This window comes from Mobula hypostoma, chromosome 7 (assembly GCF_963921235.1).
Source record: "Mobula hypostoma chromosome 7, sMobHyp1.1, whole genome shotgun sequence".
NCBI lineage: Eukaryota > Metazoa > Chordata > Chondrichthyes > Myliobatiformes > Myliobatidae > Mobula > Mobula hypostoma.
In genome coordinates this window covers 161,554,886-161,672,909 of record NC_086103.1, presented here as the reverse complement: position 1 = coordinate 161,672,909, position 118,024 = coordinate 161,554,886, and the positions used below count along the sequence as shown (strand labels likewise).

The 118,024-nt window shown below is 41.9% G+C and overlaps 2 protein-coding genes across 3 annotated transcripts; one reads left to right on the top strand and one right to left on the bottom strand.

Moving 5' to 3' along the window:
• Window positions 1–31,354: 31,354 nt before the first annotated feature.
• LOC134349712 (mitochondrial uncoupling protein 2-like) lies at window positions 31,355–48,547 on the top strand. The gene is made up of 8 exons (XM_063054451.1): window positions 31,355–31,903; window positions 32,259–32,417; window positions 41,304–41,516; window positions 42,506–42,713; window positions 43,555–43,752; window positions 46,014–46,115; window positions 47,408–47,588; window positions 48,033–48,547. The coding sequence occupies exons 3-8, from the start codon at window positions 41,391–41,393 to the stop codon at window positions 48,145–48,147; spliced, it is 930 nt and encodes a 309-aa protein (XP_062910521.1). The 5' UTR covers window positions 31,355–31,903; window positions 32,259–32,417; window positions 41,304–41,390; the 3' UTR covers window positions 48,148–48,547.
• A 4,273-nt stretch (window positions 48,548–52,820) lies between these two features.
• Window positions 52,821–110,138, bottom strand: dnajb13 (DnaJ heat shock protein family (Hsp40) member B13). 2 transcript variants are annotated; one of them, XM_063052923.1, is made up of 8 exons: window positions 110,012–110,138; window positions 107,396–107,499; window positions 101,952–102,113; window positions 85,574–85,728; window positions 78,801–78,914; window positions 69,472–69,585; window positions 65,424–65,500; window positions 52,821–53,142 (listed from the first exon to the last, which is right to left on the bottom strand). In XM_063052923.1, exons 1-8 carry the CDS (start codon window positions 110,077–110,079, stop codon window positions 53,127–53,129), a joined length of 810 nt encoding a protein of 269 aa, XP_062908993.1. In that variant the 5' UTR covers window positions 110,080–110,138; the 3' UTR covers window positions 52,821–53,126. The 2 variants fall into 2 exon arrangements, with proteins under 2 accessions (XP_062908993.1, XP_062908992.1); XM_063052922.1 differs by lacking the exon at window positions 52,821–53,142 and adding an exon at window positions 58,900–60,419.
• Between the last annotated feature and the right edge of the window lie 7,886 nt (window positions 110,139–118,024).

The window sequence follows — 118,024 nt, the reverse complement described above, 5'->3', positions numbered from 1 at the left end:
GTAGTTAGGTGACAAAACTGACACATTACTCCAAATTAGGCCTCGCCAACATTTTATACAATTTCAACATACAATCCCAACTGCTGTATTCAATATTTTGATTTATGAAGGCTTTCCTTATGACCCTACCTACCTTAATGCCACTTTCAAGGAATTATGGAATTGTACTCCCAGAGCTCTCTGTTTCACCATAATCCTCAGTACCCTGCTGCTCACCAAGTAAGACCTACCCCAGTTGTTCCTCCCACCTCACACCTGTCTGCATTAAATTACACCTGACATTTTTCAGCTCATTTTTCTAGCTGGTCCAGATCCTGCTGCAAGCTTTGATAGTCTTCCACACTGTCCACTGTGCCCCCAATCTTGGTGTCATCTTAAATTTGCTGATCCTGGTTACAACATTATGACTGGAACATACAAACTCTGTAATCCCAGAATATCACTTTTGAAGACCTGGCACTTACCAAGCTCACCTTTGCCAGAAAACTACCTGTCCTAATCAAGTGCTACACATGCCCTTACACTTCCTCCCTCACCACCATTCAGGGCCCCAGACAGTCCTTCCAGGTGAGGCGACACTTCACCTGTGAATCGGCTGGGGTGATATACTGCGTCTGGTGCTCCCGATGCGGCCTTCTATATATTGGCGAGACCCGACGCAGACTGGGAGACCGCTTTTCTGAACACCTATGCTCTGTCCGCCAGAGAAAGCAGGATCTCCCAGTGGCCACACATTTTAATTCCACGTCCCAGTCCCATTCTGATATGTCAATCCACGGCCTCCTCTACTGTAAAGATGAAGCCACACTCAGGTTGGAGGAATAACACCTTGTATTCCGTCTGGGTAGGCTCCAACCTGATGGCATGAACATTGACTTCTCTAACTTCCATTAATGCCCCTCCTCCCATTCTTACTCCATCCCTTATTTATTTATTTATTTATTTATTTCCCCCTTTTTTCCTCTCTCTCTTTTTTCTCTCTCTGTCCCTCTCACTACTTGCCTGCTCTCACTCTATCTTCCTCTGGGTCCCCCCCCCACCCTTTTCTTTCTCCCTCGGCCTCCCGTCCCATGATCCTCTCATATCCCTTTTGCCAATCACCTGTCCAGCTCTTAGCTCCATCCCTCCCCCTCCCGTCTTCTCCTATCATTTCGGATCTCCCCCTCCTACTTTCTAATCTTCTTTCAGTTAGTCCTGACGAAGGGTCTCTTCTTCCTATGGATGCTGTCTGGCCTGCTGCGTTCACCAGCATTTTGTGTGTGTTGCTTGAATTTCCAGCATCTGCAGATTTCCTCGTGTTTGCGTGCTAATCCACACTTGGCAGGTCCTTTCTAATACTATCAAAATTGGCCTTTCTCCAATTTATAAAGTACGAAGTCAACCTGAGATTATAGTCTCAATCCTTCTCCATAATTATCTTGATACTAACAGCATTATGCTCACTAGATGCAAAGTGTTCCCCTGCACAAACTTCTGGCACCTTCCCTGTCTCATCCCCCAACAGGAGATCTAGTATCGCACTCTCTCTAACTGAGATCTCGATATACTGATTAAGGAAACTTTTCTGAGCATATTTGATAAATGCTATCCCATCCAGCCCTTTTATAGTATGGAAGTCCCTATCAATATGTGGAAAGTTAAAATCACCTTTTATCACAACCTCATTTTTCTTACAACAAGCTGCAATCTCTACAAATTTGCTCCTCTAAATCCCGTGGACTGTTGAGTGGTCTATAACGTAATCCCAGTAACATGACCGTCCCTTTCACGTCTTCGGTTCTACCCATATAGCCTCAGTGGATGAGCTCTCCAGTCTGTCTTCACTGAGCACTGCCGTGACATTTTCCCTGACTAGTAATGCCACCCTCTCCCTTTAATCCCTCCTGCTCTATCATGTCTAACACAATGAAACCCCAGAATACTGAGCTGCCAGTCTTGCCCCTCTTGCAACCAAGTCTCACCAATGGCTACAATCTCACAAACCCACGTGCAGATCTATGCCCTAAGCTCATCTACCTTTCCTACAATGCTCCTTGCATTTAAATATACACAGTTCAGAATATTACTCCCACCATGCTCAACCTTTCAAATACTGACTTTGTATGTGTAGGTTTAACAGCAATTTTCCCCACAAACCCATCACTACATGCTCTGGCACTCTGCTTTCTATCCCTTGCAACTCTAATATAACACACCACCCCACCCCAGCCCCCAGGCAGCACTAGCAAACCTTCCCACAAGGATAACAGTACAGTCCTCTCAAGTTCAGGTGCAAATTGTCCCTTAAATCTCAACTTCACTGGAAGGGAGGCCAATGATCCAAAAATCAGAAGCCCTCCCTCCTGCACCATCTCCTTGGCTACGTGTTAGACTGTATGATCTTCCTATTTCTGGCCTCACTAGCACATGGCACAGGTAGCAATCCTGAGATCACAACCCTGGATTTCCTGTCCTTTAACCTAGCATCTACCTCCCTCAACTCACTCTACAAGACCTCGTCATCCTTCCTACCCATGTCATTGGCACCTGCGTAGACCGCAGTCTCTGGCTGCTGACTCTCCCACTTAAGAATGCTATGGAATCGATCTGAGATACCTTTGACCCTGGCACCAGGGAGGTAACATTCTGTCCAGGAATCTCGTTCTCGCCCACAGAGCCTCCTGTTTGTTCCCCTAACCGATGAACCCCCTATCACTACAGCTGGCCTCTTCTCCCCCCCCCACCTTCACTTCTGAGCCAAAGATCCAGGCTCAGTGCCAGAGACCTGACCGTTGTGCCTTTCCTCTGCTAGGTCACCTCCCTCAACAGTCACCTGTTATTGAGAGGAACTGCCACAGGTGTATTCTGCACTGGCTGCCTATCCCCTTTCCCCCACCTGACAGTCACCCTGTCCTGCCCCTTGGGTGTAACTAACTTCCTGTACATCCTGTCTATGAACCCCTCAGCCCTCTGAACGATCCGGACTTCATCCAGTCCCAGCTCCAGCTCATTAACACGGTCTGTTAGAAGCTGCAGATGAACGCACTCCTCCCAGGTGTTGTTGTTGGGGACACTGGCGGCCTCCCTGCCATCCGGCATCCGGCAGGAGGAGTATTCCGCTATCCTGCCTGGCATCCCCACTGCTCTACTCTGCAGTAAGAGAGTACGAATTAAATAAAGTTAATCCAATTACAGTACGTGAAGTGTGTCAATATATTTTTCTCCACCAAAGGAGCCAATCAAACAAGCTAATTTCTTTCTTTCTTTTTTAACCTTTTTATTATTTACAAGCTAATTAGGTTGTGGATTCTCTGTACACAGTGCCACTGCTTGTTCATGTCTCCAGCACCCTGCGTTCGACCCTGAATTGCGGCGCGGTGAGGAGCAGGCGGGCGGGAGGGAGCAAACGGGCTTGTTTTGTTGGAGTTGTGCCGATGTTGCTGTTGCTGTTCGTGTGTGCTGAGAACTTGGTGGGCACGCTATGTTGGCGCCAGAATATGTGGCAAGACTTGCGGGCTGCCCCCAGCACATGCTCAGTTAGCGTTGGTTGTTAGTGCAGGCAATGCACTTCACTGTATGTTTTGATATACGTGTGATAAATAGATCAAAGCAAAAGTAAATTTACTATCAATTAATATGTCAGCTTGAGATTCATTTTCTTGCAGGCATTTGCATGAAAATGAAAAAATACGATAAAACAAAATAAAAAAACACAGGATAAGATGTTAATATCCCTTGTGCCAATGGGTCGCGAGAACTTGCTCGAGTCTGCCTTGATGTTGAGAGTGGCGCAGGATTGACATGCAGGGGTCTTCAAGTGAGCACCCTCCCTACCCTCCCTCCTCAATGTTTCATCGATTAGCCCACTATGTCTCCGGAGAGCTCTATGGTGACTTCTGGCGTCCCAAAGATACAGCCCCCCAACCCCCAGTTCTGTCTTCCCACTCTCTTGATGCTATCTTGGAGCCCAGGAGAGGTCTTTTTGCTTGATCTGAAGCCAGTGAGTGCATCTTTCCGCTGCCTCTGATGGTTTGCTGTAGAGTCTAACCATGGATCTCTAGCTCCTTCAGAAATTTGATAGTGGTTGTGGCTATAGATCCCCTACAACCCACTTCCACAGGACAAACTTTGGCTTTCCAGCCCTGTCCTGAGCTCACGCTGCTGGATCTGCTTAGCGTAGCCTCTTGCGTTCATATGCTTCAGCCAGTGACTCCCCCTCAGGACTGTGAGTTCCACCGTGTAGACAATCTGTAATGAATTGGACCAGAGAACCAAGTCTGGCTAAGGTTGGTGGCAGCAATTTCCGGCGGAAAGGCAAGTTGTTTATTGACATCCAGTCACAGGCCATGTTCATCTGTCCGGTTTCTGGCTCAGGAGGGGGATCAGATGGTCCTTTCACTCCCTCCTGGACAAATGCTGCTGCTGTCAGAGCGTTAGTCGTTTTAGGGGGCAAGGAGTTGGTTGCTATCCTGTTGGTCCAACTGCTGCTGCCAGACTCTTCAAGATCTGGTTGTGACGCCATGTGTGCCTTGTATGAGGCTGGTTTTGCAGCTTGCCTGGATATGCTTGAGGGTTGCCAGAAACAGGCACAGAGAACAAATGGGGTACTGTACTCACCGAACCACTGGTGGAGGGTTTTTTGTGAGGGAAGCACAATTTATGAAAAACTATACAAAAATAACAAACAACCAATGTGCAAATTAAGACATAGTGTAAATAAATAAAATAAATAATGCCGAGAACATGCGTTGTAGAATCCTTGAAAGTGAGCTTGAGGGTTGTGGAGTTAGCTCTGAGTTAAGGTGAGTGAAGTTCTCCAATCTGGAGCCTGATGGCTGAAGGGTAAAAATTGTTCCTGAACCTGGCGATGTGGGACCTAAGACTCCTGAACTTCCTTCCCAATGGCAGCAGCGAGAAGAGAGCATGGCCTGGATGGTGGGGGTCCTTGATGATGGATGCTGCTTTGTTGTGGCAGTGCTCCATGCAGATGTGCTCGATGGTAGTATGAACTTTTCCTGGAAAGGACTGGGCTGTATCCACCACTTTCCACGGACTTTTCCATTCGTGGGCATTGGTGTTTCCACACCAGGCTGTGATGCAACAGGCTAGGATACTCTACACTGTGCATCTATAGAGGATTGTCAAATATTTAGATGACATGCTAAATCTACGCAGAATACTAAGTAGATACATTGTCCTGCCTTCTTTATGGTGGCACATGGGCTGGTCCCAGGACAGGTCCTCTGATATGAGAATGGCAAGGAATGTAAAGTTCCTGATGAATCTGAATTTGAATCTGAATCCAGGTCTGAATCTAGATCTGGTTCTCCCTGTGATTGCATGGGTATTCCAGGTGGTCTGATTTCCTCTCACAGCACAAAGATTGTGAGTTGGTAGATTAATATAAATTGACTGTGGAGTGTGCAGGTGGCTGCTAGAGCCTAGGGTGAGTTGGTAGGAATTTGGAGAGGATACAATAGATTAGAGCTGGTTTGGTGTCACTGGTTGGAGCAGATTTGGTGTGCTAAAGGGTTTGTTTTAACAGTATGTAACTCTATTACTCTGTATTATTAATAGCGGATTTCTATATGACAGTTTATATTTTGATAGTAACATTGTAACACTTCCACCCAGTAGACTTTCAGCTCATTTTGTCTGCCATCAAATTCACCTGAAGGAATTCTAATAATACTAAATTCTTAGACCTACGAATTCAGTATTAATTCTGAATTAATTAATTCTGAAGTAATTAACTCAGAATTAATTAATTTTGAATTAACAATATTCCGTCTCACTCCTTGAAAAGCATTTAAATTTCTTGCTTCACCACGTTTCTGTAATCCTCAGTGCGTTGTTAAGGATGTCAATCAATTTCTTTAATTCTACTTCTTAATGTGCCCAAACAGTAATTGAGAAGCTTGGGATATTTTTACCAAGTGCTAATTTCTGGACTAAATTTTTCAGGGAGAGGGACAAGAGAAATTAAACAACGAGTTAAGAGTTGTGTTTGTGCTTATACAGTCTTTAAAGCTGGAGTCAGTTGTCAATGGTCTGGGCGATTTTAAAAATTAAGGTGTGTTTACAATTAATAAAGGATTTAGAACATACCACATTCAGTGGCTATTTTATTAGACCCACTGATGTTACAATGTATTTTGTATGACCACAAACCTTACTTGTCAATAATATGAAATCTGGTGATAAGAGTTAGACAGATTCTGGACAGGAGATGAGGTCATTAAAGTCAAAATCTATTGTTTTTACATTCAGTGGCCACTTTCTTAAGTATACCTGTATACCTGTTCATTAATGCAAATATTTAATCAGCCAATCATACGGCAGCAACTCAATGCATAAAAGGATGCAGACATGGTAAAGAGATTCAGATGCTGTTCAGACCAAACAGCAGAATTGGGAAGAAATGTGATCTAAGTGACTTTGGCAATGGAATGATTGTTGGTGCCAGATGGGGAGGTTTGAATCTCAGAAACTGCTGATCCCCTGGGGTTTTCTCACACAATGGTCTCTAGAGTTTACAGAGAATGGTGCAAAAATCATAAAATATCCAGCAAGCAGCAGTTCTGCAGACGAAGACGTCTTGCTAATGAGAGAGGTCAGAGGAGAATGGCCAGACTGGTTCAAGCTGACAGTAATGTAAACAAATACGGGTACAACAGAGGTGTGCAGAGAACATTTCATGGGCTACAGCAGCAGAAGACCATGATCATGCACTCACTGGCCACTTGATTAGTTATCAAAATCAAAGTCTGTCCCGAGCCTTGTGGTCCATCAGGCTGGTGCTTATGCTGGTTTCTGTGGCGTGAAGCGGCTGAGAGTACAAGACTCCGCCCCCCCCCGGATAGGATGCCAGTCTATCGCGAGGTTAACCCCCAGCATTTGCTGGTACCCATTTTCAGCTAGGTGGACTGGAGCAGTGTGTGGTTAAGTGCCTTGCTCAAGGACACAACACGCTGCCTTGGCCGAGACTCAAACCCACAACCTTCAGATCGTGAGCCCAATATCCTAACCACTTGGTCACGTGCCATCTAATTTTTTTGATTAGGTAAAGGAAGTAACTAATAACGTGACCACTGAAGGTAGATCATAGAACATTTCAGCTCACAATGTTGTGCCGATCTTTTAAGCTACTCTAAAATTAATCTAAGCCTTCCCCCCTACATAAGCCTTCGTTTTCTATCATTGATGTACGTAAGACTTTCTTATATGTTCCGAGTGTATCTGCCTCTACTAGCAGCCCTGGAGGCACGTTCCACACAGTCACACTCTGTGTAAATAACTTCCCTCTGACAGCCCCCTCTCTTTAATTTTCTCTAATCACCTTGAAAACAAAACTCTCTAATTCTTGTTTGTGGGGAAATGAAGATAATTTAGCACAGCCATTATTCAGGAATGTGGGCAGAGTTAGTAACAAGAGGCAGGGCCGGGACCATGGGGCAAGTGGGTGGAGGTCAGGGGAAGGAACCAGGGATAGTCATGATCACGAGTGATCTTGTGGCTGAAGCCAGCCTCAGCTACTTGTATCTTTCAGTTTGTTTTGACAATCTGAACCTCACTGAGTTCATTGCTTACCCATTTAAGTTAACCTGCATGACTGTAGAGTTCATTAAACCACAGTGTAACATATAAAAGAAATGAAATAAACATCTTTTGGCATATTAATAGGTATAATATGCAAATGTACAACACCACCTACATCCCAAGGGTACTGGATTATATCCAAATGTTCCCAAACTGGGACCGTATGCAGAAATTTTACAGGCGTTGTTTGGGGAGGTTTGGTTATAATTATGTCTTAAACAACACTAGCCTTTAATTTACAAAAATTCAGATTAGTTTATCTGGATTCAGATTAATTTATTGTCATATACACCAGGGTGGATTGAAATTCCTTGTTTATGTGAAGCCCACAGAATAAACAGTGTATATGGTAACAATAAATACAACAATAAACTCTTTGATAAGTGAAAAACAACGGAATGATGCAAACAACAGGAATTCTGCAGATGCTGGAAATTCAAGCAACACACATCAAAGTTGCTGGTGAACGCAGCAAGCCAAGCAGGGTCTCGGCCTGAAACGTCGACTGCGCCTCTTCGGAATGATGCAAAGGAAGTATTGCAAATTAAAGGATTTTACCAAAATGAAATGCTAAAGGAAGAGGTCGAGTTAAGAGATTTAGAAAATGGCAGCATCACTGTTAGGGATCATTGAGGCATAAGGGAATTATGTGAATTTAGCACAGTCAAAATACAGGAGGAACTGAAGAGATTGGGCAGCATCTATGGAGAGGAATAAAGAGCCAACATTTCAGAACTCCTGATGAAGGGTCTCTGCTCAAAATATCAGTTCTGTATTCTTCTCCATTGAAGCTGATTTCCTCCAGCATCTTGTGTGTGTTATCTGTATTTCCAGCATCTGATGAAGGTTCTCAAAACATCAACTGTTTATTCATGTCTATAGATGCTGCCTAACCTGCCAAGTTCCTTCAGCACTTTTAAGAACATCAGGACATAACAAATAGGAGCAGGAGTTGGCCATCTGGCCCGTCAAGCCTGCTCCACCATTCAATAAGATATGGCTGATCTGGCCATGGACTCATCTCCACTTACCTGTCTTTTAATAACTCTTAATGCCCCAACAATGCATAAATCTATCTAACCCTGTGTTAAATATATTTACTGAGGTAGCCTCCACTGCTTCACTGGGAGAGAATTCCACAGATACACCACCCTCTGGGAAAAGCAGTTCCTCCTCCTCTCCGTCCTAAATCTATTCCCCCGAATCTTGAGGCTATGTAGCCTGGTTCTAGTCTCACCTATCAGTGGAAGCAATTTTTCTTATCTATCCCTTTCATAATTTTGCATGTTTCTATGGGATCTTGTCTCATTTTTCTGAATTCCAGCAAGTACAGTCCCAGGTGACTCAATCTCACCTCATAGTCTAACCCCCTCACCTCTGGAATCAACTTGGTGAACCTCCTCTGCACTGCCTCCAAATCCTTCCTCAAGTAAGGAGATCAGAACTACACGCAGTACTCCAGGTGTGGCCTCCCAGTATCCTGTACAGTTGCAGCATAACCTCCCTACTCTCAAATTCAGTCCCTCTAGCAATGAAGGCCAACATCCCATTTGCTTTCTTGACAGCCTGTTTCCCCTGCAAGCCAAGCTTTTGTGATTCATTGTGTGTTGCTGTGGATGCTCTCATCTGCAGAATCTCTTGTGTTTGTGAATATAGCAGATTATTAATTCAAGTAAAAACCAGTCTTCAGGAAGTAACAATTTAACTTCAGTTTATATTTAGTCAAAACCATAGTCATAGTCATACTTTATCGATCCTGGGGAAAATTGTTTCACTACCTTCAGGCTAGTGAAACAATCCTTGGGTGTGGGACATTCCATTTCTGTTCCATTGAAACTACACAGAGGAAGACAATAGATGAACGTTCATGCTAATGGTGGTCATGGTAAGCTTGACAATGACATCAGGGAAGGTATTACATGGCCATCTTCTGCATTAGCACATTGTTAACAGTTTATCCCTCCCACTTAATGTTCGGGTCTGGTCTGTCACTTAATATTCTAGCCAGTTGTATATATCTTTAAACACTGTAACAAAAGGAGTTTGTGCTCAGAATCTTTCAGAACAGACACCAGTATTGAATATTCAAAGGGGTTCTGCTAGTATGTAATACTGTCAAAGTTACCTGACTCTGTTCAAGAAGTTAAAGATAAGTAGGTGATTATAGCCATTAAAACTGCAGTTACTCATTTCTTGTTGTTTATCATGTTTTATCCGAGGTTCCTCATCTTGTCATGGTGGAGAGGGTTGTGAGCTTCCTAGGTTCCCAAGAGTGATGTCAACTGGAGTTTAGCTGTCTGACCCATGGCGGTAAGGTCAAAGGGGAAGTTCTAGACAAAGAGCGATTCAACCAAGGTGGAGCTGGCAGAAGATGACACATCACATCAGCAGTAGAGGCGGAGGAAAGCTGCTGTAGTGAAGCGTCCCCGTTGTCTTGCATTCCATGTCACTGGACCCTGGCCCCGATCTGTCAAGGATCATGTGGTGGCTGCCCGTGCATCAGCCTCCCCACGTTAAACAAAGTTATGCAGTGGTATTCTCCATTAAGGGAATCCTAACATCCTGGATTAAGTCCTGTGGTAAAGAAGTGGTGAAGAGGGTAGGATAGTGACAATATGTGGATCCTGGATCAGCCTCTACAGCCACAACAATAGACAACCTCTTAGGAGAACATCATATTCGACTAGTGGTCAAAGTTCAAAGTAAATTTATTGTCCAAGTACATCAATGTCACCATATACCACCTTGAGATTCATTTTCTTGCAGGCATACTCAATAAATCCATAATAGAAAAATAACCCTAATGGAATCAATGAAAGACTGCACCAACTTGGGTGTTCAACCAACGAGCAAAAGTCAACGAGCTGCAGATACAAAAAGAGAAAGATATGATCATAACAAATAAATAAATAAATAAATAAGCAATACATATGCAGAATGTGAGATGAAGAGTCCTTGAAGTTGAATCTACAGGTTGTGGGAACATCTCAATGATGGGGCAAATGAAGTTATCCATTTTAGTTCAGGAGCCTGATGGTTGAGGGGTCATAACTGTTCTGGAACCTGGTGGTGTAAGTCCTGAGTCTCCTTGTACCTTCTACATAGCACGCAGAACGTCGCTGTGATTCACTGGCACCATCTTGCTCGAGTGATCACACTACTATTAATGTATAAAGAATGTCAGGAGTGTGAGATACTCTTGTATGCCCTTGGACTCTTCTCCTGCAGGCTTCCTGAGAGAATAAAGAATTTTATATTTGATATTGGTTTACTATTGTCACATGTACAAATATACAGTGAAAAATTGGTGTTGCAAGAGAAGTAGATTATGAGGTCAAAAGTTACACACACAAAATGTTGGTGGAAGCAACATTCACAACATGCTGGAGGAACCCAACAGGTCGGGCAGCATCTGTGGAAATGACCAGTCAACGTATCGGGCCGGAACCCTTCGTCAGGACTGTAGGGGGAAGGGGCAGAGGTCCTATAAAGAAGGTGGGGGGAGGGTGGGAAGGAGAAGGCTGGTAGGTTCCAGGTGAAAAACCAGTAAGGGAAAAGATAAAGGGGCAGGGAGGGGAAGCAAGGAGGTGACAGGCAGGAAAGGTGAAGAAGGAATAGGGGAAAATACAATGGGTAGTAGAAGGAGGTGGAACCATGAGGGAGGTGATAGGCAGTTGGGGGAGGGGGGCAGAGTGACATAGGGATAGGGGAAGGGAGGGGGAGGGAATTACCGGAAGTTGTAGAATTCTATGTTCATACCAAGGGGCTGGAGACTACCTAGATGGTATATGAGGTGTTACTCCTCCAACCTGAGTTTAGCCTCATCATGGCGGTAGAGGAGGCCATGTATGGACATATCTGAATGGGAATGGGAAGCAGAGTTGAAGTGGGTGGCTACTGGGAGATCCTGTCTGTTGTGGCAGACGGAGCGGAGGTGCTCGACGAAGCGGTCCCCCAATGTGCGTCGGGTTTCACCGATGTAAAGGAGGCTGCACCGGGAGCACCGGATGCAATAGATGACCCCAACAGACTCACAAGTGAAGTGTTGCCTCACTTGGAAGGACTGTTTGGGGCCCTGAATGGTGGCAAGAGAGATGGTGTAGGGACAGGTGTAGCACTTGCGCTTACAGGGATAAGTGCCGGGTGGGAGATCTGTGGGGAAGGACGTGTGGACCAGGGAGTCACGGAGGGACCAATCCCTGCGGAAAGCGGAGAGGGGTGGAGAGGGAAAGATGTGCTTAGTGGTGGGGTCCTGTTGAAGGTCGCGGAAGTTGCGGAGGATAATGTACTGGATCCGGAGGCTGGTGGGGTGGTAGGTGAGGACAAGGGGAACTCTGTCCCTGTTGTGGTGGCGGGAGGATGGGATGAGGGCCGAAGTGCGAAAAATGGAGGAGATGCGGGTGAGGGCATCATTGATGACAGCAGAAGGGAAACCACGATCCTTAAAGAAAGAGAACATTTGAGATGTCCTGGAACGGAAAACCTCATCCTTGGAGCAGATGCGGCGGAGACCGAGGAACTGGGAATAGGGAATGGCATTTTTGCATGTGACGGGGTGGGAAGAGGTATAGTTGAGGTGGTTATGAGAGTCAGTGGGCTTGTAGAAGATGTCAGTGGACAGTCTGTCTCTAGAGATGGAGACCGAGAGATCGAGAAAGGAGAGAGAAGTGTCCGAGATAGACCAAGTGAATTTGAGGGCTGGGTGGAAGTTAGAAGTAAAGTCAATGAAATTGACGAGCTCAGCATGGGTGCAGGAAGCAGCACCAATGTAGTCGTCAATGTACCGAAGGAAAAGTTGGGGAGCAGTACCAGAATAGGTTTGGAGCACAGACTGTTCCATATAACCAATGAAGAGGCAGGCATAGCTGGGGCCCATGCGAGTTCCCATAGCTACACCCTTAGTCTGAAGAAAGTGGGAAGAGCCAAAAGAGAAGTTATTAAGTGTGAGAACCAGTTCCGCCAACCGGAGGAGGGTAGTGGTGGTGGGGAACTGGTGAGGTCTATTATCCAGAAAGTAGCGGAGGGCTTTGAGGCCTTCTTGATGGGGAATGGAGGTGTATAGGGATTGGACATCCATAGTGAAAATGAAGCGGTTGGGACCGGGGAACTGGAAGTTATTGAAGAGGTGGAGGGCATGGGATGTATCCAGGATGTAGGTGGGGAGGGACTGAAATATGGGTGACAAAATGGAGTCCAGGTAGGCAGATACAAGTTCGGCAGGACAGGAGCAGGCAGAAACTATGAGTCTACCGGGACAGTCAGGCTTGTGGATCTTGGGGAGGAGGTAAAACCGAGCAGTGTGGGGTGTGGGAATAATGAGTTTAGCGGCTGAGGATGGAAGGTCTCCGGAGTTGATAAGGACAGTGATGGTACGGGAGACAAAGGTTTGATGTTTTTTGGTGGGCTCCTGTTCCAGGGGTAAGTAAGTAGAGGTATCAGAGAGCTGCCATTTGGCCTCAGTGAGATAGCGGTCCGTCCGCCAGACTACTACGGCACCACCTTTGTCAGCGGGTTTGATGGTGAGGTTGGGATTAGTGCAGAGAGAGTGGAGGGCAGTGCGTTCAGAGGGAGTGAGGTTGGAACAGGAGAGAGGAGTGGTGAAGTTGAGACGGTTGATGTCTCGGCGACAGTTGGAGATGAAGAGATCGAGTGCAGGTAGAAGGCCCGGGCAGGGTGTCCAGGAGGAGGAGGAGGGTTGAAGACGGGAGAAGGGGTCATCGGTAAGGGGAGGGGAATCCTTGCCAAAGAAGTAGGCTTGGAGACGTAGGCAACGGAAGGAGAGTTCAGCGTCACAGTGGGCACGGAACTCACAGAGGTGTGAACAGAGGGGGACGAAAGTGAGGCCCTTGCTAAGGACAGAACGTTCTGCCTCAGAGAGGGGAAGGTCAGAGGGGATGGTGAAGACACGGGGCTGGGGCTGGGGTCGGAGGAGGGTGAAGAGTGGGAGGACTCAGGAGGGAGAGGGGGGGTTGGGATATTCAGGGAGAGCGGGGTTAGGGGAGAATGAGGGATCAGAGGAATGGAGGGGCGATGAGGGGTAGAGGGAAGGTTGGGAGTCACAGGGAGGGAAGAGGGTAGTGGGGGAATCAGACGGGCGGTAGGACCCAGCTGCAGTAAGAGCGGTCCCGGTCCGGAGAGGGTCGGGACCTCAGTCCGAGCTGGATCCGGAGCTGGGGGTGGCGGAGCCTGTGGCCTGCAGGGCCCCAGAGCTGAGGTCCGAGTCAGAGACAAGTGAGTCTATGGCCTGCTGGGGGCTGGTGCCCATGTCCGGGAGGCCGTGGTAGATGGGTATTCAGCCTGCTGAAGGCCTGAGTAGTTGAGGTCTGAGGGGTCGGGATCCGGGCTGGAGCCGGTCGTTGTCGTGGGCTCCAGGCGGGTGAGCTTGTAGTCCTTCTTGGATGCGAGGAAGGAGAAGTAAAGGCGGTTGGAGGCGTAAATCTGGCGGAGAATGAAGTGTAGGAGAGGTCCATGGCGCGGCCCGGAGTGGTGGCAGAGAGAGGGACAGGGCCTGTAGGTATCTCTGCTTGGCAGCGAGCCTGGCACGGAGAAATGTTGGTGGAACTCAGCAGGTCAGACAGCAACTATGGAAATGAATAAACCATCAACATTTTGGGCCAAGACCCTTCATCAGGTTTGGAAAGGAGATGAGGTGGGGTGGGGCGAAGAAGCCAGAATGAGAAGAGGAGGAGGACAAGCTAGAAGGTGATAGGTGAAGACAGGTGAGTGGGGGAGGGCAGAATGAACTATGAAGCTGGGAGGTGATAAATGGAAAGGGGAAAAGGCTAGAGAAGAAGCAATCTGATAGGAGGGGAGATTGGATCATGGGAGAAAGGGAAAGAGCAGGGGCACGATGGGAGGTGATAGGCAGGTGAGGAGAAGAGGTAAGAGGCCAGAGTGGTGAAATGAAGAAGAGAAAAGAGGGAGGAGAAAATCACCAGAAGTTGGAGAACAAGAGAAAATCAGCAGATGCTAGAAATCCAAGCAACACACACAAAATGCTGGAAGAACTCAGCCAGCCAGGCAGCCCAAAATGTCAACTGTACTTTTTTCCATAGACGCTGCCTGGCCTTGTGGAAATTGGAGAAATCGATGTTCATGCCATCAGGCTACTTAGATGGAATATGAGGTGTTGCTCCTCCAACCAAGCAGAAGAGGAGGCCGTGGACCAACATGTCGGAATGGGAATGGGGACAGGAATTATGGTTGGCCACTGGGAAATTCTGATTTTTGCGGATAGAGCTGAGGTTCTTGACAAAGCAGTCCCCCAATCTATGCTGGGCCTCCCCAGTGTACAGGAGGCTGCATAGGGAGCACTGGATACAGTTGATGAACCCCAACAGATTTGCACGTAGCCTTGAACAGAGGTGAGGGAGAAGGTGAATAGGCAGGTGTAGCAGTCCTGCCACTTACAGGAATAAATACTAGGAAGGAGATTTGTGGGGAGGGACGAATAGACAAGGGAATAATAGAGTGACCCCTGAGGAAAGTAGAGAGTGGGGGTGGGAGGTAAAGATGACATTTGGTAGTAGGGACCTGTGTGTAACCCCCTCACTGGGCTCGTATGCAAACTTCGCTCAATAGCTATCCTGCTAACAACCATGTGACTCAGCAGCAGGAAGGCCACCTTTCACAAACAATATACGTCCAAGGTCAGTGTGATTTGGGGTTCAACCAAACAGGAATGTCTTGATGCTCCAATTAAAGAAAACTCGATCGAGTGTATGCTATGTAAATACTGCCCATACACAATTATCGGTTGACAAGAAATAAGATAAAAATAGCATAAAATTATAACAAAAGTATATTAACTAACTTCAGCTTTATCAGACAGTTATTAAGAGAAAAAAAAATAAACAAAAGGGCCCATTACAGTTAAACCAGTCTACATGTGCACTTGACCATTGGAGCTGATATCTCCAAAAGCTGAATTCTCATCATCAATCACTGGAGGAGCTTCCCATCTTGGACTCCTTCATCTCAGTGATAATTCCAGCTTCCTTCAGTTTCAGCACTCCTCTCCTTCGTCTCGCGAAGCACTCCTTGCAGTCACATCTTCCCGTGGGATCGAATCCTATGGCTGTCTCTCCCAATCTTCTCTTCTCCACATGTCCTGCTGAAAGACCTCAAACCCCACCACAGTCCACCACAAATCTCTCTCTACCCAGCTCTCTCTAGACCCTTCACCCAATTCCACCATCCTGATTGGCTGACACCACATTCCTAAATTGAACATCATAGCCTCTTATCTTCAGCCAAAACCGAAACATTCTACCAGCAGGACACACTGTTTTTACAGATAGCTACTAAATGTAATGCCCCACAGCATAGCAGTAGAAATCTTAATAAGGACATTACATTCTCTCCCCCCCACCCCACCAGAAATAGTCATGCCCTCATGACTTTGGAACTTATCAATCATTTCAAGACCCCCAATCCATTTGTAAATGGCAGTAACATATCTCACTATTGGGATAGACGCAACACTCTGTTTTCCCAGTGCGACATATGCCAGCCTATCTGAGGGTTTCCTGACTCCTTGAGACCTTCTTATCTCATCAGCCAGACCTTTCGGATTCTCTACCATTCGCTGGCTTTTCACATTATCTGAGCACTGCCACTTTTCCAGCAACTGAGATGTCTGCTTCACCCACGTCATATATTTTCCCTCCAAATTTGGGGTGGGATTGGCTCCAGAGAACATCTTCAGTCTATGATAACTTTGGATCTCTGCAGGCACACTGAGGCATTTACCTACCAGTGACATACTTGCCGAAACCAGTTCAGAATTTCCATCACCCAGTGAAGGACCCATTGGACCTTTCACATCAGACAACTCCTTCCCCTCATGTATTTGGTAACTTGAGGAAGTGGAGTTGCTAATAAGCTTTTTTGAATGCGAAAATCAACATGGTCGGACCAAGATAGGCTATTGGTGATGTTCATACTTAGGAACTTGAAGCTCTCAACCTCAACGCTGCTGGTGTAGATAGGAGCACGTGCACCACCCCTCTTTCTGAGGTCTTTATTTTTTTCCATAGACACTGCCTGACCTGCTGAATTCCTGCAGCATGTTGAGGGAAATGTTGTTGTCACAACTAAAGCCCAATTTATACTTCTGCATCAAATGTACGCCATAGGTACCACGTACCCTACGCCGTAGGGTGACGTGCACCTCCCCAAAAATGTAACTCACGCATCACGGCGACGCAGACCGCAACAACTGTGATTGGTCTGCTTGGTAGCATCGCATTTCCTCCTACGCATTTCCGGTTGCTTTTCTCCGTCATGTCTGCACGCTGATGCGAAATAAATGGTTGGAGACGATGAACCAAATTGTCAAATCTACCTGCCGACATCCAAAAATACTTGAAATGCATTTCCTCGTCCATGTCTCTCACGAAGAAACTCAACACAGTGGCATAGAAACCCCACTGCCAACTAGAGTTTTGGTGGTGAATTGCAGAGCAACGCAGACACAACTACGCATGCTTGGTATGACGTAAGGCTATGCAAAAGTATAAATCAGGCCTACGGCGTAGCCCGTACGCACAAGTACAAATCAGCCTTAAGCTCTCTATTTCCTCGTATTAACGCAGTTAAGATGTTTTTTTTTGCCAAAATTTTTATATATATTTCAGGCGTTACCAATCTTTGTTCCAAAATCTTTTTTTGACAAAGTTGACTCTAAAATTTCTTCATTTATTTGGCAGAACAAAAACCCGAGACTGGGTAAAATACATTTGCAGAAAGCTAAGAGAGATGGAGGCTTAGCATTACCTAACTTTAGATTTTATTATTGGGCAATTAATATTCGACATATGAAATTCTGGTTACTGGACCAGGATATACAATCCATTCCTAAATGGGTAGTATTGGAATTACAATCTGTTCAGGGTTTTACACTTGGCTCCATTTTAGGTTCCTCTCTTCCTTTTGATTGGAAACGCCTTAAACAGGTGTCTAACCCGATAGTTAAATATACCTTGCGTATTTGGTTTAAATTCAGAAAATTTTTTGATCTTAATCAATTTGGGTTAGCGATTCCTATATTAGGTAACATATTTTTTCCTCCCTCTTTTACGGATCGTGCTTTTCAAATTTGGAAGACTAAGGGTATTTCACGGTTTTTGGATTTATTTTTAGATGGTTCCCTTATGTCTTTTGAACAATTATCTAATAAATATAACTTATCAAGAATACATTTTTTTAGATATTTACAAGTTAGAAATTTTCTAAGTACTATACTTTCTTCCTTTCCAATGCTCCCTCCTACATACATTTTAGATACTATAATCAACCTTAATCCATGTCAGAAAGGTGCATCGGCTATGATTTATAATATTATTATGAAACTTAGGAAAGCTCCATTTGATAAGATTAGGGTAGATTGGGAACAGGAATTGGGGTTTACCATTTCTGTGGATGACTGGGGGCAGATTTTACAATTAGTCAATACTTCCTCTATCTGTGCTAAACATTCCCTAATTCAATTTAAAGTTGTTCATAGAGCATATATGTCCAAAGATAAGTTAGCGCGCTTTTATTCTCATATTAATCCTTTTTGTGATAGATGTCCGGGGCAGATAGCCTCTTTAACTCATATGTTTTGGTCTTGCCCTACTTTGGAAACTTTTTGGAGAGACATTTTTAATATTATCTCCAAGGTATTGAATATAGATATCTCTCCTCACCCTATTACTGCTATCTTTGGACTACCTAAAATTTCCAGTAATCTCTCCCCTTCAGCCGGTAGAATGATTGCATTTCTTACTTTAATGGCGAAAAGATGTATCTTACAACATTGGAAAGAGCTTAATGCTCCAACTACCTTTTTTTGGTTTTCTCAGACGATATTATGCTTGAACTTGGAGAAAATTAGAAGCAATCTTTATGACTCCTCTTTTAAATTTGAACAGACTTGGAGATCTTTTATTCAATATTTTCATTTAATGTAATATATACCCTTCTCGTTTTTTTCACTGTTTTTAATGGAGGTCGGGATTGAGGACGTGATTTTAAGTTTAACTCTGTTTGGTTTCAAGTTAGCCCATTGCTTTGCGTTGCTTTTAGTTAGTTGCACGGTGGATTTTTTTTGGGGGGGGGTTTCTTTTTCTCTATTGATATATATATAAAATTAGTATACTATTATGTTACCTTGGTATATTATGTTTAAATTACATTGTTTGTAGTTTTTTTTTGTATTAATATCTTCTGTAATTTTATTATATTTTAACAATGTATTAGTGTCTATATGGCTTACCTTTTTGTATACTTACTTAATAAAAAGATTTAAAAAGAAAGAAGAAAGCTCTCTATTTCCTTCAAGTACTCTGGCTCATCACTATTTTGAGATGTGGCCCGTAACAGTGGTGTCACCTGCAAACCGGATTTCCCAGTTACAGCTTCCACGTGGCTGCTTTAGTAATAGAGTCAAAGAAAAATGCAGCACATAAACAGGCCCTTTGGGTCATTTAGTCAGTTATGAACTATTTAAAGCAAAACACCCAAAATGATGGAGGAACTCAGCAGGCCAGCCAGCACCTGTGGAAAGGAGGAAATAACTGTCAGGACAGGAAAACATCTGCAGATTTTCTCATGTTTGACAAACCAAATAAACGGCCTATTCCCATCAATATGCACCAAAACCATAGCCCTCCATACCCCTACCATCCATGTAACTATACAATCAACTCTTCAACATTAAGACCTTGAGTGAAGAAGTCTCTCCTCATGTTCCCCTTAAACTTTTGCACTTTCACCCTTAACCCATGACCTCTACTTGTATTCCACCCAATCTCAGTGTGAAAAGCCTGCTTGCAATAACTCTATTTATACCCATCATAATTTTGTATACCAAATCTCCCCTCAGCCTTCTAAGCTCCAAGTAAAAAAGTCCTAACCCGTTCAATCTTTCCCTATTACTCAGGTCCTCCAATATCCTTGTTAAATTTTCTCTTCATTCCTTCAATTTTATTGACATCTTTTCATAGTTAAGTTACAAAACTGACACATTACTCCAAATTAGACCTCACCAAAATCTTATACAATTTCAACATAACATCCCATCTACTGTTCGTGAAACTTTGATTTATGAAGGCCAATATGCTTAAAGCCTTCCTTATGACCCTATTCTTGATCTTTGATTGGTCAGGGCATGAAGGGATGTGGGGAGAAGGCAGGAGATTGGGGCTGAAAGGAAAATTGGATCAATCATGATGAAATGGCAGAACAGACTCGATGGCCAAATGGCCTGATTCTGTTCTTATATCTTATGGTCTATCTATCTGTGCCGCCACTTTCAATGAATTATGGACTTGTATTCCCATATCCCTTTGTTCTACCACACTCCTCAGAGCCCTACCATTCACTGTGTAAGATCTACCCTGTTTGGTCCTACCAAAGTGCAACACCTCACACTTGTCTGCATCAAATCCCATCTGCCATTTTTTCCAGCTGGTCCAGATCCCGCTGCAAGCTCTGATAGTCTTCCTCACTGTCCACTACACCCCCAATCTTGGTGTCAGCCACAAATTTGCTGATCCATTTAACCATATTATAATCCAGATCATTGATATCGATAATAAATGTCGATCTCTGTGGCTCATCACTAGTCACAGGCCTCCAATGAGAGAGGCAACCACCTACTACCACTCTCTGACTTCTCCCACAATTTGTCCAGTTTGTACCTCATCCTTAATGCCGAGCAACTGAACCTCTTTGACCACCTTTGCATTCAGGGCCTTGTCTTACTAAAGTCCATGTAGACAACATCCACTGTCTTGCCTTCATCCACTTTCCTGGTAACTTCCTTAAAAAGACTCTATGATTGGTTAGACAAAGCCATGCTGAATATCCCTAATCAGTCCATACTCATAATCATGTCCCTTAGGATACCTTTCAATAACTATCCCACGACTGATGTCAGGCTTACCGGCCTACTATTTCCTGGTTTATTTTTAGAGCCTTTCTTAAACAGCAGGACAACATCAGCTATCCTCCAATCCTCTGGTACTTCAACTGTTTCTAAAGATGATGTAAATATCTCTGCTAGGGCCCCTGCAATTTCCGCACTTGCCTCCTACTGGGTCCTGGGGAACAACTTGTCAGGCCCTGGGGATTTACCCACCCTAATTTGCTTCAGGACAGCAGACACCTCTTCCTCTGTAATCGATATAGGGCCCATGACTTCGCTGTTGCTTTGCCTCACTTCATTGGACACTGTGCCCATCTCCCAAGAAAATACAGGTGCAAAAAGTCCATTTGAGAAATATGCTCCATGCATAGATTACATTTCTGATCTTCCAGAGAACCAGTTTTGTCCCTTGCAATCCTTTTGCTCTTAAAATATATGTAGAATCCATTAGGATTTTCTTTTACCTTGTCTGCCAGGGTAACCTTCTTTTAATCCTCCTGATTTCTTTCTTAAGTGTTTTCTTGCATTTCTTATACTCTCTAAGTACCTCAAATGTTCCTATTTGCCCATACCTGCAATGCACCTCCTTTTTTTTACTTAACCAGGGCCTCAATATCTCCTGAAAACCAAGATTCCTTAAACCTGCTATCCTTCCCTTTTATTCTTCCAGAAACATACAAACTTTGTACTCTCACAATGTAACTGTTGAAGGCCTCAAACTTACCAAGTTCACCTTTGCCAGAAAACAACCTATCTCAATCCACACTTGCCAGATAATTTCTGATACAATCAAAATTGACCTTTCTCCAATTTAGAACCTCAGTCTGCAGACCAGATTTATCTATTTCCATACTTACTTTGAAGCTAATGGCATTATGATCATTAGATGCAAAGTGTTCCCCTACATAAACTTCTGTCACCTGCCCTGTCTCATTCCCTAGTAGGAGATCAAGTATCACACACTCTCTCATTGGGATCTCTATGTTAGAAACATAGAAATGTACAAAACATACAGCACAATACAGGCCCTTCGGCGCACAAAGCTGTGCTGAACATGTCCTTACCTTAGAATTACCTAGGCTTACCCGTAGCCCTCTATTTTTCTAAGCTCCATGTACCTATCCAGGAGTCTCTTAAAAGACCCTATCGTTTCCACCTCCACCACTGCCGCCGGCAGCCCATTCCACGCACTCACCACTCTCTGTGTAAAAAACTTACCCCTGACATCTCCTCTGTACCTCACCTTAAAACTATGCCCTCTTGTGCTAGCCATTTCAGCCCTGGGATTGAGGAAATTTTCCTGAACACATTTAATAAACTCTATCCCTTCTAGTCCTGTAACAGTACTGGAGTCCCAGTCAATATGTGGAAAGTTAAAATCATTTACTATAACAACCTTATGTTTCTTGCAAATGTCAGTGATCTCTCTACATATATATTTCTCTAAATCCCACAGACTATTGGGTGGTCTGTAATATAATCCATTAACCTGGCCATACCTTTTCAACCTCAATTCCACCCTTAAAGCCTCACTAGTCAGGAACAAGGGTCACCAGGAGATTGACAGATTAAGTGGTATTTTGGGGATTTAGCAGTGTGTAAATTGTTCCTTTTGTATTTACAAAAAATGTGACAATGGTTCTGGTACAAGAATGTGAGTTTGTTGTTCCTCCTTACTGGGCCAAATCTCCAGGCCCAGCTCATCAACTGGTGAGTTCACACCTAAGAAATGGAAGTGTCAACCCACTCAACCATTGAGTATTGGGTCAATAACTGCAACAATTCAGCGATTCCACCCCAACCACCCCCAGTCAAACTCCAGCCCAGTTTCAATGGGATCATCTAAACTTCTAAACATTGCTTTGCTCGTTCAGCCTCAAACCTTGATCTGTCCTTACCCTTCCCCCACCCTGGAATCCTGAGCTGCTCCTCTTCCACACCTGAGGCCCTGATCTCCACCCTCTTCCTTTTCTCCTCACCCTTCAACCCTTCATTCCCTCCTCCACTGTGGACCTGTTCGAGAACACTTCAGCGCAGTACAGGCCCTTTGGCCCACAATGCCAACCTACTCTACGACCGATTGAACCATTTCCCCCTTCACAGCCCTGCATTCTCAACAAATATGTGTCTATCTAAGTGTTTCTGAAATCTCCCTAATATAAATTACAAATCCAGGGCAAGCATTAAAAAGGGCTAAGAGAGTTGTAAAAGAGCGCCTGAAGGCTTTATGTGTCAATGCAAGGAGCATTCGTAATAAGGTGGATGAATTGAAAGTGCAGATTGTTATTAATGATTATGATATAGTTGGGATCACAGAGACATGGCTCCAGGGTGACCAGGGATGGGAGCTCAACGTTCAGGGATATTCAATATTCAGGAGGGATAGACATGAAGGAAGGGGAGGTGGGGTGGCGTTGCTGGTTAAAAAAGAGATTAACGCAATAGAAAGGAAGGACATAAGCCGGGAAGATGTGGAATCAATATGGGTAGAGCTGCGTAACACTAAGGGGCAGAAGACGCTGGTGGGAGTTGTGTACAGGCCACCTAACAGTAGTAGTGAGGTCGGAGATGGTATTAAACAGGAAATTAGAAATGTGTGCAATAAAGAAACAGCAGTTATAATGGGTGACTTCAATCTACATGTAGACTGGGTGAACCAAATTGGTAAAGGTGCTGAGGAAGAGGATTTCTTGGAATGTATGCGGGATGGTTTTTTGAACCAACATGTCGAGGAACCGACTAGAGAGCAGGCTATTCTGGACTGGGTTTTGAGCAATGAGGAAGGGTTAATTAGCGATCTTGTCGTGAGAGGCCTCTTGGGTAAGAGTGACCATAATATGGTGGAATTCTTCATTAACATGGAGAGTGATGTAGTTAATTCAGAAACAAAGGTTCTGAACTTAAAGAGGGGTAACTTTGAAGGTATGAGACGTGAATTAGCTAAGATAGACTGGCAAATGACACTTCAAGGATTGACGGTGGATATGCAATGGCAGGCATTTAAAGGTTGCATGGATGAACTACAACAATTGTTCATCCCAGTTTGGCAAAAGAATAAATCAAGGAAGGTAGTGCACCCGTGGCTGACAAGAGAAATTAGGGATAGTATCAATTCCAAAGAAGTAGCATACAAATTAGCCAGAGAAAGTGGCTCACCTGAGGACTGGGAGAAATTCAGAGTTCAGCAGAGGAGGACAAAGGGCTTAATTAGGAAGGGGAAAAAAGATTATGAGAGAAAACTGGCAGAGAACATAAAAACGGACTGTAAAAGCTTTTATAGATATGTAAAAAGGAAAAGACTGATAAAGACAAATGTAGGTCCCCTGCAAACAGAAACAGGTGAATTGATTATGGGGAGCAAGGACATGGCAGACCAATTGAATAATTACTTTGGTTCTGTCTTCACTAAGGAGGACATAAATAATCTTCCAGAAATAGTAAGGGACAGAGGGTCCAGTGAGATGGAGGAACTGAGCGAAATACATGTTAGTAGGGAAGTGGTGTTAGGTAAATTGAAGGGATTGAAGGCAGATAAATCCCCAGGGCCAGATGGTCTGCATCCCAGAGTGCTTAAGGAAGTGGCCCAAGAAATAGTGGATGCATTAGTGATAATTTTTCAAAACTCGTTAGATTCTGGACTAGTTCCTGAGGATTGGAGGGTGGCTAATGTAACCCCACTTTTTAAAAAAGGAGGGAGAGAGAAACCGGGGAATTATAGGCCGGTTAGCCTAACGTCGGTGGTGGGGAAACTGCTGGAGTCAGTTATCAAGGATGTGATAACAGCACATTTGGAAAGCGGTGAAATGATCGGACAAAGTCAGCATGGATTTGTGAAAGGAAAATCATGTCTGACGAATCTCATAGAATTTTTTGAGGATGTAACTAGTAGAGTGGATAGGGGAGAACCAGTGGATGTGGTATATTTGGATTTTCAAAAGGCTTTTGACAAGGTCCCACACAGGAGATTAGTGTGCAAACTTAAAGCACACGGTATTGGGGGTAAGGTATTGGTGTGGGTGGAGAATTGGTTAGCAGACAGGAAGCAAAGAGTGGGAATAAACGGGACCTTTTCAGAATGGCAGGCGGTGACTAGTGGGGTACCGCAAGGCTCAGTGCTGGGACCCCAGTTGTTTACAATATATATTAATGACTTGGATGAGGGAATTAAATGCAGCATCTCCAAGTTTGCGGATGACACAAAGCTGGGTGGCAGTGTTAGCAGTGAGGAGGATGCTAAGAGGATGCAGGGTGACTTGGATAGGTTGGGTGAGTGGGCAAATTCATGGCAGATGCAATTTAATGTGGATAAATGTGAAGTTATCCACTTTGGTGGCAAAAATAGGAAAACAGATTATTATCTGAATGGTGGCCGATTAGGAAAAGGGGAGGTGCAACGAGACCTGGGTGTCATTATACACCAGTCATTGAAAGTGGGCATGCAGGTACAGCAGGCGGTGAAAAAGGCGAACGGTATGCTGGCATTTATAGCGAGAGGATTCGAGTACAGGAGCAGGGAGGTACTACTGCAGTTGTACAAGGCCTTGGTGAGACCACACCTGGAGTATTGTGTGCAGTTTTGGTCCCCTAATCTGAGGAAAGACATCTTTGCCATAGAGGGAGTACAAAGAAGGTTCACCAGATTGATTCCTGGGATGGCAGGTCTTTCATATGAAGAAAGACTGGATGAACTAGGCTTGTACTCGTTGGAATTTAGAAGATTGAGGGGGGATCTGATTGAAACGTATAAGATCCTAAAGGGATTGGACAGGCTAGATGCGGGAAGATTGTTCCCGATGTTGGGGAGGTCTAGAACGAGGGGTCACAGTTTGAGGATAGAGGGGAAGCCTTTTAGGACCGAGGTTAGGAAAAACTTCTTCACACAGAGAGTGGTGAATCTGTGGAATTCTCTGCCACAGCAAACTGTTGAGGCCAGTTCATTAGCTATGTTTAAAAGGAAGTTAGATATGGCCCTTGTGGCTACAGGGGTCAGGGGGTATGGAGGGAAGGCTGGGTTCTGAGTTGGATGATCAGCCATGATCATAATAAATGGCGGTGCAGGCTTGAAGGGTCGAATGGCCTACTCCTGCACCTATTTTCTATGTTTCTATGTTTCTATATCTACCTCTACCAGCAACCCTGGCAGAGTGTTCCACACAACTACCACTCTCTGAGTAAAAACCTTACACCTGGCGTTCCCCTATACCTTCCTCCATTCACCTTAAAATCAAACCCCTTTGTATTAGCTCTTCTACTTCCACTATGTCCGCACCTCCTGGCTGGGGAGTCAAGGTACATACTTCCACCCATGCAAGATGAGTGGGAGTGTGCACTCTCGCACTCCACCCATCCTGCATCAAAGCCCTACCTCACTACACTCTTCCCCACCTTTAATTTTACACCATCTCACCCCTCTGGCACCCTGGACTCTGCCTCTCTGTAACTCTGCAGCACCCCCACCCTACCCCCAGCCTTGGACTTTCTTCCCCACTTTCCTCCCACCCACCTTCCACCACTGGTTACACGTTCTCTCCCCAACTCTGCCAGAAATACTCTCAACCCTTTAGCCCAGATCACCTGATCTCCCCTGACCGCCACTCCCCAGCAAAACCTATCAACGCTCGACTCTCTCTACACTCACGACTGTGGCTAGGCAGAGCTCAAATGCCATCTCAAAATTCGCCAATGACACCACTGGTGTTGGTAGAATCTCAGATGGCGTACAGGAGTGAGAAGAGTCGACTGGTTGAGAGGGGTTGCAACAACAACCTCACACTCAATGTCAGTAAGGCCGAGGAACTGATTGTGGACTTCAGAAAGGCAAAGTTGAGGGAACACACTCCCATCCTCATTGAGGGATCAGCAGTGGAAAACACGAGCAGCTTCAAGTTCCCGAGCGTCAACATCTCAGAGAATCTGTCCTTGGCCAAACACATCAGTGCAATCAGAAAGCAGCCTTGATAGCAGTTACATTTCATTAGGAGTTTGAGGAGATTTGGCATGTCACCAAAGACGCTAGCAAATTTCCGCAGATGGACCATGGAGAGGATTCAGACTGGTTGCATCGCTCTCTGATACGGAGGCTCCAGTGCACAGGATCAAAAGAGGCTGCAGAGGTTTGTAGACTCGGCCAGTTCAATCACGGGCACTATCCTCCCCACCACTGACAACATTTTCAAAAGGCGGTACAGGGAGGACACACACTCAGTATTCAAGGAACAGTTTCTTCCCCTCTGCCATCCAATTTTTCATTGTAACTTCTCATCATTTGTTATGTATTGCACTGTACTACCAGCACAAAACAACAAATTTCATGGCACATTATCCAGATTCTGATCCTAAACATTGTAACCTTGTCAGCTCACACCCCACTCTCACTTCCTCCTCCTCCCCTGTTGTTCCACATCATCTCCAACCTTTGGACTATGATCCAAAGATACATTACACACCTTCTCCCTCCCTCCTCCCTGTCCACCCACCTTTCAATTGCAACATTATAAAGTCATAAAGTTATACAGCACAGACATGTGCCCTTTGGCCCTATTTCTCTATCTGGGCTAGTCCCACTTCCCCACGTTTGGCCCATATCCTTCCAAAAATTTCCTATCCATGTACTTGCGTAAATTGTTCCCACTCCGGCACTGCCTCTGGCACCTTGCTCCACACACCCACCACCCTTGGTGCAATTGAAGAATTACCCCTCAGGTCCACTTAAAATCTTTTCCCTGTCACCTTAAATCTGTGCTCCCAAGTTTTACATTGCCTTACCCTGAAGAAAGGACTGTGACTATCCATGCCCCTCATGATTTGATGCACCTCTGTAAGGTCTCCCATGCCGCAGGGAAGAAAAACCCAAGCCTTGCCACTGTTGTGCAGCCCTCACCCACATTTCCTCTATTTCCTGCACTTCCACTCGACCCTGTCTTTCCCTAGATGGAACAGGAATGGAGTTCCTTTGCTCCACTACTCCACTTTATTTTATATATTTATGTTTTATTTTTAATTTAGAGATACAGCATGGTAACCGGCCCTTCTGACCCAACAAGCCTGCGCTGCCCACTTACACTAACACGACCAATTAATCTACTAATTTGCACTTCTTTGGAACGTACGAGGAAACTGGAGCACCCAGAGGAAACCCACATGGTCCCAGGGAGAATCCTTAAAGACAGCGGCGGGAATTAAAACCCGGGTCGCTGACACTGTAATGGCATTAGACTGGTTGCTAGGCTACCATGCTGCCCTACCCATCAGCCCATGCATCCAGCACAATACCCTTTGACATTTCCATCAGCCACTACCTGCCACACCCTCTCTTTCCCACCCCTTCCCGCTTTCTGCCTTCTCATGTTCGCCTCACCCGGGCCTTAAAGAGCTAATCCGGGTGAGGCAGACATTCACATGCACCTCCTCCAACCTTGCTCATTGCATTCAGTGCTGTCTATGTGGCCTCCTCTACATGAGTGAGACCAAGCACAGACGAGGCTAACCACTTTGCCCAACACCTGCACTCCATCCACTAAAGCCTTCCGGAGCACCTGGTTGCTGGTGTCCAATTCGGATCTAATTTTTTCTTTTAGTTCAACTTTCTTTATGCTTATTTGCTTATATAATCACGTGTTTGTCTGCAAATGCTTAGTGGATTTTCAGTACGTAGAACATAGAGCACTACAGTACAGCCTCAGATGTTGTGTTGAACCAAATAAATTAGTAATCAAATGGCCAACCAAACAAATCCCTTCTGCCTACACAATGTCTGTATCTTTCCATTTCCCCCACATTCATGTCCCTATCTAAACATCTCTTAATAAAACATAGAACAGCATAGCTTGTTCTGTTTTTTTTGCAGTTTCTTTGTAAGCCAGTGTCACAGACTGTCCCTATTGTGCCATAGGTTGTGCTTAACAAAATAATTTCCTTATCCACGAAGTCCTAATGAAAGCCTCAAACATCAACTGTTTACATGCCTCCATTGATGCTGCCTGACCTGCAGAGTTCCTCCAGCATTTTGTGTGTTACTCAGGATTTCCAGCATCTACAGAATCTCTCGTGTTCCTTGCGTATCTAGTTTGAGCAAGTTTTTGGTGTAAAGCTCGACCACAAGGTGTTCTTTGCTCCTTCCTCCACAGTTCCAGTACAGTGAGTTAGTTACAGTTGGAGATACTTACCTGCTGCTCCATTTTATTGCCTTTTTTTGCTGTGACATCTAATTATATAGTTGTAAGCAGAAGATTTGTGACTTCAAAAGACAATATGGGGTGGTGACATAGTACTGCGGTTAGTGCATCACTTTAAGATCGTGGTTCAATTCTTGTCTGCTGTTGTGCATTCACCTCATGACCATGGGGATTTCCTCAGAGTGCTCTGGTTTCCTCTGACATTCCAAAGATGTATATTTAAGATTGGGCGGCGGGGTGGAGACACGTCTCTACCAGAGGAGGAGGGGTAAGGCACTCCTTCCCTCCGGTAACCGCAGGTCACTCCTGGGCAAGGTGTAGCACCTGCTTAGTCCCCCGATCAGAGTTACGAGAAGCCATGGTGGATGGGTTGTATGAACAGCTGGTGCACGTCACTAGTTCTGGTCATACGACCACCGACGCCAGGCAGACAATCTCTGAAGAGTATTGATAATGGCTGGGATTACCCATCTACTTCTGCTGAAAAATTTACCGAGAACAATCATGGTCAAGACCCTGATCACCTACACCTTACATGGCACATAATGGTGATGATGATAGTTATGGTTAGTGAACTGAAAGCATGCAGTTGCCACAGGAAACATAGTGATACCATAAGACCATAAGACATAGGAGCAGAATTAGGCCATCTGGCCCATCAAGTCTGCTCCACCATTCAAATATGGCTGATCCTTTTTTTCTATCTCCTCCTCAACCTCAGCTCCCGGTCTTCTCCCCGTAACCATTGATGCCATGTCCAATCAAGGACCTATCAATCTCTGCCTTAAGTACACACAATAACCTAGCCTCCACAGCTGTATGTGGCAACAAATTCCACAAATTCACCACCCTTTGGCTCCACATCCCTGTTTCGAAAGGGTGCCTTTCTATCCTGAGGCCGTGCCCACTTGTCCTAGACTCTCCCTCTATGAAAAACATCCTTTCCACACCTATTCTGTCTACACTTTTCAACGTTTGAAAGGTTTCAATGAAATCCCCCCTCATCCTTCTGAATTCCAGCGAGTACAGACCCAGAGCCATCTGGGTCTGTTCTTGTGACATATGATAACCCTTTCATTCCTGGAATCATCCTTGGGAACCTCCTTTGGACCCTATCCAATGCCGGCACATCTTTTCTAAGATGAGAAGCCCAAAACTGTACACAATACTCAAGGTGGAACCTCACCAGTGCCTTATAAAGCCTCAGCATCACATCCTTGCTCTTGTATTCTAGACCTCTTGAACTGAATGCTAACATGGCATTTGCCTTCCTCACCATGGACTCAACCTGCAAGTTAACCTGCAGGGTGTTCTGCACAAGGACTCCTAAGTCCCTCTGCATCTCAGATTCCTGGATTTTCTCCCCGTTTAGAAAATACTGTAGTCGACACATTTATTTTTACTACCAAAGTACATGACCATGCATTTTCCAATATTGTATTTCATTTGCCACTTTCTTGCCCAATCTCCTAATCTAAGTCCTCCTGCATCCTATCTGTTTCCTCAACACTTCCTGCCCCTCCACCAATTTTTGTATCATCTGCAAACTTGGCAACAAAACCATCTATTCTATCATCTAAACACACTCACCACTCACCACAATTCTTGTTGATTTGACACAAAAGAAAATGAATCTCCTGGTTGTATATGGTGGCATATATCTATATGTGCCTAAGACTTTTCACAGTATTCTGTTTACTTTGATAATAAATTTACTTAGAACATTTTACTATATGTTTCAATTTATATGTTGACAAATAAAGCTAATCTGAATGTCTTCAATATTATCACCAGAACTAACACTAGTCATTTCTCACTCCCACACGGTCTTGTCTATCCTCTGCCTCCTCCACTGCCAGGGTGAGGCTAAATGCAAACAGCACCCGAATTGTCTATAAGCCAATGGCATGAACATAGAATTCTCCAATTTCAAGTACCCTACTCCCTACTCTGCTCCTTTTTTTTTCTCTGCCTCTGTCTTTATTTCCACTTTCTCCTCCTCCATCGCCTATTAACCCGTCTCATCTGGATCTGCCTACCACTGACTAGATCTTTCTCCACCCCTTCCTCTCCCCTCTGTCTTTCAGTCCAGTTGAAGGGTCTCAACCCAAGATGTCAGCTGTTAATTTCCCTGGATATGGGGAGAAGACAGGAACCGGGTACTGATTGTGGATGATCAGCTATGATCACAGTGAATGGCGGTGCTGGCTCGAAGGGCCGAATGGCCTACTCCTGATTGTCTATTGTCTATGACTAAAGTTCAAAGTAAATTTATTATCAAAGTACATATATTTTCTTGTGGGCATGCACATTAGATACAAAGAAACACTGAAGTGTGCCAACAGAATTAACGAAAAACGACAAAGTCAGATAACCATCCAAAGAGGAAAAGGCAATAAATTGTGCAGATACGAAAAGAAAAACAAAATAATAAATAAATAAATAACTATTACTGAGAACATGGGTTGCAGAGTCCTGGAAAATGAGTCCGCAAGCAGTTCAGTGATGGGGTGAGTGAAGTTACCCACTCTGGTTCAGGAGCTTGATGGTTGAGGGGTAATTGTTCCTGAACCTGGTGGATGGGATCGAAGGCTGCCTTCTTCCTGGTGACAACTCGCTGAGTTGCTATTTCGGCCCCAGCCTATCCACTCTCTCCTCATAACGCAAGCGCCCTGGTGCCGGTAACGTGCTTTTGCATCTACTCCGCACCCTTTCATAACTGGGCGACCCACACTGGCCGAGGGCTTTTAACCTAAAACATCAGTTCTGTTTCTCTTCCCATGGATGAGACCTGACCTGCTGAGTACTTCCAGCACTGCAGTTTTAATTTTATTTTAATCTTCGTTTCACCATCTCCGACTCGCCCCAATCACCCAATGTACCCCGCAGCAAAGTATTTGCAAGCTAAACAAAAGCGCGATTCCAAATTACAAGCCGCGGCGTAGAGATAACGGAGGTCCAGCACGGAACCCTTGCCCTCAATGTGCCGAGGGAGGGCGATGCCAGAGGGGAGTCCCACCCCCATTGTTCGGCCTTGATGAGGTTGCGCTGACGCCGGGCCGTGAAGGAAGCAGGAGGAGGGGGGTTACTGTCTTATTTAAAGGGCAGCGGCGGTGCTCACTGGAGTCGGCGATCTTACATAGAGGCTGAACCCAGGTTATAGGCCAGACTGTCCTGCTCACACGGAGGGAGCAACCACATTTGCACGCGGCAGACGAAGGACTTACTCAATTGCCAGGTAAAGCTTTGATTCATTTGTCCGTGGGAGCCGCTGTTGATTTTTAAAGACCCTTATGAAATTTCTAAAAAATATTTCGGGCTGCTACTCGTGTTTAGAGCAAGCGGCGTGGTGACTCTTTGTTAAAATGTAATTAAGAATAGTTCATGGGAATTATTTAGGCTTTATTTTATAAATTGTAGTTCAGCAAAAAAGACTGGGATGGAATTTAAAAGCAGCAGAAGGTAGCAAATGATGTTTTTATTCCGGGTGTTGTGTGTTAAAGAGTGCAGACTGTTAAAGTTAGGAACAGTTAGCAATGTATTGCATCAGTTAATGGCAGTGGTCTAACTATTTTGTGCCTTTCTTGTTACAGAACCCGTATTATGATCATTTGGCGATTCATTTCTGAACTTTCTATGGAACAACGGCAGAGCCAGACTATAATCAAACAGAGCTACAACGAGCGGGATACTTTTAGAGAAAACTGTTCGGCTCTCTTGTAACTGCCCTGGCACACTGCATCTGACTAAAGGTAGTTTCACGTCGTGCGAGGCTAGAGAGTGGTTTATTTTACGTTGCCTTAACTTCTGGTTTGACTCATTCCAGTCTAGTCCCTTCTAATTGAGTCATGCTGGTTATGAGGTATCCGGATATTACAGGGCAGAGTGAGCAAAGAAATAAATAATCGTGGATAATCTTGGCAGTAAGGGTTATATCTAATGCCGTGGAACATTTCTAAAGATTTGGCAGACCAGAGATGGGTGTGTATAAGATGGTAATGTCGGCTCCTACCAGACCACTGTCAACTTGCCACTCTGGCTGTGATATATTTCAATAGTGTGAGTGAAATGATTCCCTGACTTGACTTGAGTCTGAAATCATGGATCTGATTGGTTTCCCTGGCATTGGCTTTCACCCTCCCCCTGGGGGTTCACTTTCTGGCCTGTTCCCCATAACTATTGACCATGTGCACAATGCCAACAGACTCTCCATATTGGACAAAGTAGTTCAGAAGGAGTTTAAGAGTTAACCACCTGAGTGCCAGTGCATTTTCCTCAAAGTCAGAAATGGTGAGAGATTGCAAACTTCCTCCCATAATTTTATACAGTTCCTGGTTTCAAAAGGTTTCTGGTAATGGTCTACAGCTGGCCTTGAGCAGATCTGTGCATTCCCTCATATTATTGGCACTTTCTTGGCTTGAATTTGTTCTGGATTAAATGAGGTGAAGTAGTTCAGTTTCCACTACACTCCTGATTTCTAATTTCATAAGTAATTTAAAGGTTAGTTGTCTGCTGTATCCAGTGATGACTGATTTGTGCAGTTCTGATGTGAAACCTGTGTAGAAAAAGTTTTTACAGTGGAAAAGCCCTTGCCCAGGGGTATTTCCACTTTCACAACCTCTGAAGTCCAGGTCCAGGTGATACATGCAGTTGTCACAAATGGAGCCTTCCTTGGTTGCAGTGGATGACCATTTCTTTGTTTTATGGAGAGCTATGGATATGATAAAGAAATACAGAACCACCTCCTTGGCTGTGATCTCATCTGCCCAGTCAGCCAGACCTGATTTCACATGCCTAAGACGGGAATCCCCCTCTGGCCCATCGATTCTGCTCCGCCATTCGATCATGGCTGATCCTCCTTTCTTCCTTCCCCTTCAACCCCAGTTCCTAGTTTTCTCCCCATGACAACCTTCACCAGAGGTGCCACCCCATCCCTGGACAACCCATATCCCTAATTCAATAAATTCAATTCAGCAAATCTGGCTACATTGTGTGTCTGACTTTTCAGATTGGAGGGTTTTGTTTGTGCTGGTACTGGAAAGATCGGAGGTGTGTCGAGTGGGGGTAGGCTCTTGAGGATACAGAGGGAAGAGTAACAAAAGGCTTTTGAAAGGTGCAGAGGATTAAATGATCAGAATGATGATTAAGTCACATTTTGAACAAAGAGGGAGATTTGTTTCCTGCTATTCTCATGGTGATATAGGGAAGATCCTGTTGCTTTTACTCGGCCGGTCGTTGGAGCTTTATTTGTCTGGCAAACCATTCAGCAGACAATTGAAAGCTGAGCAAGGGAGTCCTGAGAACAAATGGTTTAGCCTTTACCCATAGTCGTGGCGAAGAGAAACAAGGCACTTTGACCCAGCTTGTTCATGCAGAATTGTATGCCCAAACTAGTCCCATTTGCATTATTTCACTCTAAGCCTTTCCAATCCATTTGCGTCTCCAGGCTAAACACTATAATTGTATCAACCCTCATCTTAGTTTGTTCCATGTACACATCAACCTTAATGCCTCCCAAATAGTCCCCTTTAAAGCTCTCCATCTCACTTTAAACCTAAGGTTTGGACTCCCCATGATTTTAGGAGTGGTTATTACATACAACGTACTGCCAGAGGGTGCTGGAGTCAGACACAATTACTACATTTAAAGACCTAATGTATTTAAATACTTAAATTTGCAAGGCACAGACAAATATGGCACTTACGCGGGGAGTGGATGGGCGAAAAGGTACATGGTGTTCTGAAATGGCCATTTCTGTGAGAGGAAGACGGAAGAGATTGCAGATGCTGCAAGTCTGGAACAAGAACAGAACGCTAGGTCAAGCAGCGCCCCTAGAGGCAAAATGTGCAGGCAACCATTTGGGTCCGACCCTGTTTCTGTGTTGAATGACTACAAAGAATAGCCTGAAACAACGCTATATTTTTTTCTCTCAAAAAAATATCTATGCCTGATATAAAAATGATAAACTACCCTAATTCCTTACAAGCTGACTGTCAACCCATCGTGGTTGTGGTTTGTTGCCTTTGTCACATGCGTCTTATGAAGGATCACAAGACATTAAAGCCTCTGTAAAATGGTTTTGGTGGTTGACAACACAAACCTCGGACATAGTGACATTTACACGGAGTTTTTGTTTTCCCCTCTGTCGCAGCTCGGATGGCTTCTCCCCAGTATGTGCTAGTTTGGAAGTTAGTATCTGTACAACTGCGACTGAAGGGAGAAACGGACACTTGGGCTTTAAAAACATTATTCTTTTTGTACCCTAAGCATCCTCGGGCGTACATAATTTAAACTGAGTTTAGAATTTGCTTTGAAGCGTTTATTGCTGTTTTCGTGCGCCGGTTAGTTTATGACACAATGCGCTTGTATTGAGTGTCCTTTATTTTTAGAACAAAACTAGATTTTTATCTCGTGTGTTTTTTTTTCCATTTGATCTCTGGCTTCAAATGTTCTTTGACGAAGTTATTTGTCTTGTATTGGTTTCATTGGGCAGAGCAGATGTTACCCGAGTTTCAGTCTAAGGTAGCAACAGGATTGACCAATGGTGTTCGAGCTCTCGCATTACGCACAACCTTCCGTCTTCCTCAACAACAGCTTAATTATGTAGTGTTGAGGCAAGCGGAATGGCTGGGTGGTGTCTGGTTATCTGCTTTTGTTTCCTCCTTTTCATTTTATCAGCGTTGAACGATGCCTATTCTACGATCAGAGGTGGGGTGGGAGCGATGAAAATCGAAACACCACTTTGTTGAGAAGTGGGGTGGAATTGCTGTATGTGAACCGAAAGATGCTTGCTTGTCAGAATCACAGACACTGGTGACAGAGGTCGTTTTATCCTTTGTTCATGTTTGCTCAAGAATGATTTTTTCCCGCTGTTGGTCCATTGCCCTGTAGTCGGGTGTTTTTAAAAATGCAGTCGGATCTTCTTGTCCTCTCTTGAGCAATGACTCGGCAGCTGATGCTTTTGATGGGGTCGTCAATTTCCCTCAGACTTGCCATGCATTAAGTTAGGAGTGGTACGGTAGTGTACCAGTTAGCGCCACGTTTTACAGTATCAGCTGTAAGACTGGGGTTTGATTCACACTACTATCTGTACATGCTCCATGACCACGTGGGTTTTCTTCTGGTGCTCTGGTTTCTGCCGGCAATCCAAAGATGTAAGTTTAGGGTTGAGAGAGTTGTGAGCATGCTATGTTGGCACTGGAAGTGTGGCAATACGTTCTAAACGTATAAAATCCTAAAGGGATTGGACAGGCTAGATGCAGGAAGATTGTTCCTGATGTTGGGGAAGTCCAGAAGAGGGGTCACAGTTTGAGGATAAAGGGGAAGCCTTTTAGGACCGAGATTAGGAAAAACTTCTTCACACAGAGAGTGGTGAATCTGTAGAATTCTCTGCCACAGGAAACAGTTGAGGCCAGTTCATTGGCTATATTTAAGAGGGAGTTAGATATGGTCCTTGTGGCTAAAGGGATGGGGGGGATTATGGAGGGAAGGCTGGTACAGGGTTTTGAGTTGGATGATCGGCCATGGTCATACTGAATGGCGGTGCAGGCTCGAATGGCCTATGCCTGCACCTATTTTCTATGTTTCTATAATACTTAAGGGCTGCCTGGCACAATTGATGATTTGACACAAAGAACACATTTCACTAATAGGAAGTCCACAGATGCTGGAAATCCAAAGCAACACACAGAAAACTATGTGTGTCTACATCAAATTGTTTTCATTAATTAATCACCCTGAAAGCCTGATGCAAAGAAGAATTACCCTAGAATCTAACTCAACTAAAATGTGGTTGCCCTGGCCTCATCTTGTTACTTTCTCGTAATGCTTCGCTTCCCTCGGCTCCCAGAGCTTTTTGTTCAGATGAAATCATTTCCACTTCCATACCCCACCACTCACATTTCAAACACTCCTTCCTGAGAAGCAAGAGCAAATTTGTGTAGTATTTTGTTTTCCAACAATGCTATAGAATAGCCACCTCCATGACTTTTGGGGGGGGGGGAACAAAACATTTGAGTAGTCAATTTAGTTAGTTTGTTTGGCTCCTTGTTGGTTGCCTCTATGTGATCTAAGTGCTTCATCTTTGGCTTGGTCAATTCTTTCTGGTCTCTACAAGTTCTCACTGACCTGTGGCATTTTCACCAAGGTTACTTAATATTTAATTACTGCTTGATTCTCATAACTTTTAAGACTGGCTCATTCAGGAATGTGTTGCTACAGGCCTGCCCTGAATTGTTTCCCTAAAAGCTGTGCTGGTATATTACTTGCCCGCAAAGAGTGTTTAAGTAGATTCCTTAGCTAGCGCAGACAAAGAGCCTGTACTGGTCATGTTCTTCAGCTCATGATGTCGTGCAGACCTTTCAACCTACTCCAAGGTCAATCAATCTCATCTCAAAGTCCTCCAGTTTTCTTTCATCCGTGCCATTCCAAAAAAAAGGCTCTTAAATGTCCCTATTTATATTCCTCTATCACAACTCCCAATAGTGCATTCCATCCACTTGCCATTCTGTTTTCTTTTTAAAAACACTGCCTCTGATATCCTACCACTGTACTCCAATCACCTTAAAATGATGCCCTCTCATATTAGCCATGGCTACCCTGGGGGAGGGGAATGGTGCTGGCTGTCCACTTCATCCTCCTTTGCCCCAAAGAGAACAGCCCTAGCTTGTACAAGAAGTTTATTGTGATTTGGTCTGGCTAATTTCCCCTTCTGCACCTGATCAATTATCTTTGGTTAGAGAGTACAGCACACGACATTGTACTGGCCCTTTAATGTACTGTTGGATCAATCTCCCACAGATCCTCAATTTTCTTATTATCCATGTGCCTATCACTACAGTCTCTTGAATATACCTACTGCTACCACCCCTGGTGGCATGTTCCATGCACCCACCACCCTAGGAAAAATTACCTTTGACACCCCCCCCCCGCCCCAGCCCACACTTCAATCACCGTAACATTGTCTTTTCCTTTTAGCTATCTAATCCGATTTGCATGAATTGGTCGGAGTATGGAGACTGCTTTGTAAGGATCGGTGCAGCTGGTATCTTCAGTTGTGACCTTCGGTGGATGCTCTTTCTGGGTCTCCTCTCATTTCAGATACATGCGGGCCGGTTGGTTAACAGGTGCCTTGGTTGTTTCTGATATGTAGAATCTGCAGAGAGCTGATGGGAATAAAATGAGCCCTTGAGGGGCTAATGTGGAATAGCTGGGCTGAAAGGCCTGTTTCTATGCTTTCTGATTGTGACCCAGATCAAATGTTGGTGCTGCAGCTTGCAATGAGAATTTCTATACTAGTTTAACATTTTTAGTGCAGTGTAGCACCTTGTTCCAAAAAAAAAACTAGGCACTTGAGAGCAACACTCACAACATGCTGGAGGAACTCAGCAGGTCGGGCAGCATCCGTGGAAACGATGAGTTGACATTTCGGGCCGGAACCCTTCATCAGGGCTGTAGAGGGGAGGGGCAGAGGCCCTATAAAGAAGGTGGGGGAGGGCTGGAAGGAGAAGGCACTTGAGAGGGAAGCTCCATTGAATTTGTACACATCAAATGCCCATAAGCAATGTTTATATTGCTTTTGTGGTGATTGCAGAGCCAGCTTCATTTCACAAGCACCTGGTGACATTCCTGTGTAAGATATTCCTGATCTGATCCTGTTCCACATCCAGTGTCCTCTGGAGAAACACAAACCCATCACCCCTACTGGAGCATGGGCCGTTGTGGGCAGAATCATTCGGGTGTAATATCACTGGCATATGTCGTGAAATTTGTTGTCTTTGTAGCAGTGGTACAAATGCAATGCGTAATGGAAGAAATCTGAGTTACAGCAAGTATGTATTACGTAGTTAAGTAAGCAGTGCAAAAATATAGTGTTCATGGGTTCAATGTCCATTCAGAAATTAAATGGAGAGGTTTTTCCTGAATCGTTGACTGTGCCTTCAGGCTTCTGTACCTCTACCTGATGGTAGCAATGAGATCAGGGCACGTCCTGGGTGGTGGGAGTCCTTAATGATGGATGCTGGCTTTATGAAGCATTGCTCCTTGAAGATGTCCTGGACACTAGGCTGGCTCCCATGATGGAATTGAATTCACTACCTTCTGAAGCTGCTTTCACTCCTGTGCAGTCGCACCCACCCCATAGCGCTGCAACCAGTTGGAATGCTCTCTATGGTACGTCTGTAGAAATTTGCGGGTGTCTTTGGTGACACACCAAATCTCCTCAAACTGCTAATGAAGTGTAGATCACCAGAGTCCTCTGTCCTGGGCCAGTCTTTCAAGATGTCGTCCTTCAGAGATCCGTCCTGTCCCGGGGATGAAGTCTTTGGTGTTTCTGTTAGTGCTGGGCTTTTAGGGTGGGGTTTCTTGCCCCATGTCCGACCCTCCACTTTTGCAGTCGGGTGTTGGGACTGTCCACAGTGGAGTTAAAACATTGAGTTCCAAACAAATTAGCAGATCTCATGGTGGGGAGGTGGGGAAGGAGGCTTGAATAAACAAGATGTATTATTTCAGTCTTCCACAGCTGGTGACCAATCCAGATAACCTGTTTGCTGGATCTAATGCCAGGTAATGATTTGTTTAAATTCTATCTCCATTCCACCTGCTCCTAAAACACTGGTTCCTTCTGGGAGCAGGGTAATGAGGCACAGAGCTTATTAAGAATTTCAGTGTGCCTTGTTTTTTTTCAATAAAAGTTGTGTATTCCTTTCGTAAAAGGTTAAGAGATGGAGGAGGGGGAAATAACACAATGTAATGAGTATCTAAAATATGCAAATCTACAATTTTAAAAAAATGCTGGAAACACCTAACAGGTCAGGCTGCATCACTGGGGAGGGGTAGGGGGAAGAGTCAATATTTCAGGCCAGAACTGGGACAGAGAGAAGAAACTTGTGAATCTGTGGGGGAGGGGTGTCCCAATGGGATAAAATCAGGGTGAGTGAGAATGAGCCGTAAACACGATTATCCAGACAATAATAAGGAGCAGTTAAAGAGTAAGACAGCTGCATTAGAGCCACTGCAGATTGTGTTCTTAGTATCTTCACTTTTTGTTATTTGCATGATTGGTCCTCTTTTGCACGTTGGATATTTGCCGGTCTTTGTTTTTTCGTGGATTCTATTGTATTTCATTGCTTCCCTGTGCAAGAAAATGAATCTCAAGATTCCATATGGCATGCAATGATTAAAAGTTTGCACTTTGACTTACAAAAGATTGGAGGAGTTGTGAAATGTAGAGCAAGAGGACAGCCTGTTTGTTTGGCCAGTAGCAGGATGCCCCATGCAAGTGCCTAGCTAACTCGTTACTGTCGCAGTGCCTGCCAATGAGCTGACATCAAGCAGAGCGGTAATGTAATTGTCTTTCAGCTCTAGAACCGGTATGGAGATATCGCCCCCTTCTCAACAAAGTAACTACACGGGATAAATCTTGTGATACACTTTTGGAGAGCTTTGAGAATATGTGGATCCATAAATTTAATGTTTTGCATTCTGGATTTTATTGAGTGGTAAAACTTGTACTTTTAACGAATTAGTTCTGAAATGCTAGAATCAGTCTAATATTATAGGCATGTGTCATGAAATCTGTTAACTTTGTGCCAGCAGTACAATGCAATACATAATAGAAAGGAAAACAAAATTATAGTAAGTGTATATATTGAATAGTTAAATTAAATAACTGCAAAAAATGTAGTGATGTAGTGTTCATGGGTTCAATGTCCATTCAGAATTCGGAAGGCAGAGGGAAGAAGCTGTTTCTGAATCGCTGACTGTGTCTAGAGGCTTCTGTACCTCCTTCCTGTTGGTAATAGTGAGAAGCGGGCATGTCCTGGGTGATGGAGGTCCTTAATGATGGACACCTCCTAACTGAGGATGACCTGGATACTAGTGCCTATGATGGAGTTGGCTAATTTTGCAACTCAGGAGCTTACTTTAATCCTGTGCAGTAGATAAATCTCAATAAATAAATTAAATAACCAAACAAATATTTAATTCTGGTGGCTGGTCCAAGAAAATGAGCACACTCTAGATTTCTTGTCACAGTGGCTCAACATTGTCCGTAGCTTGAGTATGAGGTAACAAAACAGACCTGTCCTGATGTGCATTGTGGCCGGCTGCGTCTTTAGTGATGTGCTAACACAGGAAATGGTCACTAAATGCCTGCCTTAATCTTTTCAATGATCACCAATTAATGTGAACATTCATCTATTATTTTTTTCTTTGCTATTTCCAACAATATCTCTCATCCAATCATTGGTTTAATTGGCTATGAAGTATCAGCTGAAGTGAAATTGTGACCAGGTTGTATTTCCTGAAGACTGGCTATCATTTTGCATGGTATTTGCTATTTTAATTTTTAATCCCAGGCACGCGCTGTGAAACTCCTTCCATGACCAGACCAGCTTTATAGCAGTGGGGTTCTTAGAGCTCAGCGTACTTGTCCACCTCTTGGATGGAGGGGAGGGAATGCCCACATCGATTATAATCCCCCAGGTTGTCAACTCTTCCAAGTTGGAGCTCTTAGATATGTTGGGATGGTAAATATAGTTTCAACCTAGCAATATCTGCAACATCCAAGAAGCTGCAGATATCTAATGAAATTGAAATCCTTCTCTTCCCCCCCGCCCCCCTTCCCTTTCTGCTCTCAGGCTCGGGCAGAGTCCATTTTTCTTGTTCATCACTACAAGACACAGCAGGATTTCATCACTTTGCTGCTAATCGTAAGTTTGCTGAAGATGGTTGGGTTCAAGCCTACAGACATTCCTCCAACAGCCACGGTGAAATTTCTCAGTGCTGGAACTGCAGCCTGCATTGCTGACTTGTTTACCTTCCCGCTGGACACTGCAAAAGTCAGATTACAGGTAAGATCCTGGTCTTAGTCTTGTGTAAGTATGTTGCCTTGGACAGAATATATTGGCATTCTTTCCGACTTGCACTTGCACTTGGGTTATTCACCCCCCCCTCCCCAGTGTTAATCAATTTACTGACATTTTTTTGAAACGTTCCAGAAAAATTTCTTAGTACAGGGAAGTGAGGGGTAGAATGGGGCTATGGGAAAGTTCTGAGAGCTGCTGATGGATTGGGTGACTTCACAAAATGTGAGTGGAAATTGGAGAAGGAATATTTGGGATAACGTTGAGAATCTCCATCTAGATGGAGTACAGAAGCCCTGTGTAAGTGCTGGGAAGAGTACACCACCTCTGAAACTACCTAGCAGGTTACCCCGTTGCAGAGTCCATGGGTCCTACTTTGACTGCACCAACCACTGGAGCAGAAGCAAGTCATCTCTGGTACTCCCTCCAGAGTATTCAACAAGTAAAGGGGCCTTGCATTATCATGAAGGAACTAGGATGAGTCATGTAAATATGAAGTAGAATTTGTTTTTGTTGCTTGTGTTATTCAAATCAACAGAACCAAATCACAAAATGAAGTTCGATGTGTATTCATTTACTGCACCACACATTTATATAATCAAAATAAATTGGAACAAATTGTTTGACCACATGCTTGATCCCCTGTTGTGTCTGTATTTTTGCAGCTTAAAAGCTGAAATAGTCATTTACTTTTCTGAATTAGTTTAGTGCTATATGCTACTATTCTCTCTTTTTGGCTTCTATAAGCAATAAGTAATAGCAAATGAAGAAACTTCTCATCAAACTTCTACTTACCATATTTCTATATATACAATTTTTTTCCCTACAAATAACAGTTTACAAGCTGGAATTGCCCTGTGATGACCAAGTGCCGAATCTGGGATGCCTAAGTATTAGACTAGACTAGTCTACATGTGAGTTGGGCTGAGCCCAAATCACACAATGCGGGATGTTCATCCAATTTTTGTCCTGCACAGATTCAAGGGGAATCAATGTCTGCTGCAGAGACGAGTACCTTCAGATATAGGGGTGTCTTTGGCACCATGGCCACAATGGTCAGGAATGAGGGACCAAGAAGCCTCTACAGTGGGCTGGTGGCTGGTCTTCAACGTCAGATGAGCTTTGCTTCTGTGCGCATTGGACTCTACGATTCTGTAAAGCAGTTCTACACCAAAGGATCTGAACGTAAGTATAATGTATCTAACTATTGTAGTGACGTGTCGCTGTGGAAGATCGATCAACTTCAAATAGGAGTCTGGGTGCTCTTCCATCAATTTTAAATAATTTTTGGAATCTAGTAGTTGTTGTAGGAGGAAGCTTTAATTTGCTGAAGGATAAACCGAATGGATTAATTCCTCTGTTCTTAAACAAGGTTCCACTGAACTGGAAGACCAATTATTGAACAGACTGTTTGCCAGTTGAAGATCACAAAAAGTGACCCACCTTTTACAGTTCCTGATTTGTATTGATTTCAGGTTCTCATGGTGCTGTGAATTTATCCTGTAATCCTGTCTGCCAAGCCATGGCCAGTGGAAACCTAACCAGTATTTCTTTATTTGATCACCAGAAGGGGGGAGAAAACCAGAACTGTGGAGATGAGAGATTCTGCAGATGATGGAAATCCAGAGTAACACACCAAATACTGAAGGAACTCAGCAGGCCAGGCAGTATCTATGGAGAGGAATACAGAGCCAACTTTTCTGGCCAAGGCCCTTCATCTCCGCATGAAACATTTTCATTTTATTCCTTTCCAAAGATGCTGCCTGACCAGAACTGAGTCTGAACAGTGACTCAGACTGATTCTAAAATTGGAATAAATTGGTTTATCGTCACATGTACTGAGGGACAGCAGTGTTCATAAAGATGCTACAGTGAGGGTCACCATATTGCCAGTAATTGACAATGCTGATCAAATAAATGTACTTGCATTTTAAAATTTAGTATGCTTTAATCTACCTACGTAAAGCACAGTACAGGTTCTTGGTCCTCCAGTGACTAGTGTTTAATATGCGGATGATTACTCTAGATGTTGGCATTGGTAGCCGCCTGCTTGCTGGCTGTACTACAGGAGCCATGGCTGTGGCATTTGCCCAGCCGACCGATGTGGTGAAAGTGAGGTTTCAAGCACAAGCAAGTATATCTGGTCCAAACAGACGATACAATGGAACCATTGAAGCCTACAAGACCATCGCCAAAGAGGAAGGAATTCGGGGGCTATGGAAGGGTTTGTACTTTTATTTGGAGTTGCATTGAATTGTGTTTGATCCAAGACTCTAAGTTGTTAGCTTACAGAATTGTAATTTGATTAATAAACTTGAAAATCTTTGCAGGAGAGTAGACAGTGGGTGACATGCTGCCATTTTAATTGAAATTGAAATGTGCTGCTTAATTGGTTTTAGTGAAACACCATTTTGTAAGATAGTCAAGTGATTGAAGAGTGGATTTTTTTTTGGTGGTCTTTTTTTTTTGAATCCTGTTGTAGCTATTTGAATCTGTTTTTATAATTGGCACAACTTTTCCAAATGTAATATAAAGTTCAATGTAATATGCATGTCATCATACAGCCCTGAGATTCATTTTATTGCAATTAAAATTTAATCCAATAACCATAATAGAATCAATGGAAGACCGCACAAAAGGACGGACAGACAACCAGTGTACAAAAGATGACAAATTGTGCAAACACAAAGAAATATTGAGAACTTGAGACAAAAGAGTCTTTGAAAATGAGTCCCTAGGTTGCAGAAACAGTTCATTAATGGGGCGAGTGAAGTTATCCCTTGGTTCAAGAGCCTGATGGTTGAGGGGTAATAACTGTTCCAGAACCTGGTGCTGGCAGCCTTGATACTCCTGCACCACCTTCCTGAAGGCAGCACTGTAAAGAAATCATGACCTGGGTAGTCGGTGTCCATGATGGATGCTGCTTTCCTGTTACAATGCTCCATGTAGATGTGCTCAAAGGGGGAAGGGAGGGCTTTACCTGTAGTGGATTTGGCCCAGGCCATCACTTTTTGCAGGAACAGGAACAGAACCTACACATGAAGTAGCTGAAATGAAAAGATTCCTACAACATTTTACAGACAATAAGACAATGGGGCAGAATTGGGCTTTTCAGCCTATTGAGTTTGCTCTGGGATTCTATGGCTGACTATTATCCCTCTCAACTCCATTCTGTGCCTTCTCATTCCCATAGTAGCTTGTCCTCCACAGCTATTGGTAGCAGCAGATTCACCATTCTCTGGATAAAGAAATTCCTCCTCCTCCTTTGTTCTCAGGGCATCCTTCTATCCTGTCTGCGCCCACTATGGGAACATCTTCTCCGGAGCTGCTCCATCTAGGCCCTTTCAATATTCGATAGGGTATTTGCATTTAAGATGTGAATTGTTGATAACTGGCAGTAAGAGTCAAATTGGATCCTGTTCAAGGCTATGGCTCCTCATAATTTCTGTAAACCTAACTTTCAAGTTATTTAAAGAACATTTCCCTTGGTATTATTGTCCCATCTAAATTTATGACAAGATCTACCTCCTGGGATTACACATCACTACATAATGGAGAGGGTTCAAAGGAGGTTCATGAGAATTATTCCAGGATTGAAAGGATTAATGTATGAGGAGCATTTGATGGCTCTGGGCCTGTATTTGCTGAAGTTTAGAAGAATGAGGGGAATCTCATTGAAACTTTTAGGATATTGAAAGGTCTAGGTAGGGTAGAACAGAAGATATTTCCTATAATGGGGGTGTTTTGGACCAAAGGGCCAGCTTCAGAATAGAAGGGTGTCCCTTTAGTAAAGATAAGGAAGCATCATGTGAACTAAATGAGTTGCAAATTCTACATTGTGCACCAGCTCAGGATAAATTTCTTGAGGTGCCTCAGGAAAACTGTCCTTTGCTCTCAATGTTCCTGAGCTCTGGCAAGTGGGTCGTGAATCTGTGGAATTCATTACCACAGGTGGCCATAGAAGCCAAGTCATTGAGCATATTTAATTTGGATGTTGATAGTTCCTTGATAAGTAAAGGCATCAAAGGGAGAAGGCTGGAGAATGGGATTGGGAGAAAATATCAACCATGATGAAAAGGTGGAGCAGACTCAATGGGCTGAGTGGCCAAATTCTGATCCTTTGTCTTATGACCTCTGTTTGGGTATGGGCTATCATTGTGAATTACTATCACTACATTTTGAATTATTTAAGAATTACAGGAAAATCAAATTATTTACACCCACAAAATTTCATTCTTGTAAAATCTTGTGATCTAATTGAGGACATTTAAAAGAAGCACACAGTTTGAGAACCTTTAATTTTTGTATGACTTGTCTAACATTAGAAATGTTCCCCAATTAATGTTTTGTTCAAATTCATCTTTCTATTCCTACTTCCTTTCTGCCAGCCCCGCGAGAAAAGTAGAGTTTAGCTGCTAAAATAGGATATTTGTGCAGATGAAGAGAAACTACATGAATAATTAACATTACATGTTACTTCCTTAGGTACTCTACCTAATATTGCCCGTAATGCCATTGTGAACTGCACAGAACTTGTGACATACGATCTGATCAAGGATCTGTTGATAAAGAATGGTCTTTTGACTGGTAAGTGATGGGTGATTTGTTCTTGAATGAAAATTTGTACATTAGAATATGAAAAAATTACTGAATTTTCAAGGCCAAGGAGAAACTTTAAATTGGTAAAGAGTCTAATCAATTCCAGGAAAAAGAGATAATAAGCTTTTCTTGCATGTAATTTGCATTGAAATTGCCCTCTAAAGACTACATAAATTGTAAAGGACTCAATTTATTTCTATTGTTAGAATTGATATGGGAGCATTCTCAACTAGCTCCAGTTCAGCGGATGTAGAACGTATGTAAACATTGTGGTTTTCCTATATTGGAGGTATAATTAAAAATGAATAAATAGAAAGAAGCTCAGATTACTATGTCTGTATTGGTTTTGTCATTAACTCCACCCTTGCAAATGTGTAACCGGGCTTTCTAGGCTCTACTCACTTGGGTCTCCAGTCAGCAAGCACACAATTCTATGCTTCATTTCAAGGAGTCCCACTCCACCACTTATTTCTTCCATGTTGCTTTACACCCTACTCTTGCATCACATTACTCTACATCCAGATGAAAAGTACTGACAACTAATTTCCAGAATGACCATAATTAGAACATAGAATAGTACAGCACAGTACAGGCCCTTCGGCCCACAATGTTGTGCCGACCCTCAAACCCTGCCTCCCATATAAGCCCCCACCTTAAATTCCTCCATATACCTGTCTAGTAGTCTCTTAAACTTCACTAGTGTATCTGCCTCCACCACTGACTCAGGCAGTGCATTCCACGCACCAACCACTCTCTGAGTAAAAAAACCTTCCTCGAATATCCCCCTTGAACTTCCCACCCCTTACCTTAAAGCCATGTCCTCTTGTATTGAGCAGTGGTGCCTTGGGGAAGAGGCGCTGGCTATCCACTCTATCTATTCCTCTTATTATCTTGTACACCTCTATCATGTCTCCTCTCATCCTCCTTCTCTCCAAAGAGTAAAGCCCTAAACTCCCTTAATCTCTGATCATAATCCATACACTCTAAACCAGGCAGCATCTTGGTAAATCTCCTCTGTACCCTTTCCAATGCTTCCACATCCTTCCTATAGTGAGGCGAACAGAACTGGACACAGTAAGTATCTTTAAAATGAATGTTGTATTGTGATTATAAAAAGTATCAATTGTTATGATGATCATTGAAAATAACTTCCTGATTTTTTTTTTAAAAGGGGTTTGGCATACTATTTTGTGAAATATTTTGACATAAGCTCGAGTCCCAACAATCCAGGTCATCCTGATATTAGTGCAGGAACCAATGTTTTAATGTCTCTCTTACAGATAACCTTCCGTGTCACTTCTCTTCCGCTATTGGTGCTGGATTCTGCACAACTCTTATTGCTTCACCTGTTGATGTAGTGAAGACAAGATACATGAACTCTGCCCCTGGCCAGTACAACAGTGCCTTAAACTGTGCAGTTACCATGTTTACGAAAGAAGGTTTCACAGCTTTCTATAAAGGGTGAGTGCTTGTGTCTGGAATTTCTAATACTGCAAATATTGTCTTGCAGCTGCAGTGAAGAGAACCTTATTTTTAAAAAACACAACAACAAATTTAAACGTCTTCAGTATTTTGCTTTTTGTGTTGCTGGTATTTCAATTGTTTGTGTTCTTTGGGAAGATGCACACTCATGAGATTTAAAAACTGGGACGGCATGAAGTGGAGGGTGGCTATATGGACCAATCATCTTGAAACTTGAGTTCGTACTTCAGTTACTTCCCATTTTGTGGTTGGGAAAATTGCATGACTTCATCTGAATCCCATATCATGGCAACCATAGCAAATTTTTGCAAAGGTCACAGTGTCATTTTGAAACACTTTTTAATAACTTGCTATATGTCATTGTAATGTGACACTCTTCAGAGTCAGCTGACTCTATAATCTTGTGTAATTGTTTCCTTTCAGATTTATGCCGTCATTTCTACGCCTGGGTTCATGGAACATAGTGATGTTTATTACTTATGAACAGCTGAAACGAGCTATGATGGTTGCCACACTTTCTAGAGAATCTTCTCTGTAAACAAAAATGCATAGTCTTTGCTTGAAGTAATTTTAAATCTAACATTCTGTTGTGATATTTATTATTCTGGATTTTCCATATTGTAAGGCACTGTGTATTTCATTCCTTTAAGGAGCTACTTAAAGCTTGCTTTACAAGGGACCATGTACACTATGGAATTGTCTCAACTGTTATTTATCTCCCCCACTACTAACTAAGAAACATTGATTTGTTGCATTATGTAACCTGGGTAGATTGGAAGAGATCAATTTTATTAATAAACTTTTTTATTAAAAATTGTGTAGCAATAGCAAAATTTGTGGTTTAAAAAGTATTAGGTACAAGATTTGGAATGCAAATCATTTTATTAAATGTCTTTTTTTACAAAATTAGATCTCTGAACTTCCATTAAATCAATAAAGCCAACTCATGTTTAAAGTGTGTTTTTTTTTTAAATGGATTTGAGGTTTGAGTCTTCGATTTGAAGCTTGGTAGAGATCAATTTCAAGATGCGCATCTCCTTTCACTGAGCGGTGTCTCCTGAAATATGGATCTTTGTATCAGGAAATGGTGCTGTGCCAGACCAAGTTGGTAAAGGTCCTTTCCTGGATATAGTGCCTATAAAACACATTCACCCATTCCTTAGAAGTTTTTATGTTTTATTGTTTTACAACAGTGAATCACGTGGATTTAACTTGACTTTTTTGACAGAGATCAACAGAAAAAGATTCCTTTGTGTTAATGTGAAAATAGATCTCTACGAAGTGATCCAAATTAATTACAAATTAAAAACAATAATTGCTTAAGTATTCACCCCAAAAGTTTTTGAAAAGAGCAAGTCAGGATCTGGATACAAGAAAATTTCCCTGTCATAGAATATCCCTGAATAAGTACAGTTAAGCCAATCATAAGTTGTAAAGAATATGGCACAATTGTAAATCTGCCTAGTTTAGGCTGTCCTCAAACTGAATCTTCGTGTAAGAAGAGGACTAGGGAGGGAAGCCACCAAGAGACCTCTGCCAACTCTAGAGGAATTACAAGCTTCAGTGGCTGAAATGGGAGAGACTGCACATAAAACAACAGTTACCTGGGTGCTTCACCAGTTGCAGCTTTATAGGAGAGTGGCAAAGACAAAGCTACTGTAAGGGAGGGAGCCTCACATGAAATCTCAACTAGAGTTTGCCAGAAGGCATGTGGGAGACTCTGAAGTCAGCTGGAAGAAGGTCCTATGGTCTGATGAAACTAAAATTGTGCTTTTTGGCCATCAGATGAAATGCCATGTTTGGCGTAAACCAAACACAGCACATCAAAAATACACAGCACGGTGGTGGAAGCATCATGCTATGCAGCAGGCCCTGGAAGGCTTGTGAAGGTAGAGGGTAAAATGAATGCAGCAAAATACAGAAATCCTGTAGGGAAAAACTTATGCAGTCTCCAAAAGAGCTGCAACTTGGGTGATCTGTTTCCCAGCAAGGCAATGACCACAGGCATAAAGCTACACAGGAATGGCTTGAAAACAACAAAGTTAATGATCTGGTGTGGCCAAGTCAAAATCCAGACCTCAATCCAATTGAGAATTTGTGGCTGGACTTGAAAAAATGTTATTTTTTCATAATCCCCATGCAATCTGACAGAGTTTGAGCAGTTTTGTGAAGAAGAATGGGGAAAATTTGCAGTGTCCAGAGGTGCAAAGCTGAGAGACCTATTTGTAGACTCAATCAAGGCCGTAATTGCTGCCAAAGATACATCTACTAAATACTGACTTGAAGGTGGTAATTATGCAATCAATTATTTTGTTTTATATTTAATTAATTTAGATCACTTTGTAGAGATCTGTTTTCACTTTGACACAAGTCTTTTCCTGTTGATCAGTGTCAAAAAAGTCAAATTAATTCCATTGTGATTCAATATGTAAAACAAACTTACAAGGGTGGTGAATACTTTATAGGCACTGTATTTTCTGGCATGCACATTAATCCGTCTCCAAGTGCAACTGTTACCTGCAAGCTGCAGCTTAATGACCTTGGATCGGGAGTAGAGTTGATGGTTGGAACATTGCCCATTTCTCCTGTAAATGGCCTCCATTCCAATGAAAAGCTCTTGGAGGTGGTAAAATATTCCATTAAGCAAGATTAAAAAGAACTATATCAGGGTTGTTTGTGGTGGGGTTTGGTCTCTTGGACCTTGTTAGTTTTAAATATGGTTTGTATATTATGGCCAGATCTAAGTATTTAACCAGTGGTGGATAACTCTTACCAGAGCCAGTTGTGGTCTGAGGTAGGCTAGACATGATCACATTGAATGGCAAAGTAGGCTTGAGGGCTTGTCTGTTCCTGCTCCTTCCTATGCCTCCATTTAACTTATCTAGAAAGTGGTTACAATCTGAAACTGTAAATGGCACTGAGTAATTTCAATGCTAATAAATCATTTATCCATCTGTACATGGGATGAACTGAAGAGATGGTACTGTACTGTATGTATTTTAATATGCCTTTATAACCATGGAAATAATCAGTGTCATCCTTAAATTATTCCAGGCCAACAAAAAACAAACAGTGAGAACAGCCTTGCTGAAAGAAAATCAATTAGATAAACTCTGAAGTTCAATAATGCTTCCTTTGATTGTTCACAGTTGAAAACAGTAAACTACCAGCTCCAGTCTGATTGATTAAATTTCCACTTGGTGCACGAAAAGGATCTAACTGGGTACGGAAATAAAAACCAGAATCATGAGCCACATCTATTGCCATAAAAACCCAGCATGGGGCATCATTGGACAATTCCTGCCAATTGTTTGGTTCAAAAACTCAAAGGCCATAAAGAATCTCAAATCAAACGGGCAGAAATACTGAAAGAATTCAACAAGTGCAGCAACATAAAAATGAACTATTGATGGTTCAGGTTGAATAACCAGTTTTGTTTTTGTTCCACACAGGCTGCTGGACTGGCTAAAATCTTCCAGCATTACTGATTTTACTTCTTACTTCAAATCCCAGCATCTGCAGTCACATTTCCAATGTACATTTTTTCTAGAATTTCACCAGTTATGAGAAGACTGAATAAATCTGTTCTTGGTATATTTAATGATTTTGATTGGATGCTGATTTACTTCAAAACATTTTTACTCTGTTTTGATTTGATCCACAAGTTTCTTTTCGGTAGAAAATGCACATTTGTCAATCTGCATAAGTTGCTAGTTTGACTGGAACTCCACGGATCAACACAGAACAGCAAAGTTGTGCCCACCCTGTAACCTAACCCTTCCCTCCCATATAGCTCTCCCAATTTTGTTTCCATGTATGTGCTTGTCTAGGTTTCTTAAATATCCCTAATGTACCTGCCTCTACCATCACCCCAGCAGTGTGTTCCATGCCTTCTGTTGGGAGGGGTGGACATAAGGGGTGTGTGTGTGTGTGTGGCCTGAGATCTCTTCCCTCCTTTGCCCCCCAACCCCCATCCCCAGTACTTTCCTTCCAATACCTTTAAGATATTACCCTGTGTATTAACTAGTTCTACCCTGGGCAAAAGTTTCTGGCTATCCACTCTATGCCTCTCATACACCTCTAGCAAGTGACCTTCCATCCTCCTCTCCAAAGAGAAAAGCACTAAACAAGAACTAACTGAAATTGCACCTACTGTTAGGGAAATTTGGTATCAATTTGTCTTGAATATTAATTGGAGATTTTGTATGAATTGCTGTACTGGTAGGGCTGCTAGCGTGCAAGGATATTATTGCAAGCTGATTTGGCAGATTGTAATGTCAGTTAATGTGTAGTGATTATTATACAACATTGGCAGACCTCAATACAGTTGAAGCCTTATGTTCATACATGGAGAATTTCATTTTCAGCACCACTTGAACCAACTTAACTTTTTAAAAAGATATCAATTATTGCCAGTTTTCTAATGATTAACACAAAGGAGAGTTCATTCCGGAAGCAATATTTGGTCTTTGCAAAACTATTACAATGCACTATAGTATGGTCTGACATCAAACTGCAGCAAATCCTTGTTGGTCCAAACTTTGGAGCTTTGGTAGTCATTCTTCTTGGTCTTCAATACAGCAAAGATGCTGAGATGAGGGTTTGCAGACTGTTAGGAAAAAGACAACTAACAGCCTACCCTACAGCCATCTCAGCTTGTTAACACTTCAAATGGCTTTATGCATAACAGATGTTCTTCGAACAGTTTCTACACAGACTTAAGTGAGCATCAATATTTGAAAGCAAAAAGAAACTAGATACTGGAGATCTGAAATAAAAACACCAGAGATACTCAGGTCTGATGGTATCCTTTATTTCACTACTGCAGGAGATTTTGTGTGAGATGAGAGTGCATCTCTGCCACTTGTAGTAGTCCATTACTGAGACAGAACAGTGTCAACAATGGCAGAAATGATTTGGGGCCGTTAATTTGTATTTACTGTAAGTCTCAAACGGCTGGTGCCCGGATCATTAGCACTACTCAGCTATTTGTAACACACCACTGTATTCAGAGAAAATTTGGATTAATCTTTTTTTTCCTCCTGGAAGTAAACAGTGGGCAGGATGAATGTGTGGATGAGTGCAGGCCCTTGGATGGTGCAAAGACCCAATGACTCATTTTCGCAGTGTCAGTTAAATTTAAAGGGATTACATCCATGAGTGGTCTGTCACCAAATCTGGAAGATTACAGTAGTTGTCTGATGTCTGGAATGTGTTACAACTGTGTGAGCTTTAATAATCTTGCATCTTTCAATAGTCTTCAATTGCCATACATCTTTGAGCCACGTTGGCAGGAAAAAGGCCTAGTCTCCAACATCTTTGGTTCTTGACTCTGTACCAAAGTTTGCGGGCAACCAGAAAATATTCAATCAATGAAAGGCACTTGCAAACTAACCAAGCAGACCATCGGTGTTCTGAAACAACACTACTGTTGCCTAGATTATCTAGAGACAGTGCCGCAGGGCTTTACAAAGGCATAGTTTATTGTATCTTCCATAACCCATGATAAATGCAGGCTCATCCTTGCCAGCAGCTGTGGATCAAAAGAAGGAAAGGAGTAAAACTCAGCAGTCTTACTGGCTGAGCAGATTTTAGTTTCAATAAATAGAGTCCTAATCCCTCATTCCATTGGTTCCTGTTTTAACTACTTCTGTTGTGAATTATTGTAATAGTAGTTAAGGAACACAAATTAAAAATCTAAATTACATTTATACATTGAACTATGATGAAATCTGTGTGACTTTTAATTTAATCATTCCTTTAATGCTTGCGATCCACACAACTTTATCAATCTTAAAGCTCACACGTTCTGGAGTATAGCATGGCAGCTGGAAAGCTACTGTTATGCAGTGAAAGAGGTGACCTTGAACCATAAAATTCATCCTCTGACAACACTCTCACCATGAGTCCTGGATGTGTTAATTGGCTGGCTAAAAGACCATGGGAAAGGCAGAGTGGTAGGGGTGGGAGTTTAAAGATAATGTTTTGGGAACGGACAGCAATCTCATGTAGATCTAAGTGCATACCTCAGGCTGCCTCTGGAACACAGGTTGCAAGACTGCTAGCTTCTCCAATCCCCAAATCCAAACCTTGATTAGCATGTTAAATGGCTTCTGCCAGTGATGCAAAAGAAATTGAGACTTTGATCATCAGGTACTATATGATGGTTGTGTCTGCAAATTTTGAACTCGATGTGAAGGATTGTGAAGGATGGAATCCCATCCTTCTGCGTGTGCCAATGGCCATTTGATTACTAACTTAATTGGTTTTGCACAAAATTGTGGGCCAAAGGGTCTTCTTGTGCTGTACTGTTCTATGGTATTTGGTTATTAATCTATTGTTGTCACACATACTGAGGTATAGTAAAACACTTTGTTCTACGTGGCATTTATATCAATAATTTCAAAACACAAGTAGATAAGGTAGCACAAGGGAAACACAGTAACAAAATGCAGAAGATGTTACAGTCACAGAGAAAGTGAAGTGCAGGTAGATAAAAGGATGCAAGTGCCAAGAAGTATATTGTGAGATCATCCTCACAGAGGAGATCTGTTCAATAGTCTTGTAACAGCAGGACAGAAACTCTCTTTTACTGCATCCAGAGTGTGTGCCTTTGAGAACATATCAGGCATATCCAAACCAAAAACTGTGCATGAACCAATAATCATAGTCTGCTGAGAGCTAGATCTGTGGCTTTCAAGACTAGTGATTCAGAACTATATAAGTCTCGGTACAAAATGGCAGAAGGCCATTTTTAGAGCAAACGTCAATTCTCTTTGAAATTAGAGGTGGAATCAGCTCTGGCAGGGTCTGCAGGCCTGGTGAAACCTAACAGCATGAATGGCAGTGATGCTTCACTCCCAGACGAGCTCAGTGCTTTTTATGCTCACTTTGAAAGGGAAAATAATACACCTGAGCGAATCGCTGCAGCTTCTGGTGACTCTGTCACCTCTGTCTCGGAGCCCAACATCAGAACATCTTTCAAGAGGGTGAACCCTCACAAGGCACCAGGCCTGATAGTGTACCTAGTAGGGCATTGAAAACCTGTGCCAGCTAACAGGCAGGAGTGTTCTAAGGACATCTTTAGTCTCTCACTGCTGCAGGCAGAGGTTTCCATCTGCTTCAAAAGGGCTACAGACATACCAGTACCCAACAAGAGCAGGGTGAGCTGCCTCAAAGGTGATCACCCAGTTACACCCATATCTACTGTGATGAAGCGCTTTGAGAGGTTGGTCATGGCCAAGATCAACTCCTGCCTAAGCAAGGACCTGGACCCACTGCAATTTGACTATGATCACAACAGATCTACAGCAAATGCAATCTCACTGGCTTTCCACTGGGCCATGGATCACTAGACAATTACAATTCCCGTGTCAGGCTGTTGTTTGATTACAGCTCAGTGTTCAACACAATCATACTCCCTCTACTAATCAACAATCTCTAAAACCTGGGCCCCTAGCTTCTTTTGCAACTGGATCCTTGACTTCTTCATTAGGTCCACGGTCATTGCAGATCGGAAATAACATCTCTTCCTCACTGACAATCGACATTGGCGTGCCTCAAGAATGCATGCTTAGCCCACTGCTCCACCCTCTACACCCATGAACATGTGGCTAGGCACATCTCAAATGCCATCTGTAAAATTGTTAGCAGAATTTCAGATGATGACGGGGAGGCATACAGGAGTGAGACAGGTCAGCTAGCTGAGTGATATCGCAAAAACAACCTTGCACTCAATGTCAGTAAGACCAAGGAATTGATTGTGGACCTCAGGAAGAGGAAGTTGAAGGTGCACACATTGGTGCTCATCAAGGTGAACAGTTTCAAATTCCTGGGATTCAACTTATCTGAAGATCTATCCTGGGCCCAATATTTTGATGCAATTAATTACAAGGAAGGCACAACAATGGCTATATTCCATAAGGAGTTAGAGGAGATTTGGTATGTCACTAAAGACTCACAGATTTCTACAGATGTACCGTGGAGAGCATTCTAACTGGATGCACCACCATCTGGGATGGAGAGGCCATTGCAAAGGATCGGAAAGAGCTGCAGAAAGCTGCCTGCTCCATCATGGACCCCAGCTTCCCCAACATCCAACACATCTTCAAAAGGCACTGCTTCATAAAGGTAGCATCCGTCATTAAGGGCCCGCATCACCCATGGTATGCCCTCTTCTCATTGCCACCATCAAAGAGGTGGTACAGGAGCCTGAAGACACACACTTAACGCTTTAGGTATAGCTTCTTCCTCCCTGCCTTAGATTTCTGAATGGACGTTGATCCCATGTACACTATCTCACTAACTTTCTTTTTTTGCACTAATTTATTTTTTATATATAGACAGTGGATTCCGGTTAACTGGGACAAATAGGGACAAGTATATTCTGGCCCAGTTAAGCAGCTGCCCCAATTAGCTGATGTTTTCACAGAAATAGTTAAAAAAGGTATAAAAAAGATAAACTACCATTTAATTGAGTAACAATTTATGTGTTTAAATGAAATACAGAACAAATTAGAACACTGAATACTACTACAGCACTATAAAACCGTATATTAATTCGTTCCCTATAGTTATCGCCAGTTGCATCCTCCAAATCTTCACTTTCATTGTAACATTCAGGATGGCTGTTGATACCTTTAAATTCGTTATAGCTGAAGTAGTGAAATCATTTCATTTTCACCAGCGGCCGTTTCTGGCATCTCTAAGCCTGAATACTTGGAACTGTAGATAGGAGACCAAAATAGCACACAATAAACTACATTAGGCCTCACCGACGTCTTATACAATTTCAACATAACATCGCAACTTCTGTACTCAGTACATTGATTTATGAAGGCCAACATGCCAAAAGCTTTCTTTATGACTCTATCAACCTGTGATGCCACTTTCAAGGAATTATGGATCTGTATTCCAAGATCCCCCTGTTCTACCGCACTCCTCAGAGCCCTACCATTCACTGTGTAAGACCTATCCTGGTTGGTCCTCCCAAAGTGGAATACCTTACACTCATCTACATTAAATTCCATCTTCCATTTCTCAGCCCATTTTTCCAGCAGGTCTAGATGCTGCTGCAAACTTTGATAGTCTTCCTTGCTATTCATTACATCCCCAATCTTGGTGTCATCCACCAATCTGGTGATCCAGTTTAACAGTTTGTCATCCAGATTGTTGATATAGAGTGGATGACAAACAACAACAGACTCAGCACCGATCCCTGTGCCACACCACTAGTCACAGCCCTCTAGTCAGAGAGGCAACCATCTACAACCACTCCTATGCTTCATTTGTGAGCCAATGTCTAATCTAATTTACTATCTCATCTTGAATGCAAAGCAACTGGACCTTCTTGACCTACCTCCAATGAGGAGCCTTGCTAAAGTCCACGTAGACAGCATTCACTGCCTTGCGTTCATCAACTTTCCTGATAACCCTATAAGATTGGTTAGACATAACTTACTACACACAAAACCATGTTGACTATCCTTAATCATTGCCTGTGTATACAAATATCTGGGCCCTTAGAAAACCTTCCAATAATTTTCCCACTATTAATGTTAGGTTCACTGGCCTATAATTTCCTGGCTTATTCTTAGAGCCTTTCTTAAACAATGGAATAACATTAACTATCCTCCAATCCTCAGGCACCTCATCCATGGCAAAGGATGTTTTAAATAACTCTGCTAGGGCCCTGCAATTTTTGCACTAGCTTACCACAGCGACTAAGGGAACACATTATCAGGCCCTGGGGTTTATCTACCCTAATTTACATCAAGACAGCAAATACCTTCTCCTCTGTAATCTGTATAGGGTCCATGAACTCAGTTTTGATCTACGGACTTGGTATTTGTCTCTTGAGTAAATACAGATGCAAAATATCCATTTAAGATCTCTCCCATCTTTCAACCCTATGCATAGATTACCACTCTAATCTTCCAGAGGACCAATTTTGTCCCTTGCTATCCTTTTGCTCTTACTATATCTGCAGAAGCCCTTAGGATCCTGCTTCACATTGTCTGCTTGAGCAACCACTTGTCTTCCTTTGCCCTCCTGATTTCCTTCATAAGTATTCTCTCACATTTCTTATACTTCTCAAGTACCTCATTTGTTCCTTCCTACCTTTACCTGCTATGGACCTCCTTCTTTTTCTTAACCAGGGCCTCAATCTCTCTCAAAAACCAAGTTTCCATAAACTTGTTATCCTCACCTTTTATTCTGACAGGAACATACAAACTTTATACTCTCAAAATTTCACTTTAGAAGGCCTCCCACTTACCAAGTACACCTTTGCCAGAAAACAACCTATCCCAATCAACACTTGCCAGATTCTTAATGATACCATCAAAATTGTCCTTTCTCCAATTTAGAATCCCAACCCGAGGACAGACCTATCCTTTTCCATAATTACCTTGAATAAATGGCATTACAATCACTAGGTACAAAGTGTTCCCCTACACAAACTACCTTGCTCTGTTTCATTCCTGAATAGGAGATCTGGTATTGCACCCTCTCTAGCTGGGACTTCTATGTACTGGTTAAGGAAACTTTCCTGAACATATTTGACAAACTTCCCCATCCAGCCCTTTTACAGTATGGGAGTCCCAGTTCAATATGCGGAAAGTTGAAATCACCTACTATCACAGCCTTATGTTTCCTGCAACAGTCTGTGATCTCCCTACAAATTTGCTCCTCTAAATCCTGCAGACTGTTGGGTGGTCAATAATACAATCCCATTAACATGGTCATACCTTTCTTATTTCTCAGCTCTACCCATAAAGCCTCTCCAGATGAGCTCTCCGGTCTGTCTGATTGAGCACTGCTGTGATATTTTCCCTGACTAGTAATGTCACCCCTCCCCTTTTAATCCCACCTGCTTTATCATGTCAAAAACAATACAACCCTGGAACCCTGAGCTGCCAATCCTGCTCCTCCTGCAACCAAGTCTCACTAATGGCTAAGATGCCACAAATTCCATGTGCTGATCCATGCTCTAAGCTCATCCACCTTTCCTGCAATATTCCTTGCATTCAAATATATGCAGCTCAGAATATTAGTCCCACCATGCTTAACCTTTTGATTTCTGACCTTGTACATGACTTAACAACATCTTTCTCCACAAACATTCTACTATCTGTTCTAGCGCTCTGGTTCCCATCCCCCTGCAACTCTAGTGTATATCCCACCCCCACCCCCTACTCCCATCCGTGCAGCACTAACAAACCTTTCTGCTAGGATATTAGTCCCCGTCCAGTTCAGGTGCAAACTGATCTTTCTGTACAGGTCCCACCTTTCCTGGAAGAGAGCCCACTGAACCCAAAATTAGAAGGCCTCCCTCTTGCACCAACTCCTTAGTCAAGTGCTAAACTGTATGATCTTCCTATTTCTGGCCTCACTAGCACATGGCATGGGTAGCAATCCTGAATTCAAACCCTGGAGGTCCTATCCTTAAACTTTGCACCTAACTTCCTAAAGTCACTTTGGAGGTCCTTGTCACCCATCCTACCAATATCATTGGTACCAACGTCAACCACAGCCTTTGGTTGCTCAACCTCCTTGGACTTGATCTGAAGTTTCTCTGACCCTGGCACCCAGGAGGTAACAAACCATCTGGGAATCTCATTCTCATCCACAGTACCTCCTTTCTGTTCCTCTAACCAATGAATCCCCTATCACTCCAGCTCACCTCTTTCCTTCCCTTCCCTTCAGAGCCACAGATCCAGACTCAGTGGCAGAGACACGCTCGCTGCGACTTCTCCCTAGTTCGCTCCTCCAACAGTATCCAAAGCAATATACTAATTATTGAAGGGAATGGCCACAGGGTACTCTGCACATTCTGCCTCATCCCTTTCCTTCTCCTGACAGTCGCTCAGGTACCTGTCTCCTACAACCTAGGGTTTCATCCAAGACTTCACCTGAATTCTCTGCACTGGAATTAGCAATTGCTCCCTCTGCAGAATTGACATTTGGACCACTTGTGACTGGTGACTCACTGCTGTATATCCCACTTCTAACTAACTACAAAAGTTTCAGTTTCTAAGTCTGTGCGTGTGTGAGGTCAAGTCCAGGATGTCTTCAGCTTTATTCATTTACGTAGACACTGATCCCTGGTCAAGTGACAATCTCAAAAGACTTAAGGACAAGAAAGATAGGTCAAGGATGGTGATAGTGGTTGGGCTGGTGTGAAAGGGGTTAGAAACATGAGATACACAAGGTGTAGTCTGTAAATCAGAAGAAATTGTGTTATATGGGCAAAATGGGGATTGAGAGAAAATTATTATGAGCCTACCATCGTTTTCAATGGCCACTGAAGAGTTCATAATGATCAGTCTCTTCTCAGAAGAACGAGCACTTTCCAACAAGATCCAGTGAAATATTCACTGAACATGAACACATTGTCAATTCATCCAAAGGCACGCAGTATGAAATGTGCTTTGCAATCCTCAGTTATTTGACATTATTACTTGGAGGAAAAATTTACAAACTATAAACAAATAGGAAACTTTGTTTTGGTAATAATTTTGCTTAAAATTTATAAATACACATCGTAATTTAGTGGTATAATATAATTATTCATCTACATATCAATACTTAAGAATGGATAAACATTTCTCCCTGTACTGACATGCAAATAACTGTTCTTCTTGCCATGTTGACCTTTAAACTTGTAATGCTCGATTAATCAGTTTCTTTTTTGCCGGTGTGAGTTTATCTGGAAATTTGATATCAAACTGGATGATGAGATTTCCTTTTTTTAATGGATCTTTGGATAAAGGCATTCCTTCTCCTGGGACTACCTTGGTGTATTTAGGACTGTGGGAAGAAAAAAGATGAGTTACCAGAAACAGAGTACATTTTCTATAAGTTCAAGAGCAGAGTCCACAGTTCTATACACAAATCTACTAAATATTAAATTTGGAAATGGGGGTAATTATAAGAGATGTCTCTTTCTTAAGTTGGGTGGTTAAATTTAAAACATTCATTGCTACTTCCTTACAACAAAGGCTGATTCAGTTTTTTGGATGTTTTGTCAGCATAAATGCAAAATCATTTTGCCAACACAGGAAATAACTAATAAGGATTCCAATTCTATGGATTAGTGCTTCTTCTGAGAGCTAGTTAGAGATGCTGGTGCAGCTATTGTATTGTTGTTACTGTATTTAGAGATCCATCATTCCTTGAAAGTGGTGTCACAGGTAGACAGGGTCATAAAGAAAGCTTTTGGCACATTGGCTTCCATAAATCAAAGTACTGAATACGGGATTCAGGTGTTATATTGAAATTGTATAAGACGTTGGCGAGGCCTAATTTTGAGTATTGTGTGCAGTTTTAGAGTTATAGAGTCATAGAAAGTACGTCACAGAAACAGGCCCTTTGGCCCATCTAGTCCTTGCCAACTATTCTAGCTGCCTACACCCATCAACCTGCTCCGGAACTATAGCCTTCCATTCCCCAACCATCTACAGTGGAGCAACTCTGTAGAATTTGCTACATCTCTGCATAAATATGACCTAAAATGTGATCAGATCTTCACGCAAGTCCTAAACCTAAAGAGAACCCAATTAAATAAATAACACAAAAAACATTACACTTGTTCATTTACTTATTGAGAGAAATGATCCAATATCATATGTGTTTGTTGGAAAAAGTATGTGAACCTCTGGGGTAATGCTTTCTACAAAAGCTATTTGGAGTCAGGTGTCCCAATCAATGAGATGAGTTTGGAGGTATGAGTTGTAGAGGTGTCCTGCCCTATAAAAAAGACACACAAAGTCAGGTTACTGCCAGAGCACTGCTCTTCTCAAGAGAGATCTGTTTATGTGCATCATGCCTCAAAACAACTTTCAGAAGATTTTAGAAGAATTGTAGAGATCCATGAAGCTGGAAAAGGCTACAAGAGCATTTCTAAAGACCTGAGTGTTCATTAGTCCACAGTAAGAGAAATTGTCTACAAGCGGAAGTAGTTCAGTACTGTTGCTACTCTGCTAGGAGCAGGTGCCTTGCAAAGACCACACCAAGAGCACAAGGTGCAATGCTGAAGGAGGTGAAAAAGAACCCAGGGTAACAGCAGAAGACCTGCAGAAATCTCTAGAACTTGCTAAAGTCTCTGTTCATGTTTCCACTATAAGAAAAACACTGGACAAGAATGGTGTTCATGGAAGGACACCACAGAGGAAACCACTGCTCTCCAAAAACACATTGCTGCACGTCTCAAGTTTGCAAAAGACCACCTGGATATTCCACAATGCTTCTGGTTCAATGTTCTGTGGACAGGTGAGACAAAAATTGAACTTTTTGGCAGAAATAAGGAAATGGCTGAGGCTTTGAATGACTATTTTGTATTGGTCTTCATGGTGGAGGACATATCTAACATGCCAAAGAGAGATGCTATGAATGTAATGGGATGTGAAGACCTCAAATACAATAGTTACCACTAAAGAGATAGTGCTGAGCAAACTTGTGGGCCTAAAGATAGACAAGTTCCCTGGTCCTGATGGAATACATCCCAGGGTACTGAAAGAAATGGCAGAAATTATAGTGGTGATGATTTACCAAAATTCTGTGGACTCTGGGCAGGTCCCAGCGGATTGGAAGATAGTGAATGTCACACCACTGTTCAAAAAAGGATGTCGGCAAAAGGCAGGTAACTATCGCCCAGTTAGTTTAACATCTGTAGTTGGGAAAATGCTTGAAGCTACCATTAATGGAGAATGGTTAGACATGACCTACTATGCATGAAGCCGTGCTGATGTCCTTAATCAGTCCATGTCTATCCAAATACTTATATATCTGATCCCTTAGAATACCTTCCAATAACTTTCCCACTACTGATGTCAGGCTCACTGGCCTATAATTTCCTAGTTTATTTTTACAGCCTTTCTTAAACAGCGGAACAACATTATCTATTCTCCAATTCTCTGGTACCTCATCTACCTACAGCAAAGATGCAAATAAAATTGAAAGTCTGCAGGGAAAATTTACAAGGATGTTGCTGGGACTTCAGGACCCCAGGACCCAAATTGAATAGGTTAGGGCTTTAATCCCTAGAGTGTAGAAGAATGAGGGTAGATTTGATAGAGGTATACAAAATCATGAGGGGTATATAAAGGGTAAATGCAAGCAGGCTTTTTCAACTGGGGTTGGGTGAGACTAGAACGATAGGTCATGGCTTAAGGGTGAAAGGTGAAATTTTAAGGGGAACATGAGGGGAAACTTCTTCACTCAGAGAGTGGTGAGAGTGTGGAATGAGCTGCAAGCACAAGCAATGGATGTGGTGTGATTTCAACACTTAAGAGACATTTGGTTAAGTATATGGATGAGAGGGGTATGGAGGGCTCTGGTCCGGTGCAAATTGGTGGGACTAGGCAGATTAATGGTATGGCATGGGCTGAGGGGTCTGTATCTGTGCTGTAAGTTTCTATGAGTAGTCATCAACAAGTGTAGGAGGAAACTCCAGTGCTGAGGTATGTAGTTGGCATTCAGCATTGGAGACTGCTTAAAGTGATAATACTGGAAAGAATGCAATCCAGACTATGGCACTAAAGACCAGAGACAGTTTTTAGGATTTGAGCAGAGGAATAACATATGTAAAGAAGTAGAAATGTTAGAGAGAGAAGTAGTACCACATTAGAGAGCAGCAGGCTAAGAAATATTATGAACAATATGAAGATTGGCTCAGAATGTTTGTATAAAAACATGCAAAGTGTAGATAATAAACTGTGATGTAAATGGACATGAGACAATGAAGTAAAAATGATTAGGGCAGGGTGCTTAATATTTGGATACATTTTCAATAAGTATATGTAAACAATAATGGGAGGTGCGAGGCAGAATCCATTTATTAGAGCTGAAAAGCAAATATGATCATGCCACAAGGACCATTCCATAGGCCTTCAAACATTAAGAGAAGAGAGGGGGAGTGGGGCGGGGGTAGAGAGAAAAGCAAATTTGTAAGGTGGTTATACAGATGTACAAAACTATGGAGTGGTAAATCTGAGGGTCAAGAGCCAATGTTACAGTAAAGAGAAAGGACTTTCCAAAATATGGAACTTTCTTGGTCAGTATGTTGTTGAAAGGAGGAGGAGGAATAGGGCCAAAAACAACTCTTGGGTAAGAGCGAACATCATAAGTTTTAGAATGATGATGGAGAATGGCAAGGAACAATCTGAAGCTGAATTCAAACTGACTGAGAGCTAAATTCAATGGGATGAGAGTGAATCTAGCCAAGAAAGGAAAGAAGGAAAAACCGGCACAGAAAAAATAGGAAAGGAAATGTGGGAGAAGATGCTCCAAGTATAGTATACGGACATTTCTACTGGAGAGAAAGGGAACTAAAGCCAGGCCTACTAGCATTACAATTGTGAAATGCCTCTTCAAGAAAGGGCATGCCATAGTTACTGCATATTACTATAGTTATAATAATCATGGAAAAGATTAAAAGATAGGTTTGAGGCAAGCTATCACAGTTTTGTAAAAGACAGTTCACATTTGACTAACCAAGTTAAATATGTTGACAAATTAATATGGAAGAATGATGATTGAATGGTGTAGATGTTTAATACATTGATTTTCAAAACCATTTAACAGAGAAGCACATAAAAGGCTAGTTATCAAAATTGAGCCCTATGGAATAAAATGGTCAGCATCAGCTTTAATAAGCAATTAGTTTATTAAATTGGGTCTCATCAGCAAGAACAATGAGTCAGCATACAGAGAGGAGGTGCAGCAGCTAACAGACTGGTGCAGAGCCAACAACCTGTCTCTGAATGTGAACAAAACAAAAGAGGTGGTTGTCGACTTCAGGAGGACACGGAGCGACCACTGTCTGCTGAACATCAACGACTCCTCTGTAGGGATCGTTAAGAGCACCAAATTTCTTGGTGTTCACCTGGCGGAGAATCCCACTTGGTCCCTCAACACCAGCTCCATAGCAAAGAAAGCCCAGCAGCGTCTCTACTTTCTGCAAAGGCTGAGAAAAGTCCATCTCCCACCCCCCATCCTCACCACATTCTACAGAGGTTGTATTGAGAGCATCCTGAGCAGCTGCATCACTGCCTGGTTCAGAAATTGCACCATCTCGGATCGCAAGACCCTGCAGCGGATAGTGAGGTCAGTTGAGAAGATCATCGGGGTCTCTCTCTCCGCCATTATAGACATTTACACCACATGCTGCATCCATAAAGCAAACAGCATTATGAAGGACCCCACGCACCCCTCATACAAACTCTTCTCCCTCCTGCCATCTGGCAAAAGGCACCGAAATATTCGGGCTCTCACAACCAGATTATGCAACAGTTTGTTCCCCCAAGCCATCAGACTCCTCAATACCCAGAGCCTGGACTGACACCAACCTACTGCCCTGTACTGTGCATATTGTCTTGTTTATTATTTATTGTAATGCCTGCACTGTTTTGTGCACTTTATGCAGTCCTGGGTAGGTCTGTAGTCTAGTGTAGTTTTTGTATTGTTCATGTCGCACCATGGTCCTTAAAAACTTTGTCTCGTTTTTACTGTGTACTGCACCAGCAGTTATGATCGAAATAACAATAAAAAGTGACTTGACTTGACTTGACTAGTTTAAGGGCAGGAAACTGTGTGTTAGGGTAAATGTCGATTAGAGATTCATGTGCAATGGTGTTCCCCAAGGGTCCAGTTAGCCTATTTTGATAAATGGGATTGACTTGCAAATTTAAATACAATGAAATTTCAAATTTGAGGTGCAGTAAACTCTGAAGGGCACCAATCAATTGCAACAATAAACAGATTGGCAAGAAAAGACATACAATTGGCCAACAATTAAACAGAGTAAATACTTACTGGACAATGTCATTGATTGGAATACTGAGAAACCTGTCATCTAGAGTCTCAATTTCCACAGTGTAACCTGTTAAAGCCTAAAATCCAAATTTACCAAGAATTATTATGATTTATGAATTGCACAAAAGCTCAAATCATAAAAATATGTATTATTCAACTGTTGATATATTCATTGGTAAATTAAAAATTTTCTCTTTTTTATGAATTGAAGTTGTTTTACCTGTTGGAGCATCAGAGTCGGGGTTATTATCACTGCCTTATATGACATGACATTTGTTGCTTTGCTGTAGCAGTACAGTACAGACATAAAATTACTATCAATTACAAAATAAATAAATGGTGCAAATAAAAGAATAATGAGATAGCGTTGTTGGGTTCGTGGACCATTCAGAAATCTGAAGGCAGAGGGGGAGAAGCTGATCCTATAACGCTGAGCGTGGGTCCTCAGGCTCCCACACTCCCTGTGGTAATAACGTGAAGGCAGTACATCCCAGATGGTGGGAGCCCTTCATGATGGACGCTGCCTTCTTAAGGCACCACCTCTTGAAGATGTTCTTGACAGTGGAGATGGTTACGCTCGTAGAATCTACAACCTTCTACAGCCTCTTGTGATTCTGTGAATTGGAGCCTCCATACCGGGCTTTAATACAACCATTTAGAATGGTCTCCACGTGCATTTACATGAAATTTGCAAGAGTCTTTGGTATAATAACAAATTGCTTTAAACTACTAACATTGTAGAGCCACTGAATTGCCTTCTTTGTGATTACGTCAATGTGCTGGGCCCAGGACAGATCCTCCGAGATGTTTACACTCAGGAGACTTGTTCACCCTTTCCACCGTTGACCCCTGAATGTGGAATGGTGCATGCTCTCTTGACTTCCCCTTCCTGAAGTCCACAATCTTGTCTTCCTGACATTGAGTGCGAGGTTGATCTTGCACAAAACCAGCTGATCTACCTCACTCCTGTAAGCTTCCTCGTGGTCTTCTGAGATTTTGCCAAGAACAGTGGAGTCCTCTGCAAATTTACAGATGGTACTTGAGCTGTGCTTAGCCACACAGTCATGAGCGTAGAGCAGCAGGCTCCCTGAAATGTGCCTGTGTTGACTGTTAGTGAGGACAAGTTATCTATACTGACAGTAGTCTCATGTACTGTTCCATGGACAGTATAGCTTCTTGATCTATGCCTCATCAGTAAGAACCAGCAGATATTTAACAGTAGTGACCACAGCTGAACTTGATCCTGTTCTCATATAACATTTATAGATCCCTGATTTCTATAAGGATTGCAAAGCAAGTATCAGGGAGCTCTGATTTTTTTTTGCTCTCTTCGCTAATCTAGGGCCATTTGCATTAAAATTATATAAATACATAAAGTATTTCTGTAAATGTAATGATTCATTCAGCAGTGGTAGAATACCTGGTTTGTTCTTCCATTGTGCTTCTCGCAGGGGGACCTCTAGCTCTCAGTCAGATTATTAATAGAAGCAGATCAAATGCACCATCCCAGCACCAAATTAAGAGTTCAAATCAATCCACTTATCTCATAGATATTCCATTAATTTGACAAAGCACATACAAATTTAAAATTTTACATTGGACTTTTTAAAAATAGAATTCTAAGTAGTTTCAAAGAACTTACATTTCTTAAAATAGGATATAAAAGAGCATCATTAATAATTCATAATCTATAGAGAATCAGGAAAATCCAATCTCCAATTTGCTGATGCTGGTCTTTACTAAGCTAGTAAACTTCAAACATGATTGATAATGGGAGATTTCAGTTGACCTCAGTGTCTTAAAGTGAAGAGAGTTTTGTTGAGCAAAGGAAAATACCAGCCAGGATTTTTGACATGATCAATATTTTATAATCCCATGTTGGGTCACATAAAGAGAAAACACTGGAACTAATTAACAGGTCTGGTGGCTTCTGTGAAAAAGGATTATTACTTCAGATTCACGCAAACACGAGGAAATCTGCAGATGCTGGAAATTCGAGCAACACACACAAAATACTGGTGGAACGCAGCAGGCCAGGCAGCATCCACAGGAGGAGGTACAGTCGACGTTTTGGGCCGATAGAAAATTTGTGGGCAGAACTGAAAAAGCGTGTGTGAGCAAGGAGGCCTACAAACCTGACTCAGTTACAGCAGTTCTGTCTGGAGGCATGGAACAAAATTCCAGCAACATACTGTGAGAAGCTTGTGGAAGGCTATCCAAACGTTTGACCCAAGTTAAACAATTTAAAGGCAATTCTACCAAATACTAACAAAGTGTATGTAAACTTCAGACCCACTGGGAAAGTGATGAAAGAAATAAAAGCTGAAATAAATCATTCTCCCTACTATTATTCTGACATTTCACATTCCTAAAATAAAGTAGTGATCCTAACTGACCTAAGGCAGTGAATGTTTTCTAGGATTAAATGTCAGGAATTGTGAAAAACTGAGTTTAAATGTATTTGGCTAAAATGTATGTAAACTTCTGACTTCAACTGTATGTCAATTGATATGTTAATGCCCAGGAATTTAAAGCTGCAACTTGAGTTAGTTGGGGCCTAGACTCACTCAGCCAGGTAGCAGAGTGAGTTTGATCCTTATCTTGAATCTTCAGTCACAGCTTCCTGATTATTACTCTACGTCATCAGAAGGAACTGGGTGGTGATGTCACCAGTAATTTCTTGTGAGGAAAATGTATGTGTCATGGGGATTCTTGGCCATACCACCATGACTTTTCTTGGTTTTACAGGTGTCCCATATCAAGTTCCAACTGTTCAAACAGTTTTTATTTCAGGTATAGAAATTACAGTACAATTGTAGATGGACACCAACCCTATTTCTCATGGACTACACTACTTCAATAGGACAGTTGTAGCTATGAGGCCTGAAGGCTGTTGGGCTTGCAGAGCTATAATAATTAATGGCAGCTATGAGAACTGCACAGAAGCAAGTGAAATGAGTGACCAAGATGGAGCATAATCTGGCTCATTTGGTCTGGTGTTTGTATTACTGAACAAAGTCAATGAGTTTCCATATGATTAACCTAAAGCTTTCTGAAGATCACAAAATACCCATCTGATATGAATTCCATCACCAACTTTCTAATATCTTCAAAATATTGAATCAAGTTGGAAAAATGGGACATACTCTTTTAGAAGCTGTACCAGAATTCCCAAATGATTTTTTTCTGAACGTCATCATAAGTACCCACTAACACTTTTTAGTACCCTCCAAGAGGATCACAACCTTGTCCTGGTTTGAAGGCTTGCATTCTCAATGACCCAGAGAGCAATGCTGGCCAGAGACAGAGCCTTATGCTTCAGCCCTTGGTAGGGTCATCCGTGCCAAAAAGGTCAAAAGGTAGAGGCCAGACTAAGAGTGGTTCATCAGTAATTCAGATCCAGGGGTTCCGCTCAGGGCTAACAACACTGACTGGTCGAACAAACCTGTAACGGAAGCAGCAACGAAGAATCAAGACCTTCATTGCTGCCCTAAATGCCAGGAGTGCAATAAGTAAGTACGTACTTACTAGTACAGGCCAAAATCAAATTATTGGTTTAATTTTAATATTTGTCAGGTTGTCATTAGGAAAGTTTGAACAGGTAGGTTAGTATCTGCTGGAGTTTAAACAGCAAGAAGGGATTTGATTGAAAAGTTAAGTACCTGATAGGTCTGGACAGGAAGAATGTGCAGAAAATGTTTACTCTTGAAGCTTTTGAAGCTCAAGGTGACAGTTTTTTTTCTTTCTGGTGGTCATGATAATTTGGAACTATCTTCCTTAAAGGGCAGTGGAAGCAAAGTTTTTGAATATTTTTAAGGCAGATATATAGGCTGTTGAAAAGCACGGAGGTGAAGGCAGACTGAGTTGAACGTGTGATTAGTCATAATGACTCTGGCATAAAGAATTGTGTGGCTTTCTTCTGATCCTAATTTTTACGTTCCTGGTTTTGTTTGTGCTTTTATACTTTGGCAGAGTGGACTCAGAGGGCCAAATGGCGTAATTCTGCTCCAATGTCTAATGGTCTTACATACCTACAGCTTGCACATACCTTTGCCAACTCTATAGGAGCATTGTAAATGAGATCATTTTTGTCACGGCAGAACCATGGGTGTGGTTTGTCTTTCACAACAAATATTATGTCTGACGGAATATTATTTGGACCCTGCATGAAACAAAAGTAATAAATCTCATTAACGATTGCGAATTAGCAGTTAAATTTCTTAGTACTTACAAGCATCATTCAAGGAATCATTGTTTATAACTTTTAACAATTAAAGTAGACATATTTTATATTATCATATAACCAACTTAGAAACATGGGTCACTGAGGCAAATAGCATTGACGTTTGATTGCCAGAATATAAGAGAATCAGAATAAGAATCAGGTTTAATCTCACTGGCAGATGTTATGAAATTTGTTTTATGCCAGATGTACAGTGCAATACACAATAAAATGCTAAATATTACAATAAGAATTATTATATACAAAATAAGCTGTTCCCAGATTTGGAACCTGACCCGGATCTGGGCCATACCCTCCAAATATCCGGACCTGCCTCTTGGTTTTTTTGCACTACCTTACTTTCCATTTTCTATTTATGAGAGCGGGAAGCGCAGAATCAAATATCGCTGTGATGATTGTACGTTCTAGTATCAATTGTTTGGCGACAATAAAGTATAAAGTAGTGTAGAAAGAAAGCAAAATAAAGAAAAAAATAGTGAGGTAGTTTACATGGATTCATTGTCCATTTGGAATTCTGATGACAGAGGGGAAGAAGCTGTTCCTAAAATGTTGAGTGTGTGCCTTCAGGCTCCCGTACCTCCTCTTAGATGGTAGCAATGAGAAGAGGGCATATCCTGGGTGATGAGGGTCCTTAATGATGGATGTTGACTTTTTGATGCAGCGCCTTTTGAAAGTGTCCTCAATGTTAGGGAGGCTCGTGCCCATGATGGAGCTCCCAGTGCAGCCTCCTTTACATTGGTGAGAACCATTGTAAATTGGGGACTGCTTCCTCGAGCACTTCCGCTTCATCCACCACAAGCGGAACTTCCCGGTGGCCAAATATTTGAAATTTGACACGATGGTCCATGGTCTCCTCTTGTGCCCAGATGAGGTCAGCCTCAGGGTAGGGGAGGAACACCTTACATTCTGTCTGGGTAGCCTCCAACCTGATGATATGAATATCGATTTCTCCCTCTGCTTAAAAAAATCCCCCCCATTCCTCTATTCCCCACTCTGACTGTTGTTTTACCTCTTCTCACCTGCCTATCACTTCCCACTGGGTCCTCTCCTCCTTCCCTTTTTCCTATTGTCCACTTTCCCCTCGTATCAGATTCTTTCTTCTCTAGCCCTCGGCTTTTCCCATCCACCTGGCTTCACCCATCACCTTCTAGCTAGTCTCCATCCCCTCCACCCCCAACCTTTTTATTCTGCTATCTTCCCCTTCCTTCTCAGTGCTGAAGATGGGTCTCGGCCCAATGAGTGCTCCTGACATGCTGACATGCTGAGTTCCTCCAGCATTTTGTGTGATGCTTTTGGAGTTGGACGAGTTTGCAAATTCCTGTAGCTCTTGCCAATCCTTGGTAGTGATATGGATGTAACCTTCCAGTGATATAGATGGATATTGATATGGGCTTGCACAGCATCTCTGATGGTAATGTTCCACAAACCATGTAATACGTTTCATGAAGAAGTCTGCAGACGCTGGAATTTCAAGCAACACGCACAAAATGCTGGTGGAACGAGCAGGCCAGGCAGCATCTCTAGGAAGAGGTACAGTCGACGTTTCGGGTCAAGACCCTTCGTCAGGACTAACTGAAAGAAGAGATAGTAAGAGATTTGAAAGTGGGAGGGGGAGATCCGAAAAGATAGGAGGAGACAGGAGCACGAGGGATGGAGCTAAGAGCTGGAAAGTTGATTGGCAAAAGGGATATGAGGCTAGAGAAGGGAGTAATACGTTTGATGTTTTTACTGTTACTGTTGGCTTTTTGCCTTCTTAAATGATTCCACTTAAAAGTAGCTAAAACTATTAGGCCAGATTTTCCAAAGTGAAGATCACTGTCTGTACTTGGTGCTTGATTTCCTTTAACTTATATTTGGAATCTAGATGGAAGACCTTGGTGCCTTAATCAGTTCTGCAAGTGAGCGGCAAGATCTGAATGAAAGAAGACACCTGTAAATTGGTCAAGATTCAAGTTATTTATCACTTGTACATCAAAACACACAGTGAATTGCTGTGTTCGTGTTAACAACTAACACACTCGAGGGTGTGCTGTGGGCAGCCTACAGATGGCGCCACCCATTCCAATGCCAACATAGCATGCCCATAATGCTTGGGAGAACAACACAAAACACAACAAAACAGAACATAACAAGCAACAAAACAACAACAGCAAAGCAAGTCCCATTCCTCCCTCCCATACACACACGAACACAGTCCTCCAATCTCAGGACAGGCTGCCTTCAGACTCAAGTGGATTCGGACTAAGACACAGAGATTCGCAGATTCGGGCTCCAGCCAAAGGGCCTCGGTCTCCAGACCGTTAATTTCAACTCTCAAGCCTCAGTCCTCAGTATCAATCCCAGGACCCGCTAATCATCCAGTGCTAGGCCCTGAACTCTGGTCTCACTGATTCACAAACCCAAAGGGTCATTGGACCCCATGCCTCCTGTCCACATGGAACATCGACTGCATAATCTGCTGACAACTCACTGGCCCTGGGAGGAGCATCCACCACCCTTGTCCATGCTGGTCTGCCAGCTCGACATCCGACCACAGATGACCCACATCTACATTGCTGACCTTCGAACAAAGAGCAGAGGTTTAGACTCCAGCCTGACCTCTAATTCCCCCCACGTTCCTGTTCCTAAACCCTAAGCTGATTCTTAACTCCTCTCCAAAAAAGAACCAAAAAAATAACAATTCTATCTGAGCTGCGACCTTGTTGGAGATCACAGCTCGGCGCCATCTTGGAAAGTCAGGCAGAAGCCGAGCATCTAGGCTATCTCAGAAATGCTACTGTTATGTTTTGTAACTCCAAACATTAAACTAATCAAAAGAAGATAAACAAGGGATAAACAGATGGATGTAACTTAGTTTTTTTAAATTTTGGAGAGGCGCGCTTATGACATGGTGCCATGGTGATGTGTGCCATTAATGTACTTTTACATATAACACATAATGAATTAAACTGCAAAGAATCCTTAATCAGACAATAAATTTACAATGTTACTGAAATATTAAATACACAACACTCCTCCCCAACTCAATATAGAACATACCTCAACTTTTTTATATATGTACAGTATACACAGTGTACTATATACAAGGAGAAGGCAGAAGAATGCGGTTAAGGGAGATAATGAATCAGCCACGATGGAATGATGAAGCAGACTCAATGGGCCAAATGGCCTAATTCAGGTTTTGTGGTCTTATCTTCTAACTGAATTACTCATACCTATTCTGCCATTCAATGCTCACTAAACTTTATTTCAATTCCATCCATGTATCCATTCCTCTTAATAACTTTGTATAACAAAAAACTTAAACAGCCTCAGAATTAAAATTACTAATTGATTTAATGTGTGCTACTCTGTTTTTTTTGCACTATTTGAATCCTCAGTTATTGTATGATTCATCTGAAATGGTTAAGGCAATGGCAGAGCATGAAAATTACTTACTTAATATTTCTGATGGTGGCAATTCTAAAATTCCGCCTGGGTTATTGCAGGCCTGGAACTGAGAGCCCCCGTCTCTCATCATCAGCATAAACTGAAGTGAAATAGAGCCAGTGAAGGATACTGGCATGTGATGAATGGGTTATGACTGCTGCCAGGAAATTGGGCAGACAGTTCCAAATTCGGTGAACCAGCTGGATGTTGAGGGAATTGAATCTTCATTCACTTTCGATTCATACTGATACTGACCTTGCTGGTTGGGGCCGAGGATTTAACGGCATGCAGTGCAATCTATAGCTCTCCACATCTGGGAAAAGTCCTCTATAGGTAATGCCAGGGCTCTCATTTTTCACCTCACTGAATTCACAGGGAGAATTGTTTAGCTTTGCTTTCTAGAGTAGAGAGCTTTGGTTACCTCCCTGACACAGCAGTGGAGTGAAAACTGAGCTGTAAATGACATCACCTGCTGCAGCCTGAGATTGTGGAATTAGCATTAGATCCCACACTGATGAGGGGAAAGGAGAAAACTGATAGAGATCACAAAAGAGAAAGGAAAGAAAAATAAGCAAAAATGCAAAATTTATTTAAAAAGATGTATGTTAAGTATTACAATGCCTTGATGTAGCATAAGAAAAAGAAAACCATGAGTTGCAGTTGGCCATGAATTCCAGCTAACACACATCAGATGAATATGAATGTAAGGTTCCTTGCAACTCAGTCACATGACTGGCTAGCTGAGTGCCTACTAAGGATGAATATCAATAAGAGCCTCAAGTTTAAGGCAGATGTAGCTGGCATTAGAGTTAGCTGACACTTTAAATAACTATGTTAGGAATGGATAACTTCCCTTAAGGCTGCAAAATCACTCTGTTCATTTTCACTGCATTCTAATCTGTGGAAAAAAATATATATGATCTATCTCATACACAACAGATCAACCTGTGAACAGACATTTAAAGCATAAGCAGGCATGTATTTTCAAGTTTAAAAAATTATAAATACAAGTAGATTAAATCTGGTGTACTGTTCTGCAGCCCTTATTTAGTGTTGTTACTGAGCAATCAGCATAAAGCTAGAAATAAAATCAGTGACTTGATTGCACCCATTTTTTGTGAGAATGTATGAATAGGGAGAGGCACTCAGTTCAAATCTATGTTGTTATTCAGTATGAGCATGGTTGATTTGCCCAGCCCTTATATATTCTCTTCTTTGTCATTTCATCAAAGCTCTCAATTTCTTATCCTTAAAGAAACTAACTCTTCCTTTTTAAATAGCTCCAATGATCTCTCTTTGGATTGGAGAGTTCCAGAGATTCACCAGTCTCTGCAAGAAGCTCTTTTGCACTTTGTCTTTAAATGATCACACCTTAATCATGGAAATATGCCTCCTTGTTTGAGACTCTCACTAATGGAAACATTTCAACATCTGCATTATCTTATGTCATCAGGATCTTATATACCTCAATAAGGGTCACCTCTCATTTTTCTAAACCCCAAAGAATATCAATTCAATTTATTTTGCTGTTTATGAAAGAACAATCCTCCCTTCCCAGGAACTAGCCTAGTGCATCTCTTTTGAAATTGTAACAAAACTTCCCAATTTCTAAACTCCAACCCTCTTGCCATAAATGCCAACATGGCTTCCTAATGAATTGCTGCACCTTTCTGCCAACCTTTTGCAATTCATTCACAAGAACACCTAGAGCACTTTGTACTTTGCTCATCTGTAATCTTCCCCCATTAGCTAATAGTCTTACCAAAGTGCATGATCTGACATTTTCCCACATTAGACTCCATTTGCCAAGTTTTCACCCACTTACTCAACATCCTGTTGCAGAGTTTAAATATTCTCATTGTAAAATGCCCTCTCACCTATTTCTGTGTCATTGGCAAACTTACACTTTGCTCTTCTTTCACGTCTTTACTGTAAGTCGTAAATAAATGAGTGAATAATGAAACTGGTCCTTGGGCCACTTCAATAGTTATGTCTTTCCAACTCTCCCTAACCAATGGTCAATCCATGCTAACACAATTCCCCAAATATCATATGCTGTTCTCTTGTGCCACAGCCTTTCATGTACCAGCTTGTCAAGTGTCCTATGATACCTATTGGCTTTACTTTGTGCGTGTGTGTGTGGTTGTGTGTGGGTGGGGGGTTACATCCTCAAAGAACTCAAGCAACTTTGTAAAAATATAATTTACTTTTCATAACACCATGTGGATGATATCAACCTTCATGAAATGACAAGCCATTTCTTCTTTAATTATAGACCCAGTACCTTGCTAATAACAGACATTAAACTAGCGGTCCTATTTTTGTCTCACTCTTTTCATGAACATTGGAGTCACGTTTGCAGTTTTCAATCTACTGATACTTCCCCGGAATTTTGAATAACTTCAACAAATCCTTGGAACCATTTCCTTCGTATTCCTCAGGTGCAGGTCATTGTGAACTGGGAGCTTGTCTGTCTTTTGTCCATTAGTTTTTCCAAAGCAGATGACCCCTTTATGAACTGGGTGTTGCATTTCTAGAAACGGTCTGTAATGCAGTTTTCTCATAACATTTTATCTTTTTCACAAAAATTCCATGAGAGTGAATTTTATTCAGCATTTCAAGTTTTTGGTTAATAATTTTGTGAACGCTATAAGATCAATTTCATTTTTTGAATGGCCATAATGAAGGGGGCTGCTTGAACCATGAACTTTGCAATAGTGATTTTACAAGTTCCTCAGTACTGTTTTAAACTAGGCCATCAGATATCTTTGGGATATTTCTGGAGTCTTCTACTGTGAAGACTGATGTAAATTAATTTAACTTATCTGTTAGTTCCTTTTTCCTGTTATTAATTTCCAAGTCTCACTCTCTAAGGGTTGCACACTAACTCAGTCAACCACTTATTTTCTGCAATAATTTTAGTACTGTCATTGGCAACATAGGATCCAGAACCATAGACAACAAAATAGCTTTTTAATTTTCCTTCTCTCCTAGCACCTTGTGAAACCTGCTACAACCATCCTAATTGGTACATGACTTCATTGCACTTAAGCCTGAGTTAAGCCTTGGATATTGACCTCTTATACACTATTTACAAGCTAAACACCGAATTGACAAAATAAGATCTTCATGCCTAAATATAGCTCAGAATTCTTGTAGGCAAAAATTAAAAGATCTACTTCTTTCCTGGGCGTAGAATTTGCAATATAACTCACAACTATATTTGACGATCTCAAAGTATTGGCAGGCAGGAAAGGAATAACTGTCAACTACAGGCTAAAAATCTTTAAAAATAATTTGCCATTTGCTGCTTTCTCAAAAGCCAGATAAGAAAACAAGTTTTTTAAAAAAAAATAATAGTTCTACCTTCTAGTGTCAGGTTATAACATGCTAATACTGCTGCTTCATGCAGGTAGTCATTGGATCAGCAAAGTACAACTGATAGAAATTTAAGCAGATTACATCATTATCATCTCAATCTTTTCCAATATTATACAGTCACTGGCCACTTTATTAGGTACACCTGCTTGTTAATGCAAGTATCTAATCAGCCAATCATGTAGCTGGTTCCTTAAGGTTGTTATAACCAGGGGTTGTGATGGGGGAAACAAACTCCCACTACCTATTAAATGCTCCCAATGGTATGTGCCTCAAATAGCTTCTGATAACCATGATCAGCTCCTGGCCTTCACACGTGGCTTAGCTACAAAGCCTGGTGGAACCATTTCTACTGACAGGAGAAGGGGCAAAGGCAGGTTACTGGTGCCTTACTTGAAAAAGGATATACTGGCTTTGGAGATAGCACAGAGGAGGTTCACCAGGTAGAATCCAGAAATGAGGGGGTTAGACTATGAGGAAAGACTGAGCCACCTGGAACTGAACTTGGTGGGATTCAGAAGAATGAGAAGAGATCTTATAGAAACATATAAAATTATGAAAGGGATAGAAAAGACAGGCAGGAAAGTTGTTTCCACTGGTAGGTGAGACTAGAACTAGGGGACACAGCCTCAAGATTTGGCAGAGTAGATTTAGGACAGAGATGAGGAGGAACTACTTTTCCCAGAGAGTGGTGAATCTGTGGAATTCTCTGCATAATAAAGCAGTGGAGGCTACCTAAGTAAATATATTTAAGACCAGGTTGGATAGAAGTTTGCATAGTTGGGGAATTAAGGGTTATGGGGAAAAGGTAGGTAGGTAGGTGGAGATGAGTCCATGGCCAGATCAGCCATAATTCTATTGAATGGCAGAGCAGGCTCGACAGACCAGATGGCCGACTCCTGCTCATATTTCTTGTGTTATTAACACTAGTCGCTTTAGGAAGATGGGGCTTGTCAACCATGGTTGGCAGCTCATTGAGAACAGGAAAACTCTGATCTAAAACCTCTACAGTCTTGCGACTATACCCTCTCATGGGAAGGCTTTGGGAATAAACCCTGAAGGAAAAATCCAGAGCTCGAGTTCCTAAGGCAGTCCGTTGAGGTCAACATTGACAGGCAACTGCTATGACAATGCTGGTACCAAACTGTACCAGTCATTGCCATTCCTTTGGGTTCTTTAGATGCGTGAAAAGGGAGAGCTTGCTCCATGGGAAACAGCTTGCTCTCCATATTGTAGTGACCAAGCTTGTGTATCTAGACAACTAGGATGCAACACCCGTGGTCAACCCTAACCAATGGAGGCCTGCCTCAATCATGTAGCAGTAACTCAATACATAAAAGCATGTAGACATGGGCAAGAGGTTCAGTTGTTCACTCAAACATCAGAATTGAGGAAAAATATGATCTACCTAAATTTGACCATGGAATGATTATTGGTGCCAGATGGGGCGATTTGAGTATCTCAGAAACCACAGATCTCCTGGGATTTTCACGCACAACAGGCTTTCGAGTTTACAGAGAACAGCGTGATAAAGAAAAGTCATCCAGTGAGGGCTTAAATACCTTGTTAATGATGGAAGTCAGTGGAGAATGGCCAGGTTGGTTCAAGCTGACAGGAAAGGTGACAGTAACTCAAATAACCACATATTACAACAGTGGTGTGCTGAAAAGCATCTCTGAACGCACAATGTCAAATCTTGAACTGGATGGGCAACAGCAGCAGAAGACCACGATGATACACCTCCTGTACTTAATAAAGTGGCCACTGAGTGTTTGTGGTTGCTGGGAAAGGGATAGAATTTAAATGTGTTGAAATTAATTTTCAGTGCAGCTTTAAAAATATAATAAATAAACCAAAAATCTATTCCTAAATCTTGAGAAAGGGAATGCTGTAAAGTGGGAAGAATTTCTGAAAGACGTTTCCTCGGATCCTGCATAAAGCTAGCACTGTTCTTTCAACGTGGTTCTCCAGCCAGAAGTTAGCCTGCTTAACAGTTTAGACTTTCAATTGTGTAAAGAATATTCTGAATGAAGTAGGTTGCTATGGATGTGAGCTACTGGAAGGAGACTGTGGCGTCTAATACACAATTTAAGAGGTTAGGTTTCAATGATGTGAGTTCATGAAAGAGGGGAGGGATGTAGCGCATGCCTTTTCAGTAAAATCTTCCCTCTCCTTTCTATACCCGCGTTATATCTGGAAGTGGGGTGAAGGGGAGGGGTGAATGGAAATGGATTGGGTATCAAGACTCGGTCTTTAAAGTTTCAAGATCTTACTTCAATTTGCTTTTCCCAGGCTGCAATTTTTATTTTCAATTACACTCCAAGTACCTGGTCTCCTTCATTTGGGAATGTGATTTTGGTTCCTGACAACCAGCCTGGTTTAACTTGAATGGTTAGAATCTTATCCTTAATGCTTGAAGTGTGGCCATCTTCATTCATAACCTGTTTAATGATAACAAACCGAATGAATTGTAATTTAACATAAAATTATTAAAATAAAATTCTAATCAATTCAGTTAGAAAGTAAATGTGCCCAGACCTACATAAAAAATCAACTTATTTATGGAGGAAATGGTTAAGTGTTTAAGATTTTATGCTGTGTTTCTGCATGTTAAGACACTTATCCCTTCACTGAATGTGAGCGTCATTGGCAAAGCCAACATTTAACCCCTTTCCCTTCCAAACTTGAGAAGATAGCGGCAACCAAAGTTTTTTTTTGTGTGTTACAGACTGTGTAGTGATGATCTAGCAACAACAAAGGTACACTGATAGATTTCTAAATCAGGATAACATGTGACTACAACGGAGGTCATAGGTAATGCTGCTCCCATGCAGCCCTACTTCTAGGCAATAGAAGTTATATTTTCGAAAAATGCTACTGAAGGATCCTTGCAAATTTCTGAAATGTATTTTGCATTGCACTTGTGTACTGACAAATGACAATAAACAATCTTGAATCTTGAATATGGTGTGGTTTGCAGTGAAGGCCCATCAGTGGTGGAGGGGTTGAACGTTTAGGGTAATAATAGGGTGCCAATCATGCAGGTTGCTTTCATGTGGATGGTGTTGCATGGAAACTTGTAAATGGTGAAAAAGCTTTGAAGGATCAGGTTAGGAATCACTCACCTTAAATAACCCATTCTCTGACAAGGTATTATGTCACAGGTTTTTAATGTGGTTGTTATAATCACATTTTTGGAGACCACCTAGAGTGTTGATGTTAGCAAAATTGGCAATGGAAATGCTGTTAGATGCCAAGGAAGGAATTAGACACTTTGTTGGTGGATTTTTTTATATTCAGTTTTTGGATGTTGGCATCACTAGTAATGCCAACTCCTTGCTCATCCTTACTTGTCCTTGAAATAGTGGTAGTGAGCTGCTGCCTTAAACTCCTCTTGAATATGAGTTTAGATGGGGAGTTCCATCATTTAGACCTAGTATGAATGAATACCTAAGATAATTCCAAGCACGATGATATACAATTTGGAGAGGAACTGCAGGTGGTGGTGCTTACATGCACATGCTGCTCTTGCTGATAGAAATCTTAAGCTTGGGACCTGCTGTCAGATAAGCTTCCACGAGTAACTGGAGTGCATTTTGGATTGTTATACACAGCGGCCATAATGCATCAATGGTGGAGGGAATGAGTGTTTAAGGTGGTAGATGGGAAAAACAAAATGTGTGAAGTTGTCATTACTAGGGAGCTGGTACTTGGGGAAACTAAAAGGTCTGAAGGTAGTAAGTCACCTAGACCAGATGATATACATCCCAGGGTTTTGAAAGAGACTTTGGAGGCATTAGTAGTGATCTTTCAAAAATCAATTGATTCTGGCATGGTTCCAGAGGAATGGAAAATTGCAAATGTCACTCCACTCTTCAAGAAGGGAGAGAGGCAGAAGAAAGGATATAGGCCAGTTAGTCGGACCTCAGTGGTTAGGAGGATGTTGGAGTCAATTGTTAAGGATGGGTTTCGGGGTACTACGAAACACATGATAAAATAGGCTGTAGTCAGCATGGTTTCCTCAAGGGAAAATCTTGCCTGACAAATCTGTTGGAATTCTTTGAAGAAATAACAGGTAGGACAGACAAAGGAGAATCGGTGGATATTGTGTACTTGTACTTGCAGAAGGCCTTTGAAAAGGTGCCACACATGAGGCTGTTTAACAAGGTAAGAGCCCATAGTATTACAGGAAGGAGACTAGCATGGATAGCGTGTTGGCTGATTGGCAGGAGGCAAAGAGTGGGAATAAAGGGAACCTTTTCTGGTTGGCTGCCACTGAGTAGCGGTGTTCCACAGGGGGTTGCTTTGAGGAAGTAGAGAGGTTACAGAAGGACTCAGACAGATTAGGAGAATGGGTGAAGAAGTGACAGATAGAATAGTGTCAGGAAGTGTATGATCATGCACTTTGTTAGAAGAAATGAAAAGATTAACTATTTTCTAAATGGAGAGAAAATACAAAAAACTGAGGTGCAAAGAGACTTGGGAGTCCATGTGCAGAATTCCCTAAAGGTTAATTTGCAGGTTGAGTCAGTGGTGAGTAGGGCAAATTCGATGTTAGCATTCTTTTTGAGAGGATTAGAATATAAAAGCAAAGATGTAATGTCGAGGCTTTATAAAGCAGTGTTAAGCCATCACTTGGAGTATTGTGAGTAGTTTTGGGCCCCTTATCTAAGAAAGAATGTGCTAATACTGGAGACAGTTCAAAGGAGCTTCACGAATATGATTTTGGGATGGAAAGGCTTGTCATATGACCGTTTGATGGCGCTGGGCCTCTACTCACTGGGATTCAGAAGAATGAAGGGTGACCTCATTGAAACCTGTTGAATGTTGAAAGACCTCCACAGAGTGAAATTGGAGAAGATGTTTCCTATGATGGGAGAGTTTAAGATCAGAGGGCACAGCCTCAAAACAGAAGGGCATCCTACTAGAACGGAGATGAGGAGGAATTTCTTTAGCCAGAGAGAGGTGGAGAGTCAGTTTTGGCGGCCTAGTCATCGGCTATACTTAAGGTAGATGTTGATAGATTCTTGAGTAGTCAGGACATGAAAGGATACAGGGATTAGCCATGATGAAATGGCAGAGCAGCCACAGGGAGAAGGCAGGAGATTGGGGCTGAGAGGGATTAGCCATGATGAAATGGCAGAGCAGCCTCGATGGATCAAGTGGCCTCATTCTGCTCCACTATCTTATTTTCTTATGGAAGGATGAGAAATTTTATCTTTTTTAAGGACAGGAGCTATCTGGGGAATTTTCCACATTGTCATGTTGATGTGATTATTGTAGTTGCATTGAAAGAATCTGGCTACAGGCACAAATCCTCACCACTACAGCCAAAATGTTAATGAGGCAAACAGCTTTTAGAGTATTCAATGCATGCAGCTGTTTCATGATCTTGAACAGACTGAACTAAATTGGCTGAAGATTGGCATCCAAGATGGGTGGAACCTTGGAAAATGGCCAAGATGGATCACTCACTCATGGATGAGGAGTGTTACAAACACTTCAAGCTCATCTTTTGCTTTCTGTGTGCAGCTCTGTGATTATTCAGAACAAGAATGTTCATCGATCTTCATCCTTTCATTAGATCTGTAATGTTGCTTCTACAGTTAAGCATGCACGTAGTTTATGCTGTAGTTTTTCTTGATTGACACCTTCGGGTAATCCTGGCATGCTCTTACAATCACCATGGTTGGTGTGTAATGATGGAGTGAGGATTATGTTGGTTTATGAACTCATACAAGAACATGAAACAATAAGAGAATGTAACAGCAAAAAGCCATAGAACCTGAAATCTGTTCTATTAATCAATATCATGATTGATCCTCTGTCTTGTGCAATATGCCACCTATCATCTTATTCTCATAAAAGTTGCTGGTGAACGCAGCAGGCCAGGCAGCATCTCTAGGAAGAGGTGCAGTCGACGTTTCAGGCCGAGACCCTTTGCCAGTCCTGATGAAGGGTCTCGTCCTGAAACGTCGACTGCACCTCTTCCTAGAGATGCTGCCTGGTCTGCTGCGTTCACCAGCAACTTTTATGTGTGTTGCTTGAATTTCCAGCATCTGCAGAATTCCTGTTGTTATCATCTTATTCTGTTGCATTGCAGCATTTTGGTAAAACTATCTTGGTAGTTCAAAGGTGAGGAGGCTGATAATAGGGCAAAATTGCAGTCAACAGGATGAGCTGCAATGTAAAAGGTGAACAAAATCAAAAAGGGTAAATACAGGACTAAAGATGTTATACTTGAATGCGTACAGTGTATGCAATAAGGTAGATGATCTTGTAGCACAGTTACAGATTGCCACTTATGATGTTCTAGGCATCACTGAATCGTGGCTGAAAGAAGATTATAGCAGGGAGCTTAATGTCCAAGGATACACATTGTATCGAAAGGACAGGCAGGAAGGCAGAGGGGTGGCATTATTCTGTTTGTGAAAAATGAAATCAAATCATTAGAAGGAGGTAACATAAGGTCGGAAGGCGTTTAATCATTGTGGATAAAGTTAAGGTAATGCAAGGGTAAAAAGACCCAGATGGGAGTTATACACAGACCCCCAAACAGTAGTAAGGATGTGGTCTACAAATTACAACAGTAGATAGAAAATGTCAAAAAGGCAATGTTACAATGGTCATGGGGGATTTCAATACGCAGGTAGATTGGGAATATCAGGTTGGTGCTGTATTTGAAGAGGGAGAAATTTCTAGAATGTCTATGAGATGGCTTTTTAGAGCAGCTCATGGTTGAGCCCACTAGGGGATCAGCTATTCTGGACTGGGTGTTCGGCAATGAATGGGAATTGATTGGAGAGCTTAAGGTAAAAGATCTTGTAGTGGAAAATAATTATAATATGATCAAATTCACCCTGAAATTTGAGAAGGAGAAACTGAAGTCAGATGTATCAGTATTACAGTGGAGTAAAGGGAATTACAGAGGTAAGAGAGCCGAATTGACCAGAATTGAATGGAAAACAACACTGGCAGGGATGATGGCAGAGCAGCAATCCCTGGAATTTCTGGAAGCAATTTGGAAAACACAAGATATATACATACCAAAAAGAAAGAAGTATTCTAAAAGCAAGATGACTCAATTGTGGCTAACAAGAGAAATCAAAGCCACCATTATATAGGCCAATTAGTCTGACCTCAGTGGTTGGGAAGATGTTGGAATCGATTGTTAAGGATATAGTTTCTGGGTACTTAAAGGCACATGTCATCAGCATTGTTTCCTCAAGGGAAAATCTTGCCTGACAAATCTGTTGGAATTCTTTGAAGAAATAACAAGCAGGAGAGACAAAGGAGGGTCAGTTGATTTTGTGTATTTGAATTTTCAGAAGGCCTTTGACAAGGCGCCACACACAAGGCTGCTTAAAACATTGTGAGTCCACGGTATGGCAGGAAAGATTCTAGCAAGGATAAAACAATGTCAGATTGTCAGGAGGCAAAGAGTGGGAATAAGCAGAGCCTTTTCTGGTTGGCTGCTGGTGACTAGTGGTGTTCCTTAGGGGTCTGTGTTGGGACCGTTTCTTTTTACATTATAGAGTAATGATTTGGATGATGGAATTGATGTCTTTGTTGCAAAGTTTGCAGACAATACAAAGATAGGTGGAGGGGCAGGTAGCTTTGAAGAAGTAGAGAGACTACAGAAGGACTTAAGGCAGATTAGGATAATGGGCAAAGAAGTGGCAGATGGAATACAATGTCAGGAAGTGTATAGTCATGCACTTCAGAAGAAGAAATGAAAAGGTTAACTATGTTCTAAATGCAGAGAAAATACAAAAAAAAACGAGGCACAAAGGTATTTGGGATTCCTTGTGCAGGATTCCCTGAAGGTTAATTTGCAGGTTGAGTCTGTGGTGAGGAAGGCAAATGCAATGTTAGCATTCATTTCAAGAGTGTTAGAATATAAAAGCAAGGGTATAATTTTGAGACTTTATAAAGCACTAGTGAGGCCTCACTTGGAGTATTGTGAGCAGTTTTGGGCCCCCTATCTTAGAAAGATTGTGCTGAAATTGGAGAGGGTTCAAAGGAGGTTCACAAAAAAAATTCCAGGATTGAACGGTTTGTGATATGAAGAGCATTTGACGGCTCTGGGCCTGTATTCATTAGAATTCAGAAGAATGAGGGGTGACCTCATTGAAACCTATCGAACGGTGAAAGGCCTTGGTAGAGTGGATGTGGAGAAGATTTTTCTAGGAGTTTAGGACCAGAGGATATAGCCTCAGAACAGAGGGACGCCCTTTTAGAACAGAGATGAGGAGGAATTTCTTTAGGTGGAAAGTGGTGAATCTGTGGAATATGTTATCTCATTCAGCTGTGGAGGCCAAGTCTTTATGTATATTTATGGCAGAGGTTGATAGATTTTTGATTAGTCAGGGCATGAAGGAATACGGGGAGAAGGCAGGAGATTGGGGCTGAGAGGAAAATTGGATCAGTGATGATGAAATGGCAGAGCAGACTTGATGGGCCCAATTACCTAGTTCTGTTCCTATATCTTATGGTATTATGTCAGGATTCATATTCATATCTCTAGATGATTAGTCCAAGCTCTTAAATGCACAGAAACATTGTTACCATTTTTAAAAATCAAACAAGCTTTTCCAGAAATATTTTCAGTCTGTTTACCAAGGCTGAAAAAGTCACTAGATGCTTATAGGCATAGGGATAGGAAGGATCTTTGAAGATGGGCTACACCTGGGGACAACTTGAAAGACTGGCCCAGGATAGAGGACTCTAGTATGATATTGTCGATGATTTATGCCACCGGAGAGGTGACGGGCTTAAGAAAAAGGGGGAGCCATAGTTACTCCTTGGAATAGACAGCTTACATGTTGCCATAGCTATTTTGTTTTCACTGGAAGTAATAGTTCTAACTAGATAATGAAAAGTACAATATGTACTTTATACATCTCATTTCTGGTATGAATTAAAGGAAACAAAATCCAAAGACTTAGTGAATTAAATATAACCCAATTCAAAACTTATCTGCAATATCTGAAGTTAAATTTCATTAATGCTGAGGTTATTGAACACAACTGTGTCAATAGATGACAGTCCCATAAATTTTCAATGATCATGCTAATTCAATGAATTAAGAGTACTGTACCCTGCGTGAGATTTTGATCTTTTTCAAACATCCATGATACAAATCTTCCAAAGATAAATGCAACTCCCGTTCAATAGGAGGATCCTGTTTCTTAACTCCACGTCCTCGTAATCCTCCAAATCCCAGATTTATCTCTGCTTTTGTGTCAAAAAAATCTGCAACGAAAGTAAAGTGTGGAATGTGGACATGTGGAACTGAAACAGAGAACCATAGGTGCTTATTTTAATAAACACACATAAAAGTTGCTGGTGAACGCAGCAGGCCAGGCAGCATCTCTAGGAAGAGGTGCAGTCGACGTTTCAGGCCGAGACCCTTCGTCAGGACTAACTGAAAGAAGAGCTAGTAAGAGATTTGAAGGTGGGAGGGGGAGGGGGAGATCCGAAATGATAGGAGAAGACAGGAGGGGAAGGGATGGAGCCAAGAGCTGGACAGGTGATAGGCAAAAGGGATACGAGAGGATCATGGGACAGGAGGTCCGGGAAGAAAGACAAGGAGAGAGGGGGACCCAGAGGATGGGCAAGGGGTATATTCAGAGGGACAGAGGGAGAAAAAGGAGAGTGAGAGAAAGAATGTGTGTATAAAAATAAGTAACAGATGGGGTACGAGGGGGAGGTGGGGCATTAGCGGAAGTTAGAGAAGTCGATGATCATGCCATCAGGTTGGAGGCTACCCAGACAAAATATAAGGTGTTGTTCCTCCAACCTGAGTGTGGCTTCATCTTTACAGTAGAGGAGGCTGTGGATAGACATGTCAGAATGGGAATGGGATGTGGAATTAAAATGTGTGGCCACTGGGAGATCCTGCTTTCTCTGGCGGACAGAGCGTAGATGTTCAGCAAAGCGGTCTCCCAGTCTGCGTCGGGTCTCGCCAATATATAAAAGGCCACATCGGGAGCACCGGACGCAGTATAGCACCCCAGCCGACTCACAGGTGAAGTGTTGCCTCACCTGGAAGGACTGTTTGGGGCCCTGAATGGTGGTAAGGAAGGAAGTGTAAGGGCATGTGTAGCACTTGTTCCGCTTACACGGTTTGTTGTTTATTGTTGTTGTGCTTATTTTAATTTTGTGTTTCTGCCCAGCAACAAAGTGGGAGGAATGTCTGGGAAAATGACAACACTTGTCACATGTTTTTATTGTATAATGAAAGCCATCCTAATTATGAAAAAACATGGCACCATAAAGAATATTTTTGTACTAATAGGCTGCATTCTGTCAGTAAATCTTTACTAATTCAATTCACTTGCTCTTCACTTAAAAATGTTTGGATACTACCAGATATTTACAGTTCTCTAAACAACTGTTTCCTTAGTGGAGTTTTTTCTAGCACCTCTGAAAATCTAAAGGATTTATTTTTGAATCATGGAGTTATAGAGATTAATAGCACAATAAGATATATATTACTCATGGAATCCATGCTCATCAAAATGAACTTGCCTTCCTAATCACACTTCCAGTCTCACATTCATAGCCTACTAGATTACATCTCATCAAGTACTTCTTAAGTCAATGCAAGTTTCTGCTCTTACCACCATGAGCTCCAGACCCTTATTATTCGAGGACTGAATGAATTTTTCCTCAGTAATGATCTTACTCCTCTATTAATAACCATAAATCTAAGTCCTCTTGTTATTATCCCTGGTCATAGAATTTTACAACACAGAGACAGGTCCTTTAGTCTACCATATCCATGCTGAGCAACAATTACCCATCTGTACTAAGCCCATTCACTAAGTCTGATGAGAAGAGGTTGAGTAAGCTAGGGCTTTTTCTTTGGACAGAAGGATGACTAAAGGTGACTTGATCGTGGTATACATGATGAAAAAAGGCACAGATAGAGGGGACAGCCAGAGACATTTTCCCAGGGCAGAAATGGCTAATACGAGGGAGCATAGCTTTAAAGTTTTTTGGAGGAAAGAATAGAGGGGAATGTCAGAGGTAGGTCTGCAGTATGCACTGCTAGAGGTGGTGTAGAAGCAGATACATTAGGAACATTTAAAAGATTCTTAGATAGACATATAAATGAAAGACAATAGAGAACTATGTAGGAGGGAAAGGTTATATTGATCTTAGAGTAGGTTAAAGGGTCAGCACAACATCGTGGACTGAAGGGCCTGTACTGTGCTGTAATGTTCTTTGTTCTATATTCATTTGGCCTGTATCTTTCCATACCTTGGTGATTCAAGTGCTTGTCCAAATACCTAAAATAAATTAAGTCTTAATCTGCAAGACTTATATGGTACAGTCATGTACAATTTATGTGGACATACTGACATTTCTACAACCTCCATGTTTAAATTAGAAAATATTTGATTTTAAATATTCATATTAAATCCAATATTGCCAATTCCAGACTCTGTAGTTTAGGGCATAAAACAAATTGTTTATTTTTGACGTATTAAACCTTCTAGCTAAGAATCTAGCATGATTTCCCTTGGCTCCAATATTACTAGGACCATTAGTGGATAAGGTTCCACTGCCCATTCCCATTCTGACATGTTAGTCCATGGACACTCTACTGCCACAATGAAGCCACTGTCAAATTGGAAAAACAACACCCTATATTCCTATTGGTTAGTCTCAACCTCACAGCATGAACATCAATTTCTCTAACTTCTGGTAATTTCTGCCCCCTTCCCCTTCTCTCTTTTTCCATTCCCCATTCCGTTTCCCCTCTTCCTCTTCTCCTCACCTCCCACTGGCGCCCTTCTTTCTTCCTTTCTCCTGTGGTCTACTCTCCATTCCCATCAGATTCCTTCTTCTTCTTCAGCACTTTACCTCTTCAACCTAACACCTCCCACCTTCTTATTTCATCCCCCTCCCCCTGATCCACCTTCACCCTCAACTGGCTTCATGCATCACCTCCACACACACAAAATGCTGGAGAAACTCAGCAAGCCAGGCAGCATCTATGGAAAAAAGTACAGTTGACGTTCCAGCCCGAGAATCTTCGGCAGGACTGAGGAAGCATTTTGTGTGTGTTGCTTGGATTTCCGGCATCTGCAGATTTTCCATTGTTTGTTCACGTATCACCTTCCAGCTTTTCTTCTCCTCCCACTACCTTCTTATTCTAGCTTCTCTTTTCCTTTCCAGTCCTGATGAAGAGTGCCCACATCTAGTGAGGATGATTAACTACCATAAACCTGATTAACAGTTTTCCTGATGGCTCTTGACTTTTGATTGATGTTGTCTGCCCTGCAAGATTCCTCCAGCATTGTGTGTGTGTGTGTTACTCTGGATCTGCAGGATCTCCTGTGTTATTATTAGGGGATAGGATCTTGGAGAATACTCTTAAATGAATGCTTCCTAGGAAAGTGCAAAACTTAGGATCCCCTCGGGATGGTTGGTGCAAAAGACAAAGGAGATGGTGTCACCTGCTTCTAATGTTTATAGTGGTTAACAATGTGGTAGTTGATGGGTAATCCATTATGAAAAAGCAGACAATCAAGCAGAACAGAGAGTCCATATGATATGTTGCCAAGGTGAAGGACATCTCAAACTAGTTTGATCTGATATCGGAGAGAGGGAAAGAGCCAATTATTGTTATATTTGTTGGAACAAATAGTGCACAAAAGCACGAGGAGTAACATTTTAAAAAGAGGCATTATTATTTACATCTTAGTCTGTTTTCACTCTGATTTTATGGAATCCAGGGTTACCTGTGACATGACAACAGATGTGGCAAGAAAGGCCCGAAGGTGCAGATGGGTGAGTGGTTTATGAGGCAATGTTTAGAAAGGTCTCTTGTGTATATCCAACCCACGGACTCAAGCTCCTCAATACTATCCCAAATGATTCCTCTCCATTTCAAGGACCAGGGATTTCCATGAGTCACTGAGATAAATCTAATCTTATCTTACGTTATCTATGTTGCTTTTTTTCCCAAGGAAGTTTTGACCACATCCTTGAATCCTTGCCTCCATTTGCCTGTTAATTACTCTCCATTGACAGAGCTTGGAATAGAGTACCTGTTTCAGGAATCAGGTGACGGGCCTGCCCAATGTGGCAGGGTGTAATTAGTGCCATAAGGCTGCAATTATAATCTCTATATTATTACTCAATTTATGTGCAACTTGGCATGGGATAAACAGATTATGAAGGAAGATGCATAGCTGAAGGAACTGTATAGGAAAGGTTTCCATTCTATGGGAAATGGGTACCACTACTGGGACAGCAAGAACTGGGCCATGAACTAGAACTGGCCAATTTCATCTGAATTATCCAACTTCCAAGAAGAAGTAATATGTTTAAATTAGAAATAGGCTACGCAAACATGAAGTGGGTTATTCACAGTTTTTACGTGCCCATTTTTGCCTGAAAAGAGTATTAATGAGGAAAACGATGTATATTTTTCTATCATGTAAACAAAATTTTTAACCAGTTTTATGGTAGTTAATCATTCTCACTAGATGTGGGCAACACTTGGAAAGCTTGCTTTTGTCCAATCCTTTTTGCCAGGATAGAGCCTCAGAGAGGGTAACATCCAGGAACTTGAAGCCTCCTGGGTCCTAGGATCCTCCAACTTCCTCCCAACCCGACCTTCTCCTCTGGTGCCAACAACTCTCTTTCCCCCTCTAATGCCAGCTCTAATCCTTGCTGTGTTTTCACCATACCCTCTGACCATCCCTCTCTGAGCTGAAATGTTCTGTCCTCAGTAAGGGGCTTACTTTTGTCTACCTTCGCCCGCACCTCAGTGAGTTTCATGCCCACTATGATGCTGAGCTCTTCTTCCATCACATCTTTTGAGTCCATCACATCATGAGCTCACTTCTTTGGCAAGAATTCCATGCACTGCACCAATAACCCTTATTCCCACCTCCAACCCTCCTCCTCTTCTTAGATACCCTGCTCTGGTTCTTTTCAACTCAAATTGCTGCTGAGACATCAACCGTCTCAACTTCAGCATTCCTTTCTCATCTTCAAACCTTACCCCTTCTGAGTTCACTGCCCTCTTACTCTCTCCACACCAATCTCAACCTTACATCAAACCCACAGACAAAGGAAGTGCTGTTATATTGTAGAGAACTGACCCCTACTTTGCTGAGTCCAGGTGGCAACTCTCTGACACATCCTCATATCTACCCCTTGAAGAGGACCCCACTCTGACCATCAGTAAACTGTCTCTGACAGCATTACTGACTTCATCAACTCTGGAGAACTCCCTTTCACTGCCACCAAACTCAAAGTTTCCTCTACCTCCTTCTGCTCGCTTCTACCTCCTACCCAAGATCCAGAAATCTGACTGTCTGGGTATGCCCATTGTCTCTGCTGCTCATCCCCCAGTGAACTCATGTCCTCCTACCTCAACTCCATTCTATCCCACTTGGTTCAGTACCTTCCCACCTACACCTCAATCTCCTCAGTAATGTTCAATTCCCTGGGCTTGACCGCTTTATTTTCACCATAGATGTCCAGTCTCTATACACTTACATACCCCCATCAAGAAGGCCTTAAAGCTCCTTAATTCTTTCTCAATAAGAGAACCAACCAGTTCTCCTCTACCACCACCCTCCTCCATCTGGCAGAATTGATTCTCAGCCTCAACAACTTCTCCTTCAGCTCCTCCCACTTTCTCCAGACTCGAGGGGTAGCCGTGGGCACCCGCATAGTCCCCATCAATGCCTGCCTTTTCGTTGCCTACGCAGAACAGTCCAGCTTTCCCCAGTAATGCTCTCCAACTCTTCCTCCGCTACATTGATGATTGCATTGGTGCTGCTTCACGCACCCACACTCAGCTCGCAAATTTCATCAACTTTGCCTCCAACTTCCACCCTGACCTTAAATTCACTTGGTCCATTTCAGACACCTTCCCCCCTTTCTCGATCTCTCTGTCTCCCTCTCTGGAGCCAAACTATCAACTGAAATATTTTATAATCCTTTCAATTCCCACAGTTATCTTGTCTATATTTCTTCCCACACTGTGTCCCGTAAAAATGCTACTCACTTTTCTTAGGTCCTTCGTCTCCACCGCATCTGTTCCCAGGATGCAGCCTTCCATTCCAGGGCATCAAATATGTCCTCCTTCATCAAAGAAAGGTGTTTCCCTTCCTTCATTATTGATGCCACCCTCACCTGCATCTCCTCCATTTCCTGAACATCTACGCTCACCCGATCTTCCTGCTGACTTAACAGTGATCCTCTTATTCTTCCCTATCAGCCATGAGCCTCTGCACACAGAACATCATTCTGTGCAACTTCCATTATCTCCAAAGGGATCCTACCACCAGATATACTTTTACTTCCCCCCACCCCCCCACCATATCTCTACTTTCTGCAGGGATCACTCTCCATGATTCCCTTGTCCATTTGTCCCTCCCCATTAATCTCCCTTCCAGCACTCATTGCTGCAAGCAGTCAACATACTACACCTGCCCATTCACCTCCTCCATCACCTCTACTTGGTGCCCCAAACAGCCCTTCACCTGAGAGTCTGCTGGGGTCATCTACTGGGTTTGATGCTCCCAATACAGCCTCCTCTACATTGGTGAGACTCGTCATAAACTGAGGGACCGCTTCATGGAGCGCCTCCACTCCATCCGCCAAAAGTGGAACTTCCCAGTGACCAAACGTTTTAATTCCCATTTACATTCCCATTCCTGTTCCAACATGTCAGTCCATGGCCTCCTCTTTAACCATGATGAGGTGGAGCAGCACCTTAAACCTGAAGGCATGAATAATGATTTCTCCTTCTGGTAAAAAAAATCCCTCCCCCTCCCCTCTTCTTCCATTCCCCACTCTGGCCTCTTACTTCTTCTCATCTATCACCTCCATCTGGATCACCTCCTCCTTCCCTTTCTTTTAAGGTCCACTCTCGTCTCCTACCAGATCCTTCCTCTCCAGCCATTTACTTTTCCTACCCAACTGGCTTCACTTCACCTATCACCTTCGAGCTATCCTCCTTCCCCTCCTCCCACCTTTCTTAATTCTGGCATCCCCCCACTCTTCCTTTCTAATCCTGAAGAACGGTCTTGGCCTGAAATATCAACTCTTTATTTATTTCTATATACGCTGTCTGACCTGCTGAGAGTTGATTCTAGCAATGACCAACCTCTCAAAGCACTTCATCACAGTAGATGTGAGTGCTACAGGGAGGCAGTCATTGAATTAGCTTACCATGGCAAGGTGATGTCTTTAATGGATGGTGATTTGAATTTGCATCTAATAATAACTGCACAATTTTGTTCTTCAGGAATATACTTGGGACACTTTAGAGAGAACGAAAAGAATTAAAGGAATGGATAATTGGCAAAGATGGAAGAATAAGGTAAGGTTTTTAGAAGATTTTAAAGCAGAAATTACAGTGGTTTGGAAATTTGTGGCTTCAGTCTTCTCATTGTTCCCTATGCAAAACATTGACCAATTCTCATATTCAGAAGCAATCGCACTACAAAGGTTCACTACTGCCTTCAGAGTGCCAAAATTGCCTTTAATCATCTGAGGAAAAGTATATTTGATGGTCTCCTTTCAAGCACTGACGACATTATAGGAAAATTCATCAAATCCATGGTTAGATAAGGGAACCACTGTTGATGTTCTCTATCAGGCTGACATTGCCAGCATTGCCCTAGACCTGCAGAGCACATCATTTGCATTTCAATGTCAGTCTGCTGAAAAATGCTGTCCCTTAAGAGTCCCATCACTGTCAGAGAATTGTAGGTGGGTAGAAAGGGGAATTCTCAGAACTCCATATAAAAGTATAACATCCCCTCCTACTGGTAGGACTCCCCAGTTCATCAGCGCTCACAATGAAGACACAACATTCAGATGATGTTGGATCCAACTGTTTAGCTGAATTTTTTTGCAGTTTAACAATTCATTATCCACTTGTATTTTAAGTAATTCTTGTACGCGTATAACAACTTAATATGCTTTTAATGGTTATACAAAGTATAATTCTGGAAAGCTCTGGAAGTTTCTTTGTTCTGCATTATTTGAATAAGTGCTTTCTACAAATCTTATCTACAAATTTTAATGGCATTTTCCTTATCTCTGCAGTATAAAAATAGCTGACCGTAGGGCAATGCCATCCTAAATCTCAGTTCTTTTGTCTCTTTGCTCAATAGGCCTCTATCACTGTCCATTTAAAATTTTCCTTTGTTCTATTAATGCTTAATAAAATGATTGAGAAACAACGAATTTTGTGTCTCTTTCCTGATTTCAGAAAGAACCTTGAATTGAAACGTCAGAATTCAACAATGGCATTTTGAATCTTACATCCAGTAGTAGAAGCCATATAAAAGGTACAAGGAATGCATCACCTCCCAATCTACACATCCACCTGCCCCGTTAAGTACCTTCTATTCCACCTTCAGGAGTGTCTGTTGGTCCCATATTAACTTTATTGGCTATCTCAGAAACTGCAGAGCTGGACTGGACAGTCAGTCCTGAGGGACTGCTTAATCAGGCGTGAAAGAAACATTGATTTTAATGGGGTTTTACACCTTGACATCAAGAATCTAAGTCTTTCAAACACCTTCTGTAATGTTAAGAACTCTGCTGTATATATCAAATGAATGCCAACTGTGGTTGAAGACATGGATACATGAATTTCTCTAAATAGTTCTAAGTGCTCCTTTTTTGGTCATTTTATAGCAGCATCTGAGATTTCTAATGGTTCCAATCAAGGTTCAGTTAAAATGTATATAGAAAATTCATCATCCATTAAAATGTAACTACTTTTACTAAAACTATTTTATCACATGTCAACTGGGGCTACAGTAGGCCAGCACTGAAATGGTTCATCTGAGTTGCAACAGAGTTCTACGCTTTATCTCGAAATAAAATAAAGTAATTTGGGTCATATGAAAGGACTTGTAAGCAGAACAGTCATGGTTTGTTTTTAATTTCGAAATTTTTAATTTTATTAGTTAAGCTTGGTAATCTTTAGAACACGCTGTGCCAGATTTTGCTAGACAGACAATGGTGTTCCAGTAACGCAAATTATCAACAGTTCACTAAGCAACCAGAAACTTGAAAAGTGTAAGGCATGCCCTGTGAATTGTCAATCCCAACAAATTTTAATTAATTTTCCATGACTTTGTAGAAGTACCATCACTATTTTGCTCCACGATTTGCCTGAATTGTAGCACCTGCACGATAATTATACTTTAAATTCACCATAGGTATGTTTAGTCACTAACACTGTAAGCATATTTGTACAAAAGTAAGCTTCATTAAAAATATGAAACCAACATGATAATTGTTTAGAATTGCAAATCAATCTACCCAACTCACAAAATGAATAAACATGTAATCTCTTATTTGATACATTCTTTCAAAATATGACTATTTTGATATAAAAATATTTTCATTTTTAACAAATGTCACTTTTTATATCCTTTCTATTACTTTGATGTTTGATTCTAGGTTGGATTTTGCCACATTTTTTTTGCCAACCTCTCAATTCTTCCACAATCTATTTCTTCCTAGTTAAATCTCAATGGTTAAAAATATGCACTACGAGTCTCATTGTTTAGATTCCATTAAATAAGGTATTCACTATATATTGTCAGCTTATTTTTCCAGTAATGCAATTTTTTTTAAAGTTTAACTAAATGGATATAAGGCAAAATACTTCCCTCTAGTAAAATCTGAGCTGAAAAATTGATGTCAATAATAAATATTAATTATTATTAAATAATTTAAGTAATAAATAATTTAAATATGCATTTAGCAGCAGGACTTTTAAGCTGCAGGAGCTCTGATAAATTAGAAAGTCTCTTATCAAGCTGATGGATACATTATTACACCTGGCCAAAACTGATTTTCTGTCCATAATTTCTATGTAACAATTCTTGGGCACTTTTCTAAAAAGAGAAATTGCCTTGCTTTTACTTGGAGAAGCTGCCTCAGTTTAATTCCTCTTTACACAGTCTTTACCCAGTCTTTTTTTATTGAGTCAATTGACCAATAAGATACCATCCAACCATCCCTGCTACCTCCAAATCATGGTAACAGTTTTACCAAACTTTTTTTTATATTAATGAATGAAAAGTGAAATGTATTTTGCAGTTAGTAAGTAATTTAGTAAGGTAAAGCTTAAAAGACAAAGTTAAGTTGTTGATAACGCTGGATGTTAAGATGTTGGTAATGCTGGACGCTATCAGGAGCAGTGATTTACAAAGTGTATAAAAGAGAGGGGCATACTTGCGCTGGGTGATGTACTAACTCCAATATAAAGGACAATGGCTGGTCGTATCACAGGTTAATAGTAACAATAAGTTGTTATAAGGTAAGGTTTCCTAATAATGGAATGCTGTCTAAGTTGCATGCCATCTTGGTCAATGTCTCCCATCCACTAAATAATGTACTTTGTGGGCACAGGAGTACATTCAGCCAGAGACTCATTCCACCGAGATGCAGCACAGAGCGTCATAGGAAGTCATTCCTGCCTGTGGCCATCAAACTTTACAACTCCTCCCTTGGAGGATCAGACACCCTGTGCCGATAGGCTGGTCCTAGACTTATTTCATAATTTACTGGCATAATTTACATATTACCATTTAACTATTTATGGTTCTATTACTATTTATTATTTATGGTGCAACTGTAACGAAAACCAATTTCCCCCTGGGATCAATAAAGTATGACTATGACTAATACATAATTCACTAATTCTGATGGTGACCATTTATGTTCTGCCACTATATTTGAAGTCTGTCAAAAAGAAATGTTATGAGAATTTAAGAACATATTAACCTTTAAATTGTGTATTTGTATCAGATTTGGTTGGCCTAAAACAACAATATGTAGAACATATTTATAGAGTTTTCTTACAACCCAGGAGGCCTATCGAATCTACGTACACTTTTACAGCATCCCTCTCAGTCCTATCACCCTATGTATTTTCTTATCGCTGTTCACATAGTCATCAGCTTTTCCCATTCTGCTGTTATCCACCTACACACAAAATAATCTAAAGTAGCCAATCTTTGAGGTTGAGAAGAAACCAGAGTGCTGAAGGAAGCCCACATGATTACAGAGAGAATGTACAAGTTCGACACAGATAGCACAGGTCAGGACCAAAGATGGGTCACTGAATCAGTGAAACGGTAGCACTACGGCTGGGCTTCTGTACCACCCCCCGATGATGACTTATCAGAGTCTATTTACCATTGTAAACTGCCACGTCAACATTTCCTGCAAATCATCTGTCACCTTGTAGTTACAGAAGGTGGCCACAAGGTAGCCCTATAAAGGCACTTCATAAGGTGCACCTTCAGATCCAACATCAATATTCCATAACCTGCAAATGCTCAACAACTGACTGTGAATAACATTACTGCCACACTGCTATTATACCATTAAAGTACTGCCTTTAAGTTAGAAATACTGGACTGGAATTGTTCCAATTCCAACCTCACTCCTTCCGTACGCTCTGCTCTCCACTCCCTCCGCACCAATCCTAACCTTACTATAAAACCCGCAGATAAGGGGGTTGCCGTTGTAGTCTGGTGTACTGGCCACTACCTTGCCGAGGCACAGCGACAACTCGCTGATACCTCCTCTTATTTACCCCTTGATCATGACCCCACTAAGGAGCACCAGGCCATTGTCTCCCACACCATCACCAACCTTATCAGCTGTGGGGATCTCCCATCCACTGCCACCAACCTCATAGACCCCACACCCCACACTTCCTGTTTCCACCTCCTACCCAAGATCCACAAACCTGCCTGTCCAGTTAGACCCATTGTTTCAGCTTGCTCCTGCCCCACCAAACTTATTTCTGCACACCTCGACACTGTTTTATCCCCCCTTGTTCAATCCCTTCCCACCTATGTTCATGACACTTCTCATGCTCTGAATTTTTTCAATGATTTTAAGTTCCCTGGCCCCACCGCTTTATTTTCATCATGGATGTCCAATCCCCATATACCTCCATCCCCCACCAGGAAGGTCTCAAAGCTCTCTGCTTCTTTTTGGATTCCGGACCTAACCAGTTCCCCTCTACCACCACTCTCCTCTGTCTAGCGGAATTAGTCCTTACCCTTAATAATTTCTCCTTTGGCTCCTCCCACTTCCTCCAAACTAAAGGTGTAGCCATGGGCACCCATATGGGCCCCAGCTATGCCTGCCTTTTTGTTGGCTTTGTGGAACAATCCATGTTCCAAGCCAATACTAGTATCTGTCCCCCACCTTTCCTTCACTACATCGATGACTGCATTGGTGCTGCTTCCTGCATGCATGCTGAGCTTGTTGACTTCATTAACTTTGCCTCCAACTTTCACCCTGCCCTCAAATTTACCTGGTCCATTTCCAACACCTCCCTCCCCTTTCTTGATCTTTCTGTCTCTATCTCTGGAGACAGCTTATCTACTGATGTCTACTATAAGCCTACTGACTCTCACAGCTACCTGGACTACTCCTCTTCCCACCTTATCTCTTGCAAAAATGCTATTCCCTTCTTGCAATTCCTCCGTCTCCGCCGCATCTGCTCTCAGGATGAGGCTTTTCATTCCAGGACAAAGGAGATGTCTTTCTTTTTTAAAGAAAGGGGCGTCCCTTCCTCCACCATCAACTCTGCCCTCAAACGCATCTCCCCCATTTCACGCACATCTACTCTCACCCCATCCTCCCACCACCCCACTAGGAATAGGGTTCCCCTTGCCCTCACCCACCACCCCACTAGCCTCGGGGTCCAACATATTATTCTCTGTAACTTCCGCCACCTCCAACGGGATTCCACCACTAAGCACATCTTTCCCTCACCCCCTCTTTCTGCTTTCCACAGGGATCGCTCCCTAGGCGACTCCTTTGTCCATTCGTGCCCCCCCCATCCCTTCCCACCGATCTTCCTCCCGGCACTTATCCTTGTAAGCGGAACAAGTGCTACACATGCCCTTACACTTCCTCCCTCACCACCATTCAGGGTCCCAAACAGTCCTTCCAGGTGAGGCGACACTTCACCTGTGAGTCAGATGGTGTGATATACTGCATCCGGTGCTCCCAATGCGGCCTTCTATATATCGGCGAGATCCAACGCAGACTGGGAGACCATTTCACTGAACATCTACGCTCTGTCCGCCAGAGAAAGCAGGATCTCCCAGTGGCCACACATTTTAATTCGATGTCCCATTCCCATTTTGATATGTCCATCCATGGCCTCCTCTATTGTCAAGATGAAGCCACACTCAGGTTGAAGGAACAACACCTTATATTCCGTCTGGGTAGCTTCCAACCTGATGGCATGAATATTGACTTCTCAAACATCCGTTAATGCCCCTCCTCCCCTTCTTAGCCCGTCCCTTATTTATTTATTTTTTTTTATTTTTTCCCCTTTCTTTCTTTCTCTCTTTTTCTCCCTCTGTCCCTCTCACTCTATCTTCCTGTGGTGCTCCCCTTCCCCTTTTTTCTCCCTAGGCCTCCCATCCCATGATCCTCTCCTCTCTCCAGCCTTGTATCCCTTTTGCCGATCAACTTTCCAGTTCTTAGCCCCAGCCCTCCCCCTCCCACTTTCTAATCTCTTACTATCTCTTTCTTCAGTTAGTCCTGACGAAGGGTCTCAGCCTGAAACGTCGACTGTACCTCTTCCTATAGATGCTGCCTGGCCTGCTGCGTTCCACCAGTATTTTGTGCGTGTTGCTGGTAGTATGAATGCCAGCTTTGGGTCAGTGGTTGTACTGATTTTTCTGAGTCAAAAAGTTATTAATTCATCCTATTCTTGAAACTTCAGTAAGGGCTACAGTATCAGCAGACCCTCTTTTGAATTTATTGTGAAGCTGAGACCCTACCTGCTTTTTTTTAGGTATGTATAAAAGGTCCCAGTACTCAACTATGTCTCAAGGTTTGGAAAAGTTGAGAGAGAAATTCTCAGGCCTGTGATACAAAGGGCCTTGCTGTGAAGAATCAAACCAGAAGGATTACTTTAGTTAAGCCAACACTGTTTTAGTTCAGGATTAGAATTCAATGATAAGAGGTATAGATCAAGTGGACAGCCAGAGATATTTTCCCAGCGCAGAAATGGCTAATACAAGGAGGCATAATTTTAAGGTGATTGGAGGAAAGTATAGTGGGGATGTCAGGGGTAAGTTTTTTTTTACATAGAGAGTGGTTCATGCATTGAAAACGCTGCCAGCATACTGGTAGAGGCAGGGGCATTTAAGGAACTCTTAGGTAGGCATATGGGTGATAGAAAAATGGAGGGCTATGTTGGGGGTCAGGGTTAGATTGATCTTGGCATAATTAAAAGGCTGGCACAACATCATGGACTGAAGGATCTGTAATGTGCTGAAATGTTCTATGTTCTAAGTTGGCTCATTGCTGATAGCAAGGTCTATTAAAGTTCTATACTAATAATGATATGGTATCAAAAGACAAGTAAGAAATAAAACAGCATTTTTGTCATATCTTGCATGACATTAAATGATCTGGTTTCAAAAAGAAGGTTGATAGTCAGTGAGCTAATATCAGGGAGTAATATTGTCCCTTTCGTTATTAATTAATATATTTATTTGAAGAAAGAGAGAGTAGCTCTCTATCTATGGCCTTCTGCACTGCTACAAAGTGGTTTACAGCAAGCTTAATTTAAGAACAGCACTTCATTTTCCATGGCAGTGTTCCAGATTCGATACTGAATTTTGCAATTTAATGAAGTTCAAATTTAATTGTCATTTAACAATACACATGAAAACAGTCAAACGAAACAGCATTCCTAGGTGCAAAACACAGTACCCATAGTCACACACTGCACATACAGCACATATAATTACAATAGTACTAAAACATGCAGTCACAAAAATAGTAAGTCCCTGAATGTCATGGCCTGTAGATTGATGGTACATGGGATGTTGTCCTGGAGCCACGTTTCTGCAAGAACAAGTACTCAGCAGTTCCTCATCACATGCTGGTACAGGCACAGATGAAAACAATGTAGTTGTCTTCCACCAAGCGAACACCAGAGAGCAGCACTGATGGGAGGTGCCAGCCTCCAGCCCAGCCATGCCACACCACCTCTGGCATTTCCTCCCCTGGGCAACTGCAATAGGTGAACCCATGGCATGAGGGTCTGGTCCGCACAACAACCTATGCCATCGGTCTCTCCAATGAGCGAGACTTGGCAGTATTCTACATTACCAATGTCCATCGGAGTCTTGGATCACCAGAAAAATGTCCAAGACAATCATTTGCACCATTTGTTGGACTGTGCACTACCTCTGCATACTGTTTCCTCCTTAGGTGGCTATATCAGGCAACATGGTACACACCGTCTAGTTCCACTGCTATCGAGCAACTCACTGAAGGGATATACCTGAAGTACTTGATGTACTTAATATCCAGCAGTGTCTTGCAATCATAAAAAAAATGGTAAAGGACGAACAATTACACTTTTGTTTGGACCCCGAGAGGCTGCTACAACCGAGTGCGCTACCATCTTACCAGAATTCAGGTAACTCCTTTCTGTCTGCATCTGAACTGGCATATTCCGCTGCAGGATATCAGTCTGTAATACTGGCAAGTTTCTGCACTCTCCACTAGCTTGATCTGACCTGCTTTGTGTTTCGAATTGCTCTGCATTTCACTGCATTTACACTCCTTTGCCTGTATTCTAACTTCCCTCTTTAACCTATCAACTAGATAAGAGCTTATCCCAAAAGCAACGTTAGCCTAATCTTGTCATTGTTACTTCCATTATCATATATATCTCTCTCCTCTGCTCTGCAACTTAAAACTAATGTGTTTTCCCATTTCTGACAAGTCTTCGACCTGAAGTGTTATCTCTGTTCATCCTTCCATCAATGCCTTCAGACCTGTTGAGTGCTTCCAGAATTTTCTGATTTTTAAAGCAACTATTTTTAATTATTCTATTCAAGACCCACGTTGTTTTATTTGCCCAGTAGTATTATTTATCTGATCTTTAAATTTACTTGAAGACTGAGCTTGGTTTTTCTCTCTAAAGAAGCCTGCTGTACATTTCTATAATTTCCTCTTTTTATTTCTGACTTTCATTATCCACTGTATTTTGCTTTCATAAACATATGGGTAAGATTGTTGCAGGAATGCTCAAATGGAAAAGGGAAATAGACTGATATAAGGTAACTTATTATCCAGCATATTAAAATAACAAATTAGAAGTCAAGGATGTAGTGATCAAGTTACACAGTACCCTGAAAACCACATATAATTCCAGTTGTTGAGTCACAACGGAGGCATTCAAGACTTGAGGCTGGTCTCTGTGGTCTATTGTCAACATCTGAGACATGAAGAATTTCTGGAGAAATATACTTTAGCATTTGTTTTCACAGATTGGCAGTCTTTGGCATTATTTTCCAGCCAGCATGTGTAAACAGGCAGGTTATTCATAACCCAACAGATAGAAACAACATTATGCTCTGATTTAATATCACTTTTCACATTGTTATTAAAATATTTAACAGAAATACCTGCAAATGGATTATCTCCACCAAAGAAATCTCTGAAGATTTTGTTGGCATTGCCGTGAAAGGTATATCCTGTTGTCCAAGCTCCTGTTTCACCAAATTCAGAAGGAATGCCTCCCTTCAAGCCCTCTTCACCAAATTTGTCATAAGTAGCTTTTTTCCTTACTGGAAAAAAATGATATGAAGAGATTTGTTATGTCAATAAAAACACTCAAAAACTTCTATAGATATACCATGGAGAGCATTCTGACAGGCTGCATCACTGTATGGTATGGGGAGGGGCTACTGCACAGGACCAAAAGAAGCTGCAGAGGGTTGTAAATTTAGTCGGTTCCATCTTGGGTACTAGCCTACAAAGTACCCAGGACATCTTCAGGGAGCAGTGTCTTAGAAAGGCAGCGTCCATTATTAAGGACCTCAGCACCCAGGGCATACCCTTTTCTCACTGTTACCATCAGGTAGGAGGTACAGAAGCCTGAAGGCACACACTCAGCGATTCAGGAACAGCTTCTTCCCCTCTGCCATCCGATTCCTAAATGGACGTTGAACCCTTGGACACTATCTCACTTTTTTAGTATATATTATTTCTTTTTGCATGATTTTTAATCTATTCAAGATATGTATACTGTAATTGATTTACTTATTTATTTATTATCTTTTTCTTCTTCTACAAAGTATATTAAGTATTGCATTGAACTGTGGCTGCTAAGTTAGCAAATTTCACGACACATGCCAGTGATAACAAACCTGATTCTGATATTTCTCAGTTTATTTGGATTTCTAAGTACCAAAAAAAAGCTTAAAATTCCAATGGAATTATTTATAAGATTCCATTTTAGCTTAACCACGGTGGTGAGTTACCCATGTAGACAGAATTTGATCCATATCCTGGTGTTTCCACAAATGAACCATATTAATGTATTTTCACTTAATAGATATCTGTAATTATCAAGATTATTGTTCAAAGGCAGAGCTTAGACATCAACTAAAAGTTATGGTTTAGAAGATGGTATTTAAGTTAGACTGCAATAGGGCTAAAAATTCTGTAACAATTAAGCTTTCAAAGATAAAAACACATTAATTTTATGCAAACACGAGGAACTCTGTAGATGCTGGAATTTCAAGCAACACACATAAAAAATGCTGGTGAACACAGCAGGCCAGGCAGCATCTATAGGAAGAGGTACAGTCGACGTTTTGGGCCAAGACCCTTCGTTAGGACTAACTGAAAGAAGAGATAGTAAGAGATTTGAAAGTGGGAGGGGGAGGGGGAGATCCAAAATGATAGGAGAAGACAGGAGGGGGAGGGATGGAGCCAAGAGCTGGACAGTTGATTGGCAAAAGGGATATGAGAGGATCATGGGACGGGAGGCCTAGGGAGAAAGAAAGGGGGAGGGGCGAAGCCCAGAGGATGGGCAAGGAGTATAGTGAGAGGGACTGAGGGAGAAAAAGGAGAGAGAGAGAAAAAAATAAGAATAAATAAATAACGGATGGGGTACGAAGAGGAGGTGGGGCACTAACGGAAGTTAGAGAAGGCAATGTTCATGCCAATTAATTTTATTTTAGGAGATTCTTATGACATTGCAGCAATTATTGGGGTTAAGGGCTGGTCACAAAACCGTGCAACTCGACTATGAAAACTTTTCCAGCAAATTCCAGATTTGTAATGAAGAAATTGCTGCTATTATCAAGATTGTGTTCTTATGACCTGAGTCATTAATTTTTTCTTTTTCCACAAACGTTGCCTGACTTTCTGAGTTTTTCCAGCATTTTCTGTACTTATTTCAGATTGCACATCTGCAATTTTTCTGATTTTCATTTAAATTTAGGATGCTGGGTCTTTGTCAGCCTAAGATGGGCATGCGTGTAGCCTTTGCCAATATTAACAGCACCTACAGGAGATATTATCACCTGTAGCATCTATCACCAAGGGATATTCAGGATATGCTCTCTTCTCACTACTACCACCAGGCAATGGGTACAGATCCTAAAGTCCCATACCACCATGTTCAGGAAGAGCTACTTTCATACAAGTTATGAACAGACCAATAAATCCCTAATCACATCTCAGCTACAGAACATTACAAACAACAGGAATTCTGCAGATGCTGGAAATTCAAGCAACACACATCAAAGTTGCTGGTGAGATGCTGCCTGGCCTGCTGCATTCACCAGCAACTTTGATGTGCGCTGACAGAAGATTACAAACTACCTTTTGCACTACCATTGACTTGTCTCTGTGTCATTAAGACTAATGACTCATTTTGCAGGCTTATTTCTCTTCACTGCTTGTTATAATTTATATTCTGTGTGTTGTCTGCATATACAGTCTTGTGATATTATTCATTGTATCTGTATGTCACCAAATTACATACATGACAATAAATAATTGATTTGTCTTGACCAACTAGGGCCATTAACTTGCAGCAACAAAGCAGACAAGTCAAAAATTCTAAAACAAGAGAAGATCTGCAGCTGCTGGAAATCCTGATGAAGGGTTTCGGCCCGATATGTCGACTGTTTACTCTTTTCCACAGATGCTGCCTGGCCTTCTGAGTTTGTTGCTAAGTCAGAAATTCTTATCAGGGCCCGAGCAGCACAGACATTTTAAAGATGAAAACATAATTCTTGGTTACTTGAGGCTCCTCTATTAACTTCATGCACCCAATTTTATGAACGATCTCACTATTACTGGATTGAACCAATTTTTCTGAACAAGTCAGGGGAGACAAATCTGTAATACCTTCATTTCATTAAAAATAAATAGCTTCCCCAAAGCTATTAGACATTTGAAACTAGATTTCTTTTTACAATTTGCAGAGCAAACAGCTCTTTCAATGAGTATTCTTTTGTTTATTCTTGGAATGTATCTATTGTTGATAATATGAGCTTTATTGCCCATTCTTAGATTACTAGTGGTGGACCATTTTCAATAGATGCTTTCCTTGTTTATTTTTGGCAATGGGCTTGAAAAAACTGAGGTTTTTTCAAAAAATAGTTAAGAAAGTGTTACATATAGCATGGGACTGTAGTCTCATGCTGCCCAGACTTGGTAAAAACGAGAAGTTTATTTTTATAAAAGAATAGTAATCCTTTGCTGCCTTTTTATAAAATTCCACCACCCTCACAGCTATTTCCATTGATACAAACTTACATTTTCACTGGCTGTTAAATATGACTCCTGATTGTCAAAAGTGCGTGGAGGGATCTGAACACATTTCAGACATTTGCATTACCAAGTTAGTAACACAACCATTTAATTACTTTTTGTAATAATGTCTACAATATTAAACATTAATGTCCATGACACCCAAATCTAACCCCACAACATCACTAATCTCTGCCTCAGTTTATGAACTCTGCATGGTGCCTTTATAGACACACCAATGGAATGTTCTATCACCCGTGGGTCCTAATTTGTTGAATTTTCTGCAAGTTTCACCTTGAAATCTATATTGATCTGGTGTATGTGAGCCCCTGCCACAATGGTAATACAATTTGTTCAGCCAGGCAGGTTTTTGCTTAGATGTTGCAATTTTGTTCACACTCACTTTCATTCCTGACCGCAATTCAATTGCATCTCCAGCTGCTGTTTCATTTCAACTGTTCTTTTAAATGTGTGTAGTACTTCAGTTAAAAGCCGTTTCTGAATGCTCTCTTGTAAGATTCCACAAACTAAACAATCTCTCAGTACATCATTAAGCCCATTACTGAACTGACAATGCTCAGAAAATCTCTTCAATTCAGCCACATAAATGGACTATCCTTCCATTTGATTCTGCTTATGAAACCTAAAGTGCTCTGCAATCAATAATGGTTTCGTTTCTAAATGTTCCTGCATTACATTCAGCAAAGCTCACTTCGGCTGGTTTGGTTGCAGCAGTCAAACATCTAAGCAAACTGTATGCTTCTCCACCTATTGCACTCAGCAAAACCTGCACTCGTTTCTCATTGGTTATTTTATTTCCTTCAAAATGCTGCTCAATTTGTTCAGTATACATCAACTAGTTATCTGTTTTGCAATTAAATGCATCTATCTTTCCAATGTAGGCAGCCATTTCTGTTTCTTTTTTTAATTTATTATTATCAGTGTTTTATGAACCTGTGAATTTCATCTGTTTTATGCCTTTTTTAAAAAAAACTTTAAAGTCTTTCATCCCTTACAAGAAAAAAAGTGCTGTGCTTTTTAAAATAAAAATCAAATGTCTTTTTCTCCCCTTTGAAGAAAAACATGCAACGCTTCATCTCGGGTTCATTTTAAAACTTCTTTGTCAATCCTGTTATGTTTTGTAATTCCAAAACATAAAACTAATTGAAAGAAGAACACAGGAACCAGGGATAACTCATGTATTTTAGTTTGCCTTTAGTGCGGGGCATACTTATGACATGTGGTGTAATGATATATTCCACTCACATACTTTGACATATAATCTGTAATAAATTATGTAACCAAACAAAGAATGCTTAATCAAACAATATATTTACAATATTACTGAAATACTAAATATACTACAGATATTCTTTTTCTGAGCATGAATATTCCATGATTGTATTTTTCCACTGTTACTTTACTCATCGCTTTAAATGTTATATACCGTGTTAGCACAGGAAAATGGGAAATGAAACAACATGTGGGACTGTGTACCTCTTTCTGTTTCTATTTCTTATCTTTTTATGGGCTCCAGTTCACTCCTTGACAAGGAATAATTGTGCAGGCAACAAGGACTCCCACATTTTGCATAAGTGATCAAAAAAGAACTGAAAATAACTGCAGACAAGCAGTCTACTAGATTGTGAACAAAGAAAATTGGGCATTTGACCTTGCTGTTTCATGAAATGTCAGAGACAAGCATTTTCAGTCAATCAAAGTAGAGTGGAGTTCTTCTACTGGGCTTTAGTTTCTTCTGATAACCACATGTTAACCATAGAGTAATTCAAGTTGCAGAAGACAGAATCTTCATTTCTTTTAAAAAAATAAACATAAACTGCACAGCTATGACAATGATTATGTATGAATAGGAACATAGAATACATCTTTCTATAAAATATTCAAAACATCACTCCTTTAAATATTGTTCAAAAAATGCATGAATACTGAAATGCTCCTCCATTATGAAGTACATTTTCATAATGAAAAACTGCATGGAAAATTTTTCCATGCTGAATTAAAAAGATGCTTTAATCATTTAACTGCCTTTTATTACATGCAAAACATTTGGGTGAAGATTTTATTAACCAGAATAATGGAGTTTAGTACTGGTTTAAATTGTATTCTAAAACTACAAAAGTATTGACTTCAATTAATCTGCATTTCAATATAAAATCAATGATCACTATTTTTATGAATAGTCTGGTTAGATATATGACAAACATAGTATTAATATAGTTAAGCTAATCATGAGGTTTGCAAATGGAAGCTGTGAAACTATAAAAGTCTCTATACTCACAATCACTCAGAACATCATAGGCTTCTGCAATCTGTAAGAACTTTTCATCTGCACAGGGATCTGTAGTTTTGTCTGGATGATACTTTAGGGCTAATTTTCTGTACCTAAAATGACAGATATACATCCTCAACAAAATATGGTAAAAGTCTCACTTTCCATCCATTTTCTGTTGAAGCCTAAGCATACAAATATAAACCTCTTCATAGCTTAGTGAAATACTGTGTGCTCAAGCCAACCAAAATTTACATAAAATTATTTCCAAAATATAGAGCCCATAGCACTGCTTCTTGGTGACAAAATATGTTAATTCCCTTTTTGTTTACAGAAGGCTGAATTTTCAAATATGTTAGTATCACACGTCATCATTCTATTTTGTTTTCTTTGGAAAGCAAAATCTTAATTTTTAATGTAGCAAGAAGTATTATGGAAGCACAGTATTACACTAGCTTCATATGACTGAACCTGGAAATGTGGACATTTTCTTTGGGAAAAATATACTAAAGCATATTGAATGTGGACTTCAAGATTCAAGATTGTTTATTGCTGCTCTTCAGTACACAAATGTAAAGAACAAAATTGTTGTTACTCCAGATAAATGCAGCATAAAATACACAATAAGCATAAAAAACAATAAAAATACAAAAAACAAGAAATATGAATATAAAAGCAGTCCTATAAAACAGTTATATTCATAGATTGACTCTATGTACATAAAGTGGCGCTAAGTGATGAGTATGTGTTGATGGTGGGGGTGGTCTCTCTATTGCCCATTACGTCGCTGGCATTTAGGTCACCAGTGAAGATCCTCCATCTCTGGCAGTGTTCAGGGCTTCCTTCATCATGTTGATAGCTCAGTTTTCACTGTCAGTCATGCAAGTTCCGGGTAGAGACTCGGGAATAGCGTCGGTCGCACTCAGATGTGGAAGGATTCTTCATTGCTGGTTTCCGTGACAGTTTTGTAGCCTACGCAAGTGACTTATCCGCGTTGTGAGCATTTATACTTGTGCATTGGTGTGTCTGCATCGCTCTGTAATTCGCGCATTCACGCATGCACACACACCTGCCCGTGCAAGGCTTCATGGTCATGGTAGTCTTTCTTGGGGTAAACAAGTTTAAAGCGAGCGTCTTTTTTCATAAAAGCGAAATGTGTCCTCCATAATTTCGGAGGTCTGTAAAGCTTTATGGAAAGCATTGCAGCCAGAGTTCCTTCCCTGCCCTTCAGTCTCCCAGTGGGAAGCTACTGCAGCGTAGGAGGAAATGCGATGCTACCAAGCAGACCAATCACAGCTGTTGCGTTCTGCGTTGCCGCGATGCGTAGTTACATTTTGGGAGAGGTGCGCATCAGGCTCTAGAGTAGGGATCCATGTCAGCTCTGCGCAGGGTTTGCGGCGACGCAGTACTTACGGCGTCGCGTTGACGCAGAAGTATAAATTAGGCTTAAGACCGTAAAGATTGGAGAATGGTGCATTCTCGGGTGAGTCTACCCACAAACACGTAAAACAGGAAAGCAATTCATATTGCCTTGCACAATTCAATGGATAAAAAATGAATAGAATGAATCACAAAAGAAATCAGTAATGTCCACCATCGCTCAATATATTCAATGAGTATAGACAAAGGAGCTGTACAGCACATCTCAATAAAGATAAATATTGAGCCAGCTTCCAGTTGCTTCATCTGAACTGTGGAGAACACATTGTCAAAGCCTTACAAGATCAATGAAAATAATGGAATGGGCCTCCCATGGGCCTTACAGTGTTTCATAGACTTGGTTAACACCAATACATGCACTATGGATTCCTTAAGAAGGCAAAATACTGTCTGCACCTTGCTGAGCGTTTTCCTGGGTTTCTAGAGCAACCGTACCCACATATACCATGGCAACCATCAACACACATGACCCTTCAGTTCACATAACACTACTTTTGGAGTGATGAGCGGCAATTCTGAGACTAATGTGCCAGTAGCAGAGAAAATATTGATTTTCTTCAACATCATTTACATATAGATGACACTCCAGAAACATTGTGAAATGTTGGTGGCTGCCATGGACATTTGTCAAATGTACTATTTGGTCAAAACTTGCACCGCAATATTAGCTTGAATTTAATTAGTCATCAAAGAAACTTGTGCATATTACAAAATGTGTGCACTTAAATGGGATATTGAGGGCAAGCAGATATTGGTGGAGGAGCTCCTGAATAATTTTTCAACACCCACACCATAGGTCCTCAGTTATTGTCTGGATATGCAAAGGTACCTTCATGCAAGATAAGATAAAAAAAAAGGAGCAGGGCAAAAGAAATACTAAATAAATGCATATTTTTAAGAACCTGTGTTATGCTAATTTTTGTGGTTGTTACTCTTTAAAATTCATCTTTCACACCCCTTCAGAATATCCCACCGCTCTCCACAGCCAAAGAAGTACTTCAGAATTGCTGTCAGTTTTTTATATAATATGTACAACATTTTAAAGTCCAATGGTCGATAATATTATAATCAGCAAGCAGCTTTTGGAGGGAAAGAACCGGCCATACACTTTCGTTCCATCTTGAAACATCTCAGGAGCTTCTACACAGTTGTTGAACAAACCCATACGTTTTATTTTAAACTCACGCTTTTTTAATATCCGCGTCTGTTGCATTTCTAATAATGCCCAGGATGCTGTAGTAATCCTGACCCATCTTCGCTCTTTAGCAGTTTTTACACTTGAATGATGTTGGCTTTCTCACTTCTGTTTGCTTCCCGGCGGACCTCCGTTGCTGCGGCAACGGGTTGACCTGAAAGATGACTACGTGAGATCGGAACCATGGTAACCGATACAAGACCTTCTGGGAATTGTAGTGCTCTACAAGGCCATTCTTATTAATCTTTTTCTCTGTCAGTTTTATCTGTTCTTAATATTTTATGAAATATTTTATAAAATTTGTTAGCAAACAATTAAGTTAATGTTTCATTATTTTGGTTACGTTTAAAAATGCCTCCTTCAGGTACTTGACTTCTTCAAATACTCAGCATTCTACGAATTCCGCATTCTAACATCTAAAACAAAGGTCTTTTTAAAAATTTTGATCCAGCTTTGATATTGATTCTGAAAGTTAATTTGGTCTTCTTCAGTTTGTGTGTTAAAATGTGCGGATCCTATGCAATAATCAAATGGTTCAGTGACTAAAAGCAATATGAATACAATAAAATGGTGGGGTGGGGGAGTGGTAGAAATACTGAGCCGGTCCATCAGCTTCCATGGAAAGAGAAAATAAAGAGTTAACTATTTCAGATCAGAGGCTCCTTAAAAAAACACAGAATACTTAGTTGTTCCATTGCAATTTTTAAAAATTTTCATCCTGCCATTTAGGTAGGGTCTTAACTATCGTGTAGCCTACAAGATTGAGCAACAAACACAAATTGCCGGGGGACCTCAGCAGGTCAGGCAGCATCTGTGGAGTGAAATGACTAGTCAACATTTCAAACTGAGATTCTTCATCAAACCTGGAAAGGAAGGGAGCAGAACCCAGTATAAAAAGGAAGGGGGAGGGGGAGGAGCTCAGTCTGGCTGGAAATAGGTGAAAGGGGGAATATAGGTGGGCGGGGGGGGGTGAGTGAAAGGTAATGACGTGAGAAGCTAGGAGGCGATAGGTGCAAGAAACAAATGGCTGAAGAAGGAATCTGATGAGGAGGACATACGGAATAAAGGAAAGGTGGTAGGGAATTAGAGAGCTAATGTGCAGGGCATGAGGGTGAGGGAGAGAATGAGAAGTGGTGAGGGGGCCACGGGAATGGAGGAAAAAAGTCGTGGGTGGAGAGGAAAGCAGATGGGTGTGGTTTTTAGAAGTTAGAGAAATTGATGATGGAGGCTACCAAGATGGAATATGAGGCATTTCTCCTCCAACTTGTGTCTGGCTTCATTGTGGCTGTTGACAGACATGTTGGTGTGGGAATGGGAAGTGGAATTATGGAATTGAAAAGGGTGCCCATCAAGACATCCTGGCCTATGCAGCAGATGGAGTAAAGATACTTTCTCCCACCCTCATGAACTCTCATCACCTCCCTCCCATCACTGTCCTCCCAGTCTTGACTATTCAGAAAAAAAAAAAGAAAATGCACCCAGAGATACAGTACATGGAAGTCTTGCAAACTTGGCAGAGGAATCACACCGCCACTGGTCTATCACCTTCCTATCCTGTCAGACTCCAACCCTTCAGTGGCTAATTCTGCAGATCCTGCAGTGACCACATTAGAATCCTCAGAGGTAGAAGAGCAATTTCCACCTCAAATTAAACACCACATTCAAGAAAAAAACAGCCCTTTTTATTCAATTAATATCATATAGTGCAGCTGGCAGATTTAAGGAGAATAATCTTCACTGTGAACAATTGAATAACTAATTTTGGTGTTTGTATAAAGCTCTTCATGATTACCTTTCTAATTTGGTTTAGTATGAAAACAAATTGAATTGTTAGGGCCCAATATTTTATCACCCTCTGGTGCCTCATTCAGTAACAATTGTGTGGATATATCTTTGACTGACAGGGAGGAAGGATGACACCATAACAGGACCAATTGATTATGGGATAATGTTCCCGATTTATCATTAACAACCTTGTTTTCCTGCCGGTTTTGCAAAGAGCAAAAGTAAAACATTTTCTAGTCTTCCTACTCTATTTTCTTTATCTTCCATTTTCCAAAATTTTGGAACTTTCTCTGCTGTGCCGATATTCTGGGCTTCTTCAAAACTGTAAGTGTGCTTTCAGCAGGTCAGCCCTCCCCCTTCAGTGCATCAACATGACATTTTCAACACTGAAAGGACAACTGTCCTGGACCCACCATATAAATATAATTGCATAGAAAGGACAACAATGCCTCTACTTCCTCAGGAGTCTGCAAAGATTCGGCATAGCATCAAAAACCTTGGCCCGAAACGTCAACTGTACCTCTTCCTAGAGATGCTGCCTGGCCTGCTGTGTTCACCAGCAACTTTCGTGTGTGTTGCAAACTTCTATAGGTGTGTGGTGAAAAGTGTGCTGACTGGCTGCATTACAGCCTGGTACAGGTATACCAATGCCCTTGAGCAGAAAATTCTACAAAACATCATGGATTCGGCCCAGTACATCACGGGTAAAACCCTCCCAACCATTGAAACCATCTACGTACATGAAATGTTGCAGTAGGAAAGCAGCATCCATTGTCAAAGATCCTCACCACCCAGACCATGCTCTTTTCTCGCTGCTGCCACCAGGTGCCTCAGGACTCACACCACTAGGTTCAAGAACAGTTACCACCCGTCAACCATCTGACTCTTGAACAGAGGGGGATAGCTACACTCATTTAAGGACTCTTTTATCTTGTTATTTCATGCTCGTTATTTATTGCTATATATTTGTATTTGCACTTGTGCAGTTTGTTGTCCATTGATCCCATTTACAGTTACTGTTCTATAGATTTGCTAAGTATGCCCACAAAAAAAGAATCTCAGGGTTGTATGTGGTGGCATATACGTATTCTGATAGTAAATTTTACTTTGACTTTCGTGTGTGACACTGAGTAATCTCTTACAATACACATAGGAAACAATTTTATATACAAGTTTGAGACATTGTACACCTTGCATCAAGCCTGCTTTTGAAGTCATTTGAGTGAATCTACGAAGCAGCTTTGCAAGTCAACTTTGTTGCTGATGGATAGCATATGACAAAGAATGATTGTTTGCTTTGCATCAGTCTCTTTGTAAAAACAGTACCTGCACACAGCAATAGGTTAGAAACAGGCCCTACAGCCCACTACATCTGTGCTGGCCATCAAATATCCATCTATGCAAAACTGATTTTCCAAGATTTGGTCCGTACCCCTCCATCCCTTTATGATTCAAATGCTTCTCTAGAATCTTCTTTAAGTGTCTGTCCCTCCACCTCAGGTGGTACTTTCCAGATTCAAAATATTGTCTGAGTAAAAACAAAATCCTTAGTTTCTTCTGAATCTTTTATCTCTTACCTTAAACCTATAATCTCTAATTCTGATGGCATCTACTGACTTAGAGTATTTACAGGAATTTGTAATGAATATACAGTACAGTTGTCTTGCTATAAGAACATGTTGTGTACCTGGACATCAAATGGAGAACTTCCACCTTTCAATGTTGGAGTTCTTACAAAGAAAATCACAGCTGTGGCGAATGGAGCTGGTACAGCAACCCAGAATAATTTACATTCTATTTCGTTTTAATGGAACTGGCACACAGCAAATGGTTACCATGTTTGAAGAAACATTATTCTAAATCTTTCTAATTAAAACCTAATTTCTTTAATCCCTTTAGGAAAAAGGACTGTAATTACTATGCAGAAATTAGTGAAACGTTGCTCCCTAGTTGCTAGATACAATACTTAAAATATTGCACCACTTTAGTCAGAGTGTTAGAGAATCATAGGATTGTAGAACACAGAAATGAGATGATTAGTCCACCATAACCATGCCAAACCTTTTGGCCACATTAGATTCATATATTTCTATGATCTGCCTATTCAAGTGCCTGTCTGAATGTCCCCTGGTGATTGTATCTGATTCTACCATCTCTTCTGCCAGAGAAATCCAGATATTAATCACTCTATGCACAAAATAACTCTTAAATCTTCTTTAAAGTTCTTTCCTCTCAATTTAGACCTATACCTTCTTCTTTTTGATGTCACTACCATGCCATCTAGGCCTCCTATAATTTCATATCTCTAACAAGACACTCCTCAGCCTCCTTCACTCCATGGAAAGCAATCACAAACTACCCAGTCTTTCCCAATCTTTAAAGTCCTCCAATCCAGGCAGTGTCCCAGTGAATCTCCTCTGAACTTGGTCTATTGCAACCCATCCTTTCTAGTGTGGTGACCAGAACTGCACACAGTGCTCCAAGTGCAGTCTACATCTGTGGACAGAGGAATAAGGGGTGTTAGCTACAATTGCTTAGTTCAGTATTAATTCCCCAGGACTGCAGTGTTACCCAGGTGGGAAGTAATATACTGTCGATGCTGGAATCTGAAGCAAAAACAATTGTTGGGAGAACTCAGTTGGTCAAGTAGCATTCGCGGAGACAAAGGGATGGTCTATTGCATTCAAAATGCTGAAGGAACTCAGTACGTCAGGCAGCATTTTGAGTTTTGCTCAAGATTTCAAGCATTTGAGAATTTCTTGTGTCTATTGCATTCAATGCTCACAATGCAGCCTCCTCTACATTAGCAAGACCAGCTTAGACGAAGTAACCATTTTGCAGAGCACGTACCCTCTCTCTGCAATGGCAAGATTGTGCTTCCATGTCTTGGTCGTTTAATTTGCCTTTTCCATTCACGCTGATCTTCCTGGGGGAAGGGGAAGGAGTAGGAGCAGGCAGGTGATAGGCGATTCCAGATGAGATGAGGAAGGTAGGTAGATGGGGGAGGGGAGAAATGTGAGTGATCTGAGAAGCTGCAGGTGATAAGTGGAAGAGGTAAGATATCAAGATCGTTTAATGTCATTTCCAGTATACAAGTATAAAGGAGAAATAATTAATTGTTACTCAGGATCCAACGCAGCACACAAAAAAATACACGATAAGATAAAGAGCACAATAATAATCCTCCCTCAATGTCCAAAATACAGAAGAGTTTATTGTGGATTACAGGAGGAACAGAGACAAGCTCGCCCCAATCAACGTCAATGGGACTGCAGTTGAGAGGGTGAGTAGTTTCAAGTTCCTCAGTATACACATCACTGAAGATCTCACCTGGACCGTACACATTGGCTTTGTGGCAAAAAAAGCACAACAGCGTCTCTTCCACCTCAGGCGACTGAAGAAGTTCATCATGAGCCCCCAAAACCTCAAGAATTTCTACAGGGGCACCTTTAAGAGCATCCTGACTGGCTGGATCATCGCCTGGTATGGGAACTGCACCAACCTTGATCGCTGGGCACTGCAGAGAGTGGTACGGACAGCCCAGTGCATCTGTGGATGTGAATGTCCCTCCATTGAGGACATTTACAGCAGCAGGTGCATAAAGAAGGCCTGGAAGACCATCGGGGACACTAGTCACCCCAACCATAAACTGTTCCAGCTGCTCCCATCTGGCAAACGCTACTGCAGCATTAAAGCCAGGACCAACAGGATGTGGGACAGCTTCTTTCTACAAGCCATTAGACTTCTAAATTCCCATGAATGTACATTATGACAAAGTGATAACGCAGATATTTTTACTCCCTCATGTTGTGGGATGCATTCAATAAATTCAAATAAATAACAATAAATATAAATACATGAGATTTTATATATATATAGATAGATAGATAGATAGATAAATATATACACACACAGTGTCAGGCAGAAGTTTGGGCACCCCTGGTCAAAATTTCTGTTACTGTGAATAGTTAAGTGAGTAGAAGATGAACTGATCTCCAAAAGTCATAAAGTTAAAGATGAAACATTCTTTTCAACATTTTAAGGAAGGTTAGTGTATTATTTTTGTTTTTTACAATTTTAGAATGAAAAAAGGAACAGAGCACCATGCAAAAGTTTGGACACCCCAAGAGATTTGAGCTCTCAGGTAACTTTTACCAAGGTCTCAGACCTTAAATAGCTCGTTAGGGCTAAGGCTTGTTCTCAATCATCATTAGGAAAGCAACACGCACAACACGCTGGAGGAACTCAGCAGGTCGGGCACCATCCGTGGAAAGGATCAGTCAATGTTTCGGGCCGGAACCCCATCATTGGGAAAGGCCAGGTGATGCAAATTTCAAAGCTTTATAAATACCCTGACTCCTCAGACCTTGTCCCAACAACCAGCAGCCATGGGCTCCTCTAAGCAGCTGCCTAGCACTCTGAAAATTAAAATAAATGATGCTCATAAAGCCGGAGAAGGCTATAAGAAGATAGCAAAGCGTTTTCAGGTAACCGTTTCCTCAGTTCGTAAGGTAATTAAAAAATGGCAGTTAACAGGAACAGTGGAGGTCAAGTTGAGGTCTGGAAGACCAAGAAAACTTTCCAAGAGAACTGCTCGTAGGTTTGCTAGAAAGGCAAATCAAAACCCCCGTTTCACTGCAAAAGACCTTCAGGAAGATTTAGCAGACTCTGGAGTGGTGGTGCACTGTTCTACTGTGCAACGACACCTGCACAAATATGACCTTCATGGAAGAGTCATCAGAAGAAAACCTTTCCTGCGTCCTCACCACAAAATTCAGCATCAGAACTTTGCAAAGGAACATCTAAACAAGCCTGATGCATTTTGAAAACAAGTCCTGTGGACTGATGAAGTTAAAATAGAACTTTTTGGTCGCAGTGAGCAAAGGTATGTTTGGAGAAAGAAGGGTGCAGAATTTCATGAAAAGAACCCCTCTCCAACTATTAAGCACAGGGGTGGATCGATCTTACTTTGGGCTTGTGTTGCAGCCAGTGGCACGGGGAACACTTCACTGGTAGAAGGAAGAATGAATTCAATTAAATACCAGCAAATTCTGGAAGCAAACATCACACCGTCTGTAAAAAAAGCTGAAAATGAAAAGAGGATGGCTTCTACAACAGGATAATGAACCTAAACACACCTCAAAATCCACAATGGATTTCAAGAGGCCGAAGCTGAAGGTTTTGCCATGGCCCTCACAGTTCCCCGACCCAAACATCATCGAAAATCTGTGGATAGACCTCAAAAGAGCAGCGCATGTAAGACAGCCCAAGAATCTCTCAGAACTTGAAGCCTTTTGCAAAGAAGAATGGGTGAAAATCCCCCAAACAAGAATTGAAAGACTCTTAGCTGGCTACAGAAAGTGTTTACAAGCTGAGATACTTACCAAAGGGGGTGTTACTGAGTACTGACAATGCAGGGTGCCCAAACTTTTGCTTCTGGACCTTTTCCTTTCTTGTTACTTTGAAACTGTAAAAGATGGAAATAAAAAAGTAATCTTGCTTAAAATATTAAAGAAATGTGTCATCTTTAATTTTATGCCTCATGGAAATCAGGTCATCTTTTACTCGCTTAGCTATTCACAGTAACAGAAATTTTGACCCAGGTGCCCAAACTTTTGCATGGTGCTCCTTTCCTTTTTTTCACTCTAAAACTGTATAAAACAAAAATAATACACTTATCTTGCTTAAAAATATTGAAAAGAATGTTTCAACTTCATGACTTTTGGAGATCAGTTCATCTTATACTCACTTAACTATTCACAGTAACAGAAATTTTGACCGGGGGTGTCCAAACTTTTGCATGCCACTGTGCGCGCGTGTGTGTGTGTGTGTGTGTGTGTGTGTGTGTGTGTGTAATCCATAAAGTGCATATCCTCTGCACTCAGCACAGGACTTCCTACAGATAAATTAACTGACAGGAAATGATAAAGTAGTGGTGATGGGGGCTATGGAGGTGTTGATCAGCCTTTCTGCTTGGGGAAAGTAACTTTTTGAGTCTGAAATGGAGGTCTTGCTGTGGATGCTACGTAGCCTCCTCCCTGATGGGAGTGGGACAAACAGTCCATAAGCAGGGTGGGTGTGATCCTTCATACTACTGGCCCTTTTCTTGATGGTGGATAAGCCAGTGATGCACTGAGCATTTTCGACTATCCTTTCCAGAGCTTTCCTGTCTGCCAGTGTGCAATGATGCTGCATGTTAAAATGCTCTCTTCTGTGCA

Bases quoted from the DNA above. Each gene is read 5' to 3' on its own strand.
- LOC134349712 (XM_063054451.1), top strand. From the start codon at position 41,391: ATGGTTGGGTTCAAGCCTACAGACATTCCTCCAACAGCCACGGTGAAA. The intron at 41,517-42,505 runs GTAAGATCCTGG...TGTCCTGCACAG, and splicing joins CTGCAAAAGTCAGATTACAG to ATTCAAGGGGAATCAATGTC. The intron at 42,714-43,554 runs GTAAGTATAATG...TGATTACTCTAG, and splicing joins CTACACCAAAGGATCTGAAC to ATGTTGGCATTGGTAGCCGC.
- dnajb13 (XM_063052922.1), bottom strand. From the start codon at position 110,079: ATGGGTCAGGATTACTACAGCATCCTGGGCATTATTAGAAATGCAACA. The intron at 69,586-78,800 runs GTACTTGGAGTG...TGTTTCATGCAG, and splicing joins TCCCAAATGAAGGAGACCAG to GGTCCAAATAATATTCCGTC. The intron at 65,501-69,471 runs GTATGTGCAAGC...TTTGGATTTTAG, and splicing joins CTCCTATAGAGTTGGCAAAG to GCTTTAACAGGTTACACTGT.